The sequence below is a fragment of the Mytilus trossulus genome, chromosome 14, assembly GCF_036588685.1.
Source record: "Mytilus trossulus isolate FHL-02 chromosome 14, PNRI_Mtr1.1.1.hap1, whole genome shotgun sequence".
Taxonomy (NCBI): domain Eukaryota; kingdom Metazoa; phylum Mollusca; class Bivalvia; order Mytilida; family Mytilidae; genus Mytilus; species Mytilus trossulus.
The window spans coordinates 71,695,316-71,839,494 of NC_086386.1; the positions used below are offsets into that span (position 1 = coordinate 71,695,316).

At 32.6% G+C, this 144,179-nt stretch overlaps 6 protein-coding genes and 1 pseudogene across 15 annotated transcripts in view; 3 read left to right on the forward strand and 4 right to left on the reverse strand.

Moving 5' to 3' along the window:
- Positions 1 to 24,292: 24,292 nt before the first annotated feature.
- Positions 24,293 to 89,073, reverse strand: LOC134695995 (pericentriolar material 1 protein-like). Of its 10 annotated transcripts, none has more exons than XM_063557510.1 (38): positions 88,941 to 89,073; positions 77,172 to 77,337; positions 73,714 to 73,950; positions 71,492 to 71,677; positions 70,862 to 70,960; positions 69,336 to 69,431; positions 68,278 to 68,397; positions 66,988 to 67,122; positions 65,626 to 65,721; positions 64,812 to 64,899; positions 63,938 to 64,119; positions 63,225 to 63,441; positions 61,742 to 61,877; positions 60,958 to 61,113; positions 60,577 to 60,735; positions 59,746 to 59,952; positions 58,972 to 59,092; positions 58,289 to 58,412; positions 57,488 to 57,665; positions 56,824 to 56,948; positions 56,158 to 56,313; positions 55,178 to 55,251; positions 54,603 to 54,741; positions 53,309 to 53,828; positions 52,158 to 52,219; positions 51,622 to 51,802; positions 50,089 to 50,323; positions 49,653 to 49,754; positions 48,762 to 48,953; positions 48,170 to 48,343; positions 46,525 to 46,757; positions 36,770 to 36,923; positions 35,695 to 35,856; positions 35,017 to 35,150; positions 33,419 to 33,653; positions 28,749 to 28,808; positions 27,616 to 27,736; positions 24,293 to 26,824 (listed from the first exon to the last, which is right to left on the reverse strand). In XM_063557510.1, the coding sequence occupies exons 2-38, from the start codon at positions 77,319 to 77,321 to the stop codon at positions 26,805 to 26,807; spliced, it is 5,766 nt and encodes a 1,921-aa protein (XP_063413580.1). In that variant the 5' UTR covers positions 77,322 to 77,337; positions 88,941 to 89,073; the 3' UTR covers positions 24,293 to 26,804. The 10 variants fall into 10 exon arrangements, with proteins under 10 accessions (XP_063413580.1, XP_063413577.1, XP_063413579.1 ...); XM_063557507.1 differs by having other exon boundaries at positions 55,187 to 55,251; positions 64,800 to 64,899; XM_063557509.1 differs by having other exon boundaries at positions 48,182 to 48,343; positions 64,800 to 64,899.
- LOC134698034 (uncharacterized) lies at positions 78,734 to 80,774 on the reverse strand. The gene is made up of 2 exons (XM_063560324.1): positions 80,453 to 80,774; positions 78,734 to 79,803 (listed from the first exon to the last, which is right to left on the reverse strand). The coding sequence occupies exons 1-2, from the start codon at positions 80,772 to 80,774 to the stop codon at positions 78,734 to 78,736; spliced, it is 1,392 nt and encodes a 463-aa protein (XP_063416394.1).
- On the forward strand, positions 81,295 to 88,304 carry LOC134696681 (uncharacterized; annotated as a pseudogene).
- A 191-nt stretch (positions 89,074 to 89,264) lies between the features above and the next one.
- Positions 89,265 to 95,138, forward strand: LOC134695996 (trafficking protein particle complex subunit 2-like). Its single transcript, XM_063557516.1, has 5 exons — positions 89,265 to 89,320; positions 91,073 to 91,198; positions 92,952 to 93,099; positions 93,903 to 93,988; positions 94,864 to 95,138. The coding sequence occupies exons 2-5, from the start codon at positions 91,103 to 91,105 to the stop codon at positions 94,960 to 94,962; spliced, it is 429 nt and encodes a 142-aa protein (XP_063413586.1). The 5' UTR covers positions 89,265 to 89,320; positions 91,073 to 91,102; the 3' UTR covers positions 94,963 to 95,138.
- A 5,806-nt stretch (positions 95,139 to 100,944) lies between these two features.
- LOC134697122 (uncharacterized) lies at positions 100,945 to 104,658 on the forward strand. The gene is made up of 2 exons (XM_063559173.1): positions 100,945 to 101,060; positions 103,943 to 104,658. The coding sequence occupies exon 2, from the start codon at positions 103,967 to 103,969 to the stop codon at positions 104,579 to 104,581; it is 615 nt and encodes a 204-aa protein (XP_063415243.1). The 5' UTR covers positions 100,945 to 101,060; positions 103,943 to 103,966; the 3' UTR covers positions 104,582 to 104,658.
- A 1,433-nt stretch (positions 104,659 to 106,091) lies between these two features.
- On the reverse strand, positions 106,092 to 117,474 carry LOC134697123 (uncharacterized). Its single transcript, XM_063559174.1, has 4 exons — positions 117,189 to 117,474; positions 109,490 to 109,559; positions 107,085 to 107,130; positions 106,092 to 106,453 (listed from the first exon to the last, which is right to left on the reverse strand). Exons 1-4 carry the CDS (start codon positions 117,340 to 117,342, stop codon positions 106,196 to 106,198), a joined length of 528 nt encoding a protein of 175 aa, XP_063415244.1. The 5' UTR covers positions 117,343 to 117,474; the 3' UTR covers positions 106,092 to 106,195.
- A 17,535-nt stretch (positions 117,475 to 135,009) lies between these two features.
- Positions 135,010 to 144,179, reverse strand: part of LOC134697121 (phosphoglycerate kinase 1-like) — a 9,242-nt gene continuing 72 nt past the window's right edge. Inside the window, exons 1-12 of the mRNA XM_063559172.1 lie at positions 144,094 to 144,179; positions 142,662 to 142,712; positions 141,596 to 141,748; positions 140,933 to 141,077; positions 140,192 to 140,295; positions 139,902 to 140,021; positions 139,220 to 139,334; positions 137,360 to 137,539; positions 136,894 to 136,970; positions 136,395 to 136,495; positions 135,599 to 135,697; positions 135,010 to 135,190 (exon numbers count right to left, since the gene is read on the reverse strand). The exon at positions 144,094 to 144,179 is cut by the window's right edge and continues 72 nt beyond it. Of these exons, the coding sequence (XP_063415242.1) occupies positions 135,150 to 135,190; positions 135,599 to 135,697; positions 136,395 to 136,495; positions 136,894 to 136,970; positions 137,360 to 137,539; positions 139,220 to 139,334; positions 139,902 to 140,021; positions 140,192 to 140,295; positions 140,933 to 141,077; positions 141,596 to 141,748; positions 142,662 to 142,712; positions 144,094 to 144,155 (1,248 nt within the window). The 5' untranslated portion in view covers positions 144,156 to 144,179 and the 3' untranslated portion in view covers positions 135,010 to 135,149. The remainder of the gene's footprint in view (positions 135,191 to 135,598; positions 135,698 to 136,394; positions 136,496 to 136,893; positions 136,971 to 137,359; positions 137,540 to 139,219; positions 139,335 to 139,901; positions 140,022 to 140,191; positions 140,296 to 140,932; positions 141,078 to 141,595; positions 141,749 to 142,661; positions 142,713 to 144,093) is intronic.

The window sequence follows — 144,179 nt, forward strand, 5'->3', positions numbered from 1 at the left end:
TCATTTTCTTTGTTCAGTGCACCGTGACATTGGGATAATAACTCTAGTTTGGCATTAATATTAGAAAGATCATATCATAGGGAACATGTGTACTAAGTTTGAAGTTGATTGGACTTCAATTTCATCAAAAACTACCTTGACCAAAAACTTTAACCTGAAGCGGGACAGACGGACGAACGGACGAACAGACCAGAAAACATAATGCCCCTCTACTATCGTAGGTGGGACATAAAAAAACATACGTCCGTACCAAATGGATACGGTCATTGATAAACTGTGCATTTTGTTAAATTCGCCGTACAAGTTACACGAAGTATTGATAGATCTTTGGAACAAATACATTTGAATTTTTCGTCAACAGTTGAATAATTTTAACATTGTGAGAGATGATAGAATAATGATTTTCATATTCATCTTGTGATTCCCGCCTTTGATTTCCACTGACATCACGCATAATCACATGTTTCTATTGTATACGAATAATTTGAAATATAGCTCATGGTTTTCATTAAGACAACTATTTTTCAATACACTTCTCTTTGTATCTAGATAAAATCGAAATAGAACTTCTCTTGAATATATTTCCAAAAAATCAAGTTCTCCATTAATAATAACATTTATAGATATCAAATTCTCTATATAGGTTGTATTTTAGAGGTATGGTCGATTAAGGGTTATTCTGAGTTGTGTTTGTTTAATTGGAATCTCCTTTAAAATGATTATTAAACATGTTGAACGATATTTGAGTCTAAATATAACGCAGACATTTCAAGACAAACTTGTTTATATCTCTTGAAGTTCATTGAGTTATTGTAGTTCAGATTTGTCTATATTACAAAAAGAAATTAATTTTTTTATTGGAGTATTGAAAATGCCAAGTATACAACTAGACGCTATTGCTAGTGTTTTTTTTTATTTTTTTGTTTCACGTTAAAATAAAGCCGTATAGAGTATTAGGCAGCGCCAAAATCGTTACACAATAAAAACAGACTTGTTATTTTTGTATTTGAATTTCATATGTCATAAATTGTACATTTATTTAATATAATTTATTTCTTAGGATTTTGAACAGGAGGGTAAGCATATCGTCACTTTATGGGTCGAATCATGTCAACAATTACTTTCGCTATTGTGCCTAATCTGCCATGCATGTAACCATACATTTTATTCACATACAATTGCTTAATGATTGTGTAGTTACTATTCGTTTTACTTTATTTTTTAGTCGTTGTTTCATTATTTATTAACTAACTGAAATACCATTACGTTGTTGATAAAAAGGTTATCACTAAATGTGAGAAGAAAAAAAACAATTGAAGCTATACATATATTGGGAATAACTATTCGGCTGTATAATCTAAAATGGCTTCTTTCGCAGTCTACAATTGATTGGCGGAACGTGCATCTAATGGTACCGTTTATATCTTCAGATTTAAGTGTAATCTTCCGATTGTATACATTTTGTCTTTAGGCTGTTCAGTTGGTAGACATACACGATGTCCATTTTCCTGTTTCATGTTTTAAGTTAGTCATCAATTAAACATTTATAAAAAAAAAACATTTTTTTCTCTTTTCAGTGATAAGTCTTATCAATTTTTTTTCCATATTATACAGAAACATCTTTCAGCCGGACAGCAAATCCCTGATTTGTCCGTTAAAAACCCGGATTTATTATTCGAGAATAAAGTGGAGATATTTGAAGAGAACGTCGTCGACAGATGTCGCTGTGTAGAAAAATAATTCCCCGCGGAAGACGACCCGGTGGAAAATCTTGGTTTTGTTAAATTACAAGCATCTAAACGTATCACGAGCAGTATGCATGATATGAGAAGTTTAACAAGCATTAAAATGCATGAGAAGTCAAACAATTTTATCGTTGAATATGAAATTCAAGTCATTTATTTTCAGCCTTCAGAACCGCCATTTTTCAACATCGACTGTCATTGATAAATGTTCAACTCGGGACGAATTGACACAAACCCGTTTTACTTAGAAAAAATAAATATGAGAAGTTTATATTGATAAACTGGGTATGGAGATGAGAACTGGGATAGTCACATGCCGTTACCCTTTGTTGTTTACACAGGAGCACAATTTCAGTACACATCACAAATTGTAAAGGCCCTGCGGGGACTCCCTTCTTTTTTTGTTGAAACTGCTCTGCTCTTGACTAAAACAGCTCCGAAATACGACAAACTTGCCATTAATGAAAAGACAAACAAAATCTGTTATTTTTTGTGTAATTTATTTCCCCTTTTCATGCCCCAGTATACAAAAATATTAAAAATGTACAAAATTTGTTTTACTTTCTTATAAATCACACAAATATTATGAATTCTGCACATTTTACATGTAATAAAATGTAAATAAACCTCACAATAACATCCCTTTATCAATGCATTATTTTTTGGGAAGTCAAGGTGTAAATTATTGTGACACTTGTCAGGTTTTGTCCTAAATCAGTGAAAAAATGGTATTATCAGTGTAAACATTATGAGATCAGATATAGCATAGACAAATAACAGAGGAAAACAGTTTGAACAGAGTCAGATCCTTCTTTTGTAGCTTTCAGATGTAATTTCTAATGAATGAAGATAATATCTGCACTTCATAATATAATATTACTTGTGCTTGTTTCCTATTCATTCATCTTCTAGGTTCTAGCAGTCATTCAATAATTGTTCCATAGATGATTGCTCAATCTGCATCCAGTTTACCTATTGGTAAATTAATCTCTTTTATAATGAATACTTAGTCTAGTTCATTCTTTTTTACAATTGTTAAGCTGCATGTACCTGTATTTGATGATTGAGGATTAATATATCAGGTCAACATGGTATTTTTTTTGAATTCTTCATTATTACACATATTTCAGTATATATATATATAATGTTACCAGGGACGGTTATATATCATGTTTCTGGTGGTACAATGTACATATTATTTGAGAACATTATATCAATATATATGTTCCTGATATAACACTATATGTTATATATGAATTATATAGAAAAAATCATATTCATTATATAATTATTTTTCACACCCCATTGGTCTAGCTGTTGAATGTTGTGATTGGGTTTTATCCAATTTAAGTATATGCATTATTATCCCACTAAACTACGGGATATACATGTAATTACTATTAGTGAGAAAGCTATTTTCAGTTTTACTTTATTCTATAAAAATATAAAAATTAACTTTATCTTAAATGTTTTAACAGACATGACTCAACAGGACTGTGTGGGTATCCATATTCTATGCTTAGATTTATATAATATCTCCTAAGCCCTATCAAGTTCTAAAAAAAAATTAAAAAAAATACTACTTTTAAGAATTTATATTTTACAAAATAACCCCTTTTCTAAAATGAGACAGCACACAACAAAACACATGACAGTGTCACTATCAGGCCAAATCTAAATATATAGTTAAAATGAAAAACAAAGTTCCATGTGAAATGCAATATTTTTATGACATCAATTTGTTCAGGAATATATTTTACTTTTTAATCAGTCTCAATAAAAAAAAATGAAATAAAGCCCTGATTTTGTTTTTATTATTTATTTTTTTTTTTCAATTTTTATTACTTTGTAATATTGCTACTTTCAAACATATAGAACTGACTTTTTTGGTAAAGCCTTCTTATAGAGTACTTTGATGAATTTTTTTTTTTTTCAAAATTGTCAAAGGTATTTTGTTCTATGACAGTGACTAGAAGTTGTTACATTTCACTTCAGTGTTCATCTTTAATAGGCCTCACATACATATTAAATTACTTGCATCGATAAACATATTTAGAATGGAAATAAACATCTAATAAGTTCACAGATATGACTGACATTTGGTCATAACTTAAGAGAAATTCTCTAAACAAAATACTCTAGAAAAGAATATATAACAGTAAAATTGTACATTTTATACCCATAATCTTTATAAAATATATTTTCATGTAGAAGAAGATCTAAGAAACAAATATGTGTTTGCATCACTGAATGCTCAATCAAAATGAAGAATTTATATGTATTCAAGAATAATTATAATTTATGATTCTTCTAAAAGTATGCCATAAAATAATTATTTTCATATCAAAGTATATATGACAAAATAGAGCTTACACACATGCAATCATGGAATATGCTGAAACATTCCCCTCTTTAATAATGGAATTTTAACACAAAAGCTTTGGGTAAGTATTTTTTTCTAATAATTTACTGATCCAAAACCCCTCACTTTATATAAAAAAATAACCATATAGAAAACTTTTTTTCTTTTTCTTTTCTTCTGAAGCTGTTGTAATATTTTTTTTAAACTGAATATGTAATGATATTTGCAGTTTCCTCCAATTTCTAGATGATTATCAGTGATTTGTATGCAATATGTAATTAAATAGTGATTTACCAAAGCAGACATACATTCTATTAAGCAGCAACCATTTGATTTTCTGTGGAGGGCTATGGTTTTATTTTGGAAAAAAAGTTTGTTTCCAGTTTTTGGTGAAAATTTTTTTTTTTTTGGAACCTGAGAAAAAAAATTTGTTTGTTTCACCCTCAGCTGCCACTATGAAGTGAATAAATTGAAAGAAAAAAAAATGTTTTCCGTTTGTGACAAAAAAAATAGATTGTTCTTCGCCGAAGTTTGTACAGAAAAAAATCCATAGCCCCCCCCCCCCTAAAATCAAATGGTTGCTGTCTTATACTTTCTCTCACTATTTGGGTCCTGATACCTGACGGGTGCCCTCATTCCAATGATTAATTGTAATATCCAAGGTATTTTTCATATTTACACATTTCGCTTTCGCACACTGATAAATTATTGGATATTTTACCCCAGAATCACTCTTTCACTTACTAAAATTGAGCGAAATGGTTATTTTCTCTCGTTTCTGATCAGCCGTCCCTTCAACGACTTTTCATTCGAGTTATCTACCTTTGGCCGGTCGCTAGTTTTGGGTCTGTTGAATTGACACAATGCCGTTTTACCTGGCGAGTTTTTGTATCAATAGGCATTTCATGTTCATAATATCGGGAGGTATCATCCCTATCAAGGAAAATACGTTACCATTCCGTCTGTCATTTCAATTTATATTCATTTACTGAGAAGTGTCACGGCCGCGGCACGTATTTTCTTCTTTCCGAGTCAAATAATCAAGGGATTTCTATTTTTTCATTCTTAAATGAATAACGTATTTAAAGTTTGAAACCTGCCGTATTTAATTATGTATTTGGTTAAGCATGATAAATACACAAAATAGCTGTACGCCGTCGATTTCGTGGCGTCATTGCCGTTTCTAAAAAATGCCATTTTTGAACTGAAAATCACGTGACCAGAATAATAAAATCGACGCCATTATGAGATTTGCTGTCCGGCTGCTTTTGTTTTCAAAAAAGAAGAAACAAACCCCCAAACTTACAATGTTAAAACTGACAAACTGAGAGAAAAAAACATGCCATAGAAACCAAAGCAAGAGCCCGATCAAAACAGTTGTCCATTGTGCATTCTTGGATTGGTTACTCACAATTATCAAACCCTAATATATCTTACTTTGACATCATCAAATTCTAAAACAAAATTTCTTGGTAATTCGGTCTTTTGTTATTGACAGTCATGTCCATCATCTATTTTATACCAAAAAAAGGTAATATTTTACGACGAAACTAGATTTTTTTTTCATCACAAGTGTTTACCAAGACAGTTTCCGATATTGAAAAAACACAGAAATTAAAACATTGCAAGTTACACAAAATTCAAAACGCAAGCAAATGCAAAACAAACTATTCTGTAAACAGAGCAAACAGTAGTGTTTGCTAAAAGGTACGGATGTTTTGCTAATTTAATTTGGAAAGAACTATGAAACACTCTTAACAAACCTATGACTTTTTAAAAATAAATTAACTTTATTCTAGCCACCAAATTAATTTCAAATGATATAGTATTGATAACAAAAAGTTTGGAGAAAAATATAGTGCTTCAATAGTAGAAAAGAATAACATTATGAGTGACGTGCTTTTCTGGTTTTTTTTTAAATCTTTTCCTCAATCAACTACTGAATTCTATATCTCTGAGAAAGTAGTGTGGATTTTAATCATTTTAAGTGGACATAGTTGCTGCTGGTTACGGTTTCTTTGCTGCATTAAAACAAACGCATTTTTTTAGATTGATTTAAGACAACTACTCATATACAGGCACACAAAAAATAGACAACAATTAAGAACTTACTTTTGGAAAAGTGCTAAAAAGGGTGTTATTTGTGTATTATTGTCATTTTGTTTATTTTCTTTGGTTACATCTTCTGACATCAGACTCGGACTTCTCTTGAACTGAATTTTAATGTGCGTATTGTTATGCGTCTACTTGTCTGCATTAGAGGTATAGGGGGAGGGTTGAGATCTCATAAACATGTTTAACATTTCCGCATTTTTGCGCCTGTCCCAACTCTGGCCTTTGTTCGTCTTGTATTATTTCACTTTTAGTTTCTTGTGTACAAGACCTGTTGGTGACCTTCTGATGTTGTCTGCTCTATGGGTAGGTTGTTGTCTCGTTGGTACATTCCCAATTTCCATTCTCAATTTTATTAATAAAATTAACGGTACCAATTTTCTTGCACCAGATGCGCATTTCGACAATACATGTCTCTTTAGTGATGCTCGTGGCCAAAATATTTGAAATCCAAAGCTTATATAAATGATGAAGATCTATAGTCCAAAAGGTCCAAAAAGTATAGCCAAATCCGTAAAAGGAATCAGAGCATTGCATGAGGGAGATTCGGCATGGTTACCTCTTTCTTTAATTCTTAATAAAGGAAAATGAAATCATTAACACTAATCAACATTATGTACGGGTAATCAGAATAGCGTTAATAGTTATCAAAGGTACCAGGATTATAATTTAGTACGCGTGACGCGCGTTTCGTTTATATAAGACTCATCAGTGACGCTCATATCAAAATATTTATAAAGCCAAACAAGTCAAAAGTTGAAGAGCATTGAGGATCCAAAATTCCAAAAAATTGTGCCAAATACGGCTAAGGTAATCTATGCCTGGAATAAGAAAATTCTTAGTTTTTGGAAAAATTCAAAGTTTAGTAAACAGGAAATTTATAAAAATGACCACATTATTGATATTCATGTCAACACCGAAGTGTTGACTACTGGGCTGGTGATACCCTCGGGGACGAAACATCCACCAGCAGTGGCATCGACCCAGTGGTGTAAATAGTTATCAAAGGTACCAGGATTATGATTTAGTACGCCAGACGCGCGTTTTGTCTATATAAGACTCATCAGTGACGCTCATATCAAAATATTTATAAAGCCAAACAAGTCAAAAGTTGAAGAGCATTGAGGATCCAAAATTCCAAAAAATTGTGCCAAATACGGCTAAGGTAATCTATGCCTGGAATAAGAAAATCCTTAGTTTTTGATTTTTCAAAGTTTAGTAAACAGGAAATTTATAAAAATGACCACATTATTGATATTCATGTCAACACCGAAGTGTTGACTACTGGGCTGGTGATACCCTCGGGGACGAAACGTCCACCAGCAGTGGCATCGACCCAGTGGTGTAAATAGTTATCAAAAGTACCAGGATTATAATTTAGTACGCCAGACGCGCGTTTCGTCTATATAAGACTCATCAGTGACGCTCATATCAAAATATTTATAAAGCCAAACAAGTCAAAAGTTGAAGAGCATTGAGGATCCAAAATTCCAAAAAAATGTGCCAAATACGGCTAAGGTAATCTATCCCTGGAATAAGAAAATCCTTAGTTTTTTTGGAAAAATTCAAAGTTTAGTAAACAGGAAATTTATAAAAATGACCACATTATTGATATTCATGTCAACACCGAAGTGTTGACTACTGGGCTGGTGATACCCTCGGGGACGAAATTTTAAAAAAATCCAAACTTTTTTTCAATCTTGTTTATGCAAGAGATATATTTCATATACATAGCAAAATAGAATTTGGGGATTATATGATTATATGAATACTTTTTATGATTGGGAAAAAAGTACTAGATAAATTATGGCGCGCTTTTTCTGGTTTGACTTCCATGGGGAACATTTAAACTAAAACATTTGCAATATATATAACGACAAAGAACTTAAACAGAAGAACCCAATTATTATAAAGAACATCACCTCAGTTTCTAAAAAATACTTATATAATTCATAAGCAAAAGAATTCAGATACGTATTCGTTAAAATTAATCTTAGTATCGATGCACTTACATTCAACAAGCAGTTGTATCATGAGACACATTAAAAAATTGAAAGTTACGACTGTGGCAAATCAATATATTTTAAAATGTGAATCTTGTAACAAATCAGAATGTTTCTTCTTATTTCAATGTTTCATTCAAATCAAATTTAAATGCATTACCAGTAAAACAAATTATTCTATTATGTTTTGAGAATTAGACACCTTAACTTGACGTGAGATAATCATTATTCAAAACTACTGTTATTTTTTTTTTCGAATTCGAAAAGGATTTATTTCATTTATACCTGGTATATCTTATTCTAGTTATACTATCGCAAGAACTTAGAGGATTGGGGATTGAAAACGTGAGTGATTTGAACGTGTTACTGAACGAAAGCTCACAGAAAAGCTATTGGAACAGAATTTATCTTGTTGGTCCATATCGTGTAGGGAAAACATGTTTAGCTAGACTTCTTGTTGGTGAATCAAAACCGAAAACAAGACAATCCACTGATGGTATTTGGATATACATGGGAAGAGCTGGAATGGACGTTGACAAGATGGAGTGGTTATTTTTTCCAAAAGGTTTGTGTTTTGATGTCATTTAAATAATATCTATAACAATATTGAGTAATATTTTTATGGACATTTATGAGTTTGATCTAAAACTCATAAATGTCTTTCTATATATGAGGCAAAATGTAATGCAGCAAATATTCTTTGCAATTTGATCAAGGAGATGGGATATGCTTGCGTATGTGAAAACTATCCACCTTAGTCTGGATTACGTCTTTATCACAAATACGTCAAATGCATTGGGATCGATGTATCAATCATAGCAATTAATCTTTGCAGTATTCAATGACAGGTCTAGAGTGAAAAAGAAAGACAAAAGATACCAAACAGACATTTAAAAAGAAGATAAGGAATAATTCTCGAATGTTTTTGTATGAAGTCTGAATTATAAAAAAAATATTACGTAAGTCGCCGTCAAGTGTAGGGGCATAGTTGGTTCTAAATGATATTTAACTACATAAGTGTCCTTACAAACAACGGTATATTGCTGGGTCTTCCAAGTGCTCCATGAAACCCCTTTCTAAATTATTAACATCTATTTTATCAGCAATCAAAGACGGGCTTTAAAGTTATTGTGAAACTGCCTATTCTAGAGGTGGCGTGAATCAGATGTGTATACTTAAAAATTCCAAAGAGAATATACAATCTAACTCTCTTTCATCTTGTAACAGTATTAAAATATTTGACTTTTCTACTCTTTACACAAGTATTCCACATTCCAAACTAAAAGACAAATTAAAAGAGTTGGTATTACTTTGCTTTATAAAAAAGAATGGCCAACGTAGATACAAGTACCTTGTCTTAGGGAGGGATAAATCCTACTTTGTAAAGAATCACTCTGATTCAAACCAAAAATTCTCTGAAACCGATATTATCAAGATGCTTGATTTCTTGATTGACAACATATTTGTTACGTTCGGAGGACGTTTTTTTCAACAGACTGTCGGCATCCCAATGGAAACAAACTGTGCCCCTCTACTTGCTGACTTGTTTCTTTATTATTATGAGGTTGACTTCATGCAGGAACATCTTAGGAAGAAAGATAAGAAGTTAGCAATATCCTTTTAATTCTACTTTCCGCTATATAGATGACGTTCTTTCACTAAACAATTCAAAATTTGGTGACTATGTTGATCGCATCTATCCCATCGAATTGGAGATAAAGGATATTACAGATACAGTTAAGTCGGCTTCATATCTTGACTTACATCTAGAAATTGACAATGAAGGTCGGTTGAAGACAAAACTTTACGACAAAAGAGATGATTTCAGCTTTCCGATTGCGAACTTTCCATTTCTAAGTAGCAACATTCCAGCAGCACCTGCATACGGGGTTTATATCTCCCAATTGATACGATATTCCCGTGCTTGCATTTCCTATCATGATTTTCTTGATAGATGGTTACTGCTCACAAGGACGCTATTAAACCAAGAGTTCCAAATGGTGAAGTTGAAATCATCCCTTCGTAAATTTTACGGACGCCATCACGAGTTGGTTGACCGTTATGGAATAACCGTTTCACAAATGATATCGGATATGTTCCTTACGTCGTAATTACAATCCCCTTCCCTTTCATGGATTTGACCTAACGAATTAGACAGTTTACCGGATTTTTAATCACATAAGCAACACGACGGGTGTCTCATGTGGAGCAGTATCTGCTTACCCTTCCGGAGCACCTGAGATCACCCCTAGTTTTTGGTGGGGTTCGTGTTGTTTTATTCTTTAGTTTTCTATGTTGTGTCATGTGTACTATTGTTTTTCTGTTTGTCTTTTTCATTTTTGGTCATGGCGTTGTCAGTTTGTTTTAGATTTATGAGTTTGACTGTCCCTTTGGTATCTTTCGTCCCTCCTTGATTGTCTGGTGAAAACAATCCAATGAATGTTACATGAGTGTTGCCAATAAACAAAAACATTTTCACTTAAAAGCTTCAGAAATTTGACATAAAGATGAACAAATGCATTTTCTTTTGCAATTTTCCCTTTTCCGGGTCGATGACGATTGTTAGTTCAGAGAGAACATTGATTTGTTAATTATTACACTAATTTATCTGAGGCTAATTATAACATACCATGTCAACACAATTGGGTCTTTGTTGATTTTAAAGTCAAAACAAAAAGTTTAATGTATCAGTGTTTATTCTCTCATGCATGATAAGATTAAAAGTTACCGTTCGGACAATGCTTGAAAAAAATTTGCTTCAAACCGTTGACAATGTCGAGCTAACGTAATTTGATGTTTTAAGGTGATGCAATAAAGGAGGTATTGACAAACATGCTGATGTCGATTGCAATCGAAGACAAACAATCATTCACAGAAGAAACAGAACGCCTCAATGAAAAAGTGTTAGAATTACAAAAATTAGATACAACTAACCCTAAATCGTTCTCGAGGAAAGAAATGGAAAACAATTCTGAAAGCATTGATTTAGAACGCAGTGCTGCATCTACTTCCTTCAAATCCAAACTGACGGAAATCAAAAGTCCTTCTATAGTACAACCACCTGATGTTTTCGAAACTGGTTTTGAAAAACTGACTGAACACCGGGAAAGTAAACAGTTTTCAAAAAAGACAGAGATGAAACAAAATAACTTGGTTGTTACAGATAATTCAGAATGTGAATGGTTAGAGGAAATAATAACTGATATGTCTCATGACAAAATCCACCAGCTCTTAGTGAAAGCCGTGCAGGATGGTAAATACAAGCAAAGAATAGTACCCATAGACATTTGGGACTTTGGAGGCCAGAAAGACTACTACATGACTCATCAGCTGTTCATAACCAGCAGAGGCATATTTGTATTAATGTTTAATGGGAGTATTGACCTTCACAAACATATGTCAGATCTCTGTTTTCTACCAGGACACTTTGGGAAACCAACAGTGGCAGGTAAAACTTTTATGTGATTTAAAATGTTTACAGTGTAATAAATATATAAAAATGGTGGTGTCTACACATTGACAGACATATCTATATAAATATTATTAGTAATGTGTGTGCTAGTGACCAAATACGATATATATGTATGTTTAAAATGGGGTGAGCGTATATTTAAACCCTCTGCCAATATATTTGTTTTGCATGCACACGTATAAAAAATGCGGTTCTTATCCAACGCAATTATATGTTTGAACGTTGTTTTTAATTGTTTATATTTTAATTTTTTTGTGCCAATATTATATTTGCCTTCGTGATGAAATTATAAGTTCATCCTATTTTCGACTTTTAAGAGTCAATGTTAAATGGATTTGCCTTCGTGATGAAATTATAAGTTCATCCTATTTTCGACTTTTAAGAGTCAATGTTAAATGGATGTTAATAATACGGCCTTTCAAATACCGTTTCGATTCCTATCATCACTGAAGAGACATGAATTGTCGAAATCCGGATATGGTGTACCAATTTGTACACCTCATGTTTGCGGTATACCATTTTTTAGTGATGTAATACTGCATTGTAAAATTAGTTACATGGACTATCTACAGATTTGGTATTTTGACTAGCGGACTATCAGTGTGATCAAGTCTTCAATATATAGTATAAAGATCCTATAGTTCCATTTGTTTATACAGGTAACAAATGCCAACAATAACAACTTTTAATTTTAGCTTTATATACATAGCCACCGCATGTAGTCCATTTACCAATTATAACCCCATAAAGCTATTGGAGGTAAGATACGTGTATATACAAAATACTTTAAAATCATACACGCAAAAAAATGTTTTGTTAGCGTTTAATCAAAATATTATTTTCAGTCTATCTGTTACATTGGGTCAACTCAATTTTGACGTATTGCAGTAGGACAAAAGACGGATTTCCAAGGATTATTTTTGTTGCAACCCATAAGGACATGAAGTGGTTCGTCGTAAGTAATTTAATGATTAGCAACAACAGTAGGGACAATACGGCCCTTTTTGGCCAACTTTTATTGCAAATTAAAAAGTTATGCCGCATACTCTTAAATTTGTCCTTATTATAATTAGGAACAAGATAGTAGAAAAAAAAACCTAACTTCACATTAACAACCAACCATATCGAATTTGTATATTTTTGGAGAGACAAACCTGTATATTATCCTAGTTTTAAATCAAATTTCAAGTATATTTTACATTGCCAAACTCTATTTGCACTTAAGGAACAACCTTATATTAGGAAAGATTATCTTGTTTCTTGAGATTACATTTTTTTCTTTTTATATTTATTGACTCGATGCATCTTCAAACATAATGTGCTAATTTGAAATAGTTTTTAAACATTTTATTTTCTTGGTCCAAAACTGGGCCTCATTATCCCTACTCCTGTTAATCTTCATTTAGTTGGGGCTGTAAAATTTCCTTGCTTTAAATGATAGAATTACAAAAATACTCAACTAATTAATAAACAATTGGTAATATAATTCAATCTCAGGTCTAAGCTTATATGTGTTTGTAAGAAAAACATGTTTGCATGCAAAATTATAAGTTTGGTGTCTTAAATGTGTTATAGCATACTAGATGTAAACAAATTTATATTATGTTTTAATCTTCTAAATCAGTTTATGTAACCAAATGTTTAATGAAAGAAATGATAATGTTTATCTCACACTTTTAGTGACTGGAAAAATTAAGCAAATTATGTTTAATCTAAATCAAGTTATATTTTAACCCCGCCACATTATTTATCTATGTGCCTGTCCCAAATCACGAGCCTGTAATTCAGTGGTTGTCGTTTGTTAATGTGTTACATACTTGTTTTTCGTTAATTTTTTTACATAAATACATAGAAAAGGACGTTAGTTTTCTCGTTTGAATTGTTTACAATGTTTACAAAATTTTATAAATTTCCTGTTTACCAAACTTTAAAATTTTCGAAAAACTAAGGATTTTCTTATTCCAGGCATAGATTACCTTAGCCGTATTTGGCACAACTTTGGGGAATTTTGGATCCTCAATGCTCTTCAACTTTGTACTTGTTTGGCTTTATAAATATTTTGATATGAGCGCCACTGATGAGTCTTATGTAGACGAAACGCGCGTCTGTCGTACGAAATTATAATCCTGGTACCTTTGATAACTTTTATCGGGGCCTTTTATACCTGACTATGAGGTATGGGCTTTGCTCATTGTTGAAGGCCATACGGTTACCTATAGTTGTTATGTTTGTGTCATTTTTGGTCTTTTGTGGATAGTTGTCTCATTGGGAATAATACCACATCTTCTTTTTATATGTGTATTTAATGGTTTAACTCAACAAATGATTGTAATACAATTAAGACATCTTTAAAGTACCAGTGTCATACCAAATGAAATTAATAATATATTCAAAGAGAGAGTGAATAAGATAAAAAAAAAAAACAGTTTTCGGTAAATACCTTGATGCCATGGTGAATGAAAATCACACACAGTGATTGTGATGCGTGCGATTAATCTCTTTTCTGGATTTACCTTCAATTGTTATGTTAAAAAATAAGTAATTCCTTTATGAATTGAAAAATCATTTTACAATATTAATAAAAGAAACTTTTTATGACATATACATTTAATAACAATTTTCTATTTGATTATAATAATTAAATGTGTTCCCTCAAATACTTCTTATAATAATAAGGTGTTCTATTACGAGAATCTGTTCCATAAATTCTAAAAAGATGATAATGAATTTCTTTCTTAATTTAAGTGGACAAAAGAAGCCCGTAGGAGAAAACTCGAACAAGATCTTCACAATTTGTTTAAAAGTCATGCAGGTATGGATCATTTGGAATTTAATCCGTTGATATTTATTGATGCAACAAATCCAGAAGATCAGGAAATTGCACAGCTAAGAACAATTCTTATGCAAAGAGCTATAGAACATCCAAGGTGGGGTGAATCAATGCCCACAAAATGGATTCCTTTGGAACTACAGTTGGCGCGAAAGTCAGAGGAAGGAACGAACATAATTTCTCGCGATCAACTCAAGCAAATGAATTCAAGAAATGGAGAGATGGTTTTATCTGAAAAGCAGCTAGAAACATTCCTGAAAGTACATCATTCGCTTGGCAAACTGTTGTATTTTGATGTCGAAAATCTTCGTGATTACATCATTATATCACCAGCATACTTAGTTGAAGTCCTACGATCAATAGTGACAGAGAGACAGTTTTGGCCAAAAGAGGAAATATATTCTACGATTTTTGAAGAACTTCAAAAAAATGGAAGGATTGAAAGAGACGCAATATTCCGTCTTTGGCATCAGAAGATGTTTCGTCATATTTTGCCATACAAGGAATATATGCTTGAGATACTAGTGCATCTAGATGTAATAATTGCTCCTAGTTCAAGTTTTGAAGATATAACCATTTCAGTACAAGATGTTCCTAGTTTCCTTGTCCCCTGTATGATAAACAAAAGCAACGACACAAATTTCCTTGGACGGTTTTGGAAATCAAACAATTCGATCATACTTGCTTATACCTTCATTGAACAGGTTATACCACCTGCATTGGCATATCGTTTTATCAATTCGTTCGTATCAGGATGGAAAATTAAAATGTATAAAGAAGGCAATAAAACAACACAGATGTTGTTCAGTGATCTAACAGTTATCGAACTTGATAGCTGTCATGACGTAGCAGTTCAAGTAAAAGAAAACAGAGTGATTGTTTCACTTATCCATGCCAAAACAAAAGATGATATAATTCCTACACTAGCCTCTTCTCTACAAGAATGTCTGACAGTAGCAATTGAAAGAATATCAGAATTTTACTCAACGTTATCAGAAGATGCAAGTTCACAAGGACGCAATCATGTCGTGCCGTTCAACATTGAATTTGGTGTATTTTGCAGATCAGACCTATGTTTCCTGAACCACAAGGAAATGCAATCATCGATATGGATCTGTCATAAACATAAACAACGCCATCCAGTAAAATATCTCTCTGTTTGGTTTTCAGAAAAGGTAAGGTATTTTTTGTACGAACTGTTTGTTTAATCCTTTAAAATAAATCTGCATTAACAGTGGTGTCGTTAAACAATATAATTTCAAGCCATGCTAGTTGTTTTAAAAACTGAGTCCCGTAGTATCAAATAAGTAAACTCATTTCGATACTCAAACTTTATAATTGCCACTTTCGTCGATGAATTTCAAAACTAATACAATACTAGTATAATCGATAATTGGATTATCAAAATTCCGTGTTATCGAATGCATCGTTAAATTGTTCCTGCGTGAACTTTACCAAAATTAAATTAACTTGTACTTGTTTTGTTTTTTTTAAATTAAGGCATTTTTTTATACTTTTTCAGATACACCAGGGACCATTTAATATTTGTGTGAGCTCGTGTCCAGGTAATTATGCACATGTCAAATTGTTTTTTATGTTTAATTTATACGGTTCATATTAATACTTTTGTTAAATTAAAATTAAGAATGAAAATTGAGAATGTGTCAAAGAGACAATAACCAGACCATAGAACGAAAAACAGTTAAGGGACACCAATGTGATTGTCGAAGTAAAAACTGTGAATGAGATTTATTTCCACATCTGTATATATAAATATAACTCATCAACTGTAACAATGTGTAAGTTAAATATACCTAGATCTTTTCGATTAGACCCCTTTGATCTACTAAACGAAATAATGGGGTTAAAGCTCAATTTCAAAAGTAATGACCTAAATTACAATTTGTTCTTGGTTAGCCTTTTTCTTAGAATTCATTAAAAATTATGACAAAAGAAATCTCTAAATTGTTCGTTGCTTCGTGTCGGTATTACAAAATATTGGTCAAAAGAGTTCCTAGGTTCGAAGAATATGACCATAACAAAGTCAATTGTAAATGATCTCAGAAATAGCACTGCTTGAATTCTTTCATAGAAAAGAACCTTGAAACAATATATTTTTAATCGGGATGCACGAACCTATTATTTTAGACCGGAAGTGACATTTTTAATACATAACTATCAATCTTTATCAACCCGTGATTTCATGCCCATTTCAACTTTGAGAAAACATGAATTGGCTTCTTGTTCATGATTCAGATATCGAATTGTGGAAAGTTTGAGAACAGTTGGACTAAACTTCGTACGTCTTGACAATTGTATTCAACTTTGGTTCTTATAATACAACTGTTGTGTGGATGTTTACAATATCTCAAAATCTATAAAAAAATTATGTCAATATCAAATAAAAAAATACATACTTGGTTTATCACCATAATAAATGAAAATGTTGCAAATGATAATTTCATGGTAGGACTTGGAAAATTAGAAAAGGAGCAAAGTCCCTTGCCACAACATATCAGAAGAATAGCATCACAAATCTCTCCAGAGAAATGTCATGATGTAGCACTTGAACTGGGGCTCTCAGAGTCAGAATGGAATGATTTAGAGTACCAGTTTCAGCATCAACCTCCAAATGATCTGAAATTCATGGCTTTGTGGTCTTGTATGCTTAAAAGACGACATGTTACCTTCGATCACTTAAAAGATGTTCTGACAAACTCAGAACTCAGTGGACATTTACTTTGTCAGGTAAGCGTGTGTTAATATCAAAGATTTTACATACAGTTATAAATGGATGCATCTGATAAAACTATATTGCATACTGTTTGGTTGGTTCAAACCGAATTTTGCATCTGCTCACCATTTAAGCATCTTTGTTAGATGCATACACGAGGAGGGTGGTGGTACATTTCGGACATTATGCAACATTAAATTAACAAGGTGTGATGAATCTTTTCTCTTCTTTAATTATGACATTGTTTTCCAACCATACATATCTATGTAAAGGTTTTTTTACATAAGACAATTTCATAGCAGGTATTGTATTTAATGTTTACATGTCCAGATGAATGATATAGATATATAAAGATGCGGTATGATTGTCAATGCAACAATGAACAAACATTATATACCGCATAGTAAACTAACAAAGTTCCCAACAACAACAACAAAATAATTTGAGGGTTTAACTAATAGTTTGATTTTTGTACAAAATGATAAACGAACATCAAATATGATATACAGCAACTAACCAAAACCACGCAATTAAACTCTTCTGACTTTGGGCAGGTACATACATAATTGGACGATATCAAACATGTTTGTGAACGTCTAACAGTACCCAAAAGTTGACATATTAGCCTTCAGAATTTGTTTTTTCTGTGTATCGGCTTTGGGCTATTTAAACGGTTTCAGATTGATTGGCCACATGCATCAATTTATGTTGCTTTTGGGTTTTTTCCGATAACATTTGGGTTGAGGGAATTCTTGAATCTTGTATGTTTTTTCTTCTGATTTTTCTGTCATTATATAAAAAGTAAAAGAGAAATATGTTTTCTCTTCAGGTTTTTAGAGACGTTAGTCCAGACATTCCTGGTAAGTTATCTTTCAGTTTTGTTTAGTTACTATTTTCTAAATTACTCAGAAAAACGAAACGTTAAATATCAACTGATTGATCCTATTCGGGGTTAAGTGTTTTTAATTTGAAAATTGTAAAATATCAATCACAACCAATCAGTTGGAAAGTTTTATATGTCTTACGGTAATAGGACAGTTCTGTTTTCATTCATTCGGTTGTTTTGGTAAAATCTAACGTTTGATTTGTCAGTTTTTATTGACCTTCCCTTTTCGTAAATAACTAGAAGTTCGGTATTTTTGTCAAATTTGTCTACATATGTACAACTAGAAACAATTGCAATGAGTACCAGGTGGTTTTATATGATCGAATTGATCTTTCTTTTAATATATTCTCTATAAAAGCAAAAGTGGTTTATATGTGATCACATTTCGTACATCGATAACGTAGAGAAACATTAGGGAAACAAATTTGAACTATCTTTGGAGTTTTTGGTCCCATTTTGAAGTGTTTCATTACATCTATGTTATTTCTCATGTTTGACAAAAAATATACATAACATTTTTCGACTTATCTCTTCATAATGCCTCAAAGAAATTAATTATCAAACATGTATTTACAGCAACCTAATTTCAAGAGGTCAAATATCAATGTGTATATATATATATTTTTTTTTTATTTCCAGAAAATTCAAAAGAAAGCTTACACAAAATTCCGTCTTTTAATCTACTTCATGAATTGTGCAACCATATCGGAACTAGAATCATGCAGATTGCTATCGAACTGGATATAGACATCCCCACTTTACAACGGATTCAGCAGGAACATGACAAAAAACCTCTGGAACAAACAAAAGAGGTGTTTAGAAGGTGGAGGCAAAGATCAAGCCCAAAGCCAACAGTTTTAGGATTACTTAAAGCTCTTGACAGAATTGGAATATTTGGCACAACATCTAGTGTTGTTCTTCAATTCGCACAAGAATGAGTTAACAGTTGACCTTTATCCGGATGTGTTGCTGTAAAGCAAGATGCATAATGAAATCTACTTTTTACCCCCAAAAAATGCATTATTAGATAATTGTAAACTATTTTGATTGTCAACATTGATTATTTGAAACTAGTTTGATAACATGTATTGTCTGTGTTATTTAGACTTGTGATTCGTGAATTAGTAGTTTTTATTTCCCTCACGGAAGTGAGTTCTCTATGGTATTTTAACTAGTATTTAGTCTCTACCTCGGTACTGACTGGTTATATACATGTCTTTTAATATCACACATTGTTACATTAAGACATTTTAAAGAAACATCAGGCAAAGTTGACCTAGATGAATTGAGAGATTTCGCTAGCTATTAATTAATCAGTTTAACAACTATGTATACCATATGTATATATAAATATATTGTATTATTCTCAATCATGGGTCCCTATGAAAAAAGAGCAGTACAATCATACATAACAAAATAAACGGATTCATGGATTACTAGGAACGTGATTTTTATATAATACTGAATCCTGGTATCTATGATGAGGTTATTTTACCAATACAATTTTATCAATTTGCTTTGTTAAGTATTTTGCAGTGGCTTTCAATAATATTGTTTTTACCCTTTAATTATGTTTTATTCATGTAGTTAGTATTGTATATTTACAGCCTTATTTGAAAATGTATTTAATCAGAATGAGTAACTTTATTTAAATAAAGATACTTTTATCATCATTATTTTTAATCATTTATTAAATTGTGCAACTATAAAGAATTTGATGTCATATACCTTAACAGATCTTTGGGTGGAATTTTTTTATTGTTGTTTTCTTCATCACATATTATCCACAATGCCATTAACTTACAAAAGAATACTGAAGCCGGTTTGGAAGCTGATAAAATAGATGCTAATTATCTGAATACAAGTTTCATGGACATTTGACACATCCTAAAAAAACTTTCTATTCAGGGACAAATCTCTTATTAATTTATGTTTCCAAAATAAAGAAGAATAGTCAGTAGAAAGACTCATGATTAATAAAAGAGAAAGACAATTTGTTTTGTATTTAAATGACATCAGCTTAATGTTGTTTCTTTGAGGAGTTACAAGTAGCTTCGAAAATGCTTATTTTGTTACTAGTATCTTACATTTTTTTTTCAAGTTATCGTAATGAAAAAAATTGAAATACACACATTATACCATTTCTTGAATGACAGCTGCATTTTGAAATTTGAACTACAAAGTTTGTCCTACTATTTTCAAAACTATTCAGAATTAAACTGCTGTCAGTTTGTGGTCAATATAATGTTATTTTGTGGACTATCATACAAGTAAGCGGTTAAGCTAGTTATAAAACCAGGTTTAATGCAGAAATTTCTACATAAGAAAATGTCTGGAATATGAGAGTTGATGTGTTTGAGGTTTTGATTTTGCCATTTGACTATAGACTTTCCGTTTTGAATTTTCCTCGGATTTCAGTATTTTTGTGATTTTCCTTTTTCCCAAAATTGTATTGCACGAGATGTGTTATAGGAATAGTTTTCAAATTTAATAGAAATAGTGTTGTTGGTTTATTTTCAAATTAATATCCTTCTCTCTTTGTGTTATAGATAATGCATATTTTAAGGTTTTTCTTGTCGTAGAACACACCGAGGGGTGACAGGACTGATCAAATGAAAGACCGACCGGAGAGAGGTCTTTCTTTGAACAATCCTGACACCCCGAGGTGTGTTCTACGACAAGAAAAACCTTAAAATATGCATTATCTGACTTATATACCGTCAAAAAATATTAATTTTATAAAGATTTGTAAAATTAAGTATCCTTTTTTACCGACAACACTAAAGTGGGATATTCCTTTCTAATGCGTTCAGGTTTAATACGCCCTGCGGCTCATTTAAAATGTGAAATAAAACTCACTAAATAATTCAGATATAAACCTTTTAAAAATTGTTATCCATACACAATAAAAATATTACTGTAACTGCATGAAGTAAGACTCAAATGTATTGTTACCATCCGATAACGGTGTATGACAAATACAAGACACATTGTAAGTTATTTATTGTATCGCTTAGCTTATGGAAAAGGGGGAGGGGTCTGTGTGGGTTTTTTCGTGTTGTTATGTTATTTCTATCGCGGAAAAGTTGTTATTTATTTAACCATTTTACTTGAATCGAATGAAAAATTCAGAAAGATTGTCTTTCGAACAGCAATACATTTTATTAAAAGATAATCAGGATAAAATTATATACCCTCCGCACCGACCCTTTCGTGTTATTCAATGGAATATAAGATTATTTTATTAGTTGATCATTTGATAGAGTAAAAGGTATACATAAATTTTAAAAATGTACGAACTGACACAAAGACGAATATAAATACATGTAGGTCACAGTATGATTTCCTATTCAGTGTGTATCGTTCTTAAAATGCATGAATTATTTGCCACTGGACGTTAAGCAATCAACATATTCAGTTTGACTCAATAAGATTTCCAAAATCTTACTCACGAATATTTTAAATCTGGATTTATTTTATGAAAGTCTACATTAAAATTCGTCTGACCTATATGATAATGTTTCTTTATAATTATTATAGCGATAAATCAACAAAACTTCACGTTATTTGTTTCTAAAATTAAATTGCAGGTCTACAATGACGGTGTCTTTTACATCTATCATCGGGTGAACTTTAGAAAATAAATATCCAAATCGGCACCAAAAACTATTAGACGAATAAAATTTTGAAGTAAATCATAGATTGCATGTTAATCAAGGAAAATAATGACCTTACACAGGTCATTATTTTATGCCTTGGAGCATATACCATTGAAACATGGTATCGTCCGGGTTGATTCTGAAAAAAGAATGACTTGACGTTCTGAAAGAAAATAACTCCATATAGGTACATAATAAATATGAATTGTGACCAATGAATAAATGAGATCAAGTTGTTCGTTCGGGATAGGTAATCAACCGGTCAAGTATAGAATTAATACTAAAGGAATTCGAGATAATTGAAAGATTGATAACTCAGAACCTTCAGCAATTACATAAAATAAAAACAAAGGAACATCGCTTCTATTACTGTTCTTTATCTCAAAGGCAGATTAAACTTTGATCGTTGGTATGTTTATGTCTATGTATAACAGTAAATATACTAACGAGACAATTTCAGAAAACCATTGTTAATAGGAAGATTACAACTAAATATTGAGTAATTCATTGCTGATGCATGTTTCAACTATACAGATATTGACAAGTAACACACTTTATAACGAACTTTGAATAAAAATGCCAGGAAAAGTGATTCTTACTAACACACAAAAGGGAGATCAGAGATACGAAAGGGATCTTCTTACTTATAAGTCAAAAACAAAACTACCACAGCCATAACATGGAAAACTAGAGGCTCTTTGCTGTGTGGCTCACCTTGGCCTATGTGAATATTCAACAAAGGACACAGATGGATTCATAACAAAATTGTGTTTTGGTGATGTGTTTGTAGATCTTACTTTACTGAACATTCTTGCTGCTTACAATTGTCTCTATCTATAATGATTGGCCCTTTACATTCAGTGGAAAATGTTAGTAAAAATTGACTATAAAGGGCAATAACTCCTTCGGAGGTCAATTGACCATTATGGTCATGTTGAATTATTTTTAGGTCTTACTTACTTTGCTGTAAATTATTGCTGTTTACGTATCTCTGTCTATAATAATATTCAAGATGATTACAAAAATCAGCACAATTTCCTACAAATTACTAATTTTAGGGCAGCAACCCAATAACAGACTAGTAAAATCATCTGATTTTTTTTTTTTTTTTTTTAGAATAGATAGATCTTGATCTGATCAAAAATAACATGCCCTGTCAGATTTGCTCTAAATGCTTTGGTTTTTGAGTAATAAGCCAAAAACTGCATTTTACCCCTATGTTCTATTTTTAGCCATGGTGGCCATCTTGGATGGTTGGCCGGGTCACTGGACACAATTTTCAAACTAGATACCCTAATAATGATTTTGGTCGTGTTTGGTTAGATTGGGACCAGTAATTTCAGGGGAGATTTTTTTAAAAGTTTATGGACGACGGACGCCAAGTTTAGATTGTTTTACATTGTCTTATCGGGGCCTTTCTTAGCGGACTATGCGGTATGGGCTTTGCTCATGGTTGAAGGCCGTACGGTGACCTATAGTTGTTAATGTCTGTGCCATTGGTCTATTGTGGATAGTTGACTCATTGGCAATCATACCACATCTTCTTTTTTATATAGACTGTGAAACACCAATCCCACCAAATACTCTGAAGTGATCTCAGGTGCTCCAAAAGATAAGTAGATCCTGCTCCATATGTTGCACCCTTCCTGTTGCTCATATAAGTAACAAACCTCTGATAAGTCTTATTCTGTTGGTCACATTCAAGATGCCACTGCTGGTAGACGTTTCGTCACCGAGGGTATCACAAGCCCAGTGGTCAACACTTCCGTGTTGACATGAATATCAATAATGTGGTCATTTTTTATAAATTTCCGGTTCACAAAAATTAAAAGAAAAAACTAAGAGTTTTCTTATTCAAGGCATAAATTTCCTTAGCCGTATTTGGCACATCTTTTTGGAATTTTGAATCCTCAATGCTCTTCAACTTTGTTATTGTTTTGGCTTTATAAATATTTTGATATGAGCGTCACTGATGAGTCTTATGTAGACAAAACACGCTTCTGGCGTACTAAATTATAATCCGGGTACCTTTGATAACTATCAAGATAAAAGGAAACTAACTAAATGCTCTACAGATCAAGTTTCGCTCGACTATGTCAATGCACAATATGAACATGTGGTCTAGAATAGATGTCATGACGAAAATCTCATTTTATATCCTGATATGCTGATAATTTTTCTTGTTAAAAAGTGTTCTCAATCTTCTTTACAGCAAAATGCTGAGTGTGTAGGTAAAGGTAACATCTGTGGTTAGCTTGCTTGCTAGCTGAACCGTTAAGTCATTAAGTTAGCTGTACTACCCTCCTTTAATGGTAGACTTGTATGACAGTTAACTAAGATATTGTAGGACCACAATACTACAAAAGGTGACCTTAAAAGCAACTACTTTTTTCTGTAGTGAAACTTTTTAATGAAGCTCAATGTATAATCACAACAAACTATAACACAAAACTTTAAAATTCTGATCTGACAATGTAAAAAATAAACTATACATTGATTATAAATGTGGTTTGTGTATATAAATAACATTGGTCATACACATATAACAATTTGTGTTTACAACAATTTGATTAACTTTGATTAATCATTGATTTATGAGATTAACAATGTCAATAATCACCCTTTCCTTATTGTAAAACATTTCCAATATCAGACAGTTTCTAAGGTGGAAATAAAAATTCTGAACATATGCACTCTCTTCAAGTGAAATGATACAATGAAAACAACTTAAACAAAACTTTATAATATTTCAAGGCAATATATGATTTCATACATGTACAAGAATTAAAGGACATTATTTTACTGTGTTTTGCAGTCTAGAAACACAAATTTCAATTTTTGATCCACTCACATTTTATGTTTGTACCTAGAGAGGTTGTCTGGAAAGTTTGATTTTATTTATGTTTTTGAATTGGTAGGAGGTTGGGCATGGAATGGTGGTACTGCCCAATTATTTTTCTTGATTCTTTTATTTTCCTTATTTTCCAAATAATACCACCATATTTCTGTTTAGTCAGTAATTGAAGTAAGACCAAATCTCAACAAAAACAATGTTTCTTGTTAACAAAATTCAATTATAAGGTCCAACTTCACAACATACAAAAAAATATCAATCGTCTATCAAGGTACTGAAAATATGGTTTTAGATTTACATTATCGACATGAAATCATTTTCAATTGATCTGACAGTTACTTGACATCTCATGCTGAAGCTCAGAATGGACAAGGCTTTCAATATTGTAGATCTGACATCACAGCAATGGACAAAAATATATTCTAACATCATTTCTCATTCAATACAACATTTCTCAAATTTGTCTTTCGCTAAGGGACATTAACAGTATCCAAAAACATTTCGTAGTCAGCAAAAGTTTACTCTTTCAATTTCTCAGAACAGCATTTGATATATACGTTTTTTTGGCACATGTCTCAATATTATATTAGATAATGTCAATATTTTTTAATGTGATTGAATTTAGTTTAAAAAAATCTTTTTGAAAGAATGTAGATAAATTTTTCACTATACTTTTTTAATTGTTTTAATATTTCTAAAAACTTTTATTAACTTGACAATTTTGATTTTATTTGTTTCCAATAAATTACTATTCTTTAAATAGAAAAAAATATTCCATAGCCTAAAAATATATTTAAACACTTGTCTTGCCAAATATCACTAAATGCAATGATAAAGACAAGAAAGGCTACTCTTGCACATACATAAATGGGCAACAATTTTAACAAATTTGTTCCCATACAACCCTTCTTTCAAGTAAAAAATCTACATAAATTCTAACATCTTAGACGTAATAAGAAAATGAATACTGTACAAACTTACAAAGCACTTATGTATAAGATGTATAATAGATGTCATTTGAATATGTATTTATGTCTATAAACAGCAAGAGTCCCATGAATACTGTATAAATGTTAAAAGCACTTATGTATAAGATGTATAATAGATGTTGTTAAAATATGTATTATGTCTATTTACAACAAGAATTCCTTATCACAATCTATTCCTTTCTATGGAGCCCTCAGAAGCCCTACCTCTTTAAATGTATAAAGCACTTATGTATAAAATATACAATCAAAGTCATGAGATAAATACATAATAGGACATATTTTGATTTTTCATCATTACAGCTAATTGAATTCAGTGTGTATATAAAACAATAAGGTTAAAGTGACCTATTTGCAAGATAAACCATAAAATAAATTATTTTTTTTATCTTGCTTTTATGAGTAACAATAGTTTTTACAAGTTGTTCAAATCACAGAATATGTTACAACAGAATGGCCAAGAAATCTGCCTTTATATGTACAATAGCAAACTTTTAAGAAATTGTAGTTCACCTTACAAACGTCAACTTAACTTAACTTTAATGTTTTAAGTTCACACTCAATTAGTTCAGCTGTAAGTGTCTGTCCTGGAAACAACCAATGAATTAGGGCTATTCCCTGAAAAAAGTATATGCACGATTGCATGGCACTTGAAATGTATAAATGGGTAGAGGAAGGTCAACAAATTGTAAGCAAATTAAAATGCATTTGTAGAGGTGATGACCATAAAAAGGTAGCTTCTCCACCCACCCCCTCTCTTGTTTTTCTTTTTCTGGAATAGCCCTGATTATGATATTTACTAAATTTAAATATAGATTTCTCTGGTAAATCCAATAACATCCATTTGGAAGAATCGCTTCCAAGAAAGATTTTAAAACAAATCAAATTGAATGCGTGAAATATTTGTACAGACTCACATGAAACCTTCACAAAAATCACTACCAAGATTCATTCTTAGAGCAAATCCTCTTAGGTATGTTATTCCTAACAAATCGACTTGTACATGTATAAACCTATCACATGACTCTAATTGTACATATCAATATGGAATTCTGTAACTATATAATTAACATAATTTAACAGCTGTCTGATATGGTTTGTTTTCCTGGTCTATATCACACATTCTAAGTATAAATAATATATATCATCTGTTTCTCTGTGTTATTCCATCTTCAACTCATCTGCAAAACAATTTATTTAATCAGAAATTGAAAGGAAAAGGGAAAGTGCAGAAATAGAAAATTTAGCAATTTTTCCATTTAATAATAAGTAACACCACTCCAGAACTGTGTAATAAGGCACACACATTCATACTTTATTTGTCTTTGGTGGTCATAAGCTTTCTTAAGAGTTTCATTACATTTGACTTAGACAAACTAAAGTTTTAGTGTAAAAACAACAAATATATGCAATGATTTTTTTATTCATTTTTACACAGCTCAAGAATGGTGAAACCCAACTTTGAACTTCATCTGTGTTTGGTGGCAAGTTTATAAAAATTCCAGGTGGATAAAAATTTCTGAAAGCCAAATTTTTGCTACTGTGGATTCATATATTTTTGTGGAAAATCATTTTATTTTATTTTCTTGGATATTTGATTTCATAGTTTTGCAATAGTATGTATGTATAGAAAATGTGTACTACATCAGAAATTTAAATGAATGGTTCACCTTTAACCACAAAATGATATATACAGAATCCACAATATATAACTTCATTTATTTTTAACACATATTAAAAAGGCTTAAGTTCGCCTATTCACACTTCTTTTTATTTGAACATGAAAATATAGCCTGATGTCAAATTAGTTATCAAAGGTGCCAGGATTATAATTTAGTACGCCAGACTTGCATTTCCTCTACATAAGACTCATCAGTGACGCTCACATAAAACACCTTAAATTGTCTGGACGGTTTCAAACAAATCTTCCTGGTAGAGCATTTTGAGTGTCTTTACCTTGAAAATTATGTACCTGGTTCTTTAAGAAACAGTCCATCCCCTGCCAGTTCCTGTTCTGTTTCCATGGTAGCCAGAACAGCAGCAGTACCAGAGTTATTTACCTGTTCTTGTTGAACTAGTTGTTGAATACCACCCTGAAAAAAAAATAATGACTTTTAACTCAAAGTTGTATTTTCCTTGGTTGCCATGGCGTGTGCTGTTGTTTGTATTTTACACTGATATGACCCCTGCCTGACTTTAAATTTTAACATTTGATTTTTATTTTTTTTTACCTTTTGTCCATCTAGATTTTCTTTATATTTAGTCACCAATTTCTACGTAAACTATGAATTAAGATGTTCAAAGAAGTGCCAATGATCAAATATAGATATAGGAAGATGTGGTGAATGTTTGTATGCCAACCACAAAATCAAATATTCCCTAAAATACAATTCTTTCATCCAAGAAAATTGGTAATCAGGGAAATTAATGAATCCACAGTTTATTGGGAAATAATGCAACTTGTTCTTTTAACAATCTGAAAAACACAGGTTAATTTTTGAGTGAACAAACTCATTTATCTAGGTCAAAATCATCAAATTTAAAGAGATATTTCTATGGTCATCTACATTTTTTATAGATTTCACTATCATGAAGTTGTTATACTAACACTTAATCAAGCTAACTAACAGACTGATAAGGATAATTGAGTTTCTTTTTGTTATACTTTTCTTTTTATCTAAAGTAATAGTGAATTTTAAAGTGCAGTCTGCCTAAGAATCAGGCAGTGGTGAAAACATGACAAAAAAAACCCCACCCAATTTGACATTGAATTCAGTTCATAATATGTAGTTATGCACACAAATAACATCCATTTCCATTTTCTGTTCTGGTAATAGAAGATACAATTTGGTTGAAATGCACTAGAAATTAACAAATAAGGGGAGATAACTCTGTAATTTGCTATCATTCTAACCAATTTTCTAATCGAGTTATTTGATATTACCAGACACACACAAACAAAAGACTAATAATTTTTAACTCAGGATGATGGTTAGTATTAAATAGCATGATTAGCTCAATGGGTTTTTTCTGATCATGTTTTGATTTTTACCTAAATTGCCTGATTCTTACAAAGACTGGCACTTTAAAACTAAAGTATAGTACCTGACAGATATCTAATGATGGTGGAAGGTCATCAATTGTAATTTCTCCATTCATTAAAACCTGAAATACAAATGAAATTTGAGAATTGTCATATTTTATGGGAAGTACATTAATGCTGAATGAAGTTTTAACATATTTTTTTAATAACAGACTAAACCATTAGTTGGTAATATTAAATTTTCAGCTTGATAGCCACGAAAGTAACAAATTTCCAATTAGATGTCAAAACTATGAAATTAAGTATCAATGGCAATACCATTTTTCGTCAATCCCCTAAAATCAACACCAACAAAATAATCCATTCACAGTATTTGTCCTCCTTGTTTGACATGAACCCTACATCCAGTATTCACTCTGAACCACATGCCCAACAGTCCAGGCTTGTAAATTTGCTCTCAGGCCTGTAAAAATCATCTCCACAGGCCACAAATCTAACTAAAATTTTCCAAAAATTGAGTTTTGGACCTAACAATTTAACCCTTTCATCCCCGACGTTGCTTTGAGGCATCGCCTGACATTGGCCCGACGTTGCTTTAACGCATCGCCTGACGTTGGCCCAACGATGCTTTGAGTCATAGTTTTTCGGTATTTTTAAAATCAGTTTTATGACAAAATGACGGGGCGTATGAACGGGAAAATGGACTTAGTCATTGAGCATATTATGAAATTTGTTTTTTTGCTTTGTTTAGTGTAATCGTATGGTTTAAAATAACAAAAAATACAGTTGAAACGTCATTCACAATGGGAGAAATTAATGGCGTCCTCCGTGGAGAAACTTGAGGTCAACGGTTGTTTATTTCCATGTTATACGTTTTGAAAAAGGCCTTCTCCAGTGAAAAATTGGAAATGTTTATTCCGTGACCTCATTTGCGATCATTTGCATATCAATGCGGATATTCCAGGGGGCATTTAATACAATATTTCATTGAAAGTTGCCGTTTTCAGATTCGGATGCGCTAACCTTATTGTTCCTTTGTTATTTCTTTATTTGTGCCTGTAAATGGCCACGACAAACATTTGTTTAGTCCAAAAATGAGACCGCATGCAAGTCTCCATTTGTGTTTTGTTTTTCGATTCTATTTTATAAATATATTGACCTTTGAAAACGGCCTTCAGTTGACCAATAAAAACGGGGATTCCGTTTCTTATGTCGTAATGTCATGTGAGATGTCATGTGCTTGCAGTAAAAATAATGTGCATTTTTCGAAGTTATGAACACAAAATATACACCAGACTGAGAGAACAGTTTCTTGTGAATGGAACAAGGTATTATTTTTTTGTAATTGTATCTCTTCAGACATTTAATAACATGCAAGTCTTTGAACTTACACTCCCAAGTATGCAGAGCACAATTTTTAAAAGTCCAGTCACACTCACAGCAGACTGGATAAAAATAAATTATAAAATACACAAGCTAATAATACACGTGTATGTCCAGTCTTTTTACTTTGATATAAATCAGATATAATGGAAAAGAGTTGATATTTTAACAGATTAAATTATAAAGATTGTAGTCAGCTGGTATTGCAAAGTACATGTTGACATGTAGCAATAGAGAAGAACAATATTTTAATGATCTTTAATCATGTTTAGTGTGAATGGAAAAGAACATGTTTACCTCTAGATTAATGACTTATATTTTTTTAATCAATACCTCAGAAATTAAATGATTACATTTTTGTCGAGCCTTCGACTTTAGTCGAAAAAGCGAGAGACTAAGCGATCCTACTTTCCGTCGGCGTCGGCGTCGTCGTCGGCGGCGTCCACAAATATTCACTCTGTGGTTAAAGTTTTTAAAATTTTAATAACTTTCTTAAACTATACTGGATTTCTACCAAACTTGGACAGAAGCTTGTTTATGATCATAAGATAGTATCCAGAAGTGAATTTTGTAAAAATAAAATTCCATTTTTTCAGTATTTTACTTATAAATGGACTTAGTTTTTCTGCCGGGAAACATTACATTCACTCTGTGGTTAAAGTTTTTAAAATTTGAATAACTTTCATAAATTATCCTGGGTTTGTACCAAACTTGGACAGAATCTTGTTTATGATCATAAGATAGTATCCAGAAGTAAATTTTTTAAAAATAAATTTCCATTTTTTCCGTATTTTACTTATAAATGGACTTAGTTTTTCTGCCGGGAAACATTACATTCACTCTGTGGTTAAAGTTTTTGAAATTTAATAACTTTCTTACACTATACTTGATTTCTACCAAACTTGGACAGAAGCTTGTCTATGATCATAAGATAGTATCCAGAAGTAAATTTTTAAAAAATAAATTTCAATTTTTTCAGTATTTTACTTTTAAATGGACTTAGATTTTCTGCCAGGAAACAACACATGACCTTTGTAGTTAAAGTTTGAATTTTTTTAATAACTTTCTTCTTTCCTATACCATTTTGGATTTGTACCAAACTTGGACAGAAGCTTTTTTATGATCAAAAGCTAGTATCGAGAAGGAAATTTTGTTAAAATTTTGTACCTGTGTATCTGTATTTTACTTATAAATGGACTTAGTTTTTCTTCCATTTAACATTACATACAGTCTGCAGTTAAAGTTTTAAAACATTTATTAGATTCATAAACTATCTTGGATTTTTACCAAACCTGGACAGAAGCTTTTTACGATCAAAAGATAGTATCAACAGGAATAATTTTATTGAATTTTTTCCATTTTTGTTGAGCCTGTGATTAACAGCAAAAGTAGGCGAGACACTGGGTTCCGCGGAACCCTTACAATTTTTTTTTTTAATTTACGTATTGACTTAAACACCAACCCAATATACCCTAGGTAGTAACTACAGAAGAGGAGTGATCTGAGAGACTGTACTACTGAAATATTGAGTCTTTTCATATTCAAACCATAGAAAATAATACTTCAAGTGACATTTTATATGATATGATGTTTCATAATGAAACAAAAAAAACAAATAAAATGTATAAAGGAAGACTTTCAATTCAAATTTGAGACACCACAGATAATACAAAATTCTAATATTTCCAATTACTTGGAAAACAAATTAACTGTTTTCACATGAGATATAAACTAGCTGAAGGTATGTGAAATGCCATTCATACATATTACTATGTAAATAATATACATGAGGGTAAATGTTGGGTATACATTGTTAGACAAGCAACCCAACTACACCAAAAAATAAGATATTCAGATGTCACCTAGAGAGAGGATTAAGACGTGCATTGCAACTCTTATGTATAACATTGATGTTTACTGGGTGTAATTCAACTCAAAATATTTTGTTCGGTCGCCCTGTCCCAAATACAAAGAAGGAAAAAATATTGGTACTTGAAAATTAGCTGTCTTTTATAAATTTCTTTTTTTTTATTTAATCTGATTAGGCTGACAGTGGTAATTTTGAGCAGATCCCAGGATGTTAGTATCTGACTTAAAAACAGAAATTATTAGAAAAAAATATTCCAAACTCTATGTCATTTAGGCTCTGGTATATATATTAGGTCACTGGTGTCAGATATAGCTTTAATGTTGTAAGAAATAATCAGTTTGGCATAATGAATAAGGAGAATATAAGATTCTGTATTTAATGCCCAAGTCATCGGTAGTAACTAAATATATTGTATCTCGCTGTCTCTTTTCAGGTGTGTGTGTTTTAATTTTAATGATTTTTAAGGGGGTAGCAAAATCAGAGACAATGTACTCTGACAGAATTGATATTCCTTTTAAAAGAGTTAAATTCCAAATTTTATTTTCAAGAAAAATAATTTGAAAAACCTGGGTGTTGTTTAGGAAATTTCAATTCCAAATGTTAAAGTCCAAGTGTTTTAGAAAGTTCAGATAATAATTTTTAAAAGTATCTGATGTACAACATTATATGCAACTATAAATAGATCATCAAAATTCCAATGATAAGAAAGTAAATATTTTATGCTCCGACTTCTAATTAATCAAGACTGACAAGAGACCGTTTCTCTGTAATTTCCTCCTAAAAATCAGATGATTTTGATGCTGAAATATTGAAAAGATCTGCTGCTACGCTACTCATATCGTTGTGTTTAGAAACGTGACCTATTTATATAAATAACTGGGGAAAGCCGATTCTGAATCGAGTCAAGGTCAATAATGGCTGCAGATGAATGTTGGACGCTAACAAAATATATTATGATCATCGTGAGACGTGGACCATACGGCATACACTTTCCTTTACACAACTGTTTGAATAATTAAAATGAGTCGTCGCTGATTTGTTTTATGAAGGTATTTTAGCAGAAAATACGCGAATATAATTCTTTTTAAAGAGACTTCTCATCTAAAAAGTTCCGTTTTTGACGAATGGACTTAATTCTTCCATAGCTTTACACAAATTAAATATTTATTTTACACGTATTTACGGAAAAAACACTACAGAACAGTTAATATATTATTCCTTTATCGATGTTGTATCAATAATTGCAAGATAGCTCCAGGAAAAGCATCAACACGTCGGTTTACGAAATGTCCGAAATGACAACAAAAAACACGCACTTTTATTGAAATCAATTCGGGCGGGTGACGGTCGCGTGCAATTTTGACAATGTCATAGAGACGCTCAATCCAGTTCAATCCGGTAAAGAAAGTGTTAAAAGTTTATTGCAAAGACTGTACATCTCCTTTTTGTTTTGAGCAAGTATCATTTCAAATAACTAACCTCTCCATTACACTGCGTCTCTGATGACTTGCTGTCTTTTGATGTATTGGCTCCTTGGTCTGCGTCTTCCTTACTGATCTTGACAAACGAATCTTCATCAGGCATTCCGTCAGTGGTCCCGTCATCATTGTCAAGTGACCTTTCCATCATGGCGTCCCTCGACACAGCTGTCTCTGATGGATCATCAGCACTCTGGGATTCTGATGCATCCTCGTCATCTTCATCACTGCCGATTCTATAAATAGATTTGATAAAGATTTTTATGAACAACATTCAAATTTAATCACATTACCCTAACAAAGGAAAGCATTTTACAAATTCACTTCTTTTACTTTCAAATCTTAAATAGTGCAGAAAAATCTATTTTTCTGTTGATGTAACTTTTGTGGGTTTTTTACCTTCCTGATGAACAGAAATAGAATGTTGTATCAAAACAGTCTTCAAATTCCCCATTTATTTTTTCAATTGTTGCAATACAACAGCATAGGCTTGAGTGTTTGTATTCATGTCTTTTCTTCCTGTGCTGTTCATTTTAGAATGTTCAACTTTCCAGCCAGTACCTGATATGACTCAATGCAAAACGTCTTGAAATGCTATCTCTCACCAACCTAACTGAACCTTTCTTGATGTTAGAAAAACAGTTGTCAAAATTCTAGATTTTCCTAACGTCTCGCTTTTTGTTGTTTTGTGTTATCTCATGTCCAAATTATTTTTTTCCTGCTTTGTAAAGAAGGGTCCAAACCCTGACAATAACAGTACATTGGAAATGGTTCGACTTGAGGCAACCAGCTCTATTTTGTCAGGGATAGAGTACCTTATGAATTGTTGTCTTACTGACATAGCGATCTCTATTAACAGGGACCCAGTACCTTGTGAATGGTTTAGTTTCTGACACAGCCTGCTCTATGTTAACAGGGATACAGTACCTTGTGAATGGTTTAGTTTCTGACACAGCCAGCTCTATGTTAACAGGGACCCAGTACCTTGTGATTGGTTTAGTTTCTGACACAGTCAGCTCTATGTTAACAGGAATACAGTACCTTGTGAATGGTTTAGTTTCTGACACAGCCAGCTCTATGTTAACAGGAATACAGTACCTTGTGAATGGTTTAGTTTCTGACAGCCAGCTCTATGTTAACAGGAATACAGTACCTTGTGAATGGTTTAGTTTCTGACACAGCCAGCTCTATGTTAACAGGAATACAGTACCTTGTGAATGGTTTAGTTTCTGACACAGCCAACTCTATGTTAACAGGAATACAGTACCTTGTGAATGGTTTAGTTTCTGACAGCCAGCTCTATGTTAACAGGAATACAGTACCTTGTGAATGGTTTAGTTTCTGACAGCCAGCTCTATGTTAACAGGAATACAGTACCTTGTGAATGGTTTAGTTTCTGACACAGCCAACTCTATGTTAACAGGAATACAGTACCTTGTGAATGGTTTAGTTTCTGACAGCCAGCTCTATGTTAACAGGAATACAGTACCTTGTGAATGGTTTAGTTTCTGACAGCCAACTCTATGTTAACAGGAATACAGTACCTTGTGAATGGTTTAGTTTCTGACAGCCAGCTCTATGTTAACAGGAATACAGTACCTTGTGAATGGTTTAGTTTCTGACACAGCCAACTGTATCTGTACAGGAGATCTTTTATATGGAGATTCAGTGTCTTCATCTTTGTCTTCAGAATCTTTTACTTGTACCTCATTAGCAAAGTCATCATCTCGGCTCTGTACATAAAACACAATTTAAAATTTGACACATTGTATAGACACTGATTGTGATTGGCAAACATGTTCGACAGTAAATCAAATGATTTTGTCTTTGAAATGCTTTCTCATTGATGTAAAACAAGAATGTGTCCCCAGTACACGAATGCCCCACTCGCACTATCATTTTCTATGTTCAGTGGACCGTGAAATTGGGGTAAACCCTCTAATTTGGCATTAAAATTAGAAAGATCATATCATAGGGAACATGTATACTAAGTTTGAAGTCGATTGGACTTCAACTTCATCAAAAACTACCTTGACCAAAATCTTTAACCTGAAGCGGGACAGACGGACGGACGAACGGACGCACAGACGAACGGACGCACAGACGAACGGACGCACAGACCAGAAAACATAATGCCCCTCTACTATCGTAGGTGGGGCATAAAAATTATTCAAAGGGAAGTAATCTCATCTAAGAAAATGACAAAGCCCAAGTCATTGAATCTCAATCAGGTTGTGATTTAAAACTTTGTAAATCTGAGATAACTTGAAGTCTGACCTTGCCTAACTCCTCCTCCTCATTTTCGACCATCTTGATAGAGGTATTGATGGCTTGTTCTTCAGCAGTAGAGGAAGTAGTTTCTGTATCTGATTCCTGAGTCTGATCTGTCTCTTCTTCTTCATCATCCTCCTCATCCTCATCCTGTTCAACTTCTTGTGTCTAAAAATAGAAAAATATGACTTGATACAAAATAAATTCTTACTTGTTTGGTAATACTATTATATCAAACATGCAATGAATTTGGTCAATAGTGAAATGTTTTCCACTGTTTTGTAACAGGGCATGTTAAAAGTCTGAAGAGTTAAGGTGGTATCTAACACTACAGGGAGATAACTCGGTAAAATCAGCTAAACATTCTAATAACGTTGTGTTGTTAAGGGAATATTAAGCTGCTCAATGATTAAAATTAGTGTTTGTCAACCTGCTAAATAACCAGTGTAATTTTTCTGATAAATTGCTTGGTTCAAATTTCAGGAATTTTTTTATATTTTTGTCAAAGGTTCAAATTAAATACTTTTTCAAATTTTTATGAAAATTAAACGAGCCAAACTAATTTTAGTGAAGGTGTTGGGTACCACCTTAATGTGGAAAAACTGCAGAAATGCAATGCAAAGATATTTAAATATTTTACATTCATGGGGAATCATGATGTGCTTGCATGGGTGCCACATATGGAGCAGGTTCCACTCCAGCATCAGGAGAACTTGAGATACCCCCAAGTTTTTGGTGTGATTCTTATTGCTCAGTTTTTATTTTTCTTTGTTGTATTGTGTGCTTTGATGTGTCTCTTTTTAAGCCATGGTGTTTGTTATCAGTTTATTTTTCAACTATTATGAGTTTGAATATCCCTCTGGTATTTTCACCTCTATTTTGCATTCAAATGAATTAAGTATACGTGCTATATGTTTTACTCCTCAAATTGCCTGTCTTGAGATATTTAGTGTACAAAATTGAGTATTCAGGTATCAAATAACTCTCTAGAGAGAAAATCTTCTACAAATCAGGAATTTCACAGGTCTGAAACAGTAATGACAGAAAAAAACACACTGAGGGATTTGAGAACAATGTATACCTGTGTTCCTGACGATTTGAAGGGAGAGGTCTGTTGTGATTGGTCAGAGGTTGAAGGAACATCCACAATTCCTTGCATCAATTTGAAGAATGCCAACTCATTAAAAAGAACTTCTGACATGTCTACTAACAAATCTTCACCGCAATCTCTCATTCTGTAATAAATGTTCAAATGATTAAAAGGTGGACACACACAAATGTCATTTGAATCAAAATGCAAGAAGCTAATTCATTGAATAAAAATTCTGACAAAGTCATGCAGAATATTTAAGAACACCATTCAATAGTATAAAATTTTCAAGAATACAGAATCCATGGCAAAAACAAAATTTGTTAAAACTATTCTCATGCAAACACAAACCTTATATAATAATGACAAGATTAAATGTTTATTTTTTTCCTATGGGTGATTCCATTGGTTGAATGATCCATGTCACTACAGTAAAGATATAAAGGTCGAACGAATCAGATTGTGTGTATCAACATTTATGCAAAAATGATATAAAGTAATCTTACATCTACAAATCAACAACTTACAATGTACTTAAAAATCATGTCAATTCTATCAATAAATAAAGGGCTGCGCTTAAGCGCATGATACGCCTGTTGCTCTTTTAACTTGTCTTTTATGCTTTAAATGAATTTATATGATCAACTAGAAATAGTGTGAGCCCTGTCAAATACCCCCCCCCCCCAAATAATAAATAAAAATGCACAAAAGAATTGGCACTATTAAGGCTACCTCAAATTTAACTAAGTTTGTTGTCTTAATTTTTCATCCATACATAAAATTTTGTGAAAGTGTTAGTTATTGTCCCAAAATTGGAAAAATCCCCCCTTTTTTAAGCATAAAAATTCATAACACGGAAATGTAAAATCTGAAATTTATAAAAATTGAAAGGGAGCTTACATCAATAGATATTTAAACAATTCACCAAAGTTTCATGGACATTGGTGAAAGCCTTTTTGAGTTATTGTCCGAAGTGTTAAAAATCCCCCTTTTTTTATGAATAAAGCCCCATAAATCCAAAACTTAAAATCTGAAATTTATAAAAATTGAAAGGGAGCTTACATCAATAGATATAAACAATTCACCAAAGTTTCATGGACATTGGTGAAAGCCTTTTTGAGTTATTGTCCTAAGTGTTAAAAATCCCCTTTTTTTTTTTATGAATAAAGCCCCATAAATCCAAAACTTATAATCTGAAATTAAAAAAGAATGAAAGGGAGCTTACATCAATAGATATAAACAATTCACCAAAGTTTCATGGACCTTGGTGAAAGCCTTTTTGAGTTATTGTCAGAAGTGTTGAAAATCCCTCCTTTTTTATGAATAAAGCCCCATAAATCCAAAACTTAAAATCTGAAATTAAACCAGATGCTCCGCAGGGCGTAGCTTTATACGACCGCAGAGGTTGAACCCTGAACGGTTGGGGCAAGTATGGACACAACATTCAAGCTGGATTCCGCTCTAAATTTGGATTGTGATTAAATAGTTGACACAGCATAGGTTTCTGACACAGAATGAATGTATTCAAATGAACTTAAAATTTTTGTTTTCTCTTAGAGCAATTCACTATGCTGTTGAATATTAATCCTCTCAAAAAAATGTTTGAAGAAATTTTCTTTTTATTTATGAAATTTCAAATGACAAAAATTTAACCCAATTTTTTATTCACATCCCCCTTTCCCTTATTCCAAAACTAATTTCAATTAAAATATTCTAATGGAGTTTGCAACAATTACTACTCATTTAAATACATGATGTAAAAAAACTGCTTGTTATCACTGAATGGTAAAGATTATTTAAATTTATCAGTTGGTAGTAAAAAGTGAATATACATTGTATATTGTATATAACAAAGATTTAAGTTGATTCTGGACAAAGAAAGATAACTCCAATTAAAAAAAATTTTTGCAGATATTTCTTGCTTACTATACTGGACAAAGAAAGATAACTCTTAATTAAAAAAAAAATTTGCTATTTCACAATATTGTGAAATTAGATATTTCTTGCCATTGCACAATACTGTGCAATTGAAAAGACTTGCTATTGCACAATACTTAATATAATAATTTTAGATCCTGATTTGGACCAACTTGAAAACTGGGCCCATAATCAAAAATCTAAGTACATGTTAAGATTCAGCATATCAAAGAGGCCCAAGAATTTATTTTTTGTTAAAATCAAACTTAGTTTAATTTTGGACCCTTTGCACTTTAATTTAGACCAATTCTAAAACTGGACCAAAAATTAAGAATCTACATACACAGTTAGATTTGGCATATCAAAGAACCCCAATTATTCAATTTTTGATGAAATCAAACAATGTTTAATTTTGGACCCCGATTTGGGCCAACTTGAAAACTGGGCCAATAATAAAAAATCTAAGTACATTTTTAGATTCAGCATATCAAAGAACCCCAAGGTTTCAATTTTTGTTAAAATCAAACTAAGTTTAATTTTGGACCCTTTGGACCTTAATGTAGACCAATTTGAAAACTGGACCAAAAATTAAGAATCTACATACACAGCTAGATTTGGCATATTAAAGAACCCCAATTATTCTATTTTGATGAAATCAAACAAAGTTTAATTTTGGACCCTTTGGGCCCCTTTTACCTTAAGTGTTGGGACCAAAACTTCCAAAATCAATACCAACCTTCCTTTTATAGTCATAAACCTTGTGTTTAAATTTCATAGATTTCTATTCACTTATACTAACGCTATGGTGCGAAAACCAAGAAAAATGCTTATTTGGGTCCCTTTTTGGCCCCTAATTCCTAAACTGTTGGGACTGAAACTCCCAAAATCAATACCAACCTTCCTTTTGTGGTCATAAACATTGTGTTTAAATTTCATTGATTTCTATTTACTTTAACTAAAGTTATTGTGCGAAAACCAAGAATAATGCTTATTTGGGCCCTTTTTTGGCCCTTAATTCCTAAACTGTTGAAAATAAAACTCCCAAAATCAATCCCAACCTTTATTTTGTGGTTATAAACCTTGTGTCAAAATTTCATAGATTTCTATTAACTTAAACTAAAGTTATAGTGCGAAAACCAAGAAAATGCTTATTTGGGCCCTTTTTGGCCCCTATTTCCTAAAATGTTGGGACCAAAACTCCCAAAATCAATACCAGCCTTCCTTTTATGGTCATAAACCTTGTGTTAAAATTTCATAGATTTCTATTCACTTTTACTAAAGTTAGAGTGCGAAAACTAAAAGTATTCGGACGACGACGACGACGACGCCAACATGATAGCAATATACGACGAAATTTTTTTCAAAATTTGCGGTCGTATAAAAAACTGAAAGGGAGCTTACGTCAATTGATATAAACAATTCACCAAAGTTTCATGGACATTGGTGAAAGCCTTTTTGAGTTATTGTCCGAAATGTTGAAAATCCCCCCTTTTTTATGAACAAGAGGCTCTCAAGAGCCTGAATCGCTCACCTGAATTTTTTTGGTTTAATCTCTCATCAATGATTATTTTGGCTTTTCAATTTATTTAAATGTTCTTTGAATCGTCCTATTTTCTTCAAAAGCTAAAACAAATCATTTTCTCCTATGTTCTATTTTAGCCATAGGAGCTATGTTTCTTGACATACAAGGAAATGAAATATAAAATTTATACTAGATACTCTGAAACTCTGAAACTCATTTAGCCTAAGTTTGGCTGAAATTGATACAGCAGTTTCAAAGGAGAAGATTTTTTAAAGTAAGTCAACATGATGAACAAATTGTGAAAAAAGTCTTTAAAGGGCAATAACTCCTTTAAGAGGTCAATTGACAATTTTGGTAAAATTGACTTATTTGCAGATCTTACTTTGCTTAACATTTTTGCTATTAACAGTTTATCTGTATCTATAATAATATTCAAGATAATGACCAAAAACTGCAAAATTTCCTTAAAATTACCAATTAAGTGGAAGCAACCCAACAATGGGTTGTTTGATTCATCTGAAAATTTCAGGGCTGATAGATATTGACCTAATGAACATTTTTATCCCATCTCAGATTTGCTCTAAATGCTTTCATTTTTGAGATATAAGCCAAAAACTGCATTTGACCCCTATGTTCTATTTTAAGTAACGGCGGCCATGTTTTTTGATGGATCAAAAATCGAAGCACACACTTTGTGCAGGATAATCTAAGGAACAATCATGCTAAGTTTCATCCAAATCCATTCAGTAGTTTCAGAGGAGAAGATTTTTTAAAGTTAGCAAATATGATGAACAAATTGTGAAAAATTGTCATTAAAGGACAATAACCCCTTAACCCTTTCAACGCTACACAAAAAAATAGAAAAATGGTTGCTGCTGCTGCATTTTTTGTGTGTTCATTCATTAGAACAGTATATTCCTTTTCAGACTGCTGTATCTTTTTTATTATAAGAGATACAGAGAAAGTTATTGCATGAAAAATGCTCAGGAGAGTCTTAACTGTAATGTTAGGCAGTTATTTCAGTAAAAATTTTATCAGGTTACCTGCATTTTCAGGTAATTAACAGGTAAAAGGTGTAATTTATTACATTTGTGTTGAATTTTGAATAAAAACTACTTTTAGTCTTCATCTATTTTGTTGTTTTATCTGCCATATAATAAAGAAGACATCAATTGCTCGATTCCGTAGTGCATTGCACCATACACAACGGATTATGTAATCGTGGCACAAATCAGTGGCTCCGTTCTCAAAATTTTCAGTCAACCTCCGTTTTCCCCCCTTTTTCTACGTCTCGTAATGATCGATCAAATCATATTTCCCACACGAATTAAATGTAATAAACACATTGAGGTAACAAGAAACCTTTTGACTAATCCTCGTTGTAAGTTTCCCCATAGAAATGCTGAAATATTTCCATATTTACAGCTTCGTTTCCGATTTCCGCCATTTGCATTTGTCAAAATATTTGTTTTTATTTTCCTTCAATTTTCCTTCAATTTTCCTTCTACTGCATGATTTTACAATAAAAATTGCCGGGATTTCAAGCGCAAATGAGACCTTGTATATCCTCGATTCATACAAGGAAAAATTAGAGAGGACCCGAATGAAAACCGAATGGTTTAAGAGTCCTTATGAAAAATCCGTTGTCATCGCGGCATATGCCGCGAATAGCAGTGGCGGACGGCGTATGTCATCGCGGCATATGCCGTGTATAGCGTTGAAAGGGTTAAGGGGTCAGTTGACAATTTTGGTCATAATAACTTATTTGTAGATCTTACTTTGCTGATCATTTTTGTTGTTTACAGTTTATCTTTATCTATAATAATATTCAAGATAATGACCAAAAACTGCAAAATTTCCTTGAAATTACCAATTAAGTGGCAGCAACCCAACAATGGTTTGTTTGATTCATCTGAAAATTTCAGGGCTTATAGATCTTGACCTAATGAACATTTTTACCCCATGTCAGATTTGCTCTAAATGCTTAGGTTTTTGAGATATAAGCCAAAAACTGCATTTAACCCCTATGTTCTATTTTAAGTAATGGCGGCCATGTTTTTTGACGGATCAAAAATCGAAGCACACACTTTGTGCAGGATACTCTAAGGAACAATCATATTAATTTTCATCCAAATCTGTTCAGTAGTTTCAGAGGAGAAGATTTTTTAAAGTTAGCAAATATGATGAACAAATTGTGAAAAATTGTCATTAAAGGACAATAACCCCTTAAGGGGTCAATTGACAATTTTGGTCATATTAACTTATTTGTAGATCTTACTTTGCTGATCATTTTTGCTGTTTACAGTTTATCTGTATCTATAATAATATTCAAGATAATGACCAAAAACTGCAAAATTTCCTTAAAATTACCAATTAAGTGGCAGCAACCCAACAATGGTTTGTTTGATTCATCTGAAAATTTCAGGGCTGATAGATCTTGACCTAATGAACATTTTTACCCCTGTCAGATTTGCTCTAAATGCTTTCATTTTTGAGATATAAGCCAAAAACTGCATTTGACCCCTATAATCTATTTTAAGTAACGGAGGCCATGGTTTTTGACGGATCAAAAATCAAAGCACACACTTTGTGCAGGATAATCTAAGGAACAATCATGCTAAGTTTTAACCAAATCCATTCAGCAGTTTCAGAGGAAAAGATTTTTTTAAAGTTAGCAAATATGATGAACAAATTGTGAAAAATTGTCATTAAAGGACAATAACCCCTTAAGGGGTCAATTGACAATTTTGGTCATATTAACTTATTTGTAGATCTTACTTTGCTGATCTTTTTTGCTGTTTACAGTTTATCTTTATCTATAATAATATTCAAGATAATGACCAAAAACTGCAAAATTTCCTTAAAATTACCAATTAAGTGGCAGCAACCCAACAATGGTTTGTTTGATTCATCTGAAAATTTCAGGGCTGATAGATCTTGACCTAATGAACATTTTTACCCCATGTCAGATTTGCTCTAAATGCTTTCGTTTTTGAGATATAAGCCAAAAACTGCATTTGACCCCTATGTTCTATTTTAAGTAACGGCGGCCATGTTTTTTGACGGATCAAAAATCGAAGCGCACATTTTGTGCAGGATATACTAAGGAACAATCATGTTAAGTTTCATTCAAATCCATTCAGTAGTTTCAGAGGAGAAGATGTTTGAAAAATTGTTAAAGGGAAACTTCGCAAAAAAATCAAAAATTCATATTATGTCCATTCTGTATAAAAATGCTCAAATTTATAAATATTAAAGTTTTATTCCGCTAGATAAGAGATCACCATCGATTTTAAATTTTGAGTATCAGTTCTTTGCGTTCCGCCATTTTGTTATCTTGTCCAAATAAAAATCACGATATGTCTATAAACCATAAAGAAACAAAACTACAGTAACCGATGTTGTCGTAATTACGTGTCGATATCTTGTCAATCGTACGGTTGTTTTATCTGACTAACTAACTTGATTCGGAAAATTTTCTTATATTTTTAATAACCATATAGTCTGTTATTTTTAAACTGTTAATATTGGAATTAGTTAAAAAGTCAAAGTTCAAATCATAAATAAGAGTTCCGTGAAAATTGTTTTCGAAAATCTAATTCGTTCATAATTCTTTAAAGTAATATACTTTATTCAAATAAATTAGGATCTTCGCTCCACTGATCACCCGCATGGCTTAAGGTATTACTCCCAAAGGTATTGTGAGGGGTGTAAGGTGACACGACCAGGTATTCAAGCGATTTCCTGTCGGGCCTGCAAGTTCATGCATCGTTTCACTTCTGTAGGTATTGATCAGTGTACACGGCCGATAACTTATAACTTTCCATTTTGAACTATCAGGTGCATGTATAATATACATCTCTGTCTTGCGTGTCCGAAAGTGATATAATATACTAGTCATTACTTAACTCATACGCTTGTTTATAAATAAAATTTCTGGTGTAAAGAATATTATTTATAAAAAAAAAAAAAATGATACCAAAAAAAAATAAAAAAAATTGAAGATATACAAATATACGTATTTTTTCCAAGGGTTAATTTTGGGAAAATCAGAGACATATAATTGTATTATATGTCTCTGGGACAATGTAATATTTACTCGTTGTCAATAGTAAAGGACATAGTTGGATCATTCCAGAAATGTTGATTAAAAAAATGTGCGCACTTGTCGACGATTCGTTTATACGCCCGGATAGAAAGTTACGGAACTACAGCGCAATTTAAAATATATACATGTATACATTGAACATAAGAAAGAAACATACATTTTGTGCAAATTAGGGTAAAAGTTTTGTAAATAGACTAGTCCACGTATATACCAACAGTATGTAATCATCCAATTCGATAGACTATTGTATACCAAAAGAAGAAGAAGAAGAAGAAGAAGAAGAAGAAGAGGACCAATTTGATTTAAATACAGGTCGATCTATAACTTGCTTTGGTTCATCGAAGTTATGAACATAGTAAAATCACAGATTTATATATCAATTAGATTGTTCTCGAATAAAGAAAGAAATTCGTCATCACCACAACTGTTCCGACATATGCATCTGGACGTACACTAATAATCCCCGAGGGATGTGAATATTTTCTAGGAAAGCTATTGAGCATTAAAGTTTCAAATCATTTTCGGGATTTATTTTCTTTCTTGATATTCAATGACAGAAAATTTAAAGAATAAACTGCTTGTCAGATATTTGTCCGCTTTAGGGGTATTCTTGCCAGTTGAACAGACTTATAATTACATTCAAAAATAGGGAAAGATGACATTAAATTCGTTGTCTTTTGTTTTTAAACATCTTTGGTCAAATAGTTATTAAGTATTATACGTTGTGAGACGAAGACTACTTTAATAAGGACGTCCCCGATTATGATTAAATTTGGTTGACGTTTTTCACACTTGATAAAGAATATCATGCTATTCGTAATTTTTCGATTCCATTCCAAGAAGACCTTAAATTTGCTGTCAATGTTTTAAGACTTCTCAAGTACAAAAGTATTTTTTCTTTATTCGTTCATATTATATTCCGTTTCGGTAGTTATCTTCAGTGAGTTCCAGTTATTGATTTGTACGTGGCTTTTAAAAAGTCTAAATCTAAGTGTTCTCATTCATTTATTTGCCTAATAAAGACAAATAAAAATACTTTGGTAAAGCTATTTATAATTTCTAAGTTCTCCTTTTTATTAGACATCAATCAAGGACAAAAGGTGTAAATCATTTCAATCGGACATATGAATTAAGTTTCCCGTCTTTAACCAAAAATTGTGTATTTCTTAGTAAATTAACTTATTTGAATTCAAATAAATAATAGCACCAAACATAATTAAATAATTCCACGGTGATCAATTTTTATTTGTCACCAACTTGAATATATATTTTAAATATGTGTATTGGATGCTCCCCTTGTCTTATAATTCACTGATCCGAATAGACAGTCACACCTGGCAAGGTGTGCCGGAGAGGCGTGGTTAAATACCGAAGTGCAAATAACAATTTACCTTTCAACAAGCCATCTACGAGTATTGCTACAGAACCGTGAATACACACATCGAATCAACCAAGTCATAGCAGAGAATGTAAAAGGTCAATAAGAGTACACCAACATATTGTCTTTACAGATTATTGTACTTTATTTTGTTCACCTTATCAGTCCGAAAATACATTAATTAAAAATCAATTTATAACTTTTTGTGTTGTCTACAAAAATAATTCGAATATATACGTTTAACATAGAAAATTTATCTCATGAATATGTACAATTGAACGTATGTGCGTTTTATCTTCTTATTATCGGATGGTTATTAGATAAAGCATAAGTCATCGGCGCGCTTACGATTACGTTAAAATATAATTAAAAACCAAGACTTTTAATGATTGTTTTTTAAATCCCGGCATGCAAAAACCAGGAGAAAACGTCACGACCTACAGGAAGTAGTTAATATTTTTTCATTAAATATTGAATTTCTCCTTTATTACTGCACATATAGCGATAAAACTTTGTGAATATATATATTATGTCATAATGAACATATTTAAACCATAAGTAAAAAATCGTGAATTTTCCCTTTAACGACGACAGACGACGACGACGACGGACGCCAAGTGATGAGAAAAGCTCACATGGCCTTTTAGGCCAGGTGAGCTAAAAAAACGAAAGGGAGCTTACGTCAATAGATGTAAACAATTCACTTAAGTTTCATGGAAATTGGTGAAGGTGTTTTTGAGTTATTGTCCGAAGTGTGGACGACATACGGACAACGGTATACCATAATACGTCCCGTCCTGGTTGTATAAAAAATAACTTACTTCCTGCCTTCAAACTTTGACAGAGTATCCTGCAGTGATGATCCCAACTGGGTATGGTAGAACCTGGAGTACTGACTCCCATCTCGCTGTCGTGTTAATGATAGCACTAATCTCTTGATGTATGTCAGTAGTTCTGAGGAGCACACATTATCCATGTGTTGTTTGATAACTGGTATGATTTCTGTCATAATGCTTTTAATCTGGCGATCCACCTGCTGGGTGTCTATCTTAGGCTGTAAATATAATGCAATTTTTCCTTTGATTATTCCTTAGGCAAATTCCTAACTGCTCTAACTTTGATCAAAAAAAAGAATGCAATTTATCAGGATTCTGTTTATACACAATAGAACATTCCTTTTTTTCTATAACAACAGGCAAAAACAAACATATTTTCTTGTTGATCTTATTTTATAATCCTTTGGAAAATTCACCTTACTAATCTTAAACATGTATTAATGTGCAAATTCAAAGAAAAGATAACAATGTGTAATACAGATTTATAAATGTGGTTCCAGTACACTGGTTAACAGAGATTTTAATTTTTTCCAACTGGAGCACAAAAAGCTTAGATATTACACTGCAACTCTGTAAATGGTTCAACATAAAAACATTTTTTAATAAAATGGTTGACTTGAACTCTTTACATTACAAAGAATATCAAAAATGTTTGGTAAATGTTTTCATGGTTGATAATTTCTGCCATGCACATGGTTACTTGAAAACCCTTCAATAATTTCTAATATCACCACATTGGTTTCTTTTTCAGTCTTCATTTGCTAGAAAAGATCTAAAATACAGCCTGGCAGACTCTGCGTGAGGTAATGCATGTCTAGAAAGTGCATATAACTTTTTAAGCTGTGAAGTGAATAGAATTTTAAAGATCCCAACTTCTCAAACATCCCAATACGGGGATCTCCAAGTCCAATGACCAAAGACCCCAGAACATTTGCTATAAAAATCACATTGTTAGTATGAATGATATATATTAATTTTTGCTACTCTCAATTGAAATCATTTTTTTGTTTCTTAAATAGCTAGATCATATCAGGTTGCATTAGCACATTTTTTTTTGAACCAGCCAAAATGATTTAAATTGAATAACAGAGGAAGAAAAAGTAACACAATCATGATTTGAGTGAAATTGGAAATTGAAAAGTTTCAAGAGGAGATTTCAATTTTTTTTAAGTATTGGAAGACTCCCAACAATATAAAGTATGCGAGTACAAAGTAAATGACTATTTAAATGTTTTATTGCTACATGCAGTTATTACTGTGGATTCATTTTTACTTGTGGGATATCAATCTTTCATGTATTTCATGGGTACAGGTGAATCATGAATACAAATGTTCAAACAAATACATATTCTATATAGGCTTTTATTTAGGCTCTTGTAAAACCAGGATATCAAATTTTCACCAAAACTGAATTTTCCTTTAACCACAAAGATTAGAAACCCAGAAAAAAATGAATTCACAGTATTAGATTACCTGTTTAGATTATTAATGTGACAGTGTAAAAAGCTGTGCATGCTGTCTGGTAACTTCAAACTGGTACATAACAGTGAGGGGGGCGACATGCCTAGAATATTAACCCTGGTGAGTAACAGTGAGGGGGCGACATGCCTAGAATACTAACCCTGGTTACCTGTTGACTTACTGATAATGATGATACTGAACTTTCTTTATCACTTCCCTGGTCGACAGCAGAACTACTGTGTTGTTCTGACAGCTCACGATTTTGTCGTGCACTCTCTAAACTTTTAACCTTAGCCTCCTCTGATGCCATCTTCTTTTCACATTCTCTCATTTTCTGTAATGCCTGTAGGTAAAAAATGTATTAATTAACTATGTGATAAAATACAAACATGTACTTATAGAATTTAAACTCTGGTGGACAGTTTATCACATTGGCAATCAAGCCATATCTCCTTATTTTCTATACAACATACACTTTAGCTTTCAAGCCAGTTGTAGATACTTTGCATGAGACAGGGAGCCTCTTTTTGTATTTTTTCCAGAAGAACGCTTTTACTACTTTATTTTCATGTACAGCAACCCTTTCCTCATAAAAAATTATCAGAGAAGTCTAAACTGGGCACTTATCATTACTGTTAGTAAAACAATTAGTTATTCATAATTTTAGTAAAATCAAGTTTCAAGTTCATAGGTCATCTACCATGCTTTGTAATGAATTTGCAGATAGCCACAAACATCTTTCAGTTACTCAAATATCTTACTTTATTCAGGTTAATAGCAGTATCACCAAGGGAATCCTGTGCAAATGGATTCTCCCAATAACTGTTGGATGGTGTCGACAGGGAGCTGTCATTGTCTGCATTCTCTATGTAATCAAAGGCATCATTGGCTATAGATCCTCCCCGTAATAACATGTTGTTCTGTAACTGTGTCCGTCGTCCCTGGGGAACATCCTGTAATAGGGATACAGTCACATGAAAATAATTCACAGTATTATTTACATTATAAGCTGAATTATTCTGAGACTATCATTCATTTCTTCTTTAAAATTCTTTCAAAAACACAACTATAATTCCGAGACTATCATTCATTACTTCTTTAAAAATCACAACTGAACACAGGTTATTCCCCTTTATTGGGCTTAGAACTGTTAAAATGAGTGCTTGTCCAGAATTAACTTATTGGGCATTGGATCCATAATATTTACACCCTAACGACCAGTAATGTAAAATATTCATTTTAAATAATTTCTTGCTTAATTTTGTTTTAATCAAAAATAGAACATGAGTTATCTCCCATTGGCAGAATTTTCAAAACTTTAAATTTTGAACATGAGTTATCTCCCATTGGTAGAATTTTCAAAAATTCTGGATGGTCTTAAGATTACTCGGTTCAATTGACAACTAATAACAATGTAAAATGTTCAGTTTCATTAGAACAATTACATTTTTGTAAGGAAAATGCAATCACTCAAATTTAGGTCTATCAAATAGAACAAGAGTTCTCTCCCATTGGCAGAATTTTCAAAAATACTGGATGGACTAAAGAAGTTTGGTTCAGTTGACAATTATTATTTAATAATCAAAACAGAATTATACTGCATGATATAATAAATCAGTCAAAGAAAAAAAAAATAATAGAATTAATTTTACCGCGATCTCATCCATATCTGTTGTAACGATACTTTCACTGGGTGTAGAGTCTGTATCAGATCTTTGATTGATAGCATCTGTGTTTATCCAGGCTGGAGCTGGCTGTAATTATAAAATATAAGAATTAAATGTAAACATAAATCTTAGACTATTCATCCATAGAAAACATGCGTTATTAGTAAAATTTGTACATTATAGTAAAAAGAAACTGAAAATATTTTCTTGAAAAAAGTATAAATTGATGATCTACTCTTAAAACTTTGGGTGATCTTGTTGCAGCATTCTTAATAGATTCTAAATGTTCCTCTTCATTAAACTGATCATATTTTCATGAAAAAGACGGTCTCAACCTTCACATGCATTTTCTCTCATTTATCCAACTTTATTCTAAATGTTCCTATTCATAGAAGGTAAAATGCTCCTTTAATTAACTTACTGCAGCAACAGATGTATCATTATTTTGTTCTGTGAGGAACTTTGACCCCACATCCCTGATGGCATACAAAGCTCTTTGTCTTAGGTAATCTGTGTTTAATTTCTGTAATTCTCTAAACAATTCTATGAGGAAATGTGGTCGGTTTTCATTCTGTGATATCAAAGTAGCTACTTCAGCATATATACCCTCTCTCAGTGCTTCAAATAAGGATAAATCTATTCCATCTTCTGAATCTCTGAAATAAAAAAAAATTATAAGTGTGACATTTTTTTATTTTTAAGGAAAGAAAAACTAAAGCCCACGATGTTAAGCAAAGTAGATACTAAAAAAGATAAAACCCATCCAACTCAAACTTGACCAGTATTCAAGAAAAACATACTTACCAAATTGCCGTTTCCGGTCAAAAATCTCGTCAGTTTTAACTGAGCATATCTAGCTGGCGATTATTTTCTATGCAATAAACCGAAATGCCACTTGTAAGGCTATGCATATAACCGGACAATTTAACATTAGGTGAATGGGAAATGGTTTTGTGCAGGAGAAAAGTATGCAATTAACCGAATTATGCTATTAAGCGGTATGCAATTAAGTGGAATCGACTGTAGTAGAAAATTACAAGATCAATTCATAGAATCAACAATCAAGAAGTGTCTAAAGTGACAAAGTACAACTCAACATTATAAAGTTCTTATTAAATCATTCCTTAAGGATGTTCGCTTATCATGTTTTGGAATTTTTGTTAGATTTTAGGAATCCTCTGGTTTTATCCATTTGAATGCCTTATATAATTTTGCCCATTGACCCCCATTTTTCTTTTTATAAATCTTTTACATGTATAATCATAAGCCATCTGTAAAAGTCTCATAAATTTTTTGTTATTTTTTAATAGTTTTTGAGAACTTAAAACTTGGCAATGATAAAGCTATGAAAAATCAAGAGAGAACATTTCCCCAAAAAACTTCAATGGGTAATATCTCGAAAACAAGCACATTGCCCTATATATTTTTTTTGTTCTTTTGGTTCCTTTAATAATCCCCTTTCAAAATATACTAGTGTTATAAAAAGCTTGTTATTTTGAAACTGAGTAGCGAACAAACAGACATGCAGGGCAATTTGCAGCTAAAAACCTACTCCAAAAGGTGTTAAAATTAATTACAGATAATGCTTTACTACATAAATCCATTTTGTTATTATTCTGATCAACCAGGAACAAAGCTAAGGTTATGACTAAAACTTTAAATGTATGATGAAAATGCATGTACCAAGTTAGGAACATGGAAATTGTTATCCATTCATTTGATGTGTTGCCAATTTGATTAGGGACTTTCCGTTCTGAATTTACCCGAGATTTCAGTATTTTCGACATTTTAGTTTTTGATTATTGTCCGTGGGGTACTAATTTTTAAAGATTTCCAGGGCATACATGGTAAAAAAGATAAACCATAAATGGAGATATTAAACAAAATACTAATTTCCACTCTTCTCTATTACATGTCTAAAGCAGTTAAACTTATACCAACACTAAGTTATTACCTAGTATCTTTACCAGGACTTTCCTGAGCTTGTGACATAGTACTAGCAATGCTGATATTTTCCCTGAAACCTGCCCCACTGATTCCAGCACTAAGGCCTGGTCTATACATATCTTCTAACAGCTGCCGAGCTCTCAAGGACAGACCTTGTCTTCTGGCTTCTTCTTCTCTGTCTGGTCTCTCTAGAAAAAAGAAAAAAACTCTTTGAACTCTAACCCTGGGAATTTCTTTATTACTCATTATTCTAAAAAAATTATGTTTAAAATTATGTTTAGAAAAAAACACTTATTCATGCTAACATCAATTTCGAAAAACAGTTCCCTATTTATCATCTGTAAACCAAAAATGTGACGAATACAAATGGACACTGTAAAGTCATTTCAGGGCCTTCAATAGCTGACTATGCATTGTGGGCTTTGCTCATTGTTGAAGGCTGTACAGTTGTTGATTTCTGTGTCATTTAGTCTCTTGTGAAGAGTGTCATTGGCAATCTGACCACATCTTCTTCTTTTTACATAAAAATCAAAATTAACTGACCTGATCCGTGTTTACTATCAGATGCTAATGAGGCTGTTGACCAATCTTTTCCTGCATTCATCCTGCAAATACAATTAAATCCTGTCATGAAGGATAACACATGTGTGACATAGTTATATTCTCTTCATTAGAACATAAATGTTAAATATAGATTCTTACATTGATACCAGTGGATTATCGGATTTATCCAATCGAGATAGTTAAATTATCAATTTTAAAGTTCGAGCCGCCTCGGCGAGTACTTTAAAATTTATAATTTAACTATCGAGATTGGATAAATCCGATAATCCACGAGTAACTATGTAAGAATCTGTTTCTCTAATGATTAAAAAGACATTTTCTTTTTTTGTTTACCGAAAATCCCCTTCGAGTGCCTTTCACATTGCACGAAGTTGTCAATTTCATTAACACCTGTTATCATATTTTGGTTCATCCAGTCAGCCAAAAAGGTCATGACCCTTAAAATCATCCAATGATCTTCTGAGATCACCAGCTACCACACGTTGATTAAAATTTTTTATACAATGGGTTCGAAAAGGGATAAATTTACATAGAATTAGAGAAATTAGTATATACATCACCTGCAAAGTGACCCATACCTGATGACATAGTTAGAAGGTAAATGCCCTAAAGTATGCCAGGTTTTTGGTGTTTTTTTTTTTAAATTAATATTACTATATCTTTTGTTTTCTGTGTAATGTTTCCAAGACAGTTGTCTATTTTTCTAATCGTGAAAGGTGTTGTCTGCACTTCCGTGCTATGAATTTTCATTTACAGTTACTTTTTGGGTCAGGACATTAAATTGCTTTGTAAAGTTCAAATTGTATGGTTTTGCCATTAAAAAATCAATTTAAGTAAGACTGCTTGTAAGTACCCTATCACAATAAAAATGTATTTTCTTTTACTTTGTAGAGGGTAGTCTGAAACCACAAAGTCAAAAAAAAAGCCAACATTTTATCTATACTCATGGATGGAGAGTTGTCTCATTGGCACTCACACCACATCTTCCTATATCTATCAATCAATAAAAAAATGCTTTAATAATCCATAATTAACATCTCAAATCAAAATGTGTATAATTTTCATATTGAGATGCCCAATTCACAAATATTTTTCGGAGATTTCACTATTTATCAAACAGTAGCACTTACTTTCGTCTATTTCTCTGTTCATCAAAATTTAACAATGGCATTGGTGTATCTTGGAATTCTTGACTTCTATCTTGTACATTTTTCGATGACTTTTCCTTTTTCTCAGAAGAATAATATTGATCATAATTGTTCTTGCTCCTACCACTAGACTGTTTCTTCCCACTACCCTGACCGTACGATGACCGATTTATTAACAAGCCTTCATTGTTCATTTGCGGCGAGCTATCATTACTTTGCCTATTGCCATAGTAACTACTAGGGAATTGAGGAACTTGAACACTAAAAGGTTGCTGTCGAGATTCAAGATTAGGCGACATGTTACGACTGTCTGTTGGAAGTGACTGTAACGATCGTAGCCTCATGTCGCCACCGTAAGGGTCGGTGAAGATGTTGAGTTGCCGTTGGAGATTCTGTAACTCCATCTGTTGCATACACATTTGTTGTAGACACTGATTCATCATCAAACTTTGCTGCTGTTGGAACTGTTGTTGTATGTCGGGGTTCTGCTGGTACCCATAACCTGAAAATATATCAAAGAACAGCTCATTACATGTCATAAGTCTGGGTTCTGCTGGTACCCATAGCCTGAAAATATATCAAAGAACAGCTCATTACATGTCATAAGTCTGGGTTCTGCTGGTACCCATAGCCTGAAAATATAACAAAGAGCAGCTCATTACATGTCATAAGTCTGGGTTCTGCTGGTACCCATAGCCTGAAAATATAACAAGAGAGCTATACTACATGTCATAAGTCTGGGTTCTGCTGGTACCCATAGCCTGAAAATATAACAAAGAGCAGCTCATTAAATGTCATAAGTCTGGGTTCTGCTGGTACCCATAGCCTGAAAATATAACAAGAGAGCTATACTACATGAAATAAGTCTGGGTTCTGCTGGTACCCATAGCCTAAAAAAATAACAAGAGAGCTATACTTCATGATATAGGACTGGATTCTGCTGGTACCCATAGACTAAAAAAAAAAGCAAGGGGACTTACTACATGATATATATAAATATAAAAATAAGAATGGTTGGGTTCTGCTGGAACCCATAGCCTGATAATATAACAAAAAGTGCATTATTGCATGTCATAGTTCTGCTGGTACCTATTGGCTGAATATCATTAGTTGATGTAGGTCTGGTTTTCACTTGAACAAAGTTTTAGTGATCTCTGCTGAATCAATGTCTCTTAATTTTCTGTGTTTTGAATTGCATTGGTGACATATACCTTTCTACACCTGAGGGCATTTCTTGGTAAGTTATTTTATTTGTAATATGAGTTCAGTAACGTACCTGCAGGAGACTGTTGCATTATAGGACCAGGTGTATCTCTCTGTAACAATGATTGGCACAAGTTTGTAAGTCTGTCGATCTGCTGTTGTAAAGATGCTGGTTCATCGTCCTGAATAATATCCTCTGCTGACCGGAAATTCTGAAATAAATGGGAACACAACCTTTTTTTTTAATCAAAATCATAAATCATACATGTAGTTACAAAATTTAGGTTTGAATTTGGGAATTAAGTTGTGTTTCATTTTACTTTTTTTTTGTGTTCCTTCCCTTCAGTTTTTACATGTGTGTTCAGTGATCTCACTCTGTGTTTTAAACTATAAACATCAACATATCTTTTCCAATATTCTGGGTAACTTTATGTAATTGAACTACATGTAATGGTCATACAGGCTCTTTAATATGAAAAAAAAACACTTCATCATGTCTATTTTCTGATATCAGGTCATTTTCAATTATAATTCTGTCAAATGCATTTTACAAAATTGACAAAAAAAATCCTTTTTGTGCTGTTTTACAGACTATAAAAGTCTGCTAAAATAAATTCCTAAAACAACTTAATTTAACATCGATCTCACCCTACAAACCTCTTGTCTTTGTCTGCTCTTCTTTTGTTTCTTTGAAAAACTTCTTTGCTTTGGTCGTGCCCCACCTGAAATATGGAAAATTAATTTTGATAGCAATTACAAGAATATCAGTTTTCTTAAAAACAAGCAGTCCTGTTGGTTCTGAGTAAAAACAAACAAGCTGGATCACTAATTTGGAGTGCAGTGTTGACCATGCTGTTTAAATTAAGTTTACTGTGGTTTCATTTTTTTCTTGAGATTAGTCATTAAGATAGTACATAACACTACAGGGAGGTAACTCTGTAAAACCAGCTGAACATTTTAACCCAATTCTATTGTAAGAAAATATTAAGCTTCCCAATAATCAAATGAGTATTTGTCAAACTGCTATAAATCCAACCATTTTTTCCAATGTGTGTGGTTCAAGTTTTTTGAAATTTTGATATTTTGGTCAAAGGGTCAGGGTCAATATTTTTCAAAATTTTATGAAAATGAAATGGGCCTAATTAATTTCAGTCAAGTGTTAGGTACCACCTTAAGTGTTGCTCCTGAATTCAGAAACTCGGATAATTGACTGACATTCAATGCAATCAACAGACAAAATATGGACGCATTAAAAACTACTTCCTGCATGAGAAGCACAATTCTGCCCAGATAAACTGAACTTCAGATTTGGTTTACAAAAACATGTTGATTTTAAAAATTGAGCTCTTTTTTCAAAGATACTATTTATGCTTGGATTTTTATAGAAATGAAATATTTAAATAATAGAAAAAGTCCCCCATTGGAATTTTAAAAAGCACAGAAATATTAATGGCAAGTCTACATTAAAGGAAAAGTGTCCAGACCAGTATTTTTTGCTCTTTCAATGTTCACTCTTAACCATGGAAAGTTGAATTTGACAAAAAATAATTCAGCTGTAATTTAGATTCTTTCACAGCCTTTATTATCCTTGACCTACATTTTAAACCCTAGGACAGTTTAGCACCTACCTTTAGGTTCCGTACGAGACCGGGGATAAGTCCTCTGTTTGGTTTTGCCTGCTCTAGCCATTCTTCTCTGACGTACATCATTTTCTATCGTATAAGTTTCATTATCAAATTCTTCCTCTTCTTCTTCAACCTGAACAATACCATCACTTGGATATCCTACAAATAAAGTCAAATATGTCAGACATCCCATGCTTTAAATAGTTCTGACAAAACAAAATTCATTTCCATTCCAACAAGATCAGTATTTCTGCTAACTGTAAATATCTGCCATAAGGCGAATAGGTTATTCAAGGTTAAAGGATTGAGGGAAGTTTTTATGTAAGAAATATTGAGGGAAGTTTTTTTATGTAAGAATTATTAAAATCTACCATTTGTCTTGTCTTGGGTGTACTGAATATCAAAATTAAAATTGCCATAATAAATCACAGAAATATCTCATACTGAAGGCTGACTGCAAGTTGTGATAAATTGTTCATTACTTGTTCATTTATTTTTTTTGGCCAATAAATTCTAGTCTTTCACTCAAGTCTGTTTAATTCTTCTATACTGTCCCCTACTACAAAATTTTATCTAACATCTTCATTTCTAGCTTTTTACCTCTCTTCTATTCATACTTTTGACATGTTGTCTACTGAAACCTTTTTACCTGGTCCCTGTTCTACTTACCATCATCCACTTCATCATTATCACTAGCCTGGTTCCCATCTACACCGTCCTCTGTGATGCTCTCCATGTTGTCTACTGTAGACCCTCCCCAGGTTGCCATGGTGGCATCAGCACTAGCAGCCCCACTGTAAATATAAAAAATATACACTATTTTCTCTGTAAAAATAATGAGTAGTTGTTTACCACAGATACACTTTACAGCCTAAACAACAATAAAGTACACCTATACCATATAGTTGGCTATAAAAAGCCCCAACATGAAAAATATGATTTATTAAATTCAAAATGAGAAAATTAATGGCCTAATTTATAACAAAACAGTTTGGGAAAACAAATATGACAGACATGAATCACTAACACCCAATCTTTGGTTATTTCTGTAAAGTGACATAAATGAGAGAAATATAGATTCTTCCGTTGCATTTAGTGAGATAAAGTATTTCTCTGTTCTTCATTTTTTTAGCCTTGTTAGGAATCTACCACATGAATTTATGTCCTACTTTTATTAATACTTTTTTCACTATCCTTACTACAATTAAGTATTTAAGTTAAAAAATGGAAATTCTAATAAATCATTTCATAAAACTCTTAAATTTTGAATCTGAAGAAAATAAGACAATCTTAATATAATTTACACATAATACAAGAGTATGGCAGTATTTACCCAAATGCATCAGTTGAGAAAGACACTGAGTCACTCTGAGCATCCTGATTTTTTCCATAATTTTTCCTCGAGCCATCTTTCTTCATTATAGCTTCTACTTCTCTCTTTTTCTGTCGTAGTTCTTCTCTCAGCATTCTCTGTCTTCTCATCTTATCATATACTTCATCATTAGAGGAAACTGAAATTACATTGAGAAATAATTAACACAGTTGTACATTCTTCTAAATTGTAAAATATACTTATACTTATACATTGTCTTATCAGGGCCTTTTATAGCTGACTATGCGGTATGGGCTTTGCTCATTGTTGAAGGCCGTGTGGTGACCTATAGTTGTTAATTTTTGTGTCATTTTGGTCTTTTGAGGATAGTTGTCTTATTGGCAATCATACCACATCTTCTTTTTTATATTAGCTTTAATTACTAGCTTCTTTGTCATTTGGTCTTTTGTTGACAATCATACCAAATCTATCTTTTTCACATTATGCAGTTGCAATCAACAGAAATCAACAGGATGAGGTATCCAAAGAAAAATATGACCTTTTTATATGTTGTGTTATCACTATTCCCCAGACAAGGAAGCAAATTATCATCTTATAAAGACAGATATCCCCAATAAAAGTGAGAGGAGCCCCCATGAGTAACAACTAGTGCTACACTGCAATCTTTTGACATGTAACATTTAGATGAGCTAAACCAATGCCTCTCATACCCCTGATTTGGGTAAAGTCTGCAAAAAGAAGTGCATCTAGACAGTAATTGGTGTGATACAATTACTATCATGTCACGGGTACTAAACTTACATGTGACAACAGGTGCCCTATCACTACCCTCCACCTCAGGTTCATCAGGTATCTGTTTAGATTGTTTGTGTCTTTTATGAGTTGGTTCTGCATCTCTTTCCTGGTCTCCTTCTGCAACCTCTGACTGGAATAGAGATTTAAATTATTCATAGATTAATGTACTCAATTAATTATTTTCCATTTATACTGCAGGTGCTGAAGAATTTTTTTTAAATAAGGTGCCTTTGCATCTCAATTATTTCATTTTATTCTAATCACTTAAAACAAAGTTCACAATTAATTTTTCAATTTATTTGAAAATACTTTTTCTGACATATTCTTTTTTGGGTAGGTTTTTTTTAATTTTTTTTATTTGAAATGGCAAAGAAATGTTGAGTGTTTTAAATATAGAAAGTGATCTTTCATTTGGGGAATAGTGTGTGAAGAGAAAATCTTTTTTAAAGTCTATATTAAATTTATTCATTAACTTAAAACATGTTTATGTCATATGTTTAGGAGTCCCTAGAAGAGCTTATTTTTCAATCTAGTTCACTATCAGATATCAGATATCACATCAAACTTACAGGAAATCTAGTTCACTATCAGATATTACATCAAACTTACAGGAAATCTAGTTCACTATCAGATATTACATCAAACTTACAGGAAATCTAGTTCACTATCAGATATCACATCAAACTTACAGGAAATCTAGCATTTAATGTCTGTAGTTCTTGTTGTATGTTCAGTAACCTCTGACGCTCAGATTTCAGTTCATCTAACTCATCCATCTGTTCCTGCATCTTAGCTGCATAAAATGTATCTCTGAAATGTTATATATTTGATTATACTAAGGCAAAGCATATCTTATGTAAATTCAATCACTCCACTCCACTCCATGACAATGATATTCTAATTTACAGGTATGGAGAGAATTGATGAATGTAATATTTGTTGATCCTAACTGTCTAAACTTAAAAGTGAATAATTCTGATTCCGAAATTTGGATAATTATTTGGTTGCAGGGGCATAACAGTTCTAATATAGTGAACATCCATAATATAGACACGAATAATTGAGTGGTCATATAATGTTGCTACATAAACGCATGAAAATCATCAACTGATCTTTTAGATAAGCTCAGGATTTACCTGTCTTAATAACATACATTAATCAGCTCATTGGAAAAAGAGAGCTCCAATTAAATACCTGGAATTACTACATGTTTTTACTGTTTAAAGAGTTTAATCCCTAGCAAGTCCATCACAAAGAGGGAATGACTTGTTTAAGGTAACAATAATATAATCTTCACAATAAACAACAAGCCCACCAGTCAAAGCTTGTAAAATAGCTTTCACACCTGTAAAATCTTTTCTATATGCCAACAGAATCAAACTTAACTTTTTTGGTGTAATTGAAGTTCAGACTAAGGATACAAAAGTTTGTGAACACTGATATGCAACACTATTTTCCCTCACCTTTCTTCCTCCTGATCGTTTGCTATTTCTCCCTCACTGAGTTCTGTCCCTTTGTCCATCACCTCTGCATACTCCCCGTCATCTAGACTTCCTGCCAGCTCCATTAGGTTATCTGGTAACGACAGCTGGGCAGCGTCAGGAGAATGTTGTACCATGGACACCAGATCTTGTAACTGTTTTAGTTTGTCTTTTGCTGCCTTTAATTTCCTACAATACACAGACAATACTATATCTAATGGATGTTCAAATATCTATTTGGTAGGGGTATACGTATAGGAAGCAATATAATTTCATAAAGATGGTTGCCTTTTCCTCAGAATTTTTGGAAGAATTTGAAAATATTTGGTGTCTTCAAAATGTGACTACCTATCACCCCTCTGTGTCTAATTCTAGAACAGCTGTAAGAATGCTAAAAAGTGACAAATGTAAGTTTTTACCGCCCTTGACTGGCTATACAGACCTTGCAAGGTAGGCCAATATGCATAATAATTGATTTGTTTGGTTATATAGCATTTAGGTTGCTGTCTCATTGAAGTTCATCTTACATCTTCTTTATTTATATTCATAGTTGAAACTGTCATTGCAATATTATGTAAGTAGGGAATTTTGTGTTTAAGGCATATTTCAGAAAGTCTCTGTAAAATTTGAAAATATCTTTCTAATAATTTAGGGAGATTTGGAGCTAGACTATATTTATGAACCAGTCTAATTTTGAACACCATGCCTTTTGTTTTTAGTGTTGTTGGAATGTTGTTTCATTGACACAAACCTTCATAATATATAATGAATATTTCAAAGATGCAGACAGGTCAATTTATTTCCTATACATACTTGACTTTCTCCTGTATTTCTGGGTCATCGCCCCAGGGACCAAGACTAGATAGATGAGATTCCGTCCCCTCCTCAGCAGAGCTACTTTCAGATTCATTATCATCGTCAGATCTCGTTTCCACAGGACGTCCGGCACGAATTATTTCTACTGGTACCTCACTGAAATTAAATACAGTAATTAAATCTCCACACCATGTCCAGAGTAAACCATACAAAAGTACAAAAAAATAAGTGTAAGAGTAGAATTGAAAAATGTCAGCAGTCATTTATGATGATGTGAAATGTAAAAACATATATTATCTAGAAACTGTTAAATTGTACTAACAGTACAGTTGTCTCATGATTTTCAAAACATTTGAATCTTTTAATTTCTGGACTCACGTTAACTGTTCATTGTTGACAGGTATTGACCCTTGCTCTAGACGACCTTGAAAAGCCACCCTCTCATCATTTTCATTACCATCCTCCTCAGCTGTCTGGTAGTACGACATCAATGATTTCAACTGATTCAGCCTCTCTTTCACCTCTTTCAATTTCCTGAAGAAATGTCAAGTTACGATATCATTATTTTAGGGTCTATACTCAAAGATGATTAATCATGTTAATATGATATAAACATAGATAAAATTCTTATTCAAAGCTGGGAAAAAAATTATTTATAGCAATCCATATATATTGTGGATGTTCACTATTAGAACTGTTATGCCCCTTCCAGCCATATAATTATCAAAATTCAGAATCAGAATTATTCACTTTTAAGTTTAACAGCCACTTGTATTCATTCCTTCCTTATGAAAAAGTATTGTCTCTTTCCATAATAACAAATTTGTTTTTCTAAACACATATCTAGCAGACTAGAGCTACAAATTCATGTATCTTTAATTTGATTAATGAAAACAAAAATTGCTGTACTGCATTCACAATCTCCAAAAGAACTTCAAACTAAAATGTTAAAGGTGGAATTGATGCCCCTTATTACTTAAGATTAGCAAAATATTGTATTCTTCTTGTAAGAACATTGACCCCACATCATTTCATTGAAATTTTAAAATGTAAAATACTATCTATATGATCTAGATTTTGATAAAAAAAAAAATAATAATAAAAAAGGTCTGAAATCCTTTTAAAAAACTTTATTTTCAATTTAATTTTGATATGTCTTTACCTAAATTTTTCTTCAGCCTCTAACATTTTGAGAACGTCTTCAGCATCATGTTCAGTGGCTTCAGCATGTTGTGAAGCAGCTTCAGAGGAAGATATTCTCATCTGGGAGTTTGTTCTAGGTACAGCTGAACTGGTACCTGAAATGGTAAATTAATATATATAATACAGGGTATAACATTCTCAATCATCCAGTAGCATGATAACCCCAAAATATTGAAATTAAATTGCCCAGCATTTCATCAAAATATGGTGAGAAAGAGATAATCTTGTTCAATAATGAATAGCATATATATAGACAATAATTGTTTAGTGTCTTTAAATATCAGCTGTATTTGTACGAGGCTAGGAAACAAGGTGTATGCAAGCTTTTAGCGAGCTATTACACCTGTTTCGAGCCGAGTACAAATACAGCTGATATTTAAAGACACTAAACAGTTATTGTCTTTATCCTGCAATTATTTCTGTATATTATTTGTGTTTTGAAAGACACAAAAACGCATGTTTTGCATTTATTTTCAATTTGAAATCCCTTGAGGCCCGTGTAGTAATACGATACAGTAATCACACATTCAGCTGAGGACGGGTTCGCAAAAAAAGAATTTCGAATGGTCAACAATAATGCATCGCTCAAGGTGAATAATTATCTATTTTAACATAACAAATAATTTCAACAGTAAAAACAAATAACAAAACATTGTCCAATTTGAAACAGGAGTGTACGAGTTGTCCTACGCTTCAGACTTGACATTCTCCTTTAGAAACATGCATGCTGAAATTGACATGGTTAATTTTTGTTACACAATCATACACATTCAAGTTTTGAAATCAGTAGTTGTCATCATAGAAAAGACTGCTGTTCATGTGTGTATGTTATCAGAAAATTGGTTTGATTATTATTGTCAAAAAGAAATGTTTCAAACAAACAGAACTATGAAGGTAATCGTTAATTCGCAACTAATACATCATTGGAATGCGAGTTGCAATACACATTCTTAGGTCACGCAGGTTCATACAATACTCAGTCAGGCAGTGGACGGAGCCTTAAAGCGTTATCTGTATAGTATACAAATACAGCATAGCGATATCTGTAGGGCTGTATCTGTATAGTAGGTCACCCAATTGCATGATAAAGCAAAGTTTACGTTAAACAATATCTACAGTAATCAAGAACCAGACTCTTTGAAAACATAATATTTTTCATGATTGTGAGCTAAATAATCAGATCAGATCATTAAGGGATGAAACCCTATTACAAAGGAATAAAATGTATAAGGGAAACATACCTACAATAGCAGATAGTGCTTAAACAAAAGAAAAGATAATTATTGAAAGAATATTCAAACAAGTTGGGATAAATGATGACATTATTCTCAGACAAAAAAACAAATACAAAGTTTGTTTAACCTTATTGTCCTTATTCAGAATACAACATAAATTTAAAACATTAAATTTTGAATCAACAGAACTCAATTTCAGTAACTTACTATTATTATCCTGTAGGCCATTGTTCATGATATCTTCTACCCTTTCCGATCGTAGAATTTGTAACTCTTGTAGTAATTGATCCATCTTCTGTTTTTTCTCGTGTAACTCCTCTAGTTTGTTCTGTAACTGTGAACGATTGTCATCTAATGCAGCAGCAGCTTCATTGGCAGCAGCCTCTACAGCGGGATTACTTTGACGAGTTCTGTCGTCTTTTTTCTAAAAGGTTCATTTAAATTTAAATAATGGCTAAAATATTCTCCGATACAAGAAGGTTCATTTTCATCTGATAAGACTAAATAAAAAATTCTAGGTACTGCAGTCTTATATCTGACAAACTGAATTTTTCTTGTCTGTAAATACCCTAGAAATTTTCTTGAACGTTAAAGTCTACAAAACTGATGACTTAATACAATCTTATAATCTGTTGTTTATACTTCAGTGACACCCAGCGAATTTCAATAAAATGCATCCTGTGGAATCCTTAACCACACATATTCAATAATGGAACAGCCCTCAGTGTACACATATTCAATAATGGAACAGCCCTCAGTGTACACATATTCAGTAATGGTACAGTCCTAAGTGTTTACTGTTACCATTTACATTGTCTATATTGATATTGAACAATGGTTATACTGTATGCCCTATTTTTTGTGTATTGCTTAAAATATATGTAAACCAAAACCGCTAAAAATTAATATATTATTCATACTTCCACTTTTCTAGAACCAGCACTGACTGTCTCCTTCAGCTCGTTCCTCAGTAGGTTAAAATGTTGTCTAATGTCTTGTAGGGAACTAGGTGTACCATCAGACTCCATGTTAGCAAAAATGTTGTCAGCAGCTGGCCGATTCTGACGTTGAGGCTGCTGTCCTCCTAGACTGTTCATGGAGGCTGTTAATAAAGGGTTAGAGATTATTCAAATTTTTATTGGTAAAATTAACATACTCAGATCTTACTTTGTCTTTGCAAGCAAACAAGCTGTTCCTGAGAGCCTGGATTTTTTTGCAAAGATCTTGAATCAATAATTAATTTGCTGTTTAATGTATATCAATGCATGTTTATATGTACCATTTATCATAGTTTCTGCCACTTCTTTTAAATTGAGTAAAATCATCTTTTGTAAAATAATGGGCAATAACTCTTTTAAAAAGGATATAGCGTGAAAAGACAAGTTTAGTTATTTGCCTTATATGCAGGTCCTACTAGCTAAACATATTAGACTCATGAATATTTACTCTCTATATCTATCATAGTTTGTGTACAAAACTTTCTGTTATACAAGTCATTTTTCAAGGGCAATAACTCTTATCACTTATAATTATTAGCAGATCTTACTTTGCTGAAATTTTTCCTGTTTTCTTTTTCTGTAATTGTTTACAAGATAATATCATAAAACAGAGAAGTTTCATAATAAAAACTCCAAATTGAATTGTCTGATTAATCTGAAAAATATCTATCAAGTACATCTTGACCTGCTAATCTTTTGAACCCTCTCCTCATCAATTTTCCTAAAAACTTAATTTTTGGTCTTAAAAACAATGTGTCACCAAGAGTAATAAAATTATCTTCACCTTCTTTCCTACCTTCATACGCTCTCGCTTCATTAAGTTTGGCTTCAGCATCTTTCTGCAGTGCTATCAAAGATCTTTGTCTCTCCTTTAATGCTGTCATCTGTAAATATAAAGATAACTCTTATAGAACTTATTTCATTATCTCCCTTGGTTTGATTTGTATTGGACTGTTATTGTCACTGATAATCTATCTTATCGCTATTTTGTGCATTTTTCCTTTGATCTTTTTTTGTGATAATTTTCATATCATGCTTCTCACTTGAGATGGAAAAATTATCGCTAAAAACTAAGGATACCACGTGGCGTTGCTAACGAAATTGACATTGAAATTGACAACGTCGTCATAGGTAAAATAGTGATAAACAGATTATCATTGGTCATCTCAACTCGATTGCTTTTCTCACTTTCGCTGTTCCAGCTCAAGCGAGAAAATCAATCTCGTTGAGATGATCAACGATAATCTATAATTAATAATAGATTATTCTAATATTATAAATAAAGATAATTGAAAAAGAGTTGAACTGATTCAAGGTTCAATATAAATCTTATAAATAAAACTTTTTCCGTTCTAGTGGCTCATAGAATAAATACAATAGCTATTGTTTTCTGTGTGGTTTAATCAGTGGTGAAATCCATTGATCAAATAATCCAAATTCTAATGCAATATCTTTGAAGCCTTCATTTTGTTTGGAAACCTCACCAAATTTCATGACATCAATTATGGTTATGGGAATGTATGTGCAAGCACAAATGAATGACAGATTAAAATTCAATACAGATATCTCCTTAATACATTGCAACACTGAGGAAAATTGATATTTCTTACTTGTTCTTTCTGTTGTAATAGTTTCTGGAGTAAATCTTGTTGCTGCCGCAGTGCCATTAAATCCCCCTCTGGATCTAACTCATCAACATCATTATCCTGTTAAGTAGAGTAAATATTTATATGAAATAAGGTTCAGCTGATACTGCTAATTATATAACTAGATCATATCAATACTTTTCATTGCATCATTACAAACTAGCTAGTCTTTGTAACCATTAACCAGCAGGAATTTACTGTTTTCATGACTTGTCAATTAAGGTGGTAACCAACACTTTCACTAAAATTAATTTGGCTCGTTTAATTTTCACAAAATTTTGACAAAGTATTTACTTTGATCCTTTGACAAAAATATAAAAGTTTCAAAAAATTTGAACCAACCATTTTATCAGAAAAATTACACTGGTTACATAGCAGTTTGACAGACAGTAATTTTGGTCATTGAGAAGCTTAATATTCCCTTAACAACGATAAGTAATTAAAATGTTTAGCTGATTTTACAGAGTTATCTCCCTGTAGTGTTAGGTACCACCTTAATAAGATGAACATAAGCTTGCCTTAAAATAAATAGCATACTAGAATCTTAAACCTAGAGTTCTAGTTCTAACTTATTCCTAAAAGAATAAGTTTTAGACATATCAAGCAAATATTGTACATTGTGAAGACCACAACATTATTTCTGCTAGTTTCAACAAGTGTATAAACCTAATTTAAACAGATGAAGTAAACAGAAATAAATAAAACCACAAAACATATACAACAAAATACATTAAAGAAAAAACTAAAGCAATTTATGATAAAACATTGACAGATTTGAAGCATATAATTAATTGAGCTTGTTTAGTTTATTCACAACAAACAATTTCAGTATTAACCAGTACCATAACATTTATAAATTCCATATAGAGGTGTTCCTATTCACAGCAGGCTGATACACAGAAGAAGAATTAATGACTTATTCCTCTGGAATATTCCATTGTTTTTATAATTTTATGAGTTAAGGAAAAAGTTGTATTATTTGTAAATGGCCTTCTCATTTTCTCCCCTTCATCCCATTGATGCATCAATCAAGAAAAAAAATAATAATTTTAATACAATGTTTTAGATTGCTTTCTTGCCATTGTAGAAAAAACAAACTTCCTGTTAAATTATAGCAGTATGTCAAAATAAATCCTAAGGACTTAACATATCCTATATAGACACTATCTATCTATATCAAACTTTTCCAAAATACCACTCATTTAGTACACCATACAACTGATTCATCAACTTTAGACTCATCAGTAGAACTTGAACAAGTTGACCAACCTTAACCTATAACCCTATCCAATTTGCATATGCTAATAAGTATTTGGTGGGTCGTACCTGGTCATAGTTTCGACTTGGTATTATTGTTCTGTCGTTAGAGAATGGAGAAGTGCCGTCATCCAAATCCTCGTCTTCAGACATACCAAGTTTATCTTCAATTCTTGGCCGAGATGATGCACTAGGACTGCGCTCCTTAAAAGGAAACACATCCATGTACATACAAGAGCTCTTTTCATACCTCTTTTTGTAAGAGTTACATTCTTAGAACAAGTATTTCAATGCAGATTCTAATATATTTCAATGCAAATTTTAGTCAATTTGAGTTTATCAATAAGATTTTTTTTAGAAATTTGCAGATTTTATCATCGAAATACTTGCCCACAAGAACAGTAACTCTTGCAAAACTAAGCAAAGGGGAAGATTGTTACAGAAAAGAAGAGAAGGAAATTTACTTATTTTCATAAATATTTTTTTGTTGGTGAAATGTATCTGACATGTTATTTAAGTACTCATGATTCCCTCCTGCTAGGAAATGACCATTGCTAAATTTTGATTGGTTTAGTGAGAAAATTGTATTAAATTTCATAATCAACAAAATGAGGAGAAAATCAAGACAAAACTCATAGCAGAATAAAAAATTCAGTGTTCTTTTTAAAAAGATAACCATTTATGGCAATATCAATTGTGGCAAATGAATTGTTTCCAATATTAACTTATATAAAGTTAACTAGTTGAGAAATGCCGGTGAGTACTTTTTTTATTAAAAGGGTTTATCTATAAAAACATCAGTCAGTGAATGGTTGATTAATGGAATATTTCATAATATAAAATGATAGTTGATTTTTAGTTGTTGAATTTGGTAAACTACAGTATTTTTTTATTCCTGTAATCACAATCAGAGATTACAATATTAAGCACAATAAAAAAAGATAAGAGTAATATATTAAAGTAATTATTCCATTACAACATTTTTTAATAAATTTTAATTTATTATTCTGTTGTCTAAAGAATTTTATATTATTTAAAATCTGACAGAGACAAATTCAATAATTTCTAGGTCTATTTTTTCAAACATAAATAATTTACACGTATGTTGTAATAGAACTAAACATAAGACAAAAATCAAACAAATCAAAGAGAACATTTAAAAATTAAAATGATTAGTGCAAAACACAAATTATCAAACTGCAGCTGTCATAGAACCACTATCATCTTGAAAACAAACAAGAGTTCAATCAAGACAAATATTGAGCTAGAACACATAATCAAACAATTTGGGTATCAAAACTAGTTCTTCATGCCCCTCCCCCAACCCAAACAAATCCTCCTCCAAGAGTTAGAACTTACTGTAGCTGTTTCGTCAGACTCTGATTTAACATCTATGTCAACAGACTGTCTGTCCTCAGCTGAATCAGGGCGGGGCACATCATCTCTACCGTCCACAGCAGTATTTTCTACCTTCATTGTCTGAAATAAAACTCCATGGTTAGGGCTATTCCATTTTGATAGAATACTATGAGTACTTTTTACTGATGTCACATGCACTGTAAATCTGTGTGTACCTTAAGTAATTCAGTTTATAAAGATAAAAAAAGTGGACAGTGAGTCCTTAAAACATTTTGACCCCAGCCTCATGATAATGTTCCTGTCTAAGTCATCACCTTATTAGTGTTGCCTAATCTTTTTTTTTTTCTTTTTTTCTGGATCTTTTTTTCCCCCAGGTTGTCTGTTAATTTCATGGTCGACTTTAAACTTATGTACCCATATGTTAAAGATCTATGTCTATACAAGTCTAACATGCATTTAAGAAGCACTATTGGAATTATGCCTTTAACATTTAATTCTTAAATGTATAAAACACTTACTAAAAGAAAACTATTCTTTTAATAATGCACTTCACTTTGATATTTAATGTATGTAAATGATAGGAATGTACAAGTCAAAGGAAATTTATTGTACATCATTATACATTGTTGAATCCAAAATGAGAATAAATATTCATATGTATAATATACAGGAAAGCAGGCTAGGATTCTATAAAAGTGTTCAGTTTATCCATAAAAATATGTTTAACATGAATGAACTTTTCAGCTTTTGGTGAGGTTCTCAATTTGGTTCTAGTCAAATGCCTTTAGTCTCCCAACCCAAATTTAAATGAACTCACAACTATAAATGAAGCAAAATAAAAACAAAGAGTTATAAAAGCCAGACAAACCAAGAACAAATTATATTTCTATTTAAAATTCAGGATTATTCAATAATTGAAATAGGTACTAGGCTTTTGGCAATTTCCATCCCTATCATACATGAATCTAGGCTAAATCCTTTTATAAAAGCATCGAGTGTACTCACCACATATATACATGTATATGTTTATATGGGAACTAGTATAGAACCCTACTCACCAAGGCCTGCTGAAGAAGGCCCAAATAACTATTTTCTTGTTCTTGAAGGCTATCAGCAAGTTTTCTTAATTTTCCTAGGTCCTCCCTATGAGCTTGCTGTAGTAAGGAAAATAAAGTTCACAAGTCATGCTGACAGTTTTAATCAAAGTTTATATAGTAAAATTTGTCAGTATCCTCAGAAATATATTGTGTCATAAATTTGTACCAATTATCAGTTTTTGTAGAAATTGATATTACGGTAAAATATTTCTTACAAGTCTTTGTCGCAAGTGAATACAATAAAAAAGAAGCTGAATGAGCATTAAACTGCATAAGCTTATGAAATCTTAAACTGAGGCAAGAGAAAAGATGCATGGTATAAATGACTGTATTTCTGAGGAACACACTGCCAATTTCTACATTTAACCATGTAATTTTATGCTGGAATTTGAACATACAGATGTCAGATTTCTTGATCTATGCAGGGAGGTATCTTAGAGTGATTCACCCACATTCACCAGCCTTCACTGTGAAAACCCATCACAAAGAGTGATTGTTAACCAAATCACTTTGTGTGTACTGTTTGTTATCCTTTGTTCAAATTCCAGCACAAATCTTCTAATACAGTAGCAAATATATTAAAACGCATCACTAACCCAGCGTTCTTCTAGATTATCAAGCAAATTTTTCTCCTGTTCCTTCAAAGAGGCAACCACTTGGGCTAATTTACCCGCTTTTCTGTGTTCAGTCTAAAATAGCATAAAATTCAACAATCACAGTGATTTTGAAGTCTTCGTGTATTTTGCTGAAGTAAATTTTGTCCACTTAACATTTAGTCTTTACAGATGAATTCGGAAGATGTTTTTTTTGCAGTAAGTTAAATGAGCAATGTAATAAAGCAATTTTTGAATGCATTATTTGTATCCAGTATTGTCTAAAATCGTAATCATCAATCTTTCTCATTTGGTTTTATTTTTAAAAACTTAAAACTACAATAAATGTACACTTGGGCTAATTTACCCGCTTTTCTGTGTTCAGTCTAAAATAGCATAAATGCAACAATCACAGTGATTTTGAAGTCCTCAAATGTTTTACTAGAAGTAAATTTGGTCCTGTAAACATTTAGTCCTTATGCAACTAATCAGATTTATTGGGCTTTCCCAGATAAAATTCTAAATTGTTTTTTTTGTCAGTCAGTTTTATGGTTAAATGAGATTTTTACTCAACCGCGTGTCAAAAGTAATAAATACTGTCACAAAAATAACTTCTGTATTTTTGAATGCATTATTAGTATCAGTTATTCTTCAAATCGTTATCATTAAACTCATTTATTTGGGTTTTTTTCCCAATTAAATATTACAATAAATGCAAATAAAAAATTGAACAGCATATACAGTGAGATAAAGTTAACCAAATCAAATCAACTGATGCTTGTATTACCATTGTCATTTACTCTGCTCACATCTTGAGTAAACCTTTAGTCCTCTTTTTCTAGCAAAGACTAGTTACAATAGATAAAGTGGGATTTGATTATACCCCAAACTTACCGGGTTCCCAGACTTGTTCAGTGCATCCATCATTACATTGGCCTGTTTTATATAGTCTCTAATCTGCATCAATCTTCCTACAATCTCTCCTTGGTTGGGCTGGAAAATTAAGTAACAATTATAATCACCTATATTGTATTGGTTTTTTTTTCATTGTTGAAGACTGTATGGTTGCCTATATAAATTGCTTACAACCACTTTATTGAAATATGTTGAAAAGTTGTTTCATTGGCAATCAAACCACATCTTTTTATTTTTATATCAAAACAAGAAGTTACATTTGTTTAGACTTGCAGCAAGCAGGAAGAAGAACTCTAACAGATCAGAGCTAAAATTCATCACAGTGGAGCTGCTGAACAAATTTCTCATCATTCAGTTTATATTTATACTGGGCAAATGTGGGATGAAAATATTAAGATTATTCAAGTAAAATTAAAAGTATCAGAAAATATTATCCTGATTAAGTAGATGTCTGAGCCCTCTACAGCTTGCTGTTCGGTGTGAGCCAAGGCTCTGTGTTGAAGATGGTTCTATGGTTAACTGTTTGGAAATTGTGACTTGGTTGGAGAATTGTCTAATTGGCACTCATACCACATCTTCTTTTATCTTTTAACATTCCTGATATCATACCCCAGCTTCAGAAAAGAAGTCCTCTACATTATTTGGACTGGCCATATTTCTCCCTCTCTGTTGTGACATGTCATTTCTAGGCCCTGCCCCTTCAGTACTGGAGGTATCTTGTCTCGTGAAGTTTGGAGGTCGACCACGACGGATTGGAACACTTCTCTCATTGTTTCTCTCGCCATCAAGACTTGCCTGGAAAAAAGCAAAATAGATCATAAATTGTAATGGTAATATTAGTTGATATAAGCAATATAATTATAAACAATTAGACTATTAACTTGAATCCTCAAATACAAATTAGATATATACAATCATTGGTGTGTGTGTGTTGAGTTGCTGTCTCATTGACATATACAGGTAGTGAGGTTCTTACTGTAGAAACAGGAATTTTCGTGGGGTTTAAATTTCGTGGTTTTGTCTCTTACTCTCTACCGAAAATTTCATGGGGATTTAATTTCGTGGTTTCCAATAAATGGAAGTGATATTATATAAAGGTTCGATTTTTGTGGGGGTTTATTTTCTTTCGGAAAAAACGAAATTGAATCCATGAACAAAAATCTGCTTTAAATTTACAGTCTTCTCTGTACATGCTGTAGCATAAACTTCTTTCATTCATACTGGTGAAGTTTAAAAAGTTGCCTGTTCCTTTGCTATTAAATTATATTTGTGTATTTTGATTAACTTAATGTAATAATTTAGTGTCATGGATGGACACCCTATATCCTTTTGTTTTCATGTTTACTGTCATCCAACCTATAAAACTTGTTAGTGTCCAATCAATCAATCCATACATATCATTGATAAAATATCTTCATAGGTCGATTTATAAAACCAAAAATGATGGTGAATCAGGTCAATTTCAAATTTTTGTCTTGACTAGCATACCAAGAAGATGTGTACTGTACATTAAAAAAGAATTTTATTTAAGATAAGTAAAGTTAAGATAAGAATTTCTACAAAATGCAATTTGAGGTTTTTGAAAAAACAATCAATTGCAATAATCATGATAATATGTTTTGTTTTTGCCAAAATGCTTCAATTTTCATGATTATATTTTACAAAAAAGAATCAAATTACTCATACCAATAACATGAATAGCTGTTTTTAACAGTATTCTATTATTGTCAGGTTTTTCTTGTGTTTGTTTTGTCTATAGATGTATTTGCTATGACCAAAACTGTTTTTGTTTGTTTGGCAAATAAAGAATATCATATCAAAGAGAAACGAAACTCAAAATACAATTTAGTTTGAGTTGGTTTACTGACTTTTAAAACTCAAAGATCTATACATTATATCCAAACTTCCTTAAAATCTAAGTGAAAATTGAATGCAATTCAAAGTAATATGTGTTCAAGCACTAAATAGTTGATACTTTGTCAATGATTGCTAGTATCTTGCCTCTCATGACTGAGCCTAAGATGATGACTAAGTACTAAGAGTTTTAAAACCTATAGTTTAGTACAAATATTTCATAAATTAATGACTAGTATAAATAATAAATCTAATGGTAGTACAAACATGTATAGTAGCAAATCTATTATAGTATAATTAGACAAAATGCGGCAATAAAGCAATTAAACACACTACAACTGTTAGCATTAGTTGGCATGAAAGGAGAAAATAGAAAATAATATTAATGAGTGTTCAAAATAAAATTAAAAGCTTCTATTAAGAATGAGAGATGAAATATTAATGCAAACAGGCTACAGTGAGAAATACGCGAGATAATTCATGAAAAAATGTATCAAATTTGATCGTATAGCTTAATTCTTGTAAGAAAGAAGAAAAGTTTGATACATGTGTCAATTCAGAGACTTTAATTCGAATAATAATGTTATTTCAAACTCCTTCAAGTCCTGGTAAATTATTCTTTATCATTGCCCATGTGTGATATAAATTCAGGGGAAATTGGTTAGACTTCTTTACCACAAATAATACATTTTAGAAAACTGAAAAGATAATTAACATAAAATGATGCACCTAGTATTTATAATTTGGCTACTTGTGTCATAGGATCGCTGTCTCATTCATATATACACTACATGTACATCTCCTAAGTCTTATTCATAAAATGTCAAAAATAGAATACTGCATATTATTTCAGCGAAATAGTCAAGATATCAATTATACTTTCATGCAAATAAAATTGTAGAAAATGTTAATTCCCATTGAAAATTGGAAAACCCCTGAGCTATTTATATCTGACTTTCAAAAATGAAAGTACTTACTTCCTCATTGTCACTAAAAGTTAGCTGTTGTTTAAGGGTTTCTAGGGCAACCCTTTGTGACGTAGGAGTGCTAGGAGTGATGCGGGTACGAGGATATGTAGAGGGCGTTCTGTGTTGCTGTTCTGATGGCGGTGGTGAATCCTGAGACAATGACTGCTCCCTTTCTCTCTCCGGGTTTCCCTTTTTCCTTCGTTTAGAATTATCAAATGTTCTACTAGGCTTCCAGTCAGAAAAGTCCTACATATTTTAAAGATATTATTTCAATTTACCAAAGCTTTCAAAAGTTTCTATTACTTATTTGAAGAAGAAAAAAATCCATTGAACCAGTTGGTTTTCTTCTTTATGTGTTCATAAGGCCAAAAATATAAAATTGTGATTCCTGCCTCCTTATCTAGCCTTAATTTTCATGCCTATCCTAACCCATTGTATTGAAAAAATTTTGCTCAAAATTGTCAAAGTGAATTTTCATTTAGTCTGTAAAATATTTTGAAAAAGAAATCATTTTATCTTCCTACCTACCTAATGGATATTTTTATGCCAGGGGGCAGTAAATAAGTTTATATTTTTTTGCCTTAATCATTCTTTTGAAAGCTTTGATGTGCAGTACATTATATGCAAAGCGATTCATTGAGAATTTCTCTTGTACTTATTCATAAATTGGGCTAATATTAAAAAAAAAAAAAAAGCCTGAGAATTATAATTAACTGCAACATATATCTAGGATATTATTTTCTTTTACTATGAACATTGCTCTTCCAACCTCTGTACACCTTAGATTTTAAATTCAAATTCTTTTATGCTTATAATTGTGCACATCAGTCTTGTGTGAAAAGCAAAAATAATGGAACCAAGATGTTTTGCCCACCCTGTGTTCACTCAATCCCACTGTGGGCAGTTGAAAAAGAACTGAGATTCTCCCTGTGACAGTTTTTGGTATCAAAATTTACCATTTCCAATCATGCTGCTGTTAATTATTTGTGAATAACTGAGTGTGGATAACTTGACTATTATTAGTTTTGCCCTACATTGTATAAACAGACTGAATAAACATGATTATGGAAATAAAATTTTGACCAAAAATCTGCTAAGGATTCTAGAACAAGCATTTCTTTTGCCTGGTTTTATAAACATTGTAATGGGTAACAACTTTAACATTTAATAGTTTTGATCAAATTAAAATGGAAATGGAAAATCATCTAGCAGTCAGAGCTCAGACATAAATAAGTCTGAATCTGCTTTTGACTCATACAGGTCTAAATTTGTAAGTTTTAGGATTTGTCTCCCTTTAATGTAAGACAAAATACGACTTGAATAAGTCCAATATTGTTAAACAAGAAAAAATTGACCAGAATCAAAAAGTTGCAAATATCGACTCCTACAAGTCGATGAGGGATCAAAATTGGTTAACTTCAAGACCCACGCATATTTATAAGGAGGTCATGCATCTAAATCAAATAATGACAACATTGAAAGCCAATGCTTTGTCTTCTAAAGAAAAATATGAATGAGAGTCTAAAAAATCGGAGATAAAGTTAATTAACCTTTTGATGCAACCACCTGGACTCACACTTAATGAGGTGAAACATCTGTGTTTAGTAAGAATGTTCAATTAGATAATTAAATATAGATAGCTCAAGTCCTTGTGAACTCTCATACAGGTTTTTGCTGTCATAGGTGTTGTAGTTTGGCCACAAAGTAACATTAAGTTTTTTCACCAACATAAATAGACCTAAATAAGTCTGTCATTTTTTTACTTAGATAAGTCTAAAATTGAAACTACATTTTTATAATAAATACATGTTTCGACTTATTTAAGTCAAAAACAAAAATCGACTTGTTTATGTCTGAGCTCTGACTGTCTAGAAGAAACTAAGAACTCAGTAAGAAGAATGATCTACTTAATACAGATCTAGGAGCTACAGTTCTAAATATAACTTACTACATGTGTATGTGTATGTGCATGTGTATGAATATTATTTGAATAAAACAGGTGAACAAACACCATACTAAATTAGAGCTGTGAATGGTATAAATAGAATGATGGTACTGTTGATGTTTTTGTGATAATGTTGATGTTTTTGATAATGAGGTGATGATACTGTTGATGATGAAAATTTAATCTGAGAAAGAAATTATCTTTCAAAAGAGTCCTGTGTTAAGACCTTCATTGAGCAGTCAGGGGTGCTACTTAAACAAGTGATTTCATTCTCACCTATTTCAGTGATTTGATAAATTCAGTTATCACTTATTTGAGTGATTTTGGTGTTTCCTTTGATCTTCAAATGCTAATTTTATTGATTTTCTATATTTTCACAAACTTTTCTATAATTTTCCTACATAGATCAGTTATCCCTTTTTCTATGGATATTAACTTCACTAGTGTGCTTTGGCAATAAGTTAGTGCGCTAAAGCTTTTAAAAGTACCCTTGGGAATTGTTCTGTAATCAAATATTCATTAACTACTCTTACTATCAGACAAAGGTCAACAATATTAGGTAACCTGATTGGTTTTCTTAGAATGATATACTTCAAGGTTATGTCCTGATCTACAAATTATTCCAGAAAATGTATATTTTGAATAAATTTTAAAAACTGAAAGGCTTATCAAGCAAAAGACAATTTCTAGATGTACATAGTTGTTTTTTACATGGGATTCTTGTCTTTTTAGCAATAAAAATATCTAGCTTGTGAGAAAAAATATCAAGAAAAAGTTATAAACACTTATTGAAGTGATCTCCTCAAATTACTTGTTTCAGTGATTTTAAAAAGTATGTGTCTATTTATAGATTTTTTTAAATATTTAACAGCAAAAATCACTTGAAGAAGTGATTCTGAAATCACTTGTTTAAGTAGCACCCCTGACTGTTGAGAGCACCATGCATTTATATCAGATTACACAATTGCCTGGAATTTTTTTCACAAAAATACTTTACATTTGAATGTGAATACCCACTCTCACAAGAACTTGAAGTAAAATAAATGAAATGCCACTAAAGCATTTTCAGAAAACATATATAACAAGCCTTTAACATGTTTAAAGTTTAATCTCAACTAGCTTTATCTTTGATATTATTTCTTTTAACCTAAATTCAAATCCAAACAGACTCTGTATTGGTGCAACACAAAACGGGTAAAAGTAAGTCTTTCAGTAACAATGAGTTGGGTATGCAACATCAATATAAACCATGATAAATGTTAAGCATAACACTGCAAACCAAACAAAAAAAAAAACATGTCCCACAAAATTGACGATTCACATTGCAATTGCATTGTAATTTGTATCCCACAAATAGTAATGAATCTTAAACATGGTAAATAAAAATGAGCATATAAAATCTCTATGTAATTTCTTTCTTCTTGATCTTTCAAAGCTAATGATTAAGAAGTACTACCCCAACCCCTCTGTCATGGTCATTTTGTTTTTTTAGTTTTACCATCATATTTTCTGTGATACTAACCCAGTTATTTGGTCTGAGATCATTAGGTAAACTGTTCAAGCTTATGTTATCATCTTTGTCTGAGGCACTAGCTGTTCTCTGCCAAGTGCTCTTTTGTCTTGGATCTGTCGCTGATGGCTTTCTGAATGGATTGCCTCCCCCTGAAGCCATTTATTTCTTTGGGTAACTGAAATGCACCACAAAATTCTGTATTTCGTAATAATTTGAGTCATTTGTGAATTGTGAGTAGAATAGGGTAAATATAAATCATACATTTTTAATAGCTAAGAATATTGAATAGGGAAGGGAAATCATTCAATGTGTCAGAGAGTCAACAACCTGATCAAAGAGCAATGGGTGTTCAATTCAGAGAGTAAACCCCACACTTGGGAGGCAGGCTTCAACCTGGCCCATGAACACTAAACAATAATGAACACGACATGGTTTGAGAATAGCATACATTCTTTATGAATTGTGTGAGGAATTATGATTTTTTACATGTCATTCATTGCATAAGAATTAGCTGAAATGTCTCTGAGTTGACAAGAGCTGTGAATATTTTAAACTTTTGATATCATGCAATAAATGTAGTCCTATAACATATGACCTCGGAGGCTTTATTCACTATTTACATTTGCTGTTCTGATATTTTCTTTTTACTATCAATGTGCCACCCGAGGTCATATCGCGATTGGCCAAAAACGCGTAGCATGAAAAAAAAATTAATTCTGATTTGACCAGCCACGTAAATGTTTTAAATATGTTAAGAAGTGATTACTTACCTGAATTATGGTAGTTATATTGATTGTTTCTCCTTAAATAATCCAAAAGAAAGAAAAGTTTATCCAGGTCATTGATGTTGACACCGGTGAAATTCAAAAACTCTGGTCAACATAAAAATCGAAATTGGGAACAAAACGATTTTTTTCCAAATTATATTCCTCCGTTATTGGAGCACCAGTGCCAAATGGTACTAAAGTGAAGTAATAAGTGATGATCATGAATTAAAAAAATCGGCATCTTTATCAATACTATATTTTCTTAAATAGATATAAAAATTATATATAGATAACCATATACAGTTTATGTATATAATATGTCCTTAACAGAAAATCTGAAAATTTGATAGCTTCTGTAAATGATCGTCTACATTGCATTTCTGAAAATGGATCAGGATAAGATTGTAACAGTATACATTGCAATTTAGTAAATGTATCAGAAATAGACTGCTATACCCGGCGAGCGAGGCAATCCTCATTCACCGTCTATTATGATTTCAGTCTGTGGTATGTACATTGTAATTTTCATTGGAACAGAAATAGACTGCCATTCTCGGCGAGCGAGGCAATCCTCATTCACCGTCTACTACATTTCAGTCTGGTTTTTTTTTGTTTTATACATGGATCACAAATATTTTTTGTTTTATACATGGATCAGAAATATTAAAAAGAATATGTGGTATGATTGCCAGTGAGACAACTCTCCATAAGATATCAAATTGACACAGAAATGTACAACTATAGATACGTCTCCTATACCCGGCGAGCGAGGCAATCCTCATTCACCGTCTACCATACCATATTTCAGTCTGTATTTGTAGTATTTACATTCTGAATTTCATTTAAAAATTTCTGTACACTAAAACTACATCTTGTGTGACACTGACATTTAGAGGCACAAAGTGTACAACACTTGCACATGCTGCATTGACACCAATCCAATTCACAACCTTCACAAGATTCTTTTTCAATTTCTTGATTGCTGTCTTCATCAGAAAATACATCTAAAATTTGCTTTCGAATGTATTTCCCGTCTTTATTTTTTACAATATCAGCAATATCTTTGTCTGTTGTCTTGAGGGCAAGAGTAAAGTTGTCATACAAGATCAAACTATATCCCTGTCGACCATCCCTAGCACAACGACCCGCCTCTTGCCAATAGGAAAGAACTGTTTTTGGACAGCCAATATGGACAACTAAGTCTATGTCTGAAATATCCAAACCCATGCCTAGCGCCACGGTAGCAATAACGCACCTGATACGACTAGTTTTTGTCTTGAATTCGTTGATAATTCGGTCTTTCGAATCCTGGTGTGTGCTTTTGTGATACATCTCCAGAAGAACTTGATTACCATCCACAATTCCGTCAACATAAGCCATTTTACCGAGACTATCTTTTAAACAACAAAATATTTCAGATACTGCGTCAATAGATCTGCAGTAAACAATAATTTTTTTCGATTTCTTGCCATTAGTGCGAATATGGTTTATTAACCAGTCTAAGCAAGAATCGTAATCCGTGCTTTCTTTTTTTAAGATTTGTAGATATAGGTTTGGCCTATCTGGTGACTTGTATACAAGATCAGTGTCTTCGTCTTGTAGTTGCAAGTGTTCCATTATGTCCTTTTTAACTTTTTTTGTTGAAGTCCCAGTCAATGCCATCAAAGGAGCTCCAAAGAAGCTTCTTAGCTCGTACAACTGCTGGTAATCTTTTCTGAAATCATCCCCCCATTCGGATATACAATGCGCCTCATCGATTGCAATTAATTTCAAGTGAGTTTGCCACGTAGCTGAGAGGAAGACAGTTTTCCAATAAGGCTTTAAAACTGATTCAGGCGATGAGAAGACAATTGAATACTTTCCATTGGTTATTTCTGAAAAAAATGAATATTTAAATCAAGAAGGTGATTGACCATAAATTACAACCGCGTACAATTGTTGGCCAAAAAAAAGAAGATCTGGTATGAATGCCAATGAGACAACTCTCCATAGAGTCATAGAAATTGACAACTACAGGTCACCATACGACCTTCAACAATGAGCAAAGTCTATACAGCATAGTCAACTATAAAAGTCCGTGTATACTTGTTTATATGTGCAGTGGCGGATCCATTACTTTTTGTAAGGAAAGGGGGTCCGCTGACTGACCTAAGGCTAACTGACCTAAGTGGCTGCTTCAGTCACGCTTCAGTGGTTCCCCCCTCCCACCGTCGTTTAACTTTAATAAGTATTATGAAATTATAATTGACATAAAAAAAAGTTTTAGTAGAATAGGGGCACAGACCAAAGATGAATGAGATAAATATTTTCAATACAATAAATCGAAAAATGAATTTACATGACGGGAATTTGATCGTATGGCGTTGATTTCTTTATATGTGAATGATCGTGAATATATGATAATAAAAAGGTATAGAATGGATTCCTTTTTTGAAAAGGAAAATTGGCGGCAGTTATATTCTTTTCACACATAATAATTTATAATATCCCCCCCCCATTTCTGCCAAATAAAGTTCAATGTACCTGTTACTGTCTGCCTTTCCATTTCACCTATTCCTGTTATTTTAGCACAGCGTACATTCAGTTTATTAAGTCTGCATATTTGGTCATCGATCAGCGAAGTCAATGGAGATATGACTATCGTTATACAATCTTTATCTTCTGACAGCATGGTTGGTATGGCTACACATAAAGTTTTTCCAAATCCAGTTGGAAGTAAGGCTAATACATTTCGTCCTTTCAGCACAGACAAAACAACTTGAAGCTGCTCCACTTTAGCTTCATATTCTATATTGTAACTGGCTTTAACTGATTCAAAATTTGCGTTGATACTTTTGATGTCCATTTCTTTATTTTTGGCGGATTATTATTTTGGCGCCCTTTTCACGTCTGCTTGAAACCACGATGGCTGCATGTGCAAACTGTAACAAAGCGTTTTCCAAAAAAAAAGGAGATAAGGGTTACTTTAGATTTTCGCTAGAGAATTCCCTTACTGGAGATCAGAGTGCCAGAGATTTGCTAACAGATGTTACGGGTGCAACTTTTACCCCTGTTTCCAGCAAACGTTTAGGACAATTTGTGTGTCCAGAATGTTGGACCAGACTTAATGACACTGCAAAATACCAAAATTCCTTGAATGAATTTTGGGGAAGGACATTTTCAGATTCTTATATTAGTCAGAAAAAAAGACACAGTACTGGAATTACAAAGACTTCCCCTATCAAGAAAGCTCGATTTACTAGTACACCATGCCAGGTAATATGCACTTAATATAGAAAAGTTAATAGTGGTATTTATGAATGACAAGTGATTTTTTTTTTCATAAAGTATTCCTTTCTTTATATGACAGATAGAGAGGGGGTGTATATTTTGCTAGTATATATAATCAATTCAGTCCCGGCTAGTTCATTTGCGTGCGTAATGGTACATTTCGTGGAAAGGGGAACACTTCATTAAAAATGGAAAACCTGTACAACTTTATATTTAATTATCACTGTTTAAATTCAATGCTCAAGATCTTCTTATTGACCTGTTTCTATAGACTTGCAAATAATACCATGCTGCACTATTGTTTTCACATGCGGATTCGGGGTGGGGTGATAAGCAATAACAAATTACAGCTAATTTCCTAATGCATGTGAATGAAGACTTAGTATGAAGGTTAGGCAGCAACATTTGATATTTTTGGGGGTGGGGGGCACAGGTTTTTTTTCTGGACTAACTTTTTTTCGACTTTGGGACAAGTTGACAACTATTTTTTTCTTTTAATTTTTGCATTACATATAGTGGCAGCTGAGGGTGAAACAAACATTTTTTTCTCATGTTGAAAACAAATTATTTTTTCTCCAAAAACTGGAAACAAACTTTCATAAAAAATCCAAAAAATTGGAGATATCAATCTTAATTACAAATTTGAGTAAACAATTATACAAACAAAGACAGCAAGCCAACCAAAGTTTTACTCTACAAGCATTAGGAAATTAGCTGTAACGAAAATTCATAATTAGATATTGATACTTAGCTCAAAATGTTTCATTACAGAAAAAAGGAGTCGCAAAGAATCTTTTTTCCAAAAAAGCTTCAAAAAGTACCAAGTGGGAATCTATTATCTCAGCAGTAAAAGCTAGACAATATGGTAGGGCAATAAGAGGTATGTACACCGCAACAAAAGGCAGCAAAAAATCGTTCACCAAAGTTGTTGTGAACCTGGTGCGAAGAGAAGTATTGACATTGCTAGGACAAAAACTATTCCCCTTGTTCCAAGATGTCAACATAGTTAATCTGGAACAATTTTCGTGGACAAAGACTCTAAATGACTTTGAACAGGCATGTCCATTGCTGTCTAATGTCCTAAGAGGGGCAGTTACCAAACGGGCAAATGAAAACAGTCTAATCAGAGGAAAATCTGTAAACTTAAGACCACAGATTGGAACATCTATTGCCTGCATTCTCAACGCTAGAGCTCCTAAGACTGCTAGCTTTCTTCCGTCTCTGTTTTCAGTACAGTTTTGGAGAGGTGGCTTAAAACGCAATGTCATGAAACAAATTGCACATACCGGAATATGTAAAGGGTATGATACCACCTTATCTATCTTGGACAAAATCAGGCAAGGCTTTGATTCTGCTGCAACAACATGTAAAATAATAATTGAGGAACAACATCAACAACAAAATGTTAGACGAATCAATGTGACAAATGAAGATGCAGACTTGTCTGTAGCTATAGCTGCTGTTGTTCCTAACATAGAGGACGAAGTCAACAGTTTATCAGCTAGCAGCCAGGATACAATAATAATGAACATGGACGATACAATTCCGTATGGAATGGAAGACACAGATGACGATGATGTTCTAGATGACTCCCTTAGTGACCATTCGAATAGTGATGGTATACATTTATCGTCAGATGATGCAGATGATATTTCGGACGGCGATGAACAGTCGGTAATTTCCCATGAATCTGACGAAGAGAAAGAAGAAAATCCGCAAATTGATCTACATCCCGGCTTCTCCATGTGTTGGGATAATGTTGGAAAAAAGGTTACCAGTAGACATCCATCTGAAACCTCAAAAAATACGTATCTGAATATGGCTCTAGGATACATAGCCATCAACCGTCTTCAAACCACTCATTTGAACTGGAAGTTCGATGAAGAGTTGAAGAAGGCAGCTGAACTACCATCAAACATTTTTGTTCCAAATGAGAATGATTTTGAACTTCTATCAAACAGAATGAAAGTTATGGTCGCTCGCATTATAACCCGATACTTACCATGGTTTAATGCCAACTTCTCCGACTGTGTCACTTCTCATATGCTTCATGAATATTCACTGGATTCATCAAAGAGAAGTGTTCTAATTAACCTTGGAGTTTTTGATGTCGATCCTTCCTCTACTCAAGGGGCCATTACTATTTATGAAAATTTGCAAAGGTATATACCATCTATACAGGACAAACCTTACACTGCGATAGTATATGGCGATGGACTCAGTTGTGAACGAGGAAATGATGCACACAGGGCACGTGTAAATGATTTGAATCCATGGGAAAGATTGGAAGGCTGCGAGCCTGCAGTACAAGAGTTTCACAAAGAGATGATTTTATTACAGGACTACTTCGATGAGTTCTTTAAGGGTTCCAGTGCTGCAGACAGAGGAACACTTAATCATCTGAAAAACATTTTCAACTTTCGTCAAGTTAAATCAGACATATCGGACAATTTTAACCACGCATGGGAGTTAATGTGTTTGGTAACAGAAGGATATGTCTGCTTATTAACTATGGAACTTATGGAAATGGCAGAAAAGGGCGACAGACCATCAACAGCCCCTGAATCCATAGAAAACTCGTCTGTTGACGACAGACAAGAGTATTTACAGTCTGTTGTTAGCTCTGTTGTTCAAAATGTTTGGCACCATTTGGAAACAGAATCTTTGAAAACGGATGACCAGACAGAGCCGGAGAAATTCTGTTGTGGAGAAGACATCGAAGAGGAAGTCATACTGTGTGGGGCTGGTAGGAATTGTACTAAGGGTGAAGTCTTTCACTATTCATGTGCTGGACTGGATACTGAAAATCTCCCTAATAATTGGTTCTGCAGCGACACATGCAGAAACGAGAAAGACTCCTACCCTTACTGCACCTGTCATCAAGATCTCGGTAATGATGAGCCAATGATTGGGTGTAGTGCTGGTTCCAAGTGCACGGCAGACGAATGGTACCACACTAAATGCTTGGACATGACAGACGTTCCAGAAGGCAATTGGTACTGTAGATCTGCATGCAAATCGTCAAAAAAGTCTAAGAGCCGAAAGAAATCTAAGTCAAGATCAACTGTAAACAAGTCCGACGATTTCAAATACAATTACAGTAGGGCTATAACATGGACAGGACTGAATCTGCTCTGCCGACGAGATGCAGTTCGTGAGGCGGACGGTGAGGCCATGATGTCGCACTGGAAGTTAGACCTCGTACACTTCTTTTCGACAAAACATCCAAAATATGTCATATTAGCACATAGACTGTTAGTTTCGATAAATGGTTGGCTTCCAGATAAATTGAAGCACGATTTAATTTACAACAGAACAGTTAACTACGGGGTGGAATTGGTCGAAATTTACCAATGGATTTCATGAACGAAATTTTAAACAGATTATTTAAGGATTTACTAGATTCCGCAAAGGGTAGGTACACCAATAATACAATACAAAGATGTAGTCAGATTGTAGGACCACTTGGTGAGGCATTGGACTCTGTATTTGATTCCAAAGTAATTGAAAACGAGCTTTATAGACATAGGCGGCGAAATGCAGACCGGGACTTAAACGTCAGCAGAATGATTACATTTCTTGGTGGTGAGTCTTTGTTTTCACAGACTCCTGGTCGTCATCATAGAGCTTTTCCAGAGTATATTCACAACGAAAATCCAAAATTTCCTGGAAAGTTTCAAGGAAAAATGAAACAGCTCTCAAAAAGATTGGACAAACGCAGGAGGATTATAGTTGACGCTTGAGTACATACAAAAATATCATAGGTTTAGAAATGGAAGAATGCATAACATTATTTAAACCAAAAATTAATGTATGAATTGTTTGGAACAAAAACTCTAAATTGTCGATATTTATTTCACTAATTAAAAAAAACCTGGGGTGTGTTTGCCAACGAGACAACTATCCATCAAAGTGCAAATAAATAGTATGTAAGCAAATATCGGTTAACCTTCAACAATAAGTAAAACCCAAACCGCATAGTCCGTTTTAAAAGGTCCCGAAATGATCATGACAAATGTAATAAAAAGAATCAAAGTGGACAAGGCACGGGATCCGATGTATTGATATACATCCCCGGATTTCAAAGAGTACGTGTACAATCACTTGATTAAGAGTAGACACCTTTATGTATAGAATAAATGCAAATTATAAATAACCGATAAATTCTTCCCAAGAAACCGATTTGTAATAAATGCAATAAGATTTTTTTTTTTGGGGGGGGGAGTCTGCTCACAATTCGTTTAAATAGTATATTATACCGTTATCACGATTAACTGCCTCACGACATGACATTAACGGAAATAAAGCAGCCTTATACATATATGATTTTTGTATCTACAGCAGTAAAACGTATTGATTACTTGACTTATGTCTTAGATTTTATTTGGCGGGAAAATACCACGTGGCTTTCTTTTTACATTTGTAATTTGACAAAATGTCGTATTCAAATTTAAGAAAACAACTTGACCGTTTTGAAACCGAATTTAATTTGGCTAACAGGAATAATCCTCGCAGAAAAGCTATTCTGATGACGGACAGTAAGGGGAAATACCTTCAAGATGTTGTTAATCGTGATGAAGATATAATTGAGATATTGTTTAAAAAGGGGGCAAAAAGCAGTAACAAATCACTTCTTAGAAGAGCAAAGGATTCTGTTAGAGGGTGTGATTCGCCGCTTTTAATGGTTTGGACAGGAACCTGTGACTTCACCAATTTCTCGCCGGGTGATAGAAATATTTCTTTAAATGAAATATCTGTGGCAAACGTTTTGGCCGATTTGGTTGATGTCAAGAAGGAAATTTTGGAGATTAATCCGACAACTGAAATTATATTTTTACACTGTCCACATTTTTCAATTAAATTGTGGAATGACAAACAAGTTCACACAGAATCTAGCTCAAATGGAGATGATACTGTATTAGCTGAAAAAATTGATCAGTTAAACGAAGAACTAATTTCTTTAAATGCGGCCGATACAGGACCAAAATTTTCTCTTGACATATTAAAGTCCAGCAAAGTAAGGCGCGGTCGCGACCGGTCCTCTATGAGGACGAAATACTCATATAATTTTAAAGACTTGTATAAAGATGGCATTCACCCTATAAACCTTTTGGCGGAAGTTTGGCTACGAAAACTCCAGCAACTTGTTCTTAAAAAATGTTACTGAATATTCATTTAATTTTAATAATAAAATTTGGAATTTAGGATTAACTGAAGATATTTTTTCTTCATTTTAAGGTATTTAAATTCTTCCATTTCTAATTTCTCGTTTCGGTGAATGAGGATTGCCTCGCTCGCCGAAATTAATTTTTCGTTCAAAATATACAATTTCTCTATTTCAAACAACTATTGGAAATTCTGGTAGAAATATATCACAATGAAAACAATATTTTATTTAGTTCATCAATTATAGACTGTAAATTTTGCTATAAAATTTTTAGTGGAAATCGGACATGTACTACATGTATTATATGGACACTCGATAGCCTTACAAAGACAATTAACAAAGAAGAAGAAATATTACTGTGAATGACCCTCATGGATATTCATAGTCGTTAAACACCCCCGTAGTTACAGACATAACACATACAGATTTTCCGTTAAACATGGTGAATGTGGATTGCCTTATGCAACATGGTGAATGAGGATTGCCTCGCTCGCCGACTTCATTAAAAGTGGACAGATGTAAAATATACAGATATTCCGTTAAACATGGTGAATGAGGATTGCCTCGCTCGCCGATTTTATTAAAAGTGGACAGATGTAAAATATACAGATATTCCGTTAAACATGGTGAATGAGTATTGCCTCGCTCGCCGACTTCATTAAAAGTGGACAGATGTAAAACATACAGATATTCCGTTAAACATGGTGAATGAGTATTGCCTCGCTCGCCGACTTCATTAAAAGTGGACAGATGTAAAACATACAGTTATTCCGATAAACATGGTGAATGAGGATTGCCTCGCTCGCCGATTTTATTAAAAGTGGACAGATGTAAAACGTACAGATTTTCCGTTAAACATGGTGAATGAGGATTGCCTCGCTCGTTGACTTCATTAAAAGTGGACAGATGTAAAACGTACAGATTTTCCGTTAAACATGGTGAATGAGGATTGCCTCGCTCGTTGACTTCATTAAAAGTGGACAGATGTAAAACATACAGATTTTCCGTTAAACATGGTGAAAGTGGACTGCCTTATGACATGGTGAATGAGGATTGCCTCACTCGCCGATTTTATTAAAAGTGGACAGATGTAAAACAAACAGATTTTCCGTTAAACATGGTGAAAATGGACTGCCTTATGACATGGTGAATGAGGATTGCCTCGCTCGCCGATTTTATTAAAAGTGGACAGATGTAAAACATACAGATTTTCCGTTAAACATGGTGAAAATGGACTGCCTTGTGACATGGTGAATGAGGATTGCCTCGCTCGCCGATTTTATTAAAAGTGGACAGATGTAAAACATACAGATTTTCCGTTAAACATGGTGAAAATGGACTGCCTTATGACATGGTGAATGAGGATTGCCTCGCTCGCCGATTTTATTAAAAGTGGACAGATGTAAAACATACAGATTTTCCGTTAAACATGGTGAAAGTGGACTGCCTTATGACATGGTGAATGAGGATTGCCTCGCTCGCCGACTTTTCCCAAGTGGATAGATGTAAAACATACAGATTTCCCGTAAAAACATTGAAATTTTTAAATACATTACTTGTAAAAAATTAATGTGTCGAAAAAGTTCGTTTTGTAAGATTATGACGTCACGATTAGATTTATACACTCAGCAGAATTTAAAATATGGCGGAGGAAAACAAACGATCAGTTCGGTATGAACATGGATAATTAATTAAGGAATTTAGTCTTTCACAACAATGTAAGTACATTTTTTCATTCATTTTTTTTGTCTTTTATTAATACATGTTCATGCTTCTAATGTACAGTAAATGCTAGTTTAGATTTTCACAATATTCTTTCCGCAGTCAAACCAGGGCGGAAAGTGCTAAAGGAAAATGATCAATTCCGATATGACTTCGCATTAGACAAAAAATAAAAAATGAAAATATCAGCATGAAAACGTTAAATAGTGAATATATAATGCGAAGTCATATATTATAGGACTAGCAATAAATGCTGAAATGTTTCTTTATTTGTCATGCAATATTTGTGCAACTACTTAATGGAGGACAATTGCATTAAATTTGTGTAAATTTTTCAATTACAATTTTTAAGAAAAGAGCGTCATAACCTTCTTTTTTTCCTGTTTTTATTTATAATTAAATCATATTGATATCTGCCTTCTCTAAAACTATGCATCTTACCACCACACAATTTGATAGCAAAATGAGGATAAGGTCTTCTAGATCTTATGTTTGAACAGCATGATAATGTAAAATCAGGGAGAATATGATTATTCAGTTACTGAGTTAGCACCAAAATTGGTAAGAAGTTAAAGAACTTGATGCCCAGCCAGGTTATAAAATTTGGGCAGGGTACCTAAGTTTGGTTAAAAATAGCCAGAGGAGTATAGTGAAACTTTCAAATTCTGGCCGGTTGATCACCAAGATTAAAAATGTTAAGGCTTGTGCTTTGTAAAAAGTTGTGGAAACATGCCTCGGGCATGCAGATGAGTCTGCACATGAATGATGAAAGTAATGTTTTTATATTTTTTCACTGCATGTCAACAGTTGAGAAATTGAATGGTGTACTGATATATCTTGTATGTGATTTACTTTATATGATCGTGCAATTTAGTTCATAAATATATCTGAGTCATGCAGGTACAGGTACAAAATGAAAGTTCTCTGCGTCTACAAAAATGTCATGGCAGCCATTTTGACGCCGCGCAATAATTTACTTCAATATTATTTTTATTGAAGAAATTCATTATTTGATAAGTCGGTAATATAAATCATGTTTTAATAAGTAATTTGAATTGTATCAGTTTAAGAACATTTATCCAAGATATGTCTATTTATAATAGCATAAAGACGGGACTATGTTTTGTTTTTTTCCGGATGTTCTCGGATCTTTCTTTCTATATCACTCTAGATTTATCGATTTTCATTTTGACATCCACAAACATGTAAAATATGTAAACAATTTTCTTCAGGTAAATATCACACGTTACAAGACAAGGTATCAATATATGCAAAGATGAAATCAATTCATTCATATGATAACAAATTTAAGTTAATTTTAAAAGATTGTCAGATCTGATTGATAAACTGCAATATTGCTGAAAAGGGGGAGGGGCATTTGCATAAAAAAATATATAAACAAGGAGATTTATCTGACAATTGTGAGTCTTTTGATAGAAAATATAACAATTATCTTGTTAACCTAAACATTAATGAACTGCTATGCAGGTTATTCAATGTGCAAAAAGTCATTCATTAAACAAAAGTAAAGAGGACAAACCACAGGCCAACAGACTCTCAGGGCGAACAGTAAGCCCTCATTCTACGAAATGCCAGAAAAGCTAACAATATGAATATTTGAAAAAAAGAACCTCCAAATTAGTCTGAGATAACTCTGATGTCTACGGCTGTTCTGCCAGACAAGCTGGGGCCGTGGGACGTCATAGCTTGTCCCATATCAAAAAGTGGATATTTGCCCACCCAAAATAGATGCCTGCTTCTTGCTTCTGGTGCCGACTGACAGCCTTGAAATTATATAAACCAGGCATCAATCTGTTCATTTTTCATTTATCTCCCACGGCCCCAGTTTGTCTGGCAAAACAGCCGTTGGACATCAGAGTAATCTCGACTACCTTTAAATAAGCAATTAAGGGACTAAACATGCAGCCCTAGTTTGTCCATATACCATCCAAAACTCCAAGTTACAATTTATTGAAGTAAACCATTATACATTTTTTGTAAGTCAAAGTACAGTCTTCAACACAAAGCCTTGGGCCATGACTTACACTGAGAATTCAACAGCAAGCTTAGTATAAAGGGACCCCAAAACAAGTGGAAAAAAACATTCAAAACAGGAAAACCGATGATCTTATCTATTCTATATAACAAATGAGAAACTAGAAACACTTAATACTTATGAGCCACATCGACAAATGACAGCCACTGAAAATCGTTCAGGTTCCTTACTAAGGACAGATGCAAACAAATGCAGCAGGTATAAACATTTTAATAGGTACCAATTTGTAATAAAGGTAGCAACACATGAAATGTGGCGGAGGATCTGCTTACCCTACCGGAGCACCTGAGATCACCCGACACCCCTGGTTTTTGCTGGGGTTTGTGTTGCTTAGTCTTTAGTTTTCTATGTTTTGTCTTCTGTACTATTATTTGTCTGTTTGTCTTTTTAGTTTTAGCCATGACGTTGTCAGTTTATTTTCTATCTATGAGTTTGACTCTTTCTCTGGTATCTTTTGTCCCTCTTTTGCATCCTTCACCCTTACCTGAAGAAAAAAGAGTAACATCACAACATAGAAAGACATACTGTACAGAAACCAGTCTGTTCATCATGTTCATAAATTAGAAAGGGTCCAATTGAAGTCCACAATTACTGCTCTTAAGCATGTTAAGATTCAATAACCTTGATACTGGTGACCATGGTCACTCCACTTGACAAAGTCATGTGGTCTGATGCTCATAGAATATCAGTCAACAGCAGCCAGAGTTATTTGCAGGGAACCAGCTGGTTTATTGAGTTGGTACATTAACACTCATTACCATGCCATTAATTTTAGCTATTGAATGTAGAGAAAAACTTCAGAGTGAACTTCCCACAATCACATGCATTGTGACTAATTAATTGATTTGATTGTTTTTCAAATTATATGAACTACATATTATACATATATGCCCATGTACTAATGAATATTCATAAATCTACTTTTCAAAACTAAAGATTTAAGAAGTACAATTAAAAGATGGCTGGGAATTATTATTTTGTGATAGTTGGTCACCATGACAATCCAATATTTGAAATGGAGTTTTCTCCTGGAAGTAGAAGTAGTGAACCAAAGGTTTGTTGACATTATATTTTAGTATACATATGATAGGTATTATACTTATAAATCATATAAAACAGAAGATGTGGTATGATTGCCAATGAGACAACTGTCCAAAACCAGAATGACACAGAAACTCACAACTATAAGTCACTGTACAGCTTAAAACAATGAGCAAAGCCCATACTGCATAGTCAGCTATAAAAGGCCCCGAAATGAAAATGTAAAACAATTTAAATGAGAAAACTAACGGCCATATTTATATAAAAAATTTAATGAAAAACAAATATGTAACACATAAAGAAACGACAACCACTGAATTAGAGGCTCCTGTCTTGGGACAGACACATACATAGCATGCTTTATGTTTTGATTTGCATATCAACAAATGGTAGTATTCTTGCCAATGATTTAAGCATCATATGGCCTTAAATAATGAGCAAAACACATTCATTTGTACCTATATTTATCTATAAAAGGATAGAACAAAATATTCATTTTCATCACAGTCACGTCTCAGTCATTACAGCTGAACGGACGTGCTGGGCCAGCTCTCCTTTACCCGCTTTCGATGAGGGTTTACAGTTAGATATCAACGACTTACTACCTAAGATGAGAGAAACCAATCCATGCCGTACAGATAGACGTAGTAGTTGGCGTACCCGCGTTAACATGCACTCCAAAACCATTGTATCATGGTGAGTGTTATGCCGATTAACGTCCGAGTGCTGTATCCTAGGCTGTTGGGTGATACGACCTTCATTTCACTGCCTCACTGCTTTGGTCCTGATAATGCTTCCTGTCATCTTTTGAACTACGTCCGAGATCATCTACCAGTACTCCATCATCGAGGTTAGCGGTCTGCCAAGCTGACCAAACTGGCCCTGAAAGCAGCCGTTGTGAAGAAGTAAAATCCAAAATAGTCAACAAACCAAAAACAACTCACCAAAACCAAGATGGCGGCCTCCATATTGCGACCTCCACTACTTGTTCCTGACCCACGGCAACAAAATATGATAAAGCTCACCAAACGTCTTCGGGCACCGAGCCGACCGTGCGAGGGCTGAAAAGCCAGTCAAGGTCGTTAAACACTTCCAAATATATATTTTAAAAGTGAAAACTACCTACAAACAAATAATATGTACCTCATTTATATAAAAAAATGAAAACAAATGGTAGGCAGGGACCAATAACAACCACTTGATAAGAGGCTACAGATTGGGGACGGACACATACATGTAATGAATCTGGCAGAGTTAAACATGATGAACCATTTGTTTAAATCCCCCAAAAAGGTGTTTTGATTTTTCATCTCCTCTTGAAGAATTTCCTCTTAAAAAATATAAAGCTTGATCCTTTGATAAAATTTTTAAAATTTCAAAAACTTGAACCACACCTTGTATTGGAAAAATGTCATTGAACATATAGCATTTTGAAAATTGTAATCATCCAGAAGCTTTTACAGAGTTATCTCCCTGTAGTGTAATGTACCCTCTTAATCAATTTTTCAAATCATTTAAATATTTCAAAACAGTGATTGACCACCTGACTAAAGATTAGTCATTTTGGAAGTATCATATTTTAGAAAGATCATAGGATAATGCCCTTCGTGTTGCTTAGAACAGGGCCATATACCAAATGGGCAGTATTAATCATCCATGTAATTTGCTCTATGGATGTTTGCAGAATTTCCACAGATGTAATTTCTTGGCTGTAGGTTGACCATCTACACTTAAAATAAATATAAATTTATTATATATTTTTTCAGAAAGATGATCACCGACACTTAAATCAGTTTGTAGCCCATGAGTCATTAGATTTGGTAGACGAACAGATGTGGGCAACAAATAACATGTATCTCAAGATTGTTGACAAGTTCAATGAGTGGTTTGTCTCAGCATTCGTAACAGCTAGCCGTATCCTTCATATATATTGAAGATAATAATGATATAAATAATAATTCATAGATTTGAAAGATAACACCATGCAAACAAGGACTTTAATGTTTAAATCTGCAATAATTTTCAATTCTGGAAGATTGATTAGAAATGTATGAGGGAAACTAACCAAACTAAACACACAATGTTAACATAAATTTCACTTTCCTTTATATTTCACAAGTGTTTTTTATAAATACTTGTACAGGTGAATTAGTTTTGGATGTAGAGTTATCTCCCATAGGCACATACATTTTGTTTTACTTATGAAAAGTTCTTTTTTTCTTGAGTTCTTTTGACTATATGGCTGTAAATGAGTGTTTGAATGAAAAAATAAGGTATGATTGAAAGGGAGACAACTCTCCACCATAGATTATAAATGATATAGAAGTTAACAAACATAGGCATATGCGTCACCTATCGAAGGTCGATGGTTTTCTCCAGGCACTCCGGCTTCCTCCACCAATAAAAATTGTCAACCTCGAAAAAGCCCAAAAGTGGTGTTTAAAAGTGACATTAAACACAAACAAACCATCAATCATATACCGTTCTGCCTTTAACAACAATCATAACCCATACTGCATTATAAGCTATAGTTGTCCTTATTATTTATAAATCCATAATTTCGTTTGTCTGTTGTCATCAAAACGCTGCTCATTATATACTTTCAGTGAGACATTAAGAATAACAATTTAATAATTTTGTTTACACTACAACTCAAGCATGTCAAGAGATTCTTTGAAATGGCTTTAACTAGTATTGTTTCCTTAACTGTGTATCAGGAATGAGGTTTATAATGCTTCATGAAGTTAAAAATGAAGATGGTATTAAGAATTTCTTCAATGAAATTTATGAGACATATATAAAGGTAAGAGTTATACTGCCATTCAAAGTGCAATATGTACCATCAGATTCTCTAATGACTAAACAGGGGGCTAGACAGGGGAATTTGACATTTCCATTGCTCCATGCTTGTATTTGTCCAAACTTTTTTAAATGGTACCCAGTGTCCAAGGCTAGGAGGGAATATGTCATTTCTTTATTTTCAAGGGATCCCTTGGGCTGAATAGTCCAACTACTGTATCACTAGCCTGTCAATACTAAGGTTGTAAGGTCAAACTCAAACTATAATTGACTAGGGTTGTGGTTCTCTCTGGGCAATTCTACTTCTTCTGCCAACAAAAACTGACTTATGATAAACACCAAGCAATCACTATTTTCATGATAGATCCAGGACATTGAACTAACATTGTAATTATCTGTAAGTCTGAGGTTAATGATGAGAAGCACTGATATCGGATGGAAAGAAAACGGAACTATGCACCTAGTTATAAGTTTTTTTCACTACATCTAAATACATAGGAAACTTTTGAGTGTCCCATATTGAAAAAACATAATTTTTCACATATTAAGAAGTTTGTCAGCCCAAAATATCCAACATTTATTAAATTGATATGACAATTGACCGAATAACTTCATAGCATATTTTTTTTTTACCTTTATCAATGTTTATTTGTGGATGTGATATTTTAATGTTTTTTGTTAATTAAGTGCCAGTTTTTGTAAGAATCTTGAAAGCAATTTAGAAGAATTTTGAAACACAGTTGATAGTTAATTATAGAGTTAGCTCCCCTTAATTGTTAATTTCTAGTGTATTTTGACTGTTTTGTTTTGTTGAATTGCTGTAACATTGAATAGTATATACTTTTTTCATACTTTAATCTTCTTTTCTTCATTTTCCAGTTTTCTATGAATCCATTTTATGAAATTAACAAACCAATAGTATCTCCAGCATTTGAGAAGAAAACACAGTTCTTTGGAAGGAAATATCTACAAGTTTAACACAAACATTCGGCCAGTGTATTAATGTTGGACATTCCAGACAATTACACAATTCAAGGAGACAATGTGTTAAATTAAAAGTACCAATAACAGTTTCATATTATCTCATCTTAAATTTTATGACAAGTGCAATATTGTGATAATATATATGCTACAAATAAATGATTCTATGTAAACTTGTTATATTTATGATGCTGAAGTTTTAATTCTGACAGAAACAACAAGGTTAAGATTTTTTATGAAGAAATACACACCATGTACAGCATTTAGCCAGACTTGACTCAAAATTTTGTTTGAGCTAATTTCCTAATGCTTGTAGAGTAAGACTTTAGTTGGCTTGCTTGCTTTGTTTATAAAAATGTTTGATCAAGGATTGTAATAAAGATTGACATCTGCAAAGAATATAATAGGTGGTGTTAAACCAGTATTTTGATTATTTGTAATATCTTCAATTTTTCACTTATTCTTACAACATTTGTATAAACTTCAAGATTATAAACTAGAGGCTCTAAAGAGCCTGTGTCTCTCACCTTGTTATATGTGAATTAAACAAAGGAAGCAGACAGTTCATGTCAAAATTGTGTTTAGGTGATTGTGATGTGTTTGTACATCTTACTTTTCTGAACATTCTTGCTGCTTACAATTATCTCTATCTATAATGAACTTGTCTGTGTAGTTTCAGTGGAAAATGTTAGTAAAAATTTACAAATTATAAAAAACACAAATTTTAAACTAGATACATCAATGATGATTGTGGCCAAGTTTGGATTAATTTGGCCCTGTAGTTTCAGAGGAGAAGATTTTTGTAAAAGATCATGGAGATTTACGAAAAAAGGTTAAAAATTGACTATAAAGGGCAATAACTCCTAAAGGGGTCAACTGACCATTTTGGTCATGTTGACTTATTTGTAAATCTTACTTTGCTGAAAATTATTGCTGTTTACAGTTTATCTCCATCTATAATAATATGCAAGATAATAACCAAAAACAGTAAAATTTCCTGAAAATTACCAATTTAGGGGCAGCAACCCTACAATGGGTTGTCTGATTCATCTAAATATTTCAGGGCAGATAGATCTTGACCAGATAAACAATTTTACCCCATGTCAGATTTGCTCTAAATGCTTTGGTTTTTGAGTTGTAAGCCAAAAACTGCATTTTACCCCTATGTTCTATTTTTAGCCATGTTGGCCATCTTGGTTGGTTGGCTGGGTAACAAAACACAAACTTTAAACTAGATACATCAATGATGATTGTGGCCAAGTTTGGATTAATTTGGCCCAGTAGTTTCAGAAGAGAAGATTTTTGTAAAAGTTAACGACGACGGACGCCGGACGCCAAGTGATGAGAAAAGCTCACTTGGCCTTGTAGGCCAGGTGAGCTAAAAACCGGGTTTTTTTCTAAAGTGAACATTGATTGGTTAAATATTTCTCAGTGATGTCCTGTGTTTGAATTTGTTTGTTAGCTTTTTGGTCATGAATGTTTGTCTCTAATATTTAGTTTACTGTGCATTTGTATTCAGATATCGCAGATCAAATTTATTCGTTCATTGTGTAATCATACGTTTTTTGGTTGAGTTAAGTCTGCCAATTGATATTTTATCGTATGTTTTTCTATGTTGTGATGTTATGCTATTGTTTCAGAAAAAGGGAGAAGGTTTGGATACATTAAAACGTTTAATCCCACTGCAAATGTTTGCACCTGTCCTAAGTCAGGAATCTGATGTACAGTAGTTGTCGTTTGTTTATGTAATATATACGTGTTTCTCGTTTCTCGTTTTGTTTATATAGATTAGACCGTTGGTTTTCCCGTTTGAACAGTTTTACACTAGTAATTTTGGGGCCCTTTATAGCTTGTTGTTCGGTGTGAGCCAAGGCTCCGTGTTGAAGGCCGTACTTTAACCTATAATGGTTTACTTTTTAAATTGTTATTTGGATGGAGAGTTGTCTCATTGGCACTCGCACCACATCTTCCTATATCTATCTATATACATTGAATTAGATTTGATTGGATGTTTTCCTGTTTAACCCTTTGTATATACAAGTAAATTGTTTGCATGTAAAGCATTTAGACAGGCCCTGACTCACAATCTTGTTAGAGCTAGTTTCCTAATGCTTTAATATAGAGTAAGATTTACCTTGCTTGCTTTGTTTATAAGAAATTTGATCAATCATCGTAATAAAGATTGACATCTGCAAAGAAGGTAAATAGGTGGTATTTAAACTGTATACTTTTACTTAGATTTGAGCACATGTTTTTCCTGGTTTGTATGAATCTAATGTTTTCAAGTTTAACCCTGCCTTTGTATATACATGTATAATGTTTGCAGATGTCACTTATAATTACAATGCTTGAGCAAATATTTTGACAAACTAGGCAAGCAAGCCAACTAAACACAAATTTTGGTCATTGAGAAGCTTAATATTTCCTTGATAATAGAAAGCGATAAAAGCATTTAGCTGATTTGTTATGTACCACCTTAAGCTTACTATATTCAAAACAATGGGAGCTGCAGTGTTCATACCAGTTTTTGGTGGGGCTTATGTTGCTTATGTTTTGTGGATTTACTCTATTTTCATTGATAATTGTTATTTTTCATATATATTTACTAGTAGTTTTGAATATCCCCTTTGGATCATTTCATATGATAATAGATATAAAATTAGGAGTTGTAGCATGATTACCAATGGGACAACTACCCTAAAAAAATATAGTTTTCTTTGACAAGTCTATAACAAATATAGTACAAGTAATATTTTTTACTATATGTAGTGCATTCAAGGATTCGTAAAGTAAGATGTAACTATACAAATCCTTCGTGCATTGAATGAGTGTAAGGTGTCTCTCTGACCTGAACATCATTTTCATGGGTCAATGTTAGGTTTTCCTGGGGGTTTTTTTCATATTTTACTATAACATGTATAAGCAATGAGTCAACTACATTTGTATTCATAGAATAATTGTAAGGTGTTCATGTATGTTTGGCATGCATCATTTGACCTTGACCTTATTTTCCTACTTCATGGTCAATGTGAAGTTTTAAGTTTGGTCCATCTCCAATTGTTCAACTATATAAGGTGTACGAGATAATGTCTGTCTGACCTTGAACTCTTTTCATGGTTCATTAGTCAATGTTAGGTTTAATGGTTTTGTCTTTCTTAGATTCTATATGCAATTGGTCAATCATATTTGGTATGCATCTGTTTGGAATGATGTCTGTAAAGCAGGATTTATCAGACCTTGACCTCACGAATCATTGATGATTGGTCAATCATGATCTGTAAAGCAGTCAAACTAATGGACACAATTGAAGCATGATATTATAGTCCCAGTTGAAGCCGACAGATTTATTTAAAACCCTAAAAAAAATCAGTAGAAACAATGATGAACTGACTCCGCCACAAGACTTCTCCGATTGAATCAATTGACCATTCAGGTATTAATTGTTGATTTTGTGTGAGAATATTTTCTATTATATGAGGGTTCGGGTGCGATTTAAAGAATATACAGACAAATGTCCGGTAACTAATTGTATGACTGATAGAGATTTATAAAAGAAAGGAAGCTATTGATGAAAATAATTTTATAATAAGTGTTAGAAGATCCCCATCCAAACCCGCATAGAATATAGAATAGAATAGAATATTTTTATTTCCCAAATTACAGGGCCCATAAAGGGCATAAAATCAGATACAATTGATTTACATATTAATTAGGAACAACAGCAATAATAGAGGCATATACATATATAATTGGAATATAAGCATTGGTCAGAATCAAGCTAAAAACCACATATATATTGTGAATAAAAGAATAATAAAATTACATTATACATGCATATGTATTTATTTTCAAATTATTTACTTGACTAAATGTCAGTGTTCATGCCTGATCTCCTTAATTCAAAACAGTCACAAATATAACAACCCAGTTTTTCCATAAGAGTAACATTTTCTTGGGTCAAGAGCCATAAAAATTTAGAAGATTTATTTAAGTTTATAAAATTATAACAATTGTTAGAAATGTCTTGAAAAAAATCGTCCCTTTGAATATCATAAAGAGGGCATTCTAATAAAAAATGAAGCTCATCTTCAACTTTACCAAGTGAGCAATTAGTACAAAGACGCTCAGATCTTTCTATATGCTTTTTTGAATATCTGTCTGAATATTTTGAATATCATAATTTTTTTGAATATCATAACCAGGAACGCCAAAAATTGACCTTGATTGTGTGATGACATTTATTTCCCTGTACGTGGTACGGTGTATAGAACTGCAATAACGAGTTTCATGTATTGACTTTCATATCGATCAACATGTAGTATTCATCACTCAACATCCACAGAAAATAATTTGTATGTTAATTTATTCTCAAGTCTTATTCTCGCTACGCAGTATTTCAAAACGGAAAGTCCGTAATCAATTGGCATAATCAAAAGCTCAAGCACATCATTACAGGCATTTTCTTATGTAGAAAAATTATCATCACTTTTTTTAATAAACCATAATCCTTTCATTTGTATTTCTGAATTAAAAATTATGTAAAGTTTTCTTCTTGTCAGGCTTAAAAAAGTATTAACAGAGACGGTATTTAAGCTGAATTTCAGTTACTGCTAGAAACTTAGCGGATCAACTTAAACTGGAAACTTATCAGTGGACTGAGTCCTATGGGATATCATTAAACAACATCCGTTTAAATCAAACACTTTCTACAGAGGCAAGACAGTTTTATAGATGAAGGAAATATCTTTGGTTAGCTTTGCTTGCTAGCTGAACCGGGAAGTCATTATTAGGTAAGGTATATACTACCCTCCTTTCCAAAAAGTCTAGTCCTACAGACAGATAGATCGATAATCTGTCGGAATAGTCTACTCTTAAAATATTGCAGTTTACCTAACCTAACAATGAGCAGTTCTGCTAGCATTCAATTGCAAGCGAACCAAAGATCCTACCTTTTCACACACACTCATTGTAATCGGCTGTAACTTCAACATATTACATAGTCGCCTGTGTTTATATGAACAACAATGCCCAAACAATAATAAGTCAGCGGAATAGTGAGATGTTTGAATATCCAATAATCATCCGATTGTCAGTTGTTAAAACAACGTTTTTAAGTTCGTCTCCATGTTTATTTGTCATGACATATGCAAGTAAATATCAAGCAGAGAACACTTTTCTCCTTATTTTGGTAAACTGAAATCATAGTTTAGATAGAAAGTAATCCTGTCCTACGGTATTTGTGTATGTTCACATCAAAATGCTACATATAGATAGCTGTCATATTAAAATTCGCGAATTTCTCATTGCTAAAATTTGGTACATTAGTTTTTTCGGTGTAGATAAAAATCCAAGTTTCTTATTAAAACCCGCGTGCAAAAGGTACATAAAGGTGATGAATATAGGAAATTGGTACTTTTTTCGTAAAAAATTGGAAAATACATTGTTTCATGTGAAATGACGAATTCAGGGGGTGTAGGAGCGTGCATCCCTTCGATTGAGAAATATAGAATGTTTTAGCATAAAATCACCTTAAGCAATTATCGATTCGCCCGCTCGGCATGATAAATTAATTTTCAGTTTTCAGGAAATATGCCCCCTCCCTGGTTAAAAAATTCCGTGAGCCATCCCCTGATATGTGTAGCGATAATACCAACGTTGTCCGTTTATTTTGAAAATAGGGACTATTTGTTTCCAATATTCAGATTCAACTTATATTTGATTATAATACTAATAGATTAACAGTACTCAGACTGATATATACAAATACCAGATACCTTAATATATGATCTCACATGAAAGCGGACCGAAAGGGCAACAACATAATTTGGATTTTAAATTATAACACATCTGTAAACTTATGGTTAAAAAAATCTATGGGATTGTTTTATAAAACTAAGGGGTAAATTCATATTAATGTACCTAAACTTTTCAGAATATTTTTTTTTTTTCAAATGACAGTTAATACCTTATACAGGCCCCATTTAAGGCTGACCAATGAATGTTCTTCACACTGAGAAGTTTTTGTGATATATCTTTTTCGTTTTGTAAACAGAAACATATTCCAAAGACAAGACGATAAGACAGCAGTGAGAAAAGTAAGTAAATCAAGTTCTAAAAAAACAATCATATTTCGCATACAAAATACCAGGGTGGAATCCTCTTTATTTATCAATTTTTCATGCACAAGCAGTTGATTAGGTCAGAAATAATCAACCTATAATGGTTTACTTTTTAAATTGTTAATTGGATGGAGACGGTTGTCTCATTGGCACTCACACCACATCTTCTTATATCTAATGATTGTTGGGTTATGCCTCATTATTTTTTACATAAACTATAGCGAGATAATTGTATGGTTATAACTGTTCATCAAAGTTGAGACACTAGTATCTGATTGTACTAGGCATTGTTGTAATCCAAAACAACTTTTCATAGATTTCTTGTACATCTAGCTCATCTTTAGTTTTACCACTTAATACAAAAGTAGCTCCTAGTGTAAAACTTAAAACATTTCACACTGGACAATCAACATGTTTTCCAGGTTTGTTAAAAAAAAATAAAACTTTTGTTTTATTAAGGTTTACATTTAAAGGGGCACTAAATACGAGATATATGAAAAATATAAATCTAAAGTGTCGGATTTCTAAGATTTGTTTGAGCGATCGTTCTAACAGTCTAATGAAAGTGAAATAGTGAAATAATAACTCGCTTTTAGCAGCCAGTATGATGCAATTTTGTCAAATTAAGCTACTTAACATTGATGATGAATATTTTTTCACTTGGAATTGAATAATTCGACCTCATTGAATCCGTATTCATATGAACTTCAATCTAACTCCTCAACTAAAGATGGACAACACATGAATTGTGCTTGTTCGGTTATTTAAAGGTAACGAATGTCTTTGAAATACACACGAAAAGTGGGACTTTCTATATCGCCCTAGGCTATATGACTGCCAAATTGCAGACCTCCTATTTTGAAACAATCGTAACTACTCGGCAATTCTCGCTACGCAGTACAATAGGTTATTTCTTCGTGCAACCAGAAAGGCCGAGTTGTTCCGATTGATTTTGAATCATTGACAGCCAATCTTAAAACTGAACTGGCACCACAAGTATGTATAAAGAACCAGTTAGATCATTTATATGATAGATTGATTGTTGGTTGCTTAAAGTCCAGTGACAAATGTTTCATGCATATTTGGATTGGTCAGACAATTTGCCTATGAAACAGGCCACCTACGGACCCATCAAAGAGTTGTTACAATGGTTCTAAACGTGCAAGGAGTTTGGCACTCTCTCTCTACACGAGGTATCTGGTTAAAGGTACTCATTCTTACCGGACGTGGCTGCCTGAGTAATTCATACATCCCACACAGCCAAACGAACGCCCCACTTTGGCATTGGTTTTACTGCCGGTTGGATGAAAATCACTGCATGGTGACCATTTATCTATTCCCCCGTCACCCTTGGAGGAGATCAGTTCTTTAAAAAACATTAATGCATGTTTTTAGTTTTATTTTTGTTTATATACTGTAAATATGTATAGTTCAAGGACAAACTTCAATTTTATTGACTAAATACAGCGTCCTGGATAGAGTTTAAAGAACTGAAAAACAGGGAAAAGGAGAGAAACATATTGATTAGATAAATAAAGCCCCAGCCCTAATTTTTTGTCGAGCCTGCAACTTTTGTTGCAGAAAGCTCGACATAGGGATAGTGATCCGGCGGCGGCGGCGTTAGCTTACTTTTTAAAAGCTTTATATTTCAGAAAGTGGAAGACCTGGATGCTTCATACTTTGTATAAAGATACCTCATGTTACGAAGTTTCCGTCAGTCACATGTCAGATGTCCTTGACCTCATTTTCATGGTTTAGTGACAACTTGAAAAAAAAGTTCACATTTTTTGTAATGTTAAATTCTCTCTTATTATAAGTAATAGGATTACTATATTTGGTATGTGTGTACCTTGCAAGGTCCTCATGACCGTCAGACAGTTTTTACTTGACCTCGACCTCATTTCATGGATCATTGGTCTTTGTTTAGCTATCTTGTTTAATGTTAAGTTTATGTGGCAGTTGTAATAAAGATTGATACTTAGGACTATCAAAATAGTGATCAGTGAATAAGGTTAAGTTTTGGTGGTCAAGTCCATATCTCAGATACTATAAGCAATAGGGCTAGTATATTCGGTGTATGGAAGGACTGTAAGGTGTACATATCCAACTGGCAGGTGCCATCTGACCTTGACGTCATTTTCATGGTTTGAAAAGATTATAGTTAAGTTTTTGAGTTTTGGTATGTTTTTCTCATACTTTATGCAATAGATCTACTATATTTATTGTATGGAATGATTGTAAGGTGTACAAGTCTAGCAGGCAGATGTCATCTGACCTTGACCTCATTTTCATGGTTCAGTGGTCAAAGTTAAGTTTTTGATTTTTGGTCTTTTTATCTAATATTATTTGCCAAAGGTCAACTATATTTGGTGTATGGAAATGTATTATGATCCATTTGTCAGTCCCGTAGGTTTTATTTGACCATGACCTCAATTTCACGGTTCATTGCTCTTTATATTTAGGACTATCAACATAATATCAATGATTAGTAAAGAAGGCGAGACATTTCAGTGTGTGCACTCTTGTTGTGTTTTGGTCTATTTTTATTAAACTATAAGTAATAGGTCGACTATGTTTGTTGTATGGAAGCATTGTTAGCTGTACATGTCTGCCTGGCATGGTTCATCTGACCTTGACCTCATTTTCATGGTTCAATTGTCTTTGTTTAGTAAGTTATCTTGGTTAATGTTAAGTTTATGTGACAGTTTTTAATAAAGCTTTATACTTATCAACATAATATCAATGATTAGTAAAGAAGGCGAGACATTTCAGCGTGTGCACTCTTGTTTTTATATACATAAAAATAATAATAAAAATGTGTGAAGATTATTGATAAACGAATGACTATAATATTTCAGGTTCAATCCATTGAATGTTCAAAGATGACAAACACATACGTTTCTAATGCATATTCGGATATAGTATTTGCGCAAGTTAAAGGTGATGCATTAGCTATTGCTGGAACAAAAAGAGAGGTCGGCGGCAGCGTTAGATTAGGGTACGTTGGCGTCGGAGGGAAGACAAATGAATACACTAAATATGATAACAGCACGATACTTAAGGGGTATACTAGAATTCCACCAGGACGTTCAATTCCATTCCATCCACATACTGCTAAAAATAGAGTGTACGTAACTCTAACTACAGCTGATCATTTGATCATTTGCGAGAATCATGCATTGAGACTGGGGCAAAACGTTATTGTTGATACCGAGGCAACATTAAGAGTGGCCAAAAAAAAGTCATTTATTGGAAAATTATACGAGAAATGGATCGATGAAGACGGTAATGACTTTAAAGCAAGCGATTCGGATTCAGATAGTTCAAGTAGCGACAGTAGCGACAGCGATGATAGCGACGACAGCGATGATAGCGATGACAGCGACGATAGTGACGATGACGACGATGAAAATACTGACAAAGAAGACAAGGAGAACAAAGTGGACGAAGAGCAAAATGCTGACAATGACGATAAAGCAGTGGAACCCATAAGATGAAAGATTTTCTCTGTAAATTCTATTCACATTAGAAGTGCTATTTAAAATTGACATATTCATGTTTATTTATTCTTTGTAAAAAGTATTTGAAGACGATACTAGTATTCATTATGATCAACATGTGTTCCTTCTTAATCATAATCAACATGTGTTCCTTCTTTATCATAATCAACATGTGTTCCTTCTTAATCATAATCAACATGTGTTCCTTCTTTATCATGATAAACATGTGTTCCTTCTTAATCGTGATCAACATGTGTTCCTTCTTAATCATAATCAACATGTGTTCCTTCTTAATCATGATCAACATGTGTTCCTTCTTACTCGTGGTCAACACGTGTTCCTTCTTAATCATGATCAACATATGTTCCATCTTAATCAATGTCTGTTCCTTCTTAATCATATGTATGCCACTGGACGTTATGCAAACACCAAACGATCTTACTCATATGATAACGTTTTGTAAAAGTTATCTTTAGAATGAAACGTTTGAAAACACAAATGTTCCAGCTAGAATGGAAACTAGGTGGAAGAGATAGTTTGTTATTAAAATGAGTTGACCGTGACTGGTCCAAGGCTACCAACAATATACATTCAAGCCAACACATTATCCATATAAAATTTGGGAGTTCAATTATTAAAGTTATATATTACTTTAGGATTTTCAAAAAGGTTTTATGTCAATGCATTGTTTTATTTCTGTGTCATTTGGTCCCTAGTGGAGAGTTGTCTCATTAGCAATCATATATCTTCTTTTTATATGTATAGAACAATGTGGGACATATGGAGTACAATCAGGCGGGTGCGGTGGTGGTTTAAATCATTTGAATAAAGCTTATAGTTTAGAGATTTAAAGACCTGGGAGTTTTATACCTCGTTTACAGATGTCTCATGGTACGACGTTTCCGTCTGTAAACTTTGCATATTCCACAGAATAAAATGATTTTATCGATACATGTTTCTGCTGAGGGCCTAATTTTCCCTTATAATGTTGTATTTAGCAAAACCTTTCAGAGAATTAGGTCCTGAATACTCTTCCACTTCGTTCTATATTTCGCCTTCTGAACTTTTTGATTCTAGCGTCACTCATTTTTTTTTTTAAATCCTAGTATCTATGATGAGTTTATTAGAATAAAAAAAATGTATGGAAGGACATTCCTGGCCATGGCTTAACCAAATACATTATTTCTAATCGGAAATACAATATAAAGAATTGCGACTAAGTGAGTTTTGGTTTTGGTTAATGCCATGAATCATTTTGTATACTCGAATTTTGCAAAAGGCTGTCAAAATAGGCCGGTCTAGATGGGGTTTATGGAAAAGATAAAAAAAAAATGCTTATAATACAGTTAACTGGATACCAAAAAAAATACCCCAGAAATATAAAGAATAGAGAAAAATATGCCCAAAAATAATGAATTGAGAAATCGGTTTGCTGAAATATAGAAAATAGAATAAAAAGACCAAAGTATAAAGAAGAAAGACAATGGTAAAAGAATAAAGAATACAGAATTGATTCATATAACATTTATCTATAAAACAATAATCACATACTGGCAACTTAAGTACAACAAAGTATCATAACGTCATTAAAACCCAATTTCTACAATGAAATTAATTAAACTTTGAACTCTGTTTATTGTCTGTTGCCAAAAGACTCCATAATTGAATCATAACCAGAAAAGGAACGACAACCCATATACCGTTTGGAATAAGGTATATAAATATTTCTTGCATTATTGTATTTTGTACTCTAAGTGGTCCTGCTCCACAGTATTCTGTAAACATGACAAAATACAGTACGGTCTTCCAGAACGTCATCACTGACACCGTGAACGCCATCAAACGTGTGTGCTGGCTCTTTTGATAATGCTGAAAAAAGATTAATACTATGCTTAGTGATATTCCACTCATGTGGTTTAACAAAAGAAAAATATACAGCTTTTCATCGAAACATATTAAGTTTTATATCATAATTTTCATCTGCAAACAATATGTCATGGAAGCGAACCGCATTTTTGTCATACAATTACCTTAATTATTTGCATAATGTCATGCTCGTATGATATCTTAGTTTACATCTGTATCTATGTATATAGATATACTAATGGAAATGGGTGATTTGATTATCAATGAGACACCAAATTATGATGTCACGCTTCTCGTTTTAAATTTTTGCTATTGTGCTTTAAAAATTGTCTATATGCCTTTTTTTTGTGATTCTTTGATACATGGCTCTGTACTTATACATCCCGTCATTGTGCTAATGTAAATTTTTGTATTCTTGCCTTTCAGTTTTTCAGTGTGCTTCCTTGTTACATAGGGGCATCGGTGGTCGTGTGGTCTAAATAGTTACTACTGTAATCACTAGCCAGTCAACACTGAGGTTGTACAAGCAACATGCAGATACAGAAAATTATTTTGGTTTCATTATGGGAGCTGTCAACACAAATTTCGTGGTTTTTTTTTCTTCAACATCACTATATAAACATAATAAACATACCAAAAGTATAACTAATACAGAAAGAACCACTTCTACAACATTTAATCTGAAACAGTAAAAAGAAAATATCAAAATAGAAGGTTGTGTCTGTCGGTCTGTTTGTTTTGTTTTGATTGTTTATTTGTTTTTTTTTATCCATTAGTTTAGTAGTCAAAGGGAGCCAACTATATATATAACCTATCACGGATGCTTTATGATTATCATTACGAGTTCCCTTTGGTGAGTGTCTCACAAATGACTGATGACATACAATTCCACCATACATATATAGGATCAAGGGAAAGTTTTTGGCTTGTGGTACGTAGTATGCTATTTTTAAGGCCTTTTGTCATCTGTAATTGGTTGTTTTTTTCCAAGTTTCTGGATTGTTGCCGGGATGGTGTGTGTTACTTTTCAGGCCTACTGTCACCCCGCCAAGATTTGTTGGTTCATCGTCGAATCAACATTGACGTTCAAAAGTGGGGTACATATTGTAAATAGGAATATATCAAACTGTATGACGAACTTTTAATTTTTGATAAGGTAACAAAGATTCTGCTATAATGTACTTTCGATCTCTTATAGGTTTCATCTTCGACTGTTCGCTAGTACGTCCAGCAATAATATATTATATATATATTTTTAATATAATTCGACATAATCTAATTAGACCTTAGCTAGGAATCAGAGAAAAACAACCAAAATTGCTTTTATCTAGCAATGGAATAATTAATTGCTGCCAATCAATTTGCAGGCAACATGGGAGACAACTTTATTAGCCTTAGTCGTTATGTAAAACCGAAACTGAGTTATTCATTGTGCTGCAGTTGTTATTTTATCAATTCGTTCTGTGATCATATTGTAATTGAGAATAAGGATAGTCCAACATTTCAATAACTTACTTTTTTGCCAATTAATATCCAGCTCCACTAATCGGGAAACGGATAGATGATAGATGTTAAAGTTAAATAAAAAAAAATCACGAGATTTGTGCCAGAGTTATCTCTCTTTAATTATCTACGAATTTAGGAAATTGTTCTATTTTACTAATTTCCAAGTTGGGAACCTTATTCGTCACTGGGTAATTTAAAGGCAATTGCCTGATTCAACATATTGACAGTTTTAGACCGGGGTCTGGAAGTCAGTCAACAAGGGGGATCAAATGTCCAAATATTTTTTTCCGAATCCGGAAAGTTCTGTGCAGGATTATTTTTCACGTTTGACCAAGGTTCAATCCAAAAATGCCAAAACAGACATCTAGTAAAATTTCGATCAACACTCAAGTTCCCGTTTCCAAAACTCCTTTAAAATGAGAAAGAAGATAACAACAGGAGTGTTAAAGTCATAAGTCAAAAAACAACCTGCATCATTATGACAAAAAAATCCACCTACAAAACAGCTACTAAAAGAAAACCGAAACCCAGACTTAGGCGTACAAATGTATGTGGATTCGATTCCCGTCCTATCGACATTCCTTAACAAGGCTGATGCAATGTTTTTTTGCTACGTCGAAAGAACCTGCCGATCAAGTACCAGGCTTGCTTTCTTTATAATTTTCCCTCATACTCCAAAACGCCCGCTTTCGGGATATACAAGGACGATTTCGACTCTCAACAAAACAAATATACTTAGAGTTTAGTATGACGTCCATTATCACTGAACTAGTATACATATTTGTTTAGGGGCCAGCTGAAGGATGTCTCCGGGTGCGGGAGTTTCTCGCTATATTGAAGACCCATTGGTGGCCTTTGGTATTTGTCTGCCTTATAGTCGGGTTGTTGTCGCTTTGACACATTCCCCGTTTCCATTCTCAATTTTACTGACAGAATGAAGTTTAAAGACAGAGCTACCCGAACCCAAAATCCGGTTATGCCTTCTATTGCTTCGAGAGGGTAAACATATATCCTGCACCACATGAGGCATCCCAATTCTTGTCTTTTTTTCAATTGGCAGAGGGTATTCATCTTTAATATGCATTTAAAACGAGCTTGACATGTTGTTTAGACCCATATGTTGACCACGAGGTGAATTTTTATTACTGTTTTTTTTGTGTCGGTTGGTTGCGGTCTTGTTGGCATACATTGCCATCATCTTTTGTATATTAATTTTTTCATTTCCTCTGTACGTAAATAAAAATATGTAAATTGGTCTATCAATTGAAAAACAAATAACAAAAAGTACAGTAATCTTTCAAAATATTGTGTGCTTTATTACGAAATTACAAATATCATTATTTAGGAAGCTGCAAATCAATCCGTAAAAATTTATTGAAATAAAGAATATTTATAAAACGATATCACGACCAAAAAAAAAAAAAAAAAAAGTAGAAAAAAAATTGAACAGTTTTTAAATATGAGATAGACGAGTGTGCGTTCTGCACATAGTCCATAAATACCTACAAACTTATTCCTCCATAAAATACCTACAAACTTATTCCTCTAGAAAATGAGTCCTCTTCGTCCATGTATCGTCTGTCTACTACTATGTAATATTTATCTAGAAAAAAATAAGACTTTAGTTAAAATTAAATGTGGTAGTTATCACGTAAAATGCATTCTGTAAACAATACTTTTTACAGTGTACATGAATCTAAACTTGCCATTAAGGTAATCAACTTCCTGCATTGATACTTAATTTTTTGTGTACACTTTTAAAGATTTTATAAGCCACGAACTGTTGGTATCTTGACGAAAGAACTATGAAACTTATATTTCAACCCTCGGACCCCCCCCCCCCCCCCCTTTTTTTTATCCGCCACTGCTGGGTAAGTTTACTCATGCGACCAAAATAATATCCATTGTTTAATTAAGTGTCCTTAACGGAAAGCATGACATTTATAAACACAAAACAGTAGTCTTTATTTCAATTAAAAATAAAATGCTTCGCTGAGCGCAGCCTGATACGACCGCAGATGTTGAACCCTGAACAGTTGGGCCAATTTTTTTCACAAAATATAGGTTTATAGACACAAAACTAATATATAGATCTTACAAATCTATTGCGCAATACTGTGCATTTAAAGATTTCTTCTTGAAACTAATTAAAATTTTGGAAAACAATGAATCCCTTAAAAAATTTGGAACCCCCTAAAACTTTTTGAATCCCTTCTTGGAGCAATTACCCCATACTCAATTCCTGCCTTTCCTTTGTAGTATGGAACCTTGTAGTACAATTTCAGAGATATCCATACAATTAAACACAAGTTATTATCTTGAAACTAGATATATGTTCGAATTTGGCCCTTTGTGTGCCCCTAATTCCTGCATGAATGGCACAATAACCCCCAAACTCAATCCCAGCCTTCCTTTTGTGATATGGAACCTTTGGTACAATGTCAGATAGATCCATACTCTTACATACAAGTTATGTCCAGAAACTACAAAAATGCTCGTGTTGGCCCCTTTTTGGCCCTTTATTTCTAAACTGTTGGCACCAAAATCCACAAAATGAATCCAAACCTTCTACTTGTGGTATTAAACATTGTGGAATAATTTCAGAGCAATTGAAATACTTATAAATACACAAGTTATTATCCTTAAAGTAGAAAATGCTTGTTTTGGACCCCTTTTTGGCCCCTAATTCCTTAAAGGTTGGAACCCAGGGTCGGATCTAGCCATTTTAAAAAGGGGGGTCCTAACCCAGGACAAAGGGGGGAGGTTCCAATTACATGTCCCCATTCAAACGCATTGATCGTTAAAAAAAGTGGGGGTTCCCCCGGAACACCCCCCCCCCCCCTTTCTGGATCCGCGCCTGGAATCATCATAGCCAAAATCATCCCAACCTTCCTGTTTTGGTATTGAACCTTCTTATTAAATTTCAAAGAGATCCATTCACGTATAAAACTAAAGTCATTGTCCGTAAACCAATATGTCTCTTCGGACGACGCAGACGACGACGACATCATATACCATTGTATGATACAATCCCCTCAAAAAAATTTGCGGTCGTATAATTACATACGTATATACTGACTTATTTATGTATATAATAAGTGAATGGAAATATTGAACAACAAATAACACACTAACATAGACAAAAGTGCCCCCGAAGTCACATGTTATTGGACCTACTAGACACCGTGGTCATATAATTATTCAGAACTCCTACGATATTCGAACCTATTATTAGGGCCGCCGTGGGGGATTTCTTTATTAATAAATTCTTTCGTTTTTCAATTCAGCAATTTTCTCTTTTTTTTTATTGCCTTATTTTCAATTTTAACGTGTTATTTTTTGCACCGATGTTTTTGGTTTTTATGTTTGATTTCGCTGATTATTTTCTATTCTGTATCCCCATTCAGGGCCTTATATTGATTAAAATCTCTTTCATAACAGTCACATTTTTTTTTACGTTGAACTTGAACTTGACTTCCATGTACTGAGCTACCGGGTTAATCCTTGACCATTTTGGTCAATTACACATAACAATGTAATGGATATCCGTAAGTGGTCAAGAACTTGAACTTGACCTGTAAAGCTATTATTAAAGTCTGGCCACAGTATATATTAAACAAATAAATGAACATTCACCGGTTTAATTCATGTAACTTCTATTTCCATAATATAATGTACGTAGTGTAGGCGAATAATTAATGGAAAGAAGAAAACACAGACGTCATTTTCCAATAATTCTGATAATTTTACATATTTTGAACAACGTCATTAACACTGAGTAAAAACGATGTTGTACTGAAAATTATCACAATAATTTCGTATTATATATTTTATAAGATTCAAGATTCAAGATTCAAGATTCAAAGTTTTTATTATCCTCAGACACAACAGTGTACAAGAGGTCAATATACATTCATACATAAATAGACGATTTATCTATACAGTAATTACAATACAATTATGATAAGCATGTATATATAATATACGACAACAGGAGCTAACACATAATATAATAGAGGGAAAAACACAATCAATAATCATATTTCACTCCAGATATATATGCATAGTAAAAAAAATAGTATTAATACAAAAAAACTGTATTACCCAATATTCATGCAATAACACTTTTATTGTATAGCAATATAATATTTGAAAGTAAAAATTGGTTTAAATTAAGATTTTGTCGTTGATGACGTCATGAATTTTGAAGATGTATTGCACTCGTGCAATATTGGAATTTATTGCACTCTAACTTTTGGTTATTTTCTGTGGGAAATATTATATTGCTATGCAATAATAATAATAATAATTATGATAATAAAAATCTGATAATAATAATAATGTTGTCCCTCGTAGAACATATATTGCACTCGCAAGCTCGTGCAATATAAAACTCTACTCGGGACAATATTCACCAATATTCATGCAATAACCCTATAATATTATTAAAATAATCATTATTAATTTTGGTTAAATAATTTCACTCCATTCATTTGATATTTTTTTTTAAACATAATATTTATTTTGGATGATTTCAAGTTACAAAAACTGTACAATAAAAAAATCTATTCATTGCAATTAGAGCTATAAGTTATAAATTCTTGTCATGTTGCAAATTCTCTCATTCTGCTTGACAAGCTTTCAAGAATCAGCGTGAAAATAACTAGATTTTTCTCGGTTCTTTAAGCCTAAAAAGTTCATTTATGCATCCTGAAGGATATATGAATCATTCCGATATCATTATACGTAAAACATTTTTTTGTAATCACCTAATATAAATCGAATTATAATTTAATTATCTCTCCCGTTTTCCCCACTTATGCAAATTAATGTTGTTCTCCTTTGCCTGCCTGTCGCTGCATAGTAGCATTTGTATTGCATAAGCTTAATAAACATGAACCAAAAAATGAACCGAAACAAATATTTCGGATTTGTTTTTATCATGAAAATTGGAATAGTTTAGTAGAAATTAATACGAATGTCCTTAATTTCCATTTGATTGAGATAACAACATTGTTTACCATTATTTAGTTTACTAGAGGTAGACTTGTTGAACAATAGTCATTTTGGTGTCGAAACAGACAAAAAAAAAACCTGCAAGACATATTAGATTTGCAAAGTATGCAAGTAATTCTCCTGCCTGATTGACCTGTATTTGAAAATTTTACTTGACCCAAAATAAATTACAAAACAGACCTGACCTAAAACAGAATAAATAGAAGCAAGGATATATTTAGAGATATCAAGATTACTATTATATAATTTAAAGGAAACGATATGATAAACGATAGTGTTATTTAAAAAAATGTGTGGTACACATGTACTTATAAGTTCGGTACACATGTACTTGTCATACATGGTAAGCACACCAACACATTCATGTTGGACCCTATCTCATTCTTAACGTGTGTGTTCAAAGTCTGGAGTAATTATTTCAGAGATTGTGGTAAGTTGACCTCTGTGTTATCTTATATATAATGTTTTCCGATGAATGTTTTAGCCGGCATGAACCAGGTTGTGGGTGTTTACTTTTGACTTGAATCACACATTTCGTCAAATTTTATCAGGCTGGGACCTTTTATCCCTTAATAAACTGAACGGGGTATGCTCATTGTTGAAGACCATACAGTGCCCTGTGATTGTTCTATAGTCTTTGATGGATACCTACCACGTCTTTTTATTCATATGATATATGAAAGATGCTTTATTTCCATCAAATGGGCTCACAAGGAGCATAATATAATATCATTATATTATTTTTATTTTACAAATATAATAAATAATACAGTATACATAGTTACAAACACAAATAAGAAACAACAGTTTTCATATATTCGTATATATATAGAAGTATATATTGAAGATTATTTAAAAGAACATCAAACTTTTAAAACTTACAGAAAATAAATAACAAAACTAAGAATTAGTGACCATAATTTAAATATAGAAAAAGGCAGACATACTAATATCTTTAGAGAGCAGAGATTATGCCTTAAATGTAAAAGACCTGTTGGTGACCTTCTGTTGTTGTTTTTTTATTTGGTCGGGTTGTTGTCTCTTTGACATATTCCCCTTTTCCATTCTCAATTTTATATTACTAGTAGATTGTAAATTAAATATGGAACTAAGAAATAACTTTTTTAACAATGTGGATTTTAATTTTTCTGTTAAAGATTTATCTGATGAAGAAAAGTTGATTTTTATACTCAATCCATCAACACCATCACAAGTAAATAAATTGGGGTCCTTCATCAAAAGTTCATTAGAACTGAGGACAGGGGACACTGGAATATTTAGTGTAAATGAATGATTGTGTATAAATATATGTGAATTATAGTTATATTGTTTACTTATTTTGTATGTCACAAACTTAATGTTTAAAGTTTATATGGCAATAATTATTTGAATATATATAAAACCTTCGTCTCAGCCACATCTGTAGAAAGTTAATATATCTAGCTTAACAGCAGGAGGCACCAAGGGACGGTGGTATATGGCATATGTATATACTAGTGGTATACATAAAAGAGAGTATCAACTAAAAATGTAAACATCAAGGCGACAACAACCTAACACGATAGTATAAAAAAGAACCAATTAAATGCTGGTTGACAGATGCATGCAATACACCCGATACCAATGCAGGCCAACTTTTTGTTCATTCAATAAGATTTAAATAGAAAACATTTTCACTAAGACATATTTCATTGTGCTAAAACAAGGTACATAGTACATTTTTTGTACCTTATTCAAAGACAAATTGACATTAAAAGATTTTGGCTGCTTTTTTTTGCTCTGTAGGATTTTTCAGTATACGGATATGGATAGTACAGTGCACATTGATAGAAAATAAGAAATATCGATGCCAACGTTATAAACGACGTTACGTTAATAATGTGATAGAAATAGTCAGGGTCGGAAATACGAGAGAGAGAAAAAAAAATGATATACAAAAATGTGAAGCTGCTAACCGAGTCGCTGTGATTTGACTAAGTAATTCTGATAGACTCAAGCTAGCAGCAACTCGCTAGCAGTAAGTTTTCAAATTCATCTACAAACCAAAAGATATTATAAAGATGCATAACATTCAAACTTTATAAAAAAAAGTTATAATATGTATAACCGCTACATTTTCAAATTTGATCTAGAGTTTAGTTATTAATTATTAAATAATAAAGCGATAAAAAAAATCTAGGTTGGAGAATTTAAAGGACATTAAAAATTTATCGTTACATAAACATACAATAGTGTATTGATGTCAACCTTAATATTTTGGCCTTGTCAACAATTATTTAATGTCTATAAAATTACCAGTGTGATTGATAGACAAGGAATGAAAAATACATTTTGAATAAAATTGGGAGATAGTCTTGACCTTGAGCAAGGATATGTATAGTAATATCTTAATATGTAAATTCTTGCCTTGAGCTGGGAACAGTATATCTATATGTTTCTGCCTTGAGCTACCGAAAATGGTTTGATTGTTTAAACAAGGTAGATTGATTGATTGATTGATTATGGTTTGTTTAATATGTCCAGTGGCAATCATTTCAAGCTAATTCAGACGAAAGTACAATAAAGAATGACACAAAACACCAACACAAACATAGTAAAGTATAAAAAAGACATTAATATTTCTTCATTTGATTTTTTCATGTTTAATATAAAAGCCTTGTTTAAATGTCCAGTGGCAATCATTTCATGTTAATTCAGGATGAAAGTAAAATAATTAAAGAATTACACGAAACGGCATCACAAATAAATGCGAATAAATAAATATTTCTTCAATGATTTTTTCATGTTTAATTAATTTACATTATTAAATGAGGGATATGATTTAATAAGGCATGCCACAAATTCCCTTCATGTACTTGACATGATAATTTTCATATGCAAATTCGAAAATTCGAAAATTGATAAACAATAATACAGTTATCTAACAATATTGATTAACATTTAACAAGGACATACAGTGGGGGCGAGTGTTTCGTCCTCCGTGTAAGTTTCTACAGAAACGAAGTTACAAAATAAATATCAAATGTAAAATACAGGTATTTAGTTTTAAAACATGTGTACTTATAACCGAGTTTATACAGAGGACTTACTTTAATTTCTTCCTGGTTTGTGGTTAAGATAAAAGGATAAGGATTAAAATTTGTACAAGATATCGGGATTAATATAAAGGAATGAATGAATAGTAGACTGTTGACTGACAAAAAGACAAGCAACCCAAACATGGTTACATTCTAAGTGACCGTCGTTTAGAGTTCTTTTTAAGAGGGTCAGTAATTTCTACAAATCTACCTTTCTCTTTAAGACATTATTTTTCAATTCTTTATATCTAAGCTGCCCACTATTCCTTCTTCTTATCATTAAGCGACCTATTATTTTCAATTCTTTATGTTTTTATCCACTTTTCAAAAGTTTTCATATTTTTGTCCACTATTATTGTCGAGTTTTTAAATATAAATTTTCTAAATATTTGCATTAGATATTTTCTCATGTAGATTTTCATATTGATATGTACTGAATCCAATTCGCATATGATATTCTAAATTATTTTTACAGGCCCACCCAATAAGGATTTCCCCTGGCATCGTAGATCCGCTGCTGCCTCTTAAAAAATTCTTACCGAATAAAAATAAGGATTTCCCCTGGCATCAGAGACCCGCTACCACCTCATAAAAAATCTTTCCGATTGAAAATAAGAATTTACCCTGATACATAGACCCGCGGCCACCTTTTTAACATTATAACATCCAAAATAAGTTTTAAAAATATGTAAAAATATTTTCTTATAAACTTTAACATACATTTCATTTCTATTTAAATTCGTTCTTTTGAAATACAAAATGTATGCGTACTCAGTTTGTTTGTTTCATATAATTATATTTATCCGATATCACTTTTTGTAAAAAATATATATGTAAACTATGTATCCATATATATGATACAAGAAAATAAATTAGTGTACAAATATTAAACTCAGTGCATATGTATTTATATATATTAGATGATATTTTACAGGCCCACACAACAAGGAATGTATATATCAGATACGTATAGGGAATATATATATATAAGATATAGACTTTTTTTTTTAAATGAACGACATAATAATGTAAAAATAATTAATAATACATGCATACAAATAAATAAACAAATAAATGAAGAAATACCTACATATAAAAAAACAAATAAATGAATGAATAAAAAATATTTTTCCACTTACATAAATACCATAATGCATCCCATGCACCACCCGGCAAACTATGAGGTCGGCATAAAATAAAAGATGCATCCCAGGTGCACACAATTGCAGTTAAATAAAACCAATTTAAAATCCATGTTGGAAGAACGTATTTCTTTAAATCTGATACGGCCATGTTTTATGCCAATCACTTTTTACAAATCAATTCGACTTTTGATTCGGGATCCGATTTAGACTTATGAACCTAACAATAACTAGGCCAAGAGATAACATTTATTTGAACACTAGTGGTGTATTTGTGTCACGTGTACAGGTGACACAACTGTGGGAAGACATCATATAATATACGTAATGAATGTAGGTTGCACTGACAACCTCGTAGGGAAAAGTAGGTCACGGTTAGAAGGTTGGAAATTATTAAGATTATTTTTTAAAAGTGTTCCCGTTTTAAACATTTTTGTTTTATTCATTTTTAACGCCGTCAATGCAAATAAGTAAAACATGTGAACCAATAAGAATTAAAACAAAAATTGTAAATAAAAAATATGAGCATAAATTTCGTTCGATAATTTCACTAAACTAATTGCTGGCAGCTGTAGATTGTCACAGATTGCTGGGAAAAGTTCAATATAAGTAAGGTAACAAATTTTGTTTATTTGGAAATGGCACAAATTGCGATAAAGTTTAATAATTTAATTTTGGATGTAACGCGTCTTCTGATTGGCTGACGTTATTTTGTTATGAGCCCATAGACATAATTTAGTCATGTGACCGTGACGTCATTAACGTTTTTTCATAGTTTTCTACGGTTTTAAAAGGAATTTAGAATTAAATTATAAGAAATGACTGTAATATTTTTTCTGTCTATTCGAAATAACAATACGCGCGTTATTCAGTGTGCACCACATTTTTTATGCTATTCTTCATAGACAGAACAAATATTACGGTTATTCCTGAACTAATATTTTGTGAAGTAAATTTCACATCTGATATTTGATATTAATTTCGGGATCATTGATTTGGTTATTATTCTTCACAATATCGACATTTTTTTCATTTGCATTGCTTTGTATCTATTTTTAAATTAAACATTGGGTAATCCACTGGATATTTTTTTGGGGTTGTTATAAAGTTTTCATATTAACAATATACTTGCGAAATTAAATAGCTAGAGAGTTCAAAAACCCTTAAAAAATGCTTGGAATTATTTTTTTATTTTTTATTTTTCTCCTGTAGATTCCATGGGTTGGGTAGGACAGAGGGTTTGTTTTTGGAATATACAGTCAAGAGTTATGCTAAGGATGAACATACTTTTCGTCGCGTTTTTTTTAATATAATTGATTGATAACTCATTATGTATCGGGGTCAAGGGCATCGCGTTTTATATCCAAAAGATCGGCAATTTATGAAAAAATTGGTTGATTCCATAGAGCAGAGGAATGAGCGGATTCACCCAAGGCCGTGTGGTGACTGGTCATGATAACCGAATACTCTTCTACTACAAGAAAACACCGTATCGCCAATGTCTGACTGTACAGACGTTAAAATTGAGAATGAAAATGGGGAATATGTAAAAGAGACCCAAAGAGCAGACAACAGCCTAAGGCCACCAATGGGTCTGTAATGCAGTGTTAACGGATGCACTTTTGTTGGTAGGGATTATAAGAAAATTGCAAGGAAAATGTTGAAATGGATACTTCAAAACCCTAAACAAAAAATACAGTGGATTACCCAGAAGATTGTTATAATGCATTTTATAGCTATATTTAAACTTTATTGTGTAACTTTGGCTTTATTTAAACAATATTGTATAACTTTGGCTATACTTGAGGTCGTTTTTGTTTGACCAGCTGTTGTATAAAATTTTGTAATCAAATATTCTTCTGACTTGACTCAACTTTTTAAAAAAAAGTATGACTTATTTAATAAGAAACGTTATTGGTTTTTTTTATCAGATAAATTTATATATGGAATTTTTCACTGTGAAGGGCTTATTTGCAAGACTGTTCATCCATATCTCGAGTCAATAATGCTGATTTTTTTCTTGAAGTAGTTGTAATTAAGAACTTTGGACTTATACTTTTGTGTATTATATTATAAAGGTGTAATGTTATATATACAGAATGTTTTCCAGTATTTGTCAAACACACACATGATGATTTTTGCCTCACAATTTAAAAGACTCTAACTACGGCCTTGATATCAGTGATTATATAAACCTATCTAGAAAACCTTTAATCCTTAATAAAGATCGTTAATGTCAGAATATCTTATCTGCGAGTCCGGATATAAAGATTTATACAGTATAGAGAGAAAAAATGCTGTGTTTAAGCCAAATGCATGTACCCATAAACAATCATGTATATATAGTTGTAATATTTATTTTTAATTTCTACCAACTCTACTTAAGTAAAAGTGGATTGCATTCGTCACTCATCAAAAACACTTACATACACTTGCATTTTCATAAATAATAATGAATATGCACTTATATAATAAAGAGCCCTACGCCTAAATACTTTTCCAGGAATTATGATTATTTTGAATTTATTTCTGGAAAAAGGTACTTTTGTACTCACCCATTTATTTACTTTATACCTAAAATATTCATCCTTTATTATTATTAACTATGTACGTATTTACATTGTATCTGACTAAGATCACATTTATTCGTTCATTGTGTGCTAATTTGTGTAACTAATTTTTTTTATTGAGTTTTAAAAGTCATCCAATTGATATTTTATAGTGTGTCTTTCCATGTTGTTATGTTACACTATTGTCTCAGAAAAGGGAGAAGGTTTGGTACCATTAAAACGTTTAATCCCGCTGCAATTGTTTGCACCTGTCCTGAGTAAGTAAATCTGATGCTCAGTGGTTGCCCTCTGTTTATGTGGTTCATAAGTGTTTCTCGTTGTTATATATAGATTGGTTTTCCCGTTTGATTAGTTTTACACTAGTAATTTTGGGGGCAATTTATAGCTTACTGTTCGGTGTGAGCCAAGGCTCCGTATTGAAGGCCGTACCTTCACCTATAATGGTTTACTTTTATAAATTTTTACTTGGATGTAGAGTTGTCTCATTGACACTCATACCACATCTTCCAGTATATCTATGATTAATAAGAATTGTGGGAACTGAAAAATCTGTCAACGTTTTTTTTTATAATTCGTGACACAAAGACTGTCATACAAGTGAAAGGTTTAGCTAGCTATTAGACCAGGTTTAAAGCAGCCATTTTCTACATACGGAAATACCTGTACCATTTCGGGAATATGATAGTTGTTATCTATTCGTTTGATGTGTTTGAGCTTTTGAGTTTGTTATTTGTTAAGGGACTTTCCGTTTCAAATTTTGAAATTTTCCTTGGAATTCGGTATTTTTGTTACTAACTTTTTTCTCTACAAACAAATTCCATGCGTTATGATAGAGAAACAAAGTGTTTGTCGCTTCAAAAAGGGAGCCTTCGAACAAAAATGGAACACAAACTCATTCTCTGTCGAATTATAAGACGACCATTATCACCAGTCAAAGTGAAACGGATTTCTTTAAAAAAAAATATTTGGGTCCATTTTCCATTTTTTATATGTTTCGCCAACCATTCTCTACTCTGTTTACTCCCATTAGTACTAAGCAGCATATGTATTCATCAATGTAAATATCCCTAACATTTGACGGTTTTGTAAAATTTTCACTAAACTATAAAAGTCGAGTAATCTTTTGTTGATAATAATCAATTTCATTTTACAACGCAAAACAATACTGTTTTTTTTACGTGTATTTGATAGCAAAATAGATTTTTATGATGTTTTTGGTATGTCCAAATTGCCGTTTAATGTTATAAATAATTTTTCAACGGTTTCAATTATAAATGTACATGTAATACTTGTCACTGCATGGATTTTACTAGTCTATCGACTATTTGTTAATAAAAAACCAATTATCACAAAATTGCAAAACCGCAAAATTCCACTTGATGTCTTTTTTGTGAAGCTTTTAGGGTGCAAAAATTTCCCGTTTAGATATACAATATAAGTGCAAATGATATATCCTAAATAGTACTTTTACCTTCATAGTTCATATTTAGAAACAGGAAATTTACTATAATGATAATTATAGTTCACGCCTTCACACGCACTTTACAAAAAATATCTACCTTCACGAACCGTTACCTAAACATGTATTCACTTTTGATTATGAAAACTTGAATACAGTATTCACTTGTATCAACGATTTTCGAGAAACACTCAATAAAACGAATTCAAATCAAACAAATCTCAATAATTAATGAAATCAATCCATTGTCATAACAGTATACATCATAAATATATAGAAAGGGGGTGCTTTAGACGGTGCACTAGCCTACATATTTCCAACTTAAAAAGAATCTCGTTTTTGAAACACACATGTGAAAGCCACAAAATATCCCATTTTGTAACACATACGAAAGGCCACAAAGGATCCTTTTTTTTTGGGTAACACATATATACGAAGGCTACACACTATTCCGTTACGGAAACACATATGTGAAAACCACAAAAGATCGTTTGGGTAACACATATGTGAAGCCCACAAAAGATTTCAGTTTTGTAACACATATGTGAAGGCCAGAAAAGATCCCGTTTAGGTAACACATATGTGAAGGCCACTAACGACCCTGTTTGGGTAACACATGTATAGGCCATTAAAAATTCCGTTCTAGTAACACATGTTTGACGGCCTCAAAAGATTCCCTTTTGGTAACACATATCTGTAGGTCACAAAAGATCCCGTTTGGGTAATACATATGTGAAGGTCACTAAAGATCCCATTTTGGTAACTCATTTGTGAAGGCCACAAAAGATGCCGTTTGGTAACACATATGTGAAGGCCGCTAAAGATCCAGTTCAGGTAACACATATGTAAAGGCCACTAAAGATCCCGTTCTGGTATAACATATTTGAAGGCCACTAAAGATCCCATTCAGGTAACACATATGTAAAGGCCACTAAAGATCCCGTTCTGGTATAACATATGTGAAGGCCACTAAAGATCCCATTCAGGTAACACATATGTAAAGGCCACTAAAGATCCCGTTCTGGTATAACATATGTGAAGGCCACTAAAGATCCCATTCAGGTAACACATATGTAAAGGCCACTAAAGATCCCGTTCTGGTATAACATATTTGAAGGCCACTGAAGATCCCGTTCTGGTAAAACATATGTGAAGGCCACTAAAGATCCCGTTCTGGTAACACATATGTGAAGGCTTCTAAAGATCCCGTAATTATTCAAACGGTCAAATACTTCTATTTCAGTATTTGTATCCATCTGATGAGTTAAGCCTTTTTCAACTGATTTTTATAGTTTGTTTTTATGTTGTATTGTTACACCACTGTCCCAGGTTAGGGAAGGGTTGGGTTTAACCCCGCCACATTCGGTATATATGTGCCTGTAACTCAGTGGTTGTCGTTTGTTGATGTGTTACATTTTTTTGTACATAAATTAGGTCGTTTCAATTGTCATCTGTCATTTCGATGCCTTTTATAGCTGACTATGGGGAATGTGCTTTGCTCATTGTTGTAGGCCGTGTGGTCACCTGTAGTTGTTAATTTCTGTGTCATTTGGTGTAAAGGAGAGTTGTTTCATTGGCAATCATCTTTTTTGTATAGACCACGGAAAGTAGATCCCAACTCCCCACCAATTTTGAAAGCAGAAATACCGAAGTCATATAAAGTCCGGCTATAAAAAAAGGTAACGTTATAAAATCAATATCATTCATGAAGTGTAATATGTGCACCAAACTTGACAATATTTTCATTGATAAAATCGTTATAATATATAACCTCATAAAACGGTACTTTTCGTAATTATGGACCAAAGTTTCCTATAATGAAAAATTTAAAGGTTTATTGAATGCAAACAGTGTGTGAAAATTTTCAAATTTCATTACAAAACTAACTACAATGTACTTAGGTATGGTACGGAAGCGTATTAGCGCCACACATATTTGTTTTCACTTATCTTTGCGTTAAAACGCAAACATTTCCGTTATATAGCGCAAACCTTTGCGATATAACGTAAACGTACGGTTCGTTTGCATATATATACATCATTAGCATACTAATGAAGGACATCTATTATCCGAAATATCATAATTACTTACATTTATAGTTCTCTTTTTTTGTTTGTGATTGGTGTTGTTTTGTACATGTACACTTTTTGAGTCTAAAAGGGTACATCACCATAAAATAACAATAAAATGAACAAATGTTAGATACATGTATCCTTCATCAGTATGATCACGATGTAAAATGAACTATGTCAATCTATTCTAATTATAAAACTATCTCAATCTTGAAATTTATACACACAAAAAAAAAAAGTTTAAGCGAACATCAGAGACCGTCTGGTACAATTTCAAAATTTCCAAACACGACGCAGAGACACGCCAAAATCAAAATAGCAATTTGCGATATGAACTGGCAAAATTCTAACATTCAAAAGGTGACGACAGTTAAGATGTTACAACAACTGCGTGGTAAAACAGTCCCAATAAACCGATATAAGTTGGTATAATATTTCACTGCATGGTAAAACAGTCCCAAAAAAACGATCTAATTTGGTATATTATGTCTTTGTGACGTCAAATACGTTGACCCGGCCTTAATAACTTTGACCCGGACTTATCAGCGACGTCATAATGTTTGAACCGACGTTAATAACTTTGACCCGAACTTATCAAGTCATCTTTTGAGTGCTGGTGAAACAAAGAAAACACTTCCGAAACACACAAATATAGCCCGATAAATCGATTATCAGATTATCTGCATATTGATATTGTAAAATATCAGCTGCTTGACATAATATGAAGGCTTTTTGATCTCGTTCGCTACGCTCACTCGACAAAAAGCTTCATATTATGTCTCGCAGCTGATATTTTACGATATCAACATGCAGATAACCTGATAATCAGTACATATTTCACTGCGTGGTAAAACAGTCCCAAAAAAACGATCTAAGTTGGTATAATATTTCACTGCGTGTTAAAACAGTCCCAAAAAACCGATCTAAGTTGGTATAATATTTCAAATTTGATAACGGTAGAGCAATTACATACATTTATTTTTATTCGTGACAGAATATCCAATAAGTTTTCATTTTTAATGATTTCAAGAATGAATTAAACCGGATAAGTTAAACAAAAAACGCTTGCACACGAAGAAATTGACGCAAAAAAAGAAAGAAGAAAAAGAATTATGATATAATTGATATTAAAACGAAACAAAAGACACACCTCAGTCCTGAGACTACTTCATACAAACTGTAATTATAGTGACACACACATTCATGCAATAAAGAAAAATGTTCATACACATGAACCAAGAGTCAAGAGAGTGTTTAGTTTGCACGTACGGGGCTAAGGAGCAAACTTGCTTGACATCCCTAAAAAATTAAATGCTTGCTTCTCACGCGACAAACAAACTTGTTTCTCGCCTATCGTAACCATATCTATACTCTAAATTTACTCCACAACTGATAAAAGAAGATGTGGTATGAATGCCAAGGAGACAACTCTCCATTCAAGTCACAATCTGTAAAACATGTATACATGATGCTAATATACATGAATAAAGTGTCTTCATTGGTTCTCAAAGCTTGAGAAAAATTCGAAAGCATGCAAAGAAAAAAAAAAATTCGACAGAAAGGGCAAAATAAGAACTACAAATTCAGCGGCTTTACAAGTCAAGATAAAAACATATTATTTTAAAATGAGCCCTCAAATCGTTTTTGTTAATATTTCAAATAATTTCCAACATATCAGGTCACCCAATTGTATATATAATTACAATTCAAATAATAAACAGGTTTTGAAATATTTGACCTACAAAAAATACAGGCCAAAATACTCCCCAGTAAGATGTGCTCTAAATCAAAAATTTAAAAACGTACAAAAAGTGATTCATTGGGTCTTTTTTTTATTAAAAAACTAGACCAAAAATTATATTTTGATCGTACAGATGATTAAACGCTTTGATGTAAACTGAAACCCCTTTAATTCAATATAATTAAATGATCACATTTGTATATAATATATGTAAAATACCAGTAAAGTCAAACTTACTGATGGAAGATTTAACTTTAAAAAAAAACATTGGTTGAAAACGGACCAAAATACGGAAATGAATAGTGAAAGACGTTTATATTAGTAGGCAAGTACTAAGATCATAATATTATTCTATACGACTGACACAAAGAAAAGAAAATAGAAACTATTTTTAAAACTGTATTATCTGATACGGATTGTAAGTCATTTCAGTGCATGTTATCTAATTTTCGCATTAGTAAGTTCGTTCAAGATCATTCTAAGATGTGCATATTACACTTCATGAATGAGATTGCTTTTATAGCCGGTCTTTATTTATATGTCTTCGTTATTTCTGTCTTCAAAATTGGCGGGGGTTGGGATCGACTTTCCGTGGTCGATAGTTGCAAAGTTTTTGACCGTTTGAATAATAACATAAAAATAACACCAATGAATGACATACTTTCTATCTTTTTTTTTAAATTTAACTAATAATTTTATTAAAATGTATTTTGTAACTGTCATTGGCCTATAATATCAACTGAACTGTCATAATTATAAAGATTTAGTATAGTTGCCAATGAGATAATTCTCCACAAGATACAAAATGAAACTGACCGCGAAATTCACAGCTATAAATAACCGTACAGCCTTGTAAAATGTAAAAAAATGAACCGAACACAGCAAGAAACGACGTCTTACGTAACATCATACATACATATTGTGGCGGGGTTTAACATGCTAGAGGGATCACAACTCCTCCTAAACTGACCGGATAGTGCCGGTGTACAGTACAACATAAGAACGAACTATAAAAATCTGACGGTTGAAAAAGGCTTAACTTATCAGATGGATTTAAATAGATCTGAGAGAAATCGCAGTTATACTGACAGCTAGTTCAAATAATGTTTAAATATTGAAGACTTAAACCAATTTATGATACATATATATGGAGGTAGAATTGTGAAAGGATAAAGCAAATCATAAGTCTAAAAGATAGGCGTCAAAGATACCATAGGTATATTTCAAACTCATTAATCGAATACAAACTGACAATGTCATGGCAAAAAATTGAAACGCGACAAAAAGTTAAAAAAAAAACCAGTATACAAAACTCACAATAAATTAAGACCGAGGAACACGAACTCCACTAAAACCACTGGGGTAAAGCTGATGACCGTAACTGCATTCACGGTCATCCCAAGATGTCGGATGAAAAAATAGGTCAGTTTTTTTATTGTCTGTTAAGGTGTTTCTACATCATTTTCTTTACAAAGCATACTTTGATACGATGTAAATTTATAAAAGATTCACACGGAAGTCACAAATCTCTACCGAGGAACGTGTATAAAACGGGAATTTGGATTTGAAAAATTCGCTAGGATGACCGTAAATCGGAATCGAGATGACCGTAACAGGATTAGCGATTCATAACAAGGCTGACCGTAATTGGTTAAAAGAGGACCGTAAATTGTTAAGGATGACCGTAACTTTTAAAGGATGACCGTCAATTCTAAAAAATATTCATATTTGTATTCATAACTTTTTGTCGAGTTTGTCTCAATAGGGGTTCGTTTAGCGGTTATAAATATGTTTTATCAATTTCTTTTCAACTATTTGCCGTATTTAGAGTTTATGATAATGATAGTAAATTGCATATTTCTAGTAAATAATTAAATATTTAAAGAATGACTGTAATTTTTTTTTCTGTCTATGAAGAAATAACATAAACAGTTTGGTGCACACTGAATAATGCGCGTAGCGGGTTATTTAACAGTGTGCATCACATTTTTTTTTATGTTATTTCGAATAGACAGAAAATATTCAACAGTCATTTCTCATAATTCAATTCAAAATTCCATTTTAAACCATAGAAAACCATGAAAAAACGTTGATGACGTCACGGTCACATGACTAAATTATGTCTATCGGCTCATAACAAAATAATGTCAGCCAATCAGAAGACGCGTTACATCCAAAATTAAATTATTTATTGATAACAACGTTTAAATTTGAATACAAATCAAATATTTTATTTTTCCAATCAGGGTCCCAAAGCGGGCATTTATACAATTACCAATAATGAAAGTATATGCAACAAACATTGAAAATTATATAACGTGACAGATATTATAATAGACAAATGACAATACATTTTTTATAGGAGACACCAATTCAAGGGACGGTGCTGTAGGATAGACTGTTGATTGCGACAGGCAATAATAGCAATCCTCCTCGTGTCAGAAGCAGATGAACAAAAATAAATAGAGAAACTGAATCCTGTCACTTAATTTTTTTTTTTTTTTAAATAACATGGAATATAAATCTGATATTTGCAGTGTTTAACCAAAAAAATACACAACTCTTTTCATACAGTTGAGTTCTCACAAGACAGCAGCCGTATCAATTTCTTTTGGGAATTTAAGTTAATGAAATTGGAACATGAAAATTCAGATGTGATATAAATAGTGTCTGTCTTCGTTATATTTTGTGCAATCAAAGAGAATATTAAATTAACTTCATTTTCAATATTACCCGAATTACATTGCTGACATACGGTCTAAGGTTTGGAGGAGTACCCTGGTGTCGTTCTATTTTAATCTGCAAATGGTGAGAATACACCCTCAATTTTGTTAATGATCTACGCTAAAATTTTGTTATGATATTTATATAGATACTTTTCGAAACCATAATTATCCTTAACTGTCACATAAGTGCAGAGCTCTCCTTCTGATTTCTTGGTCAGTTGGTCCTTCCAATATTTGTATGCACGTCTCTTTCAATATTTTCCTGATGGTATTATTTGAAATATTTTCCCCATCATTTAGATTTGCAAAACCAGGAAGAGTTTTTAAAATGTGTTGAAGAAAGCTATACCATGACGATTTATACTGAGAATATAGAGATTTGAATGCTTGTATGCATCTTGTAATAAAGGAAATTATTAATATTTTTTAGTCTAAGCCAGTATTTCAAAATAGACCTCACTAATTAAAAGTACAGTGGAAACCGACCAAGTTAAAATAAGGCTGCACAATTTGTGTTTTTATTTGTGCCGACCAGAATGAATTTACAAAATTTACTGTGTAGCTTTTCACAAGTTAAATTTGAATACATTTTATCCATGCAAATTAGATGGTTTCCATATCTAAGTTTTGCTATCAAGGGATTGAATGAGCTCCAAATTTCACTTCCATATAGAGGAATAAGCGTAATAGCATGCTCAAAAACATGCATACAGTACTAGTTTTTAAGGATTTAGAGATAATATGCCTATTAATATTTACATGGTCTAGAGAATTTTCCAAATAGTTGGGAAGGTCATTGGTGAAAATCTTAAACAGGTTAGGACTTATGTTATCTCTTTGTATAACTCCAAACTGTGTAGGGAAGAATATAATACAAATTGACAGCGATGCGACGAAAAATTGAAGAAAAAAAACATTGATTTAGCATAAGATTATCCAGCGGAACCAGATTGAAATCTTAACATCTGCCTTGGTTTGACTGAGATTAAACCTTCCGTAACAAATGAAAAGCAATATGTTCAGTAAATATTCCATAAGATAAGGATTTCAATACGGAAATGAAGTCTTCGTATCGCCCTATCTCTTTTAGTTTTGCTTCAATATTTGGCAATAGTTCATAAATATGAAAAAAAGATGTGGTATAATTGTTAATTATACAACTCTCCAAAAGACAATTCCCCACTGGAGACCAAAATGACACAAAAACCAACAACTATAGGTCACCGGACGGTCTTCAACAATGAGCAAAATACATACCGCAAAGTCAGTATAAAAGGCCCCCTTAATAACAATGTAAAAGAAATTCAAACGAGAAAACTAACGACTTAATAAAGTTCATATTTAATTCCGTTGGACACCCTTCTTGGACATTATCGCCACTGACTTTAAAATTGGAGGAACATCTTTTGAACGCTATAGTTAGTTCTTCTAAATTTATAATTTGGTTTTCACTTGTATAATTAAGATTTTTTACAGGTGCCCTCCAATAATATATATATGCAACACTATTGTGCAAAGTAGGTGCAACATATATACACCTGTTTCCTTGGGTTATAAGTTACAGGCAGGTTAAAATGTTTACATAGTAAGCACATTGTCTACAAGATAGCTCATGTTCAACGCTAGCAAGATTCCTCTTTCATTCGGATACGATTTAATACAGTTGGTGAATTATGTATTTGAAGCAAGTCTTATTTTCTTCTACCTTTAGGATAATGCAGTCTTTAAATACGTTTTATACCAACACAATTAGTTATTTGATACAAAAATGGTAATACAAATACGGATATCTGTTAGAATCGATGGTCATCCTTTATAAATTACGGTCATCCTTTACAAATTACGGTCATCTTTTTACCAATCACGGTCATCCTTGTTTTATGTTACGGTCATCTTGAAAATATTTTACTTACGATTTACGGTCATCTTAGCGATTTTTTCAAATCCAATTTCCTGTTTCATACACATTTCTCGGTAGTAATATGTGATTTCCGTGTGATTCTTTTATAAATTTACATCGTACCAATGTATGTTTTGTAAAGAAAATGCTTTAGAAACACTTAAACAGACAATACAAAATCTGACCTAATTTTTCATCCGACATCTTGGGATGACCGTGAATGCAGTTACGGTCATCAGCTTTACCCCAGTGAAAACAGGGGGATCCAATGTGCTCTTGGAAGGTAATCATAGATCCTGCTCCACAGGTAGCCGCTGTTGTAAATGTTGAAATCTCTTCTCTTAGTATTATCATACAATCTAAAATTGAGTGTGAAAATGGGGAATATATCAAAGAGACAACAACAAGACCAATTGAGCAGATGACAGCCGAAGCCCATCCATAGGTCTTCAATGCAGCGAGAAAATCCCGCACCGGAGGTGGTCCTCGTCTTAAGCACTTTTGATGGGTTCCAAAAAAAAAAATTTGAAACGTGCATCTCTTTTTCGATTCAAATTGGGATTTCCGTTGACAAAATTTTGTTTCAAACGGTATCATATTGGTGTGAACATGTCTCTTTTATACGATAAGACTGATACGGTTGCCGGATTTTTTTCTGTATAATAGTTTGAGAGACGACAGAACAACTATGATGTTGCAGAGTGGCATCATCCTCAATCTAATTAAAATTAAATCTCTCACTCGCTCATTTTTTAATGCTTGGTCGCTAAAATGAGCGAGTGAGAGATTTAATTTTAATTAGATTGGTATCATCCTTTAACCTTTTGTCCCTTTTCCCCCCCTCACACATCAAGATTAACCTCATTTAATACATGAAATGATTCCTTTATGACTATGACCCTATATACAATATGAAATCTCAATAAATTTCCATGGGAGATAATCATTTTTTTCCAAGTCTTTATTCAAAGAATGTTTTAGGTTATCTCCCATGGAAACTTATTAACAACGTATTATATTACTGAACATATGATCACTTTGTTCAATCAAGAATTTGTATAGTTAGAATTCTTAATATACAAATCCTTGGTTCAAATAATTTCGATTTTTAAAATAAAAAGACTTTTCGAATGTTATGTATCTGTATGGTATGGTCGTATGTGTTTTGTAGTTTAGTCGTGAGAGTTGTGTCCCTTTGTATGATGATGATGCATATTTGTCATGTGATGTTATCTGGCTCTTTGAAATAAACGTGCTATGGAAATGGATGTGTTTTTATTGCTCTTTAGCAAATATAACTTTAGCGGCATGGGGAGGCAAGTATATGTCCCCCCATGTACGTAATACGAAAGAAAACTATATGAGGGCTTAGTTTAGACATTTTTACAGCAATTCAAAATTACTACCTATCAATATTAAAATGGGAAGTACTGATAAATATTGACATACATGTGAGTGCGACTACTATATATATGTGTTAAAGTAGTCTCAGCATAAATAAAACATTTGATCCCAACATATTTTCTGCATTTTCAGGGGTGGATGCAGGAATTTTCCAAAGGGGGGGGTGCTATCCCAGGGCAAAGGGGGGTGCAAAACATATGTCCCGATACAAATGCATTGATCGGCCAAAATAAAGGGGGGGGGTGCGAACCCCCGGAACCTGGATCCGCCACTGATTTTTTATGTTTTTTGAAAGATATTTTGAAAGACTTTTATTCGTTTGCCTTCATGTTCCATTTTAGACTTGTTGGATAATGAGCCATGATAATAATCTACACGCTTTAAAGATTACAATACCAATGCTAAATTTGATGTAGAATAGGTCAGAAAAGATCTTTGAAAAGCTTATATTAGTATGGCAACAATAGTCAACTGTCCAAGACTAGATTTTAAACGGCAATGATGATTGTGGCCAAGTTTGGTTAAATTTGGCCTAGTAGTTTCAGAGGAGAAGATTTTTGTAAAATTTAACGCCGGATGCAGGACAACGCAGGACGACGCCGGACACCGGACGCCAAGTTATGAGAAAAGCTCACTTGGCCCTTTGGGCCAGGTGAGCTAAAAAGGATGCAGATGGATTCATGACAAAATTGTGTTTTGGTGATGTTGATGAGATTGTACATCTTACTTTACTGAACATTCTTGCTGCTTACAATTATTTCTATCTATAATGAACTTGGCCAAGTAGTTTCAGTGGAAAATGTTAGTAAAAATTTACAAATTTTATAAAAAATGGTTAAAAATTGACTATAAAGGACATTTATACTCTTTAGGGGGTCAATTGACCATTTTAGTCAAATTGACTTATTTTTAGGTCTAACTTTGCTGTACATTATTGCTGTTTACAGTTTAATTTTTCTATAATAATATTCAAGATAATAACAAACAACAGCAAAATTTCCTTAAAATCACCAATTCAGGGGCAGCAAACAGGTTATCTGACTCGGCTGGAAATTTCAGGGCAGATAGATCTTGACCTGATAAACAATTTAACCTGGACAGATTTGCTCTAAATGCTTTGGTTTTTGAGTTATAAGCCAAAAACTGCATTTTACCCCTATGTTCTATTTTTAGCTATGGCGGCCATCTTGGTTGGTTGGCCAGGTCACCCCACACATTTTTTAAACTACATAACCCAATGATGAGTGTGGCCAAGTTTGGTTCAATTTGGCCCAGTAGTTTCAGAGGAGAAGATTTCTGTAAAAGTTAACGACGACGGACGCCAAGTTAAGAGAAAAGCTCACTTGGCCTTTTAGGCCAGGTGAGCTAAAAACAGCAAAATTTCTTTAAAATTACCAATTCAAGGGCAGCACCAGAACAACGGGTTGTCTGATTCATCTGAAAAAATTGACAGCAGATAGATATTGACCTGAATAACAATTTTACCCCATGTCAGATTTGCTCTAAATGCTTTGGTTTTTGAGTTATAAGCCAAAATTTTTTACCCCTATGTTTTATTTTTAGCCATGGCCGCCATCTTGGATGGTTGGCTGGGTCATCGGACACATTTTTCAAACTAGATACCCCAATTATGATTGTGGCCAAGTTTGGTTAAATTTGGCCCAGTAGTTTCAGAGAAGTTTTTTCTAAAAGATCTACCAAAAATGGTTAAAAATTGACTATAAAGGGCAATAACTCCTAAAGGGGCAACTGACCATTTAGGTCATGTTGACTTATTTGTAAATCTTACTTTGCTGAACATTATTGCTGTTTACAGTTTATCTCTATCTATAACAATATTCAAGATATTAACCAAAAACAGCAAAATTTCCTAAAAATTACCAATTCAGGGGCGGCAACCTAACAACAGATTGTCCGATTCATCTGAAAATTTAAGGGCAGATAGATCTTGACCTGAATCACAATTTTACCCATGTCAGATTTGCTCTACATGCTTTGGTTTTTGAGTTATAGGCCAAAAACTGCATTTTACCCCTATGTTCTATTTTTAGCCATCGCGGCCATCTTGGATGGTTGGCTGGGTGGTCGGACACATTTTTTAAACTAGATACCCCAATGATGATTGTGGCCAAGCTTGGTTAAATTATACCCAGTAGCTTCAGAGGAGAAGATTTTTGTAAAAGTTAACGATGACAGACGACAGACGACGACGACGGACAACGGACAACGAACGCCAAGTGATGAGAGATTTATAAAGTTAAACAAGAAAATAGAAAATAAAGAAATCTCAGTTTTATTAACTTTTTTTCAACAAGCACAGCTAATATATGTTAATTGATAACAAGCAGTTAATAAATAACAATATTCCTTGTAAATGTTTCTTGTATTATAACTTTTGACTATAGATTGAATAAACTTTGAATTTTAATGGGATATTAAATATATATTAAAAGGTAATAAACTTTTTTGATGAACTAAAAGTTTCTTATTTTTAATTGAAATAAAGACAAACTAGAGGCTCCAAAGAGCCTGTGTCGCTCACCTTGGTCTATGTGAATATCAAACAAAGGAAGCAGATGGATTCATGACAAAATTGTGTTTTGGTGATGGTGATGTGTTTGTAAATCTTACTTTACTAAACAGTCTTGCTGCTTACATTTATCTCTATCTATAATGAAATTGGCCCAGTAATTTCAGTTGAAAATGTTAATAAAAATTTACAAATTTTATGAAAATTGTTAAAAATTGACTATAAAGGACAATAACTCCTTAGGGGGTCAATTGACCATTTCGGTCATGTTGACTTATTTGTAAATCTTACTTTGCTGAACATAATTGCTGTTTACAGTTTATCTCTATCTATAATAATATTCAAGATAATAACCAAAACAGCAAAATTTCCTTAAAATTGCCAATTCAGGGGCAGCAACCCAACAATGGGTTGTCAGATTCATCTGAAAATTACAGGGCAGATAGATCTTGATCTCATAAACAATTTTACCACCTGTCAGATTTGCTCTAAATGCTTTGGTTTTTGAGGTATAAGCCAAAAACTGCCTTTTACCCCTATGTTCTATTTTAGCTGTGGCGGCCATCTTGATTTGATGGTCGGGTCACCGGACACATTTTTAAAACTAGATACCCCAAAGATGATTGTGGCCAAGTTTGGATTAATTTGGCCCAGTAATTTCAGAGAAGAAGATTTTTGTAAAAGATAACTAAGATTTACGAAAAATGGTTAAAAATTGACTATAAAGGGCAATAACTCCTAAAGGGGTCAACTGACCATTTCGGTCATGTTGACTTATTTGTAAATCTTACTTTGCTTAACATTATTGCTGTTTACAGTTTATCTCTATCTATAATAATATTCAAGATAATAACCAAAAACAGCAAAATTTCCACAAAATTACCAATTCAGGGGCAGCAACCCAACAACGGGTTGACCGATTCATCTGAAAATTTCAGGGCAGATAGATCTTGACCTGATAAACATTTTTACCCCATGTCAGATTTCCTCTAAATGCTTTGGTTTTTGAGTTATAAGCCAAAAACTGCATTTTACCCCTATGTTCTATTTTTAGCCATGGCGGCCATCTTGGTTGGTTGACCGGGTCACGCCACACATTTTTTAAACTAGATACCCCAATGATGATTGTGGCCAAGTTTGATTCAATTTGGGCCAGTAGTTTCAGAGGAGAAGATTTTTGTAAAAGTTAACAACGACGACGGACGACGGACGCCGGACGCAAAGTGATGGGAAAAGCTCACTTGGCCCTTCGGGCCAGGTGAGCCTAAAAAATGGTAAAAGTCTGTAAAGTTTCTTCTCTAGATGCCAACTTTTTTTTATGCCACATATGGAAACAGAACTTCAGAAATAAATTAAAAAAATTAAAAAAAAAAATCAAGACTCTTGTATGAGGTATTGAAAAAATCATATAACAAAGAAAATAACAAAAAAACTATATCTTTTCTTAGCACTTATCATGTTTAATACTTTATATTAAAATCAGTCCTTCCATCAATTTACATTTACAAAGTACACAAATTAGTTTAAAGTTTCTACGTAGGATTTGTTCACTTCTATTATGCGTCTGATAAAGCTGCCACACCTGGTAAAACTTTACCTGCAAAAAAAAGAAAGACCGTATGTTTATTAATCTTTAATACATCATGGATCATTAAAAAAACCAATTAAATTGTTTTCATTTTACTCAACATCAATTGTGATAACTCATAATAAATATCAGATTTATTTACATTTTGTTTTAGGCTAATTCAAAACTTATTACATTTATAAATATGAACCAGAATATCCTTGCTTTCCAGAGTATCGTACATTGCTATCTGAATGTGCAAAGAATTCCTTTTAAACTGAGGTTTTGTGAGTATTTATTTATTTTCCACGTTACATGTAAGTGTGGTGGATTATGATTCTATTTTTTTCAAATGCAATAGTTTAGTTATATTTTGATCTAAAACATCTTTTTTTCATATTTAAAAATTTCAGAAAATAAAAGTGACAATTATCTTACCTTCCAGTAATTCTAAGCTAGCTCCCCCTCCAGTACTAACATGGCTGACTTTATCTTCTGTGTTGTATTTAGCTGCACAAGTAGCTGTGTCACCACCGCCTGAAACAGAAACACACATTTTGCATACATTTTTTTCTGAATATTTGTGAAAAAAAGCTAGTATCAATATTCTGACTAAAAATAAGAACATTCTGCTTAGTTCTGATCTGTGCATTTGCTTTTTAAATATATTTTGTGTTGTTAAAAATATTGCACAAAGTCACAATCATTTAAAGTTTCAAATGTAATTTCAAAATTAATACAATGTAAGGGAGGTAATTAGAAGTATTACAAAGCTTATTATGAAATATTGTGAATATAAATGTATTTAAATATAAAAAGATGAAGAAATGAAACTGATGTTGCATCTCAATACCATTTCGCATTATATCTTACTTCAGAATCAGTATTTAATTCTAACTGTTTGTGTTTAAGATGATAATCAAAGGGAAGTAATTCAAATTGTTTTGACAATTGATTTAATGGATGTAATAATTTCACTGAAGAAAAAATCTTGAAATAAAAACTGGCAAAGTTTTAAAATATAATCCATATGAAAGGAAAATCACTATGGAAATTATAAATTTTACTTTTGAGAACCTGATACACTCCAATTTTTGCGCTTTTATAAAAATATTGCAATAAATTCTGAATTTATAGTTATCTATGTATAAAATCATGTTCTCAATTTGGCTATACATGTATTTAAATGTCTATCACATTTGCAATAGTTCTATATTTTCCTAGATGACCTTACCAATGATACTTGTGGCTCCTCCTTGTGTTGCCTTGACAACAGCATCCATCATAGATTTGGTACCTTTACTAAAGTTGGCAAACTCAAAAACACCTGGTGGTCTGTTAAAAAACAAACATATTAAAATTGTAGCAACTTGAATAGCAACCTTTAAACAATGACTGGAATCTTATTTTCTAGTTTTTTTGGTTTATCAGTGCTACTAGAAAATGAAATTCTGAATTAACCTCCACACTGCGTAACATTGGAACTTTTTTCATTTAGCTTATAATTCTTATAAAAGTTCTAAAGGAAAATGCAACAATTTATTAACTTGAGTGCTTTCCATCCCCCACAATCAATTTTGAATTAGTCCTTATCATAAACTCTATAGGCCAAGTATTTATTTCAGGCAAAATGTGAAGTTATAATTTTAATCAATAATTTTAAAGTAAAATTATTACTTTAAACAATATTTTTTTTTAGAAAGGTTGTATTAACTTTAAATATAAATACATACCCATTCCATACAATAGTTTTTGCTCTACCTATCACTTCAGAGAACATTGCTATAGATTTCTCTCCAACATCAAGTCCCTAAAACAAATATGAAACAAAAGTTTTTATTATTGATATAGTGTTGTAAGCTTTCACAATAAACCCGATATTTTTTATATCATTTGTAAAAATTGCACCAAAAAGTGAAAAAGTGAACCAAATCTGCTGTAAATTAATTAAGTATAATTGATATACAAAATATACCTGCTGTGGTCATTTCCAGACTTTGCAAAGTAAATCTTATCTATAGTATATTAAATTATAATTGTTTATGAATTCCCCCTTCCCCATGACATGAAGTCTGCTAAAAATAGGTTGTTCTGCAAATACAAGAATTTCATGAAACATAGCCTATCTCAATTTATTTGCCTATAAAATCCCAGACTCTTCTGTGACCTGTCCTATTGGACACTTCACTAAACCCTTACCATACTTCCAGCAGGGATACCAGATTCTACTGTTGCTTGTCCCACAGCAGCATTTTCAGCAAACTTGTCCCCTGTTACAACATCTACTGGTAAGGTTATGGTGACATTGTTAGCCTTTGCTTTATCTACCAATTTCTGTACAATCTTTGCACCTTCTTCATCGTACAGGGAGGAACCAATCTAAAATAAGGTCAATTATAGAATTTCATTACTGCCATGAATTCAATTTATTTTGCAAAACATGCCTTTTCAACTGTTTATATTAATTTTTCATACTTTGTTTCCAAGATCACACCTGGTTTTTTATGAGGTTTGTGTAGCACAATTTTTGGTTTAGTAAATTTTTTTTATGTGCTGTTTGTCTTTTTTAATTTTTGAAATACGAAGGCTTTTCTGACTCAGGAATATGACGACTAAGATTGGCTTAGCTATATTTGATAAAACTTTAAGAACTTTGAACCTCAAAGCTCTTCAACTTTGTACTCTATTTAGCCTTTTTAATTTTTTGGAATTTGAGCGTCACTGATGAGTCTGGTGTAAATACTAAATTTAATCTTGGTATCTATGATGAGTTTATTTGGTATGGTTCTCTCTCAGATTTATGCCTTATTTGATCTTTTCATTTTAGTTCAGTCATATGAAAATATGCACATACATTTATAACAGAATCAAGAAAGTAAATATCATGCCTCTTCAAACCATCATTCTAACTTAGTACTTTATTTGTAGACCAGTCAATCAAGCAAAAATCTGACCCTAACCTTGTAACAGAATTGTTTTAAATTTCAATCTTTAGCATTATACCCCAAATATACACAGAAAAAAGTCCAACAATAGATAACTTGAGGAACACTAAAAAAATCGATTTTAATATTCCTAAGGAGATTTGCATTGAAATGGGAGATAACTCTACAAAATAGGCAAAAATATCAATATAAATTGTTACAAAATTAACTTGACCCCTCCTATTCAACAGAATGTATTAATTCTTGATATTTTACACATCTTCAGAGTATAATAAACAATCTAAAGGTGTTTTCATATCTTTTATCAAGCTACAACCTAGCATTCATAATTCATTAGTTGGCCATTTTTTAGATTTTTTAGCATGTTAAGGTAAAGAATCTTAAATTTAATAAAACTAATTCAGTATATATTCTTCTTTTTTTTTTGTTTAAAGTTTCTTTGAACAAGGAAGATCCTGAGTAAATATAATTTACTGATATAAACAAAACCAAAAATTCACATTATTTTTTCTAAATGGTTACAAAGCCATAAATTTGCAATTTTTATAATGAAAAATATTCCAAAAAAAATATACCCATAACTCTTCGGTTTTGTACATTTCATGAGCAGAAGATTATATAATATAGTCAAATACAAACTAATGACCCTATCAAAGTATCATACTTTACATGAATTTTAAGAAAATCAGACAAAAACTGCTAAAAAAAAACCCTATTTTTTGCAGAGTTAACCTTTCCATTGTTAATTTCCAAAAGAAATTAAAAATATTGATTTTGAGTTTTCCTAGATTTTATGGGACTTTTTCTGTGTATATGTGGGGCTTAATGCTGTAGATAAGCATTGGCGAATCCAGGGGGAGGCTTCCGGGGGTTGGAACCCCCTTTTTTATGGACGATCAATGCATTTGAATGGGGACATATAGTTGGACACCCCTATTTAAAATGGCTGGCTCCGCCCCTGAGATTAGAACTAAAACATTTTCTGTTGCAATTAGTTTCACTGGACTTTTGGCCATATACATATCTATTGATTTGAGCATCACTGATACGTCTTCTGACCAAACCTCTATCTGGCAAAAAAATAATTCTTAGCCTGATAGCTTCAGTATCATACCTCCATATTATTAAGAACCTTTAGAAAGGTAAATGCCATGCCTCCACCGATTATCATTTCATTCACTTTATCCAACATGTTTTCTATTAACTGGATTTTATCTGCTACCTTGGCTCTGAAACAAAGAAGATGTTTCTTTATACGTTAGCATGTCTAGTAGTTTAAAGAATTTCAATTAATAAATATTAGAAATATTTTCCCCATTAAAAAGTTATTTATAAGATTAAGTCATCCTTCGTCAACTATTAATTCACAACAAAAGAGTATAATTATTGTTTATATTATTTATATAATTAAGTCCTATTCAGAGACAATCACATGTATTCTCCTACTGAAAAAAATTGATTAGACCAGGATGCCAAGCTATGGATAGCTTAAAATGCTTTCTCTAGGTTTACCCTACAGCACTAAGACTTATTAACCAAAGAGCTAGCCATAGTTTTTGGTAACTGGCCATTCATAAATAGCTAGGAATGGTCATTCTGGACTTACCCTCCAAGAATAGCTAGGAATGGTCTCTCTGGACTAACCCTCCTAGAAAAGCTAGGAATGATCACTCTGGACTTACCCTCCAAGAATAGCTAGGAATGGTCTCTCTGGACTTACCCTCCAAGAATAGCTAGGAATGGTCTCTCTGGACTTACCCTCCAAGAATAGCTAGGAATGGTCTCTCTAGACTTACCCTCCAAGAATAGCTAGGAATGGTCTCTCTGGACTAACTAATGCTTTAGCAAAGTAGGTCAACTCTTTCTTCAACAAGAATCCTGATGCTCTCTGTGCTAACTGGCATCCCACCATTGAACTATAAAGGAATAAATAAAATCTACAGTCTAAAATATTTTAAAATTACTTTTCATCACCATGTTTTTGTACTTGTAACATCCAAAGTTGTTTTTGTTATATCATTATTTAATAGTTCATTACTTTTTTTTAATAATTTTTATGCACAATTTTTTGTTTTGCTTCTCCTACCTGTGTGCTCTGTGCGCGGTACCAAAAGCATCATTTACATAAACATCTCCTAATTTTGATAATGAGGCTCTGAATGAGTCTACAGCTGCCTTGTCTGCTTTAATCTATAAATAAATAATAGAAAATACTGTATTAAGCTCAATAAACAGCAGCTGTATAAATAGACATGCAGATATTTACGTAATATGTTCTAAGATGGAAAAGCACCAAATATTAAATGTTGTGCTTATTCAGAGAAAAAAATGTTGTATAAATGAAACAAAAGGTAAGTTGTTTATCTGCCTATACAACTGTTACACATTTTGTTTCATTTAGAATGAGTTATCTTTATTGGGAGCTTGTACTCTCTCAATAGCCTGATGGAAGCACATGCAATTGTCAATGAAATCAACAATGGCTGTACAGTGACCTATAGTTGTTAATGTCTGTGTCATTTTGGTCTTTTGTGGATAGTAGTCTCATTGGCAATCATACCACATCTTCTTTTTTATACTTTATAGGTAAAATAGCAATAAACAGATTATCATTGGTCATCTCAACTTGATTTTTTTCTCATTTTACAGTACAGGATCAAGAGAGAGAATCAATCTAGTTCAGATGAAAAAAGATAATATTTAAGTATTGCGATTTGGAAACTTTTAATATTTTTTGTCAATTTTAAAACTCAATCAATTAGGTTTTAGTTTGTTTATACCTCAAGAGCAAGGACAGACAACTCTGCATGTTTTAGTTTGTTTATACCTTGTTTCCTTCAGCATCAACACCTTTTCCTTCTTCTTCCACATGAAATCTGAGATTCTCAAGTAACAACACTGTCCCTGGGGCAGGGCTAGTGCAAGCTGCCTCAACCTCTGGTCCAACACAGTCAGATAAAAATGTTACTGGTCTATTACAGAAAGGGAAACAATGCATACATCAAAAGGGAAATAACTCAACCTGAACAAAAATTTGATAGTTTCTATGAATTAATGAATAGTAATGATAAATTCACTCTTTTTGAATTGTCTTAATTATGTTAATTTGTAATGTTAATAATAAAGTGAAATATACCTTTTTGAATAATTCTGTATATGATTTGTATATATTTTTAATTTTGTTCAAACATATTTGTTATATTGTTTTTTTGTACTATCATGTGTCATGTGAGGCCTTTAGTGAAATAAAAAATGTTTCAAAGTTCCTTCTTGTTATAAAAACTACTTTCATATGCATTTCAATTACTTGATGTGTTAAACTCATATATTTTTAAATCCCCACAATATTAATAATTTTTGAAATTTCTACATTTTCTTGCAAATTCACAATTTTTTCCTTATTATAAAATAAGAAGATGTGGTATACAAAATGGTGTAATTACCATTGAGACAAACTCTCTATCAATGACAAATTGATCTCATAACTTACTTCCCAAGGAGTTTATCTAATTCTGCCTTGACAGGTGCCATAGAATATTTGTCTTGTTTTCTGCCATCAGGTCGTCCAAGATGGCTCATCAATACAACAGACTTAGCACCATTGTCCAGGGCATATTTTATAGTTGGTAAAGCCGCTGTGATTCTACAAGTAAATTTACAATTAAAGTGCATGTATCATTACATGTTTGATAGACTGCAAGTTATAAGTGTATAAATACCCTTGAATTACATGGATTTTTTTTTACATACTTGATTCGCATAAGGATTTTTTCAATTAAAAAAAACACATCAGGTTTTTTAAAAGTATTAATGCAATTGTGAAAATGAATATTTGATCAATTAAATTCCAGTCAGATATTTCCATGAATATCCTTTTTATATTACATGAAGATACAAATTTTATTAAGTTTGATACACTTTTTTCCTAGGCAAGACATTTCAACTGAGGCACTACACAGGCATCAAAAGGCGTCATTAAGGGAGTAAAGGGGGTGGCATCAAAAAGGCATTATTATGGAGGAAAGGGTTTATGCAAACAACACCAGTAGAAGTCTTTTTAAACTTTATAAAAACAATGTGTTGAGCTTTTTAATTGTTCAGCTTTTGATAACTGTAGAAATTAAACAATGTACTTCATTTCTCAATAGAAATAGACCAAACAAGTTGAAGTTTCATGACTTAACATTTTGCTTAATGAATTCCAAAAAATGCACAGAACTAATTCATAAATGTTTTTTTTTTTAACTTATTACATGTATTTAAGGAGATCAATTATGACAATAACCAATTGAATTTTTCTGGGAGAACAATTGAAATATGTATGTACATGTATATCTCTATACAATTGTAATTGGTTTGTGAGGAAAAAAATATATATATATACATGTATACATATTGTAATTTGCTTGATTTACATGTATTATCATCCACATTCACCATTCACTGTGACAAATGTGTAAAATCTTTATCATAAATAAAACCATCTTGTTTGTTCTGTAGTGGTCACATTTCAATGCTAATTTTGAACACTATTTTTTTTGTAATGATATTCTTACCTCTGTGTGTTTGTAATTTTTCCTTCTTTCAATGGAACATTAAAATCAACTCTGTAAAGAAAATGATGTGTTAAATTAATGCTCTGATTTTATACATTAGGCCACACTTAAAAATATTTTGGTTTGCCCAAACCCTACCCAAAGGTTGAGACAGTGGGTAGGTAGGTAGGCATTTTCTTTTTTTTTTTTCAAAAAAAGAAATTGAAGTATCAGATGTTTATTAGTCTTCATGCCTATTTGATTAAAAAAAAACCTTCTTCAAATCAGGACAATAAAAGAATTTGAGTAGGCAGCTTTTTTTGGGGTAGGTAGCGTTTGGGCAAACAAACCTATTATTTATTATGGCCCTACTAGGCTGTAGTTGACTCAAATAAAATACATGCACATTATCCTAATGTATGGCTTTCAGAAACTTCTTAACCATGTTAACATGAACAACAAAGTTACTTTTCGTCTGTCTGTCATATAACAAAGTGGACAACAAATGTGTCAGGTAAACAACCAACTCTCTAATTATTTAGAGAAAAGGTTTCTAACATGTGTTCTTGAACAATACAGGTGTACTAGAAACTAAATGCATGTAATATAGGTTTGCCTGCATTATAAATTGGATTTATTTTTAGGATAAACATGTAGATGATTTTTTTTTATGGACCTTCATGACAGTGACTGTGTCATGAGACATGACATGTAGGAAGTTGAGAGAGTTTAAAGAAAGTTGGGTCAAGTTGGCAGTGGGGAGAGTTGTCTTACTTCCTTCTAAGTGTGTTTATAAATAGTCTAGAGAAAATAGAATTCACAGGTGTTCCTCACTGCAAATACTGCACCGTTTGTCAAAAGTCCATACGCTACATGTAGCTTTAAGCCTCACTTGGAAAGAGAAATAAACTTAAAAAAATGAAAAAAACTTTGATGTGGATATGGATATCCTCTGCAGTCACTAACGAACTTCATGGATGAAAACAATTGAGACCGAGCATCACTATACTAGTCCACATCAGTCATCACTGCAAACATGACAAAATGAATTATAAGTGGCAGATACAGAAATTTTCATAAAGGGTGGGGTGAGGGTCAAGAGGCACTGACTGCCATTGAGGGGGCCTGCTTTAATCATCCTTTAGTGAGTCCCTAAAGAATCAACCAAAGTTTTCCCAAAAAAAAGGGGGGCATATTTCTAAAATGATTTGGCTTTACTGTCAAATCAAAGCAAGGCAATTGAGACTTTATGACATTTTGAACTTTGACTCATATAAGACTCATAATTGTTTACAAAATTCGTATTTTTATACGTTTTCACCGACACGAACATATTGGAAACGTTCGCGGAAAATTTATAATTTCTTCGACTTTCACTTTGACAAATGTCAAGGACAGGTCATTTCCCATTGAATGGATATGTGCATTAAAAGTGATTTTTGTAAACGCTTACCGCATCAAAACACGTTTATCTTTAAGGTCCAATGCATCTATAGCGAGTTTGTTCAATGCCATTTTAGTATTTCTTAGTAAGGTTGA

Coding starts and splice junctions, on each gene's coding strand:
- LOC134695995 (XM_063557504.1), bottom strand. CDS start 77,321: ATGGCTTCAGGGGGAGGCAATCCATTCAGAAAGCCATCAGCGACAGAT. Junction 49,755..50,088: donor ATGATACATCTGTTGCTGCA/GTAAGTTAATTA, acceptor TTATAATTACAG/CCAGCTCCAGCCTGGATAAA. Junction 35,857..36,769: donor TCAAATCGTCAGGAACACAG/GTATACATTGTT, acceptor TTCTATTTTTAG/ACACAAGAAGTTGAACAGGA.
- LOC134698034 (XM_063560324.1), bottom strand. CDS start 80,774: ATGGACATCAAAAGTATCAACGCAAATTTTGAATCAGTTAAAGCCAGT. Junction 79,804..80,452: donor GGAAAGGCAGACAGTAACAG/GTACATTGAACT, acceptor CATTTTTTTCAG/AAATAACCAATGGAAAGTAT.
- LOC134695996 (XM_063557516.1), top strand. CDS start 91,103: ATGGCTGGGAATTATTATTTTGTGATAGTTGGTCACCATGACAATCCA. Junction 91,199..92,951: donor GTAGAAGTAGTGAACCAAAG/GTTTGTTGACAT, acceptor ATATTTTTTCAG/AAAGATGATCACCGACACTT. Junction 93,989..94,863: donor TTTATGAGACATATATAAAG/GTAAGAGTTATA, acceptor TTCATTTTCCAG/TTTTCTATGAATCCATTTTA.
- LOC134697122 (XM_063559173.1), top strand. CDS start 103,967: ATGACAAACACATACGTTTCTAATGCATATTCGGATATAGTATTTGCG.
- LOC134697123 (XM_063559174.1), bottom strand. CDS start 117,342: ATGGCCGTATCAGATTTAAAGAAATACGTTCTTCCAACATGGATTTTA. Junction 109,560..117,188: donor GGATGCATTATGGTATTTAT/GTAAGTGGAAAA, acceptor ATTTTTTTCTAG/ATAAATATTACATAGTAGTA. Junction 107,131..109,489: donor TTTTCTAGAGGAATAAGTTT/GTAGGTATTTTA, acceptor TTACTGTTTCAG/ATTAAATGTTGTAGAAGTGG.